Source organism: Pseudorca crassidens, chromosome 4 (genome assembly GCF_039906515.1).
Source record: "Pseudorca crassidens isolate mPseCra1 chromosome 4, mPseCra1.hap1, whole genome shotgun sequence".
Classification (NCBI taxonomy): domain Eukaryota; kingdom Metazoa; phylum Chordata; class Mammalia; order Artiodactyla; family Delphinidae; genus Pseudorca; species Pseudorca crassidens.
Window position 1 is genome coordinate 116,449,573 of NC_090299.1, and position 123,278 is coordinate 116,572,850.

General features: G+C 38.5%; 3 protein-coding genes across 22 annotated transcripts; 1 reads left to right on the forward strand and 2 right to left on the reverse strand.

Moving 5' to 3' along the window:
* Nucleotides 1-50,817: 50,817 nt before the first annotated feature.
* Nucleotides 50,818-100,706, reverse strand: LOC137223878 (microtubule-associated protein 9-like). Of its 7 annotated transcripts, none has more exons than XM_067736468.1 (17): nucleotides 100,640-100,686; nucleotides 95,986-96,061; nucleotides 87,469-87,612; nucleotides 85,982-86,604; nucleotides 84,042-84,174; nucleotides 83,216-83,300; nucleotides 81,818-82,135; nucleotides 75,541-75,770; nucleotides 67,838-67,931; nucleotides 65,879-66,114; nucleotides 64,027-64,097; nucleotides 62,841-63,009; nucleotides 61,892-61,981; nucleotides 60,080-60,241; nucleotides 59,818-59,963; nucleotides 59,507-59,639; nucleotides 50,818-53,083 (listed from the first exon to the last, which is right to left on the reverse strand). In XM_067736468.1, the coding sequence occupies exons 5-17, from the start codon at nucleotides 84,117-84,119 to the stop codon at nucleotides 52,961-52,963; spliced, it is 1,935 nt and encodes a 644-aa protein (XP_067592569.1). In that variant the 5' UTR covers nucleotides 84,120-84,174; nucleotides 85,982-86,604; nucleotides 87,469-87,612; nucleotides 95,986-96,061; nucleotides 100,640-100,686; the 3' UTR covers nucleotides 50,818-52,960. The 7 variants fall into 7 exon arrangements, with proteins under 7 accessions (XP_067592569.1, XP_067592570.1, XP_067592573.1 ...); XM_067736469.1 differs by lacking the exon at nucleotides 100,640-100,686 and adding an exon at nucleotides 97,476-97,676; XM_067736472.1 differs by lacking the exon at nucleotides 87,469-87,612 and having other exon boundaries at nucleotides 100,640-100,706.
* Nucleotides 100,707-103,733: 3,027 nt separating this feature from the next.
* Nucleotides 103,734-121,368, reverse strand: LOC137223880 (RNA/RNP complex-1-interacting phosphatase-like). 14 transcript variants are annotated; one of them, XM_067736486.1, is made up of 4 exons: nucleotides 121,097-121,353; nucleotides 119,612-119,687; nucleotides 118,853-118,985; nucleotides 103,735-103,867 (listed from the first exon to the last, which is right to left on the reverse strand). In XM_067736486.1, the coding sequence occupies exons 1-3, from the start codon at nucleotides 121,336-121,338 to the stop codon at nucleotides 118,929-118,931; spliced, it is 375 nt and encodes a 124-aa protein (XP_067592587.1). In that variant the 5' UTR covers nucleotides 121,339-121,353; the 3' UTR covers nucleotides 103,735-103,867; nucleotides 118,853-118,928. The 14 variants fall into 14 exon arrangements, with proteins under 14 accessions (XP_067592589.1, XP_067592587.1, XP_067592580.1 ...); XM_067736477.1 differs by lacking the exons at nucleotides 103,735-103,867; nucleotides 119,612-119,687 and adding exons at nucleotides 107,705-108,189; nucleotides 110,943-111,070 and having other exon boundaries at nucleotides 121,097-121,368; XM_067736476.1 differs by lacking the exons at nucleotides 103,735-103,867; nucleotides 119,612-119,687 and adding exons at nucleotides 107,705-108,189; nucleotides 110,872-111,070 and having other exon boundaries at nucleotides 121,097-121,367.
* Nucleotides 111,348-115,818, forward strand: LOC137224134 (uncharacterized protein C2orf78-like). The gene is made up of 3 exons (XM_067737118.1): nucleotides 111,348-111,399; nucleotides 114,025-114,171; nucleotides 114,464-115,818. The coding sequence occupies exons 1-3, from the start codon at nucleotides 111,348-111,350 to the stop codon at nucleotides 115,816-115,818; spliced, it is 1,554 nt and encodes a 517-aa protein (XP_067593219.1).
* Nucleotides 121,369-123,278: the final 1,910 nt, after the last annotated feature.

Here is a 123,278-nt window from a genome sequence, read left to right on the forward strand (position 1 = left end):
TTACCTATCTCTTAGAAGGAACCATTTGTATTTGTCAAACTTTTGAACATTGCAGGGATCTGGGATTTATGCCTTGCTTAGATTTCTCTTGGTGACTTGCTATCAATGACCACACACCAAGGACAAAGCCTCCTAAGTCCTGCAAGTTTGAGGGGAAAGAGGTGAGGACACAGGACACCGCTCACCACAGTTAAATTCTCAGTTTGTCAAAGACACATGACCCAATTTGTGGACCACCCAAGTTCCTTTCTCTTATCCTGCTACCTTTTTAGTGCTTTTGGGAAACTATAGCAAATGATGAGAGGAGGAATTTTTAAAAATAGAAAAAAAAAGAAATACTAAAATTTTTAGCTGTGGTGCTTCTGAAAAATCTGATTTTAACTTCTGTGTGTAAAAGGAAGCAGATACAAGAGGTTTACCTATGTATCAATTAAGTATTATAACAATTCTTAAACTTGCAGTAACTGAAAGTTGACTTAAATCAGGCCTGGGTTTGTAATGGTGGTGACAGAGAAGCAGGAGGGGTGGCAAGACAGAGGAGGTATGGAGGAGGGATGTATTTCATTTTTTGAACTAAATTCCTGATTTGGCACTGATAAAGTTTTCCAGTAGCAAAAAGCAGGTGCTCTGCCCTATGGCTCAGGGAGCATGACTTAGGATGCAGGCCTTTAGACTGTTCTTCTTACCAGCATTGCATGAATCACAAATGTCTGTTCACAGAGGTGGCCCAGATTCCAAAAGAATTAATGAGCTCTACCCCACAGAATAGTCCCAATGTCCTTGGCTGGTGTGAATAGCAGAACTTTAGGAATGGAAGAAAATGTAGTCTTCAGGTGGGTGAACAAGAACATAGAGAAGGCAAGCTCATGGGTCACAGTCATCCAGCTGCTTCTGTCAGAACTGAACCAGAGCCCACTCCTCCTGGTTTTTTCTCCAGAGCTGTTGGTAGATTCCCTCATGTTAAATTTCCAGATGTCAAAATCATATAATATCCTTGACATACTGTGATGAAAATGTCACTTTACCTCTGGTCTTAGTCCCCCAAACCCATAACCGCAGTCTAACTGTGAAATAAAACAGACAAATACCACTTAGAGGTCATCATATAAAATATCTGACCAGTACTCCTCAGAACTGTCCAAAACAAGGTCACCAAAACCAAGCAAAATCTGAAAAACCATCACAGCCAAGAGAAGCCAAGGAGACATGATAACTGAATGTAGTAATGTGGTGTCCTGAATGGGATGCTGGGACAGAAAAGGGGCGCTGACAAAAAATAAGGAAATCTGAATAAAGTATAGACTTTAGTTAATAATAATGAATAATAATGTATCAGTATTAGTTGATTAATTGTGACAAATGTACCATAATAATGTAAGATGTGGAAAACATGGGAAATTAGATGTGGAGTATCTAAAACAATTATAAAATAAAACATTTATTAAAAATTATATTTATCTATGACAGGCATATCTACCTTTTTATTAAACAGGAATTTGAGTGATTAGTTGTGAGTACAATTATCATTGCCTATTGGCTTTATAGGAAAATCAAAACCAAATGTTTCTGTGAAATAATGATCATGTTTGCCAAAATTCTGAACATTTTGACTTTTATCTGGTTATGAATGCATGAATTTTAAATCCAACTGCTGACTAAAGTGGAAAGATAAGTTTTCCAGACACAAAGGGTAAATATTTCCATTTCAAGCTGATTCGTGTTCGTAATATTCATTTTCTAATTAATGAATTTCAATTGCTTGCTAACCCTTTTATATGAATCATTTATCATCTAGTGATGGAAAAATTCCAGACTACAAAAGAATAAAAAAATATTAAATTATAAAGAATCAGAAAAAATATATCCCACTTACTGGTTCATCCTAAGAGAAAAAAGTGTTCATGAGCAGTCATTTTTAAAAGTATTGTTTTATTTGAGCTAACTGTAAATTCACAGGCAGTTGTAAGAAATGATACAGAAAAATCTGAGTACCCTTCAGTTTTCCCCAAAGGAAGTGTCCTGCATAACTGTGGTGTAGAATCACTGACAGGAAATTGACACAGGAAATTGATACAACCTACCAAACTTATTCAGATTTCATCAGTTTTACTAATACTATTCAATTTTGTCACAGGTACAGAGTCATTTAACCACCGTCACAGTGCAGAGGAGGAAAAAGTTTTCCATGAGCCTCTTTGCATTCCTGGCTGGGTCTGAAAATTTAACAGACAAAGACAGATTAACAGGAGAAAAGAATACAAACTTTAAATTTTTACATGTACATGGGAACCTTCATTAGCGAATGAAGACCTGAAGAAGTGACTTTTACATCTTTTAGACCTAAAACAATAAATCTGTGAGGAAGCAAAGGGGTTTGGGCTGGGAGTAGTAAATAATGAAGAAGTAACTAGGAAGACAAGGGTTAGTTCAACAAGGTCTATTTGCATAGATTTCTCAAGCCCTAGTTCCCTGTCTCTGGTGATAAGAATATCTCCTTTACCTCTGGTCCAGAAGGATACCTCTCACATGGGAGATTTATCTCCTGATTTTAGGGAAGAAGGGCAGGGGGAGGTCAGAATAACCTTTCTGGTTTTGCCATTTTCTCAAACACCTTCAGCTAAGATACAGTATTCAATCTGTCAAGGTTCTGTATTGTGGGGTAGTGGGCCCTGAAGCCCATCCACAGTCAAGATACATAACAATCCCATCAGCACAAATATCCCACCATGGTCACACACCCCTCCAGCTGTGCTCTTGCTGTCTTCCTAATCCCTGGCAACCACAATATGTTTTCCATATTTCAAGAATGTCATTTCAAGAATGTTTTAAAGCGAGAGAGAGACATGGACATATATACACTACCAAACGTAAGGTAGATAGCTAGTGGGAAGCAGCTGCATAGCACAGGGAGATCAGCTCGGTGCTTTGTGACTGCCCGGAGGGGTGAGATAGGGAGGGTGGGAGGGAGGGAGACGCAAGAGGGAAGAGATATGGGAACATATGTATATATATAACTGATTCATATATATAAAAAAAAATTGGGAATTAGGATATGGTATGTTTGATGGCATGCACAAATTCAGAATCGTGTACTAAAATTAAATAGTTAAATTTATGTAATGAAAAAATAAAGAATGTTTTATAAAGAGAATCACATAGTATATGAACTTTTGACAGTGACTTGTTTTCTCCACTCAACGTAATTCTCTTGAGAGGAATTCATGTAGTTGTGTGTATCACTAATTTGTTCCTTTTTATTGCTGAGTAATTTTCCATGGTATGGATGTGTTTAATCATTCACCTATTGAAGAACATCTAGGTTTTTTACAGCTTGTGGCTAGTATAAATAAATCTGCTATAAATATGTGTGTACATGTTTTTGTATGAACATATGCTTTTTATTCCTCTGGGATAAATGTTCACGAGTACAACTGTTGGGGCGTTGCCTAAGTGCCACAAAACTCTTTCCCAGAATGGTTGTATTACTTATATTCCCACCTGCAATATATGAATGATCTAGTATCTTTGCATTCTCACCAGCATTTGATATTATCACTGTTTTTAATTTTAACTATTGTGATAAATGTGTAGGGATATCTAATAATTGTGGCTTTAAGTTTGCATTTACCTAATGGTTAATGATGTTGAATATCCTTTCATGTGATTATCATTTTTATATATTCTTTTCAGCTGGATGTCTATTTATGTGTTTTGTTTTTTAATTGATTGCTTGTTTTATACTTGAGTTTTGAGAGTTTTAATATATTCAATATAAATATAATTCAAGAATATACTTTAAGAGGTTTTAATATATATAGATAGATACAAGGTCTTTCTTAGGTATGGGGTTTGCAAATATTTTCTCCAGGTCTGTAAATTGTCTTCTCATCCTCTTAACAGGGTCTTTTACAGAGCAAAACTTGGTCTTTCTAAAAAAAATTTTGATGAGATCAACTTTATCACTTTTTCTTTTCATAGACCATGTTTTTGGTGACAAGTCTAAGGACTCTTTGCCTAGCCCTAACGTCTCAAAGATTTTCTCCTATATATTTTTTTCTAAAAGTTTTGTAGTTTACATTTAAGCCCATGGTTGATTCTTAGTTGATTTTTGTATAAAGTATGAAGTTTAGGTTGAGGTTCATATTTTTGTCTTTGGATGTATAATGGCTCCAGCAACATTTATTGAAAAAACTGTTCTTACTTCACTGAATGGTTTTGTACCTTTGTCAAAAATGAGGTTGGAGTAGTTGTGAGGGTCTATTTCTGGGTTTTCTATTCTGTTGCATTGATCTATATATCTATTCTCCTGCCAAGGCCACACTATCTTGATTACTGGCATTACAGATTTTTTGCAAACCTTAAAATATTTAAAATTTCCAACATTTTTTTCCTCAAGTAATATAACTAGTTTTACCTTAACAACAAAGAGGACAGTCTGCTAGAACTTCATATCTATCACTGGGGCAGAATTGATTGGCTAGGGACAAAAAGGAAAGAAGGAATCACTTAGGGACTTCCCTGTTGGTCCCATGCTTAAGACAACACCCTCTCAATGCAGGGGGCCCAGGTTCAATCCCTAGTCAGGGAACTAGATTCTTAATGCTGCAACTACAAGAGCCTGCATACCACAACTAAAGAGCCCACGTGCTACAACTAAAGATCCTGAGTGCTTCAATGAAGACCTTGCACAGCCAAATAAATAAATATTTTTTTTAAAAAAAGGAAGGAATCACTTAAAATTTAGAGAAGGATAATTAGCAGAGTTCTTCCTTCACTTAGAAAAGGATTGATATTCCTGATAACTCTGGGAATCCTTTCCCCATTCCTTCCTAACACTTTGGCGCACTCATTTATCCACAGTACTTTATCTTCTCTATTTTTACAGATGAAGACATTGAAACTCTTTTTACAGATGAAGACAGAATATGATAGGACAAATGTCATCCTAGGAAGCTAGTTTGGCTTGGTCTCAGAGTTCATAATTTTATCCACTATATGACACTGCCTCTGCTATGTCAGATTCCAGTGCTACTCAGATCAACAACTCTAACATCCACTTGAAAGATTCTGGAAAGTCTAAATTATTGTCTACTGATTGTGGTCCAAAGCAATCATCACATGGAAAGTGGTTTTGTTAATCTAGTCATAAAAAATTTATTGTGTATCTACAGACATGCCTTGCTACCCCAATATGGAACTTACATTTTGTGGAAGAGGAAGACAATATATATATATATATAATTTGTTTAATAAATATATTTATTGTTTAATAAATATATGCTTGTTTCTATATACATATAGAAACATATATATTTCTCCAAATCCCCTATTTACAATTCTAAACACCAAGAGGCCTGAAAGCCAAAGATATAAATTTTTATAACTTATCTCATGATAATAGCTCCCTTGAACTGACATGAAGCTATCTACAGTCTTTATTTATCCTACTAGAAATTGATATTAATGAATTTCATTATGAGATGGTGGCCCAGACCAGGGGTATTAGGGTGTTACAAATATATAGTAAAAACCACACACTTTCTTTCTAAAATTAATTGTTCTCAAATATTTTTGCTAAGGAAATATAAACCTGTATTATTAAATTCAGGTGGAATAGGTTTTGTAACAAAAAACAGAGTAATGAAGGATGAGGGTACTCTCTTAAATAAGGTGCCAGGCAAGGTCTGCCTGAGGAACTGACACCTGAGTGAGATGCAGGGGTGGGCAAGCCATGGAGAAGGAGCCTCCAGGTGAGGAGCCAGTGCAGGAGACAGATTTGAAGTTGCACACAGGCTGTATGCCTTTAATCAAGAAGCAAACTTTATCAAGGTGTTTCCACTCCCTTCTTTCCACTAATTACCTGTATGCTATTTAAAAGTCATTTCTGTATCACAGCTGAAATCTCTAAAATGGTTTGGGTGTGGGTTGCAACACACTACTGTCATCTTTTAGGTCTCAAGACATTGATGTAGCTACTTTGTAAACAGCAAGAGAAGAATTCTGATTCTTCATAAAATAAAACAGTGATGATATTGACACATGGGTATGCTGAGCTAGAATATATAAAATAACACCTCAATACATGATTCGAAGTCCTTTGGCAAAAATGATAATTTTAAAATGTAATACTGTATTATAGTTTTTTAATTCAAGGAACATTCTTTAGATAAACCAAGGTTATTGTTCAAAACTATTGAATTAGCATTTTTCTTTTCCTTCTGTTAAATCATTTTCATGGCTAAAAATACTAAAAGGCAGATTTCTACTAAATCAATGAAGTTTGCTTGACACTTTTCTGCATTAGTTAACCAGTTACTTTTCATAGGATGCTCAGGTCCTTAATAAAGATAGAGATTCGTAGTCCCTTATTAAATCAACACAAATCTGGGAAGGATAAATTATTATTTAATATACAATCCAGGTGGATTTAATGGAGAAGGATCTAATCGATTAAAATTCTATTCTGGAGACAGAATAATGCATTGACCACAAAGTGTGATCTCTGATGCATCTACAGTTTTGCCTGCTTTATTCAAATGCTAATGCAAGAACCTGCTTCTTTCCTATTGAGAAATGGAATATTTCCTGCCGTATCAGTAAACAAAGGATGCCACAGTCATCAGCACTTGCAGCCCTCCAATGTGAGTCAGTGAACCCTGGAAACTCAGGAAGGAAAGAACACCTGCCATCAGCAGCCATCAGATTGCAGCCACTCCCTACGACAAGCTCTGAGGAAACTCAGGATGTGAAAACACAGGATACTGGCCCCAGATAGCAGAGGTACAGATCAAAGGAATGATTTCAGTGAGCCCAGACTCTTGCATCTTCCCATACATAGAAAAGCACAAAATTCCTTAACTTGGGATACCTGGTTTTCCTTAACAATAACCTTTCGATGTTCCCGACTACCTGTTCTTTGTTACAAAACGTCTATATAACCTGGCTCCCCATCTCGCCTCCTTGGAGCAGTTCTCTCAGGGTTACTTGAGATGCTGCCTCCCAGCTTGAAGTCCTAAAACTTCCTGCCAAATAAAACATAACTCTCAACTTTTAGGTTGTGAATAATTTTTTAAGTCCACAGTTATGGCGACTGAAGAAGGGACCAGAGCAGATTCCTCTCCTTCTCCTGAACTCTACGAGGATCTGGAGCCTTGGTGTCAGCAGAGGCCTTTTGTGCCCATCCGCCTCCTCGGCCAGTCCAGACTAATTTGGTGAGTCTCTCCTGGTTCTAGGATCTCACATTATTGGTTGATGATCCTAAGTGTTATCCAGTGAGGGAATAGGTTATCCTTGAAACTTGGTTTCAAGAAGAGGTACCTGGGTATCCTCAGTCAAAGGCCTGGGAAGATTTTGCTCGAGTGGGTTATCTTCAGTGTAAAAGGCACTGGGAAGACAGACTCAGTTAGGATACTGAGTAGTTATCCTCAGTTTAGAGACTGGGAAGACTTTGCTCAGTTAAACACTGAGTAAGATGGGACTGAGTTATTAGGGGGAAGACCGCACTGTCATTTTTCCTTGAATTGGCTACCTTAATAGAGTTTGTCGAAATAAAAACTAAAATCTTATGAGACCTTCTGAGCTCCGAAGAAGGGATTCTCTCCTCCTGGCTGGCAACGGCTTTCTCAGGCAACTGAGAAACTTGCAGGAGTGGTGGAGGTGAGACCTCATGCTGTGCAGCTGTCCCTGTAGAGAAACCCACTCATTTAATTAACAACCTGCTCAACCGGGTACACATAATAACTGGCCATTCCGCAAACTGAGCACCTGTGGTAGTCTTACACACCATTGGGAGAGCCCAAGACACATAAGAGGGGGCTGAAACAACTCTGGGGCAAAACCTAGAGTAGTTAAGCTCTCAAGCAGCACCCTGGCCCACCACATGATCGTCACTAGCAATTTTATTTTGACAGAATGGAAATAAAGATTTCAAAATTTAAAAAAAGAATGATATATTGCCAGCCTCCAACTAATACCGCAGCCAAGTTAATGTACGTACAAAACTCACAAGTATTTACTTACTTGGAAATTTCACCCTAAAAATGAGGGGGCTCCTTTATGGCATATGTAGCTAAGTTAAATTGAGGTTAAAAAGCCTGCTTGGTAAAAACATCCTTCCAGAATTCTGACTTTAAACAAAGGCCTTCTAAGGGGAAACATGCATTTCTCTGTGTCTTTTGAGATGTAAGTGTTCTACCTGATCTTTGTAGGACATTCTGTGTGAATATGCATGTACATGTTTTGAAAACTTGACCTCTGTCATACTATTTTTGAGAGTAAAGTCTCTGGATTTTACTGACGGGGCATCCTCCCCCACTCTTTTATGGGGAAAACACTTGTGTCTTAGTGGTTTGAATCACTATTAATATATATATATTATTCATGGCCAAATGATGGATCCTTTTAAAATTGGGGAAACTAACAAATTGGTGAATCTAGAGCACTCTCATAAACAGCTGTTTTATTGGTAACTATAAAAACAGAAGTCAAATTAAAGGTGAAAAAATATATCTAATGATTAACCTAAGGATGTCTTTAATTTAGAACAGGAAAACTGGTCTGGGAAGCTTCATTTGGGGTCTTTATGTGCCCTCAATGAGTCTTATAGATGCTAATAAAGCATTAGAATAATTAATGTTAACAGGAAATATCTTGTAAGGAAAGTCTAGATACTATTTCCAACAAGGTAGAAATTTTGAAAGGAATTATCTCAAATGAATAAAACAATCTTTAGATGGTTATTTAAAATGGGATAAATAAAATGGACATTTATATGATTAAAACATGAGGTTTTGATATTACTACACTACCTAAGGTTAAATGGACCAGAAGGGACTCCCTACTGGTTCTTAACATTAAAAGCCAAACAAGTCCATTCTATTTACCCAGTTTTAAAATATATTTAAGAGGCTGAAAAAAAAATTTACACTGTGATACCTGACCAGCAATTATTTGGGGCAACAGTTAGGCAAAATGGTCTGAGTTCTTGGCTCAACCCTACTCTGGGGATCCCAGAGCCTTTTATATAAAAATAGATAAAGTGGACACAGAACAAAAAGAAAAACTTTTAGAACTCCTCCTGTAAGATAAAAGCTTGTTGATTGGATCCTAATAAAAGCTAAAGTTAAAGGTATAAAATTTGACAGAATTGAGATGAAACTGTATAAAATTGGTATATTTAAATGGACTTTATATAAGATGGTTACATCCCTTTTTAAAAATTATATTGTGGGATAGGCATGTTTCACTAGGGAATGCTTCCCCTCCATGGTATTAAAAGACAAGGCATATATATTGCCCCTGAGAAAATATTAAACATACTAAAGGAACCCAATAGTGTTACCTAAGCCGTACTAATAAGTAAAAAGGGCTAATAAAAATAAAAACAGTGATTTTGCTTTGAGCTTAACTTGTGAACTCAAAATGAAGGTCTTTGCTGAATGCCTTATACAAACCTTTGAAGGCATGATAAATTAAACACTAAAGTTCTAGAACATGGAACTCATAAAATAAATTTCAGTTTAGTAAGAAATCGTGTCACTGATAAAATCTTTTAGTATCATTTAGGTGACAGACATGCTCTTTGAGGAACTAAAAGCAACTGTCTTTCTCGTACAGATCTCTACAAACCAGAATGTAAATAAGGCCACAGGGACCTGACACTGGGCCTAATTAGCTCAATCAGGCAAGACCTGAAACCAAGGGGAAAAATGGCAGTTTTAAAATTCAAACCACTGGGAATGCTCCCTCAGGCAAACTTTACAAATAGTAAAGCCTGAGTCATCTAAATAAGGAACTTTAATGTATTCCAACTGTTCTTTGTAAACTAATAAGTGATACCTGATTCATAACTAAGTTTTTAAGTGAAGCCATGAGATCTCTAGTTGTGCCTGTTTATATTACATGTCTGTGTATACATTATACATATGGGATATCTCTACCTCTGGAAATTATTATCAAAATTGAATTTATAAATAGCTCTATTTAATATAAAAGAAAGCACTTACAAATAAAGAAACCAGCCAAAATGACTTTCAGATTCACGTGAACTGAGAAATAAACAATATTAAGTTGATACCTGGTATTAAAGTTTAAGCTGGTTGATCTAATGAATATAGACATGCTGTTAGAGTCATCAACATGAAGTGTAATACTTCACAGTACCGAGGCTTGATAGAAGTCAAATAAGACCTTAGTATACTTGTTGCAAGGAAAATAACATCATATGATGAGACTTTAAATGTAAATAAGAACTTATGAGTAAACTCTTTAAAAATAATTATATTTTAGAAATGATCTTGTTAGACCTCCGCGGTCTCCTAGGAGTTTCGACTCGCCCAGGAAACAACAAGAGTCGGAAGCCGATGCAAAACGCAAGAGGTTTATTGAAGGCCGGTGCACCGGGGTTCCTTGGTCCTCACGCAGGAGGCCGAAGAAGGAACCCCCCCAGGGCGTGAACATACATTTCTATAGGTCTCAATTTCCTGTTATGCAAAGTGTGGATTCAATTGTGATTTTTAATGATAGGTTCTTAGCTTCTGTTCGGACCAGAGGGGGAACCTGTCCCAGGCTTCCTGATTGGTTCTTTGACAGATACCTTTTTTACATTTTGTTTTTCTCCCTCCTTCTCGGAAGGGGGCCGGACATCCTGGAAATTCACCCATTGTCTAAGAAGCCCCTATTGTCTGGAGAGTTCTTAATCATTAGCTGGAACAATGTCCCTCGAGTCCCACAATCTTTCCAGGTACTTGGTGACTTAAAGTTCTAGAGTTGTACTAATTTTAAGTGATGAAAGGATTTTAAATAGCTAGATAAATTTCCAGAAAACAATAAGATACTGAGATATCAATTCCTAAGTAAAGAAACTAAAGGCATCTAGGCCTATTAGTGAAAATGATGCCACCCTGAGATGTTCTCTATAAGAAAACAAATGCTTTTAGAAATTATCACTAATATTTATGTTCACCAATCTACAGAATGCTAATGTTAAAGGCAGTTCATAATTGCTTCCTTCTTAACATTCACTAAAAATTAAGGTTTTTAAGAGTTGAGGATTCTAATTGAAACATGTAGTTAAAACTAATAGGAATAATATGGAAACATTTCAATATACAGTAGGAAAGTAGAATGTGTATTTTCAGTAGAAAAAGGTATGAGGGATGGAGTTACATTTTATTGAGGGAAAAGAAAGAAAGTATGTCTTAGAACTGGTTGGTTTATTTGGACTGGAGCTAAAATTAACTTGTAAGGAAACAAGTCAGTTTTGTTAGCTAGACTAGGAGAATATTTCTTCATTTTTGTGATTTCATAATTCTCTTTTGATCCTATGTGATGACATGATCACAGAGTGCTCTTGCTTGTGCCTTACTCCACCATACCCAGTGGCCTTGTTTGATGACCACTATGTTGTTTAAAATGGTTTCTGGGGACTTCCCTGGTGGCGCAGTAGTTAAGAATCTGCCTACCAATGCAGGGGACATGGGTTTGAGCCCTGGACTGGGAAGAAAGAAAGAGAGGCAGAGAGGGAGAGAAAGAAAGAAAAAAAAAGAGAGAAAGAGAGGCAGAAAGAAAGAAAGAGAAAGAAAAAGAAAGAAAGAGAGAAAGAAAGGAAGGAAGAAAGGAAGAGAGAGAGAGAGAGAGAGGAAGGGAAGGGAAGAGAAAGGGAAGAAGAGAAAAGAGAAAGAATTCTCTGGTGCTGATTGACACCATCCAGCTATGGTAGATTATTAACCCATATCCGTCTACCCCATCTCCCACCATTAGTGTTTCTCCAAATTACTTCCAGGTGTTTCTAGAGGGGCTTCATATATGGCCACAAGCAAGTCCTCTTAGCATTCAGTGTCTCCTGAGCTCTGCCTTGCTGTGCTTTACTATAGTTTCACCTGCTGAAGGCTCTGATGCATTATCTAAAAGCATGGCCTCTAGAAGATGGATCTATTGCTGGAGATGGTGCCTCTGGCTATTAAGAACCCCTTCCCACCAAGTTGTACTCTAGCAGAGCCTTACAGTACTGACAGGCCTGTACTAAAGTTGGTTAATTCTTTCTTGCCACCTTTTCACTTGACCTTAGAAAATGCCTCTTTGAACACCCCAAATTTCACAAAGACTTATGAGTAAACACTTCCTTTATTTTATCCTTGCATGCAGACTTTGTTACTTTTTGATGTAATTCATAAGAATCAGAAAGAAAAAACAAAACAAAGCAAAATTGTGTATATTCGTTTTCTAAGTCTGCAATAATAAAATACCACAGACTGGGTGGCTTAACAACAGAAATTAATTTTCTTACAGTTCTGGAGGCCAGAAGTCCAAGATCAAGGTGCTGTCAGGGTTGGCTTCTTCTGAGGCCTCTCTGTCTTGTACATGGGCTGTCTTCCTGTTCACATGGTGTTCTTCCTCTGTGTATCCATGTCTCATTTTTTTATAAGGATAGCAGTCATATTGGAGTGGGGTCCACCCTAATGACCCCATTTAACCATGAAGGGATTAATAGCCTATCAAAATCATATAAAGATTACTTTAAGCCGAAAATATCTGAACAATCAACAAACAGGGAAAGAAGCATTACCTAAACTTAAGCAGAGCCTTCTGAAAGTACAGCTGCCATTGACCCACACTTAGAGAGTCTCATGTTTGGGAGATTGACCCTTGGCACCAGTAGTGGAAATTCAGTTGTTATAAACCACCCGCTCTGGGGGAGCTTCCAGCCAATTCCCATGAGCAACAAAATTAGCCTAATAGAGCTATCCATACTATCCCACTGAAGCCCTTAATCACCTACTTTTGATATATTGGTATATAAAACTTTACCTCTGTCTATTCAGTGAGTTACTCACCTATGAGTGCTCTTGTATACATGTGAATAAACTTTGTCTTTTTTTCTGTTAATCTGTGTATTTTCAATTAATTTGCACAACCCCCCCAACACACACACACACACACACACACACACACAAACACCACATCATAAGTTGGTGGAGGAAAAGATTTTTCTCCCTACAACTTTTTGTTTGTTTGCTTGTTTGTGTTTTGGCTGTGTTGGGTCTTCTTTGTTGCATGCGGGCGTTCTCTGGTTGCAGGGAGTGTGGGCTACTCTTTGTTGCAGTGTGCGGGCTTCTCATTGCAGTGGCTTCTCTTATTGCAAAGCACGGGCTGTAGGCATGTAGGCTTCAGTAATTGCGGCACACGGGCTCAGTAGCTGTGGCACACGGGCTCTAGAGTGCAGGCTCAGTAGTTGTAGCACACAGGCTTATTGCTCCACAGCATGTGGGATCTTCCTGGGCCAGGGCTTGAACCCATGTCCCCTGCACTGGCAGGCGGATTCTTAACCACTGTGCCACCAGGGAAGCCCTCTCCCAACAACTTTAATTACCTTTTTAGAGGCCCTGTTGCCAAACACAGCAACATTCGGAGGTGCTGAGTGTTAGGGCCAAAACCTATTAATTTGAAGGGGGGCAGAAAATATTCTGCCCACAAAATTGAACTGCAGATTTCTCCAAATCACTCTTCCTCTCTGATAATATGAAACTGCTCTTGTCGAATAAAAAATTATTCACAACCTAAAAGTTGAGAGTGATATTTCATTTGGCAGAAATTTTTAGGACTTCACGCCTGGGAGGCAGCATCTCAAATAACCCTGAGAGAACTGCTTCAAGGAGACGAAGGAGGGAGCCAGGATATATAGGAGTTTTGCAAAAGGTAGGTAGTCTGAACATCAAAAGATTATTGTTAATTAAAGAAAACCAGATATCTCAAATTAAGGAAATCAGCGATTTTATATGTATACAAAGATGCAAGAGTCTGGGGTCACTGAGAACACTCCTTTGATATGTACCTCAGCTATCTGGGTCCAGTATCCTGAGTCTTCACATCCTGAGTTTCCTCAGGGCTCGCTTACTCACAGTCAGGGGGTGACTGCAGTCTGATAGCTGAGAGATGACAGGTATTCTTTGTTTCTTTCCTGAGGTCCCTCAGAGCTCACGAGCTCACCTTCGGCTGGTGGCTGCAATCACTGATGACTGTGACATCCTTTGTTTACTGATATGGCAGGCAATATTCCATTTGTCACTGTTAGGCAAAGCTTGTGCATCCCCTTTCTCCTCCAGTGGGCCTCAAACCTTTACACCAAGAGTCCTCTGAAGAGCCCAACCTGCTTACCCACTGGGCATGCCCAGACATGTCTTACTCCTGCAGTGAGGGAGAGTGAATTTTCAAGCTGGGAAGCCTGCTGTGTCCTGTAAACTACCCATTATAAACCCAATTTGCAAAATGTGGAGTTGAGGAAAATATTCCCTCATGGTTAATAATTTAGGCCAATGTTCTCTGTTTTGCTTTGCTTATCTGGATAGTCACCCAAAAGATGAATCTGGATGATCATCCTGAAACAGGAGGGAAGGGCTCAACCTTTAAAAGAATGACATAGCCATAAGACACGACAAAAACTTGTTAGAACCAAGTAGGTCCAAGATGGCGGAATATTCCACTTCCAGTGGACCTTGAGCCTCATTAAACACTCATTGTAATACATTAGCATCCAAATGACACACCCACCAGTGCCATGACAGTTTAGAGGTTAACCATAAAAGGCCAAAACGTAGGCAGTGGCCCAGTTGCTGGAAATCTTCTCCCCTTCCCCCAAATACTTGGAATAATCCTCCCACTCATTAGTCTATGAAATTACCCAGCCCATGAAAACCAACCACACCATATTTTGAAGCCTCTCGCCTTCTGAGATGGCCCACACTCTGTCTGTGGATTGTGTTTCTCTCTAAATAAATCTACTTCTTACCTATCAGTTTGTCTCTCACTGAATTCTTTCTGCAACGAGACCTCAAGAACCTCAAATTCACCAGGAACAATCCCAGGCTTTGAATTTTAGCTGATGGACAGTTTAAGAGAAACAGAATATCCTACCACCAGTTGTTGAGAAAAGATTATGGTATTTATAACCCAGCTAAAACCAGAATAAAAATTAGTTAATTCATGTCCTACAAGGAATAATAATTCTAGAATCCTTGACCCCAGTTTCTTCATATAATAACCCACTTACTGGTAAAGTGTTGATAGGATTTCCAATCACAAAAGTTTTGAATGGAACCACTGGAGACTGTTCTTCTTAGTGAACCTATTTCTTACCCAGTCACCCTCCCTCTTGGGGCAGATGCAATAAGATGTATTCCGTGGCATTTGCTGATTTGTCATTAAAGTAATAGCTTGCAGCAGATTTGAGTATTATGTGCTTTTCATGCATACGCATTTCTTACCTGAAACAGTCTCAAATAAGAATTGATGAACTTGTGTCAAACACATTAATTTTGTCATTTCCCTTATGAGACAGTATTTTTCAACTCTCACATTTATTATAAAGCTTAAAAGCCATACCATGGTATCTCTTCAACCTTACACCACCTCCATAGGTCACGTGAAGTCAGGGTGTTAGCACAAGTTCCTGTGCCCAACACACCGTGAGGCCAAACAAACCAGAATGTCTCATTTGGAGCAGAGAAAGGTTTCTTGCGGGGCCATGAAAGGGAATGGTGGCTCATGCCTTAAAAAACCCCAAGCTCTCCAAAGGGTTTCGGCAAAGCATTTTTAAAAGCCAGGTGAAGGGGCTTCCCTGGTGGCGCAGTGGTTGAGAGTCCGCCTGCCGATGCAGGGGACACGGGTTCATGCCCCGGTCCGGGAAGATCCCACATGCCGCGGAGTGGCTGGGCCCGTGAGCCATGGCTGCTGAGCCTGCGCGTCCGGAGCCTGTGCTCCGCAGCGGGAGAGGCCACAATAGTGAGAGGCCCGCGTACCGCAAAAAAAAAAAAAAAAAAAGCCAGGTGAGGGAAGGGGGTCTCAGGGTATGCGATCAGCTCATGCACAATTCTTTGATTGGCTGATGGCGAGGTAACAGGGTGGTGTCACAGGGGTTAACAATATCAGTCCTTAGGACCCAAGAGGCCTGGGGCTCTGTGCTCATGGTCATCAACTACTTAACATCTTTCATTTGGTGGGGGTGGGGGGGTTTCATATCTGTAAAACAACTCAGGAAATGAGCATCAAATACTGTTATTTAGGTCCTTCAGAGAGGAAATAAAGCAGAAGATATGGTGGAGGGCCTGTTCTGGGAAGGCCCCATAGGGTCCTGCTGCATTAGAAGAGAATATTTTCTACATATGCTAATGACATTTCATTATGTATCTGTGCTGTGAGCTGTGTAAATTTTTGTGATGATAATGGTGAAAGTACAAAAACGTTATTTTTCTCTGCATAAAATAATTTTTATATGTTGAGAAACTAATTTATTTGAGTCTTTTCCCCACTTGTTTCTCTGTTAATAAGTACAGATAGTTTGTTACTCTTATGTAATATAGATCTGTTACACTTTTAAAGTTCTAAGACAGAAATTCTAATGCTATATTGTAGATGTTTTAATATTTGTGTTTCTTCATAAATAATAGACAATTATTAAACATTGGAGAGAGATGACTATAAGAAAATTTTTTAAGATAAAGGATAATATTCTGTATTACAAATATTTGGACATTCTTAACAATTAATGTAGGTTCCCATACAGTCATAGGAAAATAAAATCTAGGTCCATTTCTTTTTGTATCCTTATCTTTATGCTGGGAAAATGTGTGTGGCATATAAAGTTTGCCAATTATTTTTAAAAGATGAATGAAGAAGATCTAGCAAACTTGAACATGGAATCAAAGAGATAGCTCAAATTAACACTTGACACAATGCCCAGGCCCTATGAGAGGTCCTGTGCAGAACATAAAAGATGTATAAAACATGATTTCTGTTCACACTTCTAAAGTTCTATGATATAATATCCAAATATTTTAATTATTATTATTATTTTTTTTGGCCACACAGTACGGCATGTGGAATCTTAGTCCCCCATCCAGGGATTGAACCTATACCCTGTGCATTGGGAGCATGGAGTCTTAACCACTGGACTGCCAGGGAAGTCTCCCCAAATATTTTTAATTCATTTAGTAAACACTGAACAGTTAACATAGGCAAAAGATTATAATAACAACACAAATGGAAAGAAAACGAATCAGCCAATGTTTATTGAACATTCCAGTCGTTGTTCTAAACAATTAATTTGCCTTAAATTATTTACAGTGATCCTGAGGTAGTTGTGATTATTTACCCATCTTATGGATGAGTAAAAAAAAAGTAGTTTTTGCCCTCAATAAGTATGGAATCAAAGACAAGTTAAGTTCATAAATCCAAGGTATTGTTTTAACAAAATCTACCAATTATATTAGGTTAGTAATAAATACAATCTTATAAATTCCACAAGCAGCCTTGTCAGTTATTAAATAGATATTTATAATATTAAAAAGTTCTGTGTAGCTATCTAACATTTAAAACAATTCAGCTTATTTTTAGTGCACAAAATTTTATAAATTTAGCAACATTCCCAGGAGAAAATAAAATTAAACCCAGAAAAACGGAAGCCATTACCATATCTGTATAATTCATGGGATCAAAATTAATTTATCTCTGTGAGAACAGAAAAGAAATAAAATTAATATTATACAGAGTATAATTTATCCTAAGAATACTATGAAATATTTTCAGAAATAATGTTTAGATAGTGAGATGCCTTTTTTGTTTCTTACCGATAGTCAGAATAGAAGGCCCAAATAAGTTACTATTAAGGATGTTATTTTCTGTTAATGTTTAGTGTTACACCTTCTACAATCATAATTTAATTCATATATAAAACTGAATTGCAAAATTCTAAACATGGAGGAAAAATTTCTAATTTTCCTGTTAAAACTGAAAGAAAATGGAGAAAATATTTCTAGCATTACTGAGATTATAATAAAATAACATTAAAATGTTGAAAACACGTGGAAACAAATCTGTTCACACAATTTGCACAAACAGATTTCATTCACAATAAAATCAGTGTTAGCTATTATTTCTTAATTCATGTACCCATTCAAGGAATGGTTTAGGCCTTCCTGTATGTTAGATATAGTGCTGGCACTTTAAAAAGTGGAAATTTATGAATTCTATTTCTAATCATGTAAATAATTAGCTGAGACAATCAGAAAGTGCAGAATCAAGGAAATAACCTAAGACATAAAATCCTTTATTTGTTCATTATCTTTTCAGCATGGATTGTGGTTCCACTTCACAGAGATAAATGACAAAACGTAAAGTCACTTTCCTGCCACCGAAAAGCTTAAAAATCACAGTAAGAAGAAATTTTATCTAGCCTTGCATATAGAATCAAAGACCTAAGCCTATCTATGATTTTAAATATATGATCCTGCACTGGTAAATGTAATGAAATCATTACATTATGACTAAAGAATTTGAAAGAAAAAGTTTATCATTACTAGTTATAAAAGAAATAAAGCAATAACAACAGTTACCTTTTTTTTAAAGTCAAGCTTTTTTCCCTCTAACATTTTATTTATTTATTTATTTAATTTCTTGGCCACACTGCATGAAGGGACCTTAGTTCCCCAACCAGGAATCAAACCCACACCCCCTGCAGTGGAAGCACTAAGTCTTAACCACTGAACTGCCAGGGAAGTCCTTAATAGCAGTTATCTTTACCTGCCAACTGGTAGAGAATTGGGGATGCTTGAGCAACTGAAAATGTGGAGATACAGGCATCGTCATTAAAACTGCCACTGGAGGGCTTCCCTGGTGGCGCAGTGGTTGGGAGTCTGCCTGCCGATGCAGGGGACGCAGGTTCGTGCCCCGGTCCGGGAGGATCCCACATGCCGCGGAGCGGCTGGGCCCGTGAGCCATGGCCGCTGAGCCTGCGCATCCGGAGCCTGTGCTCCGCAACGGGAGAGGCCACAACAGTGAGAGGCCTGCGTACGACAAAAAAAAAAAAAAAAAAAAAAAAAGAACAAGTTAAAAAAAAACTGCCACTGGACGTATGATCTGCATTCCACTTCCAGGAATTGATCATGATGAAATAGATTAATAAGATTTCTTAAATAAAACAATGTTTATCATAAGACATTCACAATATCCACAGCCTGGAAGCAGTCAGTCACCTACTATAGGGAAACATTTAACTTAACTATCGCACTTTTCTAAGACAGAATCCATTAAAAAAATTTATTTACAGGGGAAAATATTAATGACACATTGCTGAGAGACAAAAGATGACCCCCAATGATATTTAGGTGCTATTGTGTAGAAAAATATATTAGTAAATAGGAAAGCTCTGAAAAGGCATATCTCAAAATGCCAGCAGTAGTTACCTTTTGTTGGATTATAATTGTTATTTTTACACTTTTATTTTTCTATGTTTTTCAAGTTTTCTGAAAACTTGATATTTAATATTTTCAATTTAATTTTTTTTAATGAGCAGAAAAATATAAAGTGAAAATCAAGCTGTCTTACACCACTCTAAGTTTACATGACAAAGACTGCTAGCAGTTCCCAGGGTCTGTTACATCTCTCTTTCTTAGTAATAAAACCCTGTTTTTTTAGCTGGGCATTAAAACTCAGAATAAATATTTCATTTCCCAGTTTTCCTTGCAGCAAGTGGCCATGTGACTAAATTCTGGCTAATGAGATACAAATAGAAGTATTAGATGCAACTTCCAGGAAAATTCTGAGATCTTGTAAATCAATGTTAATAACCATTTAAGAAACCAGAAGAGATTTTGAATACAGGAGAAATTATTAAAAGAAAGTGGTTTAAAGTACAGAATTTTCTGTAACACAGATAGTTGGGGAATCTGAAAAGTTATTCATATTTGTTCATATAAAACAAAATTGCCAAATGTGCATTTCCTGTGCTGTTTCTTTTGTAAAATAAGGTCAGAGTCCTCCAATAGCATTTTGTTTATGACTAATATGAGATGATAGTACACTCCAACATTGTTATTTGATGGATACAATCTCAGGCCCATTTTGGGGGAATACAGAATCTGTACTGACAGTTCTTTCCCAACTCCTGACTGGACCACATAGGACAATGAGAGGAGTGCATGGAAATAATATGGATGCTTTCACTTGCAAATTACAGAGAAACTTACCCAAAGTGGTTTAATCAATAGAAACACATGTTATTCCATATAACAAAAGGTCTGGAAGTACCTGGTTCTGAGGTAGGTTATTTACCTCAACAACTCAACAGAGTCAGCACTCCAGCTCAAAATTCTGTGATCCTCTTGGCTTTTCCCTCATACTCTTGAGATTGTTGCAGAAGCTCCCAACATCAGGCACTCAGTGTACAAAGGCAGGAACGGAAACACTGCCCCAGAAACCCCACCAATACTTGCCTTTAAACTCCTCTGGCCAGGACACCCATGCTTAAAGGAATCATTGGCAAGTACGATGGAACTGTCTTGATTGGCTTAGGCAAAACTATACTCCTCCTTGGGGACTAGGGAGGGACCTAAAAAGTATGTGGATGCCAAAAATCTTCTTTAAGTGTTATTGTATCAGCAATAAAATAAAGACAGGAAATCTAGCTGTGGGACTGGCAAGTACGCAGTCTTTCACACTGAATGCTGATAAAAAGAGCAGAGACAGGGTCACTAAAATTTCTCCCCAGTCCATGTAAATATTTTATATGTATAATTGCTAAAAAAAAAAAAGAAAAAGAAAAAGAAAAAATTTGTGGACTTCCTTCTAAGACAGAAAAATAGGAAAACACGCATGCGTGGACTAAATATATTACACAGTAGATGTAAATAAATTGTCATGTACTATATAAAGTGTACTAGAGCATGATAGAAATTTAAAGATTGACAGTTATTCTATGAAAGTCTTGACAATATTAACGGTACTCTTTCCATTTTAAGTAGAAGTTTTTGTAAATCCTTGCAATAAATTTGTACTTCCTCTGAATGTTGATGCTTCATTTCTTTTTCTGGAAAAGACAAATATCTCACACAAAATGTTCAGCTAAATGACATTTTTATGGGTGTTGTCCCTGCCAAGGCCTAAGTTTGTCTCTTCTAAGAGCAAGTAAAGAAGTAATGCAATGAGCTGTACTAGCCTGAACCTACACTTTTCCCCCAAGTGCTCAATTCCAGTAGAGACTTCAGTGCTTAGAACAGCTGCTCCAAGGGTTCTACAATAATAAGGACAAGGAGATCTACAAAAACAGTTAATGACCAATGTGTTATGAGATTTTTTCAACCAGTTATTAATGGACTGTTTTATGAAGATTCACTTAAAAGATTTTTTTAAGTCATAAACTCTATCTGAAAGATGTCTTAGAAATAATCGAATCAATCACCTCAATTTGCAAATGAATAAATTGAGGAGCACAAGTCTCAAAGATGTGTCAAGCCCACACTGTTTGCAAATGGAAGAGCTAACAAAAAACCCCAAAAACACTCCATTCTCCTGGTTACTAGTTCCGTCTTTTTTCCACTTTGGTCTGTTATCATTGTAGTAATTTTGTTTATTCACATTAACAATGCCAACATTAAAGATCACAAAATGTAAACAGTGTTGCATTAAAATGAAGGATATCCTTTGTTTTCAGAGAGAAGCAACTATAAATAATGATCAGAAACAAGAAAATTTATATTTTAGATAGTAAGATTCCGCACCCAATTCCACTGGTGGGGGAAAATTCCCCCACCACCAAGCAATCCTCTGACACCAGCTGGGCATCCTACAATTCAACTCAATTTTGATACTACCTTCAAGTAGATAGAATGCTACCAGGACTTTCCTGGTGGTACAGTGTTTAAGCGTCCACCTGCCAATGCAGGGGACATGGGTTCGAGTCCTGGTCCAGGAAGAGCCCACATGCTGCGGAGCGACTAAGCCCGTGCACTGCAGCTACTGAGCCTGCGCTCTAGAGCCTGTGAGATACAACTACTGAGCCCACATGCCACAACTACTGAAGCCCGTGTGTCCTAGAGCCCATGCTTTGCAACAAGAGAAGCCACCGCAATGAGAAGCCAAAGCACCACAACAAGGGGTAGCCCCCACTGGCCACAACTAGAGAAAGCCAGCGTGCAGCAATGAAGACCCAACGCAGCCAAAAAAAAAAAAAAGTAGATAGAATGTTACCTGGATCCCACAAGTTAAGGGCTTAGTCTCACAAGGTTGCCCTCCCCCACTTCTGCATGTTGTCACCTGTGCTTCTGATCCACTGGCAATAAATTGGAGCTTCCAATGACTCCCTCTTTGGGTTTGATTAATTTGCTAGAGTGACTCACAAAACTCAGGAAATATTTTCTTACTAGATGACCAGTTCATTTTAAGAAGATATAGCTCAGGAACAGCCAGATGGAAGAGATGCATAGGGCACAGTAATGGGAAAAGGGCACAGAGAATCCATGCCCTCTCTAGGCACACCACTCTCTCTGAATCTCCACATGTTCACCAACCCAGAAGCTCTCTGAACCTTGTCCTTTTGGGGTTTTATGGAGGCTTCATTACATAGGCATATTGATTAAATCCTCCCTATGGATATTAATGGTTACAGAGCAGTTTTAGCAGCAGCAAGCCTCATATCCTCCCAGAAAAGTTCAAAGGATGGAGGAAGGGAGAGGATTCTTGTGAGAAGTTTGCAGAAGCCTTCCCTTCAGGCCCCATGGGCCAGCATGTGTCATATGCATGACCTGTAAAAGGCAAATATATGGGAGGTAGGCTCTGCCAATAAGGAAGGGGAAGGTAAGGAATAGCATTAGAACAGGAAGAACTGTATCACTACCTATTGCTTCATAACATACAACTGCAACATTTAGTGGTTTAAAACCAGGTATTATTCATAAAGAATCTATGGGTCTCCTGACCTGTGCCAGGTTCAGCTGATCTTCGCTAGGTTCACTAATGCATTTGCAGGCCACTGGTAGGATAGCTTTTTAAAACTGGGAGTCCTGGATCAATGTACTTTGAAGAGCTTCTCCTTATTTTTCTTTTCCATTTTATCACTTGGTGCTAAAGCCGGATATTGACGTTGTGTTGCTCTGAGGTTTAGAATCCTGGTCCCTCATAGCACCAGTCCTGTGTGAAGTACGTGGGAGCCTATCTTTAGTTCCAGTGCCTGGCATTTAGTGGTAGGGTGGCTCTTTTTCTGGGTAGAACAAGCATGGATCTAGTTCACTGCTGAGTTGCTGATGCATGTCTGATAATGTTGGGTGTATGAAGAAGGGCTCTTCTAAGAGGTCTTGACATTGTTTGCTTAAAGAACTGAAACATGTGAATAACTTAAGGCTCAGAGTGGAGGCATACTATACTAATCAGAATGAACAGGTAGTACGTTCCCTATGAAATATATATTGTTAGAAAGAAAAACTAGCTCAATAAATGTACTGCATAATTTATTTATTTGTTATCGAATTTTTTACTCACTCTTCAGAACATTTTAGCTTCTATGTTTTAGAGCATGGTCATAATCACTTATTAGCATTACACCTTTATTCCTTAGTGGTCTCGGTCTTCAGTGGCCCTATTTGTATCAGATTGATGTAGTTTGGGTTAAGTTTTACTATTGGACGTGGAAATAATTTGGAGATAGAGGCATTGTCAAATTCCTGCACAGATGTTAACCTCCCTTCTTCAAAGATATGAGAAAGCTGAGACTAATTGAAAAAGTCAGAAAAAGACTAACTGAATAGTCTAAGATTCAACAAACAAACTATGAGAGTATGAGATTAGACTCCAAAAACACCCTGTCTTTTGCAAACAATGCAAAAGAACAGCCTTTAGTGAACACATTTATCTTCGTGGATATCCAATTCTACTTGTATTTACACTGTGGACACATACCTTAGTCTGGGGAGAAAAGAAAGGAAGAAGAGACTGTAGAGTTAATCTAACAGCCGAAGTAAGGAAAGTCTTAGAACTTCTGTGATTTATTCATCAGGACTGAGGAAAAAGATGATCTACATTGGGAGAGGCAGCGTTTGGTGGGGGCAATGAAAGTGTTGTAGCCATAGGAAGGTGAGTCTTGGATACATGCTGTTCAGATTGGAAACTGTACTTTCTCAATGTAGTACCTGTCCTTAGTAACTACTTACCTACTTATGAATTTTAGTAAACAGAACCCAAGTAAAATATTTACATCCTTCATAGCCTCATATCACTATTATCATAATAAATTACCATTGAAAACACTCTCTTCAGAAGATACTCACTGTATTTTGAAGATAATAAGTATGTGAGAATCTGGATGAAAAGTTTTAGTTTTGAGGAAATCTTTTGACAAAAGAGAATTGATTCTTGATCATCGCTTCAGTGATGTGAAATAATCAGAGCTCTTGTATTTAGCCAAAAGGAAGAGAATTGTGCATCAAAATCATAGACTATAAGAACAGGAAGGGATCTTAAAAAATATCCTGGCCCAACTCCCTTCTTTTAGTGGTAAGAAATTAGGCTCAGAGAGGAGTATAAAACACTCAGTGTCATACAGGAGCAGCTTCATGGATTGCAGTTTTTTCCTTTTTGTTTTCATTCATTAAAATATTAACCACTTTCTGTGGCCCAGTCTTGTCAGCTGACAGAGATGTAATTTTAAACAAATCCTGAGGAAAACATAAAGGAATCTTCACACATCTGTCCAGCCACACATCCCACCATTCCTCTACTTGATCAGCCTTACCAAATGTCTCCTCAGACACATCTGTTCTTTCAAACCTCTTTGTTTTTGCTCATGTTGCTGGTACTTTATAAAATAATTTATACTTTACAATAGCTAATACAAGTTCATGGTAGAAAATTCCAGAGATACAAAATGGCATATAGAATGAAAATTATGCCTTTCTTTTATCTGTGTCCCCATCACTCACTTCCCCTTCCCAGAAATAACCACTATATTTGTGCATTCCTATGAAGATATAAATATATAAATATTCCTATGGATATGTAAATATATATCCATGTGTAAATCTTTTGTCCCTACCAAATGTTAACAATGTTCTGCATGATATTCTGTATCTTATCTTTTTGAACTTAAATTTGTGTGTTTAATACTAAATTTGATACTAATTTTTTAGATTAATAAATTCTCTCTTTACCTGGGCTTTAGTATACTCAATTTATAACTCAACCTGGGTCCTCCCTTGAATTATATTCTATAATAAAATTACAAATATTTCACCTAGGCATTCAGAGCTTGTTTCCATGTAATCAGTAGCTTTATTTCATGGCACTCTCCATCTTACATTTTTAAAAACATCTTTATTGGAGTATATTTGCTTTACAATTAAAAACTCAATTTCCAGCAGCTTTAACACCTAGGGGGTTATTTTTCTTATAGAACAGAGATCCAGAAGTAGCAGTTACTCCCTTATTTTGGCAGCCGGTATATCTGGGAATCTCTTGCTTTTCCTCCTGATTGCAATATTATGGCTGCAGCTCCCACTAACATGTCCATGTATAGGGCAGGAAGAAGATAGCAAAGCTCACTGCATCTGTTTCCTGATAAAATCAGGAAAGTCAAAGAATATATACTTCTCAGCAGACATCCGTTCAAAACTGGCAGAAGTGTGTCATCTAGTCACAACTAGCCATAGGAAGGATGGAAAGTCAATATTTACTGGGTACCTTGTTGCCCCAGACATTAGTATGGTTCTGTTATTAAGGAAGAATTGAGGAATGAATAGTGGCTAGGTAAGTGACACTATCTGTAACTTATATGGCTAACAATGAACTCTAACGTGTCTGATTTTTGGCTCTAGGTATAGACAAATATAGGGGATACAGAAACTCAGAAAAAGTCAGGAGTGAGTCTATTTTTACCAAATGTTAAAGCTAACCAAAATAATCTCTCTCTGAAAAGGCCATATATTGTCATATATTTATAACTTCTGCTTCCACCTGGGAAACCACTTGCCACCTGAAAACCCAGCTGTATTCATGTACTTGGTTCTGGTTCACCATACAGTGAGGAAGATATTTTTAAAAATATATGATGTGTATAAATACTTCTAAAATGATGGGGGAAAGAAAAGAGAAAGTACATATAAAAGTTTTCTGGATTAAAGCCTCAAACTGTACCATATACTGATCTATTTAATCAAATTTTAACATTTCAATTTAATATTAATTTTTAATTAATTAGCCAATAATCTCTTTTCTGAGTTTGAGTGTTAATGGCAATGAAAAACACATTGGCTTCCTTTTTGATGTATTTTACCAGGAGTTTCTAATTAAGCAACTCTCTTGTATGACTCATAAATAAAACATATACTTTCACACAGTCAAAAATGTCTGGAGGGACTTCTCTGGCTGTCCAGTGGTTAAGACTCTGTGCTTCCACTGTGGTCCAGGAACTAAGATCCCGTATGCCACATGGTGTGGCCAAAAAAAAAAAGAAAAAAAAAAAAAAAAAATCCAGAAGCTGCTTTTATATGATATATTTATGACAGATTTCAGTTGCTGTCATGATGCATGAATGATAATTATTATCATTTATTTGAAAGTTGACATTTTCTTTCTTCTTTTTGTGATGGGGTAGTTTAAGCTGAGATATTCAGCAACTGAGAATTTTGGTGTACTCTATATGAATGTTTAATATTTATATATTCTATTTATTTTCCTCAAAAGTGTTTCTTTCAACATAACAAGTAATTTTGTGGATATATTTATTTAATACATGTTAAATAATTACATGTTAATATATAGTCAATTATAAGTATTTAAATGAATTTCCAAATAAACGTGTTTGTTACTTAGGGAATTTTATCGAAAGCCTTGTATTTTTTTCTGTAAATAGTCCAGATAAACATTCATTATTGCCAACTTTTAGGGCTGGTTAATATAAAATAACAAGGGTAGAAATTTGTAACATTGATGTGAAAGAACATTGACAGGCATCAAATCATTTTTATGACATATAAGCATTGCATTTTAATTTCATTACTTAAGATAGTTTTTCATTATTAGATTATGCTTGCTAAGGGGGAAAAATCGAACATTATTGTCAGAATGGCATAGATCATTTTCATCTAAATTAGTTGATTTCTGCAATATGTCCTTCCTGTAAAACGCACGAGGCATAATTCTTTTCTATCTTTGTTAACTAATTATTGCAAATAAGCTATAAATTCTCTTTCTTAAGAACAAGTAAACCCAGTCTTGACCCTACATCCCCTTAAGCTATGGCACCCCTCCATTTCTCTATTCCTGGCTACAGCAAACCCTATTGGAAGAGTGGTTTATACTTGTCCAATTTCCTTTCTTCCCTCTTTTTCTTAGAAACATTCTAATCAGGTCTTCATCCCCATTACTCTGTTGAAATCTTACTTGTAGGTCACACTGACTCTCATTTTACAAAATAAGTCAATTGTCAGTCTCCTGATCACTTGATCTTTCAAAAAGATTTGACGCTGTGCATCAATTCTTCTTTTTGAAACATTGATTCCATTGATTTCCAGGGAAGCCATCTCTCCTGGATTTCCTCTTACCACACTGGCACATCTCTTCCAGTCTCTTGTGCTGTACCTTTTCTTCTTTCTGATCTCTAAATGTTGGGTTGCCCTAGAGTTTAGTCCGGGACCCCTTTTTCTTCTCTATTATAATGTCTTTCTAGGTAACCTCACCTAATCCCATGTTTTAATACCATATCACCTGTATCCTGGTAATGCCCAGATTTACACCGCTGGAGCTTTTCTTTTTTGATTTGAATATCCAAATTACCTACAAAGATATTTCCTTTTGAAATTAACATTTACAGTGAAGAACTCTTCATTTCCCTCCCAAACTTGGTTTCCAAGTGTTCCTATTTTAATAAATGGCACCATCATTCACTCAGTTACTCTGCCCATCTTTGATTCTTCCATTATTAGAACACACTCTTTGAACTCATCAGTAAATCCTGCAGCTTCTCTCTCAAAACACACCTCGGAACTCAGCCTTGTGGGCTTCCGGGAAGATGGAGGAAGAGTAAGACGTGGAGATCACTTTCCTCCCCACAGATACAACAGAAATACATCTACACGTGGAACAACTCCTACAGAACATCTACTGAACGCTGGCAGAAGACCTCAGACCTCCCAAAAGGCAAGAAACCCCCCATGTACCTGGGTAGGGCAAAAGAAAAAAGAATAAACAGAGACAAAAGGATAGGGACGGAACCTGCACCAGTGGGAGGGAGCTGTAAAGGAGGAAATGTTTCCACACACTAGGAAGCCACTTCACTGGCGGAGACTACAGGTGGCGGAGACTACAGGTGGCGGAGGAGAAAAGCTTCGGAGCCGCAGAGGAGAACACAGCAACAGGGTTGTGGGGGGCAAAGTGGAGAGATTCCCGCCCAGAGGATCGGTGCCGACCAGCACTCACCAGCCCGAGAGGTTTGTCTGCCCACCCGCCGGGGCGGGCGGGGTTGGGAGCTGAGCTCGGGCTTCGGTCGGAGCACAGGGAGAGGACTGGGGTTGGTGGCGCGAACACAGCCTGCAGGGGGTTAGTGCGCCATGGCTGGCCGGGAGGGAGTCCGGGGAAAAGTCTGCACCTGCCGAAAAGGCAAGAGACTTTTTCTTCCCTCTTAGTTTCCTGGTGCGTGAGGAGAGGGGATTAAGAACGCTGCTTAAAGGAGCTCCAGAGACGGGCGCGAGCTGCGGATAAAAGCGTGGAACCCAGAGACGGGCATGAGATGCTAAGGCTGCTGCTGCCGCCACCAAGAAGCCTGTGTGCAAGCACAGGTCACTATCCACACCCCCTTTCCGGGGAGCCTGTGCAGCCCGTCACTGCCAGGGTCCCGGGATCCAGGGACAACTTCCCCGGGAGAATGCACGGCGTGCCTCAGGCTGGTGCAACGTCACGCCGGAGTCTGCCACCACAGGCTCGCCCCGCATTCCGTGCCCCTCCCTCCCCCCGGCCTGAGTGAGCCAGAGCCCCCGAATCAGCGGCTCCTTTAACCCCATCCTGTCTGAGCGAAGAACAGACGCCCTCTGGCGACCTACGCGCAGAGGCGGGGCCAAATCCAAAGCTGAGCCGCTGGGAGCTGTGAGAACAAACAAGAGAAAGGGAAATCTCTCCCAGCAGCCTCAGAAGCAGCGGATTGAAGCTCTACAATCAATTTGATGTACCCTGCATCTGTGGAATACATGAACAGACAACGAATCATCCCAAATTAAGGAGGTGGACTTTGAGAGCAAGATTTATGATTTTTTCCCCTTTTCCTTTTTTTGTGAGTGTGTATGTGTATGCTTCTGTGTGAGATTTTGTCTGTAGAGCTTTGCTTCCACCATTTGCCCTAGGGCTATATCTGTCCGTTGTTTTTTTGTTTGTTTTTCTCTTAATAATTATTTTGTTTATTTTAATAACTTTATTATATTTTATCTTCCTTTATTTTACTTTATCTTTTTTCCTTCGTTCCCTCCTTCCTTCCTTCCTTCCTTCCTTCCTTCCTTCCTCCCTCCCTCCCTCCCTCCCTTCCTCCCTCCCTCCTTTCTTTCTTTCCTTCTTTCTACTTCTACTAATTCTTTCTTTCTACTTTTTCTCCCTTTTATTCTGAGCTGTGTGGATGAAAGGCTCTTGGTGCTCCACCCAGGCGTTGGGGCTGTGTCTCTGAGGTGAGAGAGCCAACTTCAGGACACTGGTCCACAAGAGACCTCCCAGCTCCACATAATATCAAATGGTGAAAATCTCCCAGAGATCTCCATCTCAACACCAGCACCCAGCTTCACTCAACGACCAGCAAGCTACAGTGCTGAAAATCCTATGCCAAACAACTAGCAAGACAGGAACACAACCCCATCCATTAGCAGAGAGGCTGCCTAAGATCATAATCAGTCCACAGACACCCCAAAACCCACAACCAGACGTGGACCTGCCCACCAGAAAGACAATATCCAGCCTCAACCACCAGAATACAGGCACTAGTCCCCTCCACCAGGAAGCCTACACAACCCACTGAACTAACCTTAGCCACTGGGGACAGACACCAAAAACAACAGGAACTACGAACCTGCAGCCTGCAAAAAGGAGACCCCAAACACAGTAAGATAAGCAAAATGAGAAGACAGAAAAACACACAGCAGATGAAGGAGCAAGATAAAAACCCACCAGACCTAACAAATGAAGAGGAAATAGGCAGTCTACCTGAAAAAGAATTCAGAATAATGATAGTAAAGATGATCCAAAATCTTGGAAACAGAATAGACAAAATGCAAGAAACATTTAACAAGGACCTAGAAGAACTAAAGATGAAACAAACAATGATCAACAACACAATAACTGAAATGAAAAATACTCTAGAAGGGATCAATAGCAGAATAACTGAGGCAGAAGAATGGATAAGTGACCTGCAAGATAAAATAATGGAAATAACTACTGCAGAGCAGAATAAAGAAAAAAGAATGAAAAGAACTGAGGACAGTCTCAGAGACCTCTGGGACAATATTAAATGCACCAACATTCGAATTATAGGGGTTCCAGAAGAAGAGAAAAAGAAAGGGACTGAGAAAATATTTGAAGAGATTCTAGTTGAAAACTTCCCTAATAAGGGAAAGGAAACAGTAAATCAAGTCCAGGAAGCACAGAGAGTCCCATACAGGATAAATCCAAGGAGAAATATGCCAAGACACATAGTAATCAAAGGGTCAAAAATTAAACACAAAGAAAACATTAAAAGCAGCAAGGGAAAAACAACAAATAACACACAAGGGAATCCCCATAAGGTTAACAGCTGATGTTTCAGCAGAAACTCTGCAAGCCAGAAGGGACTGGCAGGACATATTTAAAGTGATGAAGGAGAAAAACCTGCAACCAAGATTACTCTACCCAGCAAGGATCTCATTCATATTTGATGGAGAAATTAAAACCTTTACAGACAAGCAAAAGCTGAGAGAGTTCAGCACCACTGAACCAGCTCTACAACAACTGCTAAAGGAACTTCTCTAGGCAAGAAACACAAGAGAAGAAAAAGACCTACAATAACGAACCCAAAACAATTAAGAAAATGGGAATAGGAACATACATATCAATAATTACCTTAAATGTAAATGGACTAAATGCTCCCACCAAAAGACACAGGTTAGCTGAATGGATAAAAAAACAAGACCCATATATTTGCTGTCTCCAAGAAACCCACTTCAGACCTAGAGAAACATACAGACTGAAAGTAAGGGGATGGAAAAAGATATTTCATGCAAATGGAAACCAAAAGAAAGCTGGAGTAGCAATTCTCATATCACACAAAATAGACTTTAAGATAAAGACTATTAGAAGAGACAAAGAAGGACACTACATAATGATCAAGGGATCAATCCAGGTAGAAGATACAACAATTGTAAATATTTATGCACCCAACATAGGAGAACCTCAATACATAAGGCAAATACTAACAGCCATAAAAGAGGAAATCGACACTAACACATTCATAGTAGAGGACTTTAACCCCGCACTTTCCCCAATGGACAGATCATCCAAATGAAAATAAATAAGGAAACACAATCTTTAAATGATACATTAAACAAGATGGACTTAATTTATATTTATAGGACATTCCATCCAAAAACAACAGAATACACATTTTTCTCAAGTGCTCATGGAACATTCTCCAGGATAGATCATACCTTGGGTCACAAATCAAGCCTTGGTAAATTTAAGAAACTTGAAATTGTATCAAGTATCTTTTCCAACCACAACGCTATGAGACTAGATGTCAACTACAGGAAAAGATCTGTAAAAAATACAAACACATGGAGGCTAAACAATGCAGTACTTAATAATGAAGTGATCACTGAAGAAATCAAAGAGGAAATTAAAAAATAAGTAGAAACAAATGACAATAGAGACACGATGACCCAAAATCTATGGGATGCAGCAAAAGCACTTCTAAGAGGGAAGTTTATAGCAATACAATCCTACCTTAAGAAACAGGAAACATCTCGAATAAACAACCTAACCTTCCATCTAAAGCAATTAGAGAAAGAAGAACAAAAAAACCCCAAAGTTAGCAGAAGGAAAGAAATCATAAAAATCACATCAGAAATAAATGAAAAAGAAATGAAGGAAACGATAGCAAAGATCAATAAAACTAAAAGCTGGTTCTTTGAGAAGATAAACAAAATTGATAAACCATTAGCCAGACTCATCAAGAAAAAAAGGGAGAAGACTCGAATCAATAGAATTAGAAATGAAAAAGGAGAAGTAACAACTGACACTGCAGAAATAAAAAAGATCATCAGAGATTACTACAAGCAACTCTATGCCAATAAAATGGACAACATGGAAGAAATGGACAAATTCTTAGAAATGCACAACCTGCCAAGACTGAATCAGGAAGAAATAGAAAATCTGAACAGACCAATCACAAGCACTGAAATTGAAACTGTGATTAAAAATCTTCCAACAAACAAAAGCCCAGGACCAGATGGTTGCACAATCGAATTCTATCAAACATTTAGAGAAGAGCTAACACCTATCCTTCTCAAACTCTTCCAAAATATAGCAGAGGGAGGAACACTCCCAAACTCATTCTACGAGGCCACCATCACCCTGATACCAAAACCAGGCAAGAAAGAAAACTACAGGCCAATATCACTGATGAATATAGATGCAAAAATCATCAACAAAATACTAGCAAACAGAATCTAACAGCACAATAAAAGGATCACACACCATGATCAAGTGGGGTTTATTCCAGGAATGCAAGGATTCTTCAATACACGCAAATCAATCAACGTGATACACCATATTAACAAACTGAAGGAGAAAAACCATATGATCATCTCAATAGATGCAGAGAAAGCTTTCGACAAAATTCAACACCAATTTATGATAAAAACCCTGCAGAAAGTAGGCATAGAGGGAACTTACCTCAACATAATAAAGGCCATATATGACAAACACACAGCCGACATCATCCTCAATGGTGAAAAACTGAAAGCATTTCCACTAAGATCAGGAACAAGACAAGGTTGCCCACTCTCACCACTCTTATTCAACATAGTTTAAAAAGTTTTAGCCACAGCAATCAGAGAAGAAAATGAAATAAAAGGAATCCAAATCAGAAAAGTAGTAAAGCTCTCACTGTTTGCAGATGACATGATACTATACATAGAGAATCCTAAAGATGCTACCAGAAAACTACTAGAGCTAATCAATGAATTCGGTAAAGTAGCAGGATACAAAATTAATGCACAGAAATCTCTGGCATTCCTATATACTAATGATGAAAAATCTGAAAGTGAAATCAAGAAAACACTCCCACTTACCACTGCAACAAAATGAATAAAATATCTAGGAATAAACCTACCTAAGGAGACAAAAGACCTGTATGCAGAAAATTATGACACTGATGAAAGAAATTAAAGACGATACAAATAGATGGAGAGATATACCATGTTCTTGGATGGGAAGAATCAACATTGTGAAAATGACTCTACTACCCAAAGCAATCTACAGATTCAATGCAATCCCTATCAAACTACCACTGGCATTTTTCACAGAACTAGAACAAAAAATTTCACAATTTGTATGGAAACACAAAAGACCCCGAATAGCCAAAGCAATCTTGAGAATGAAAAAGGGAGCTGGAGGAATCAGGCTCCCTGACTTCAGACTATACTACAAATCTACAGTAATCAAGACAGTATGGTACTGGCACAAAAACAGAAATATAGATCAATGTAACAGGATAGAAAGCCCAGAGATAAACCCACGCACATATCGTCACCTTATCTTTGATATAGGAGGCAGGAATGTACAGTGGAGAAAGGACAGCCTCTTCAATAATTGATTCTGGGGAAACTGGACAGGTACATTTAAAAGTATGAGAATAGATCATTCCCTAACACCATACACAAAAATAAGCTCTAAATGGACTAAAGACCTAAATGTAAGGACAGAAACTATCAAACTCTTAGAGGAAATCCTAGGCAGGACACTCTATGACATAAATCACAGCAAGATCCTTTTTGACCCACCTCCTAGAGAAATGAAAATAAAACCAAAAATAAACAAATGGGACCTAATGAAACTTCAAAGCTTTTGCACAGCAAAGGAAACCATAAACAAGACCAAAAGACAACCCTCAGAATGGGAGAAAATATTTTCAAATAAAGCAACTGACAAAGGATTAATCTCCAAAATTTATAAGCAGCTCATGCAGCTTAGTAACAAAAAAAAACAAACAACCCAATCCAAAAATGGGCAGAAGACCTAAATAGACATTTCTCTAAAGAAGGTATACAGACTGCCAACAAACACATGAAAGAATGCTCAACATCACTAATCATTAGAGAAATGCAAATCAAAACTACAATGACATATCATCTCACACCAGTCAGAATGGTCATCATCAAAAAATCTAGAAAAAATAAATGCTGGAGAGGGTGTGAAGAAAAGGGAACCCTCTTGCACTGTTGGTGGGAATGTAAATTGATACAGCCACTGTGGAGAATAGTATAGAGGTTCCTTAAAAAACTACAAATAGAACTACCATATGACCCAACAATCCCACTACTGGGCATATACCCTGAGAAAACCATAAGTCAAAAAGAGTCATGTACCAAAATGTTCATTGCAGCTCTATTTACAATAGGCCGGAGATGGAAACAATCTAAGTGCCCATCTTTGGTTGAATGGATAAAGAAGATGTGGCACATATATACAATGGAATATTAGTCAGCCATAAAAAGAAACGAAGTTGAGCTATTTGTAATGAGGTGGATAGACCTAGAGTCTTTCATACAGAGTGAACTAAGTCAGAAAGAGAGAGACAAATACCGTATGCTAACACATATATATGGAATTTAAGAAAAAAAATGTCATGAAGAACCTAGGGGTAAGACAGGAATAAAGACACAGACCTACTAGAGAATGGACTTTAGGATATGGGGAGGGGGAAGGGTAAGCTGTGACGAAGCGAGAGAGAGGCATGGACATATATACACTACCAAACGTAAGGTAGATAGCTAGTGGGAAGCAGCCGCATAGCATAGGGAGATCAGCTCGGTGCTTTGTGATCACCTGGAGGGGTGGGATAGGGAGAGTGGGAGGGAGGGAGACACAAGAGGGAAGTGATATGGGAACATATGTATATATATAACTGATTCATTTTGTTGTAAAGCAGAAACTAACACACCATTGTAAAGCAACTATACTCCAATAAAGATGTTAAAAAAAAAAACCACACCTGGAATTTGATGATGTGGCAGCTCTTTCAACCACTATCATCTTTCTCCTAAAAAGTTGCAATAGCTTCCAAATTCTTCACTCTTGCCTCCTACAGTCTATTGTTCCCCCAACTGTCTAAGGAAATTTTCTGTATCATAAGATCTTGTGAGGTCATGGCGATTAATTCTCCAATTTTATACTATAATACTTAGTATAAAACCAGTCTGTTTTACACTTAGTGATGTCTTGTAAGTCCAAATGCTGTTCCTCCAGGTACTCACATGGTTTCTTATTCACTCCCTTTAGCTTTTTGTTCAGACCTCTTCTCATCAGACAGACCTCTGATAATTGTAAATACAGCCTTTATTATTCTATCTCTTTACCCTGCTTGGAAGTTATTGTACTTCAAACTGATGAACATTACATCATACACATACTTGTTCATTTAGTGTTTCTCTTCCCTACTGGAATATACACTACATGAGGGCAGAAATTTTGCTTTATCTGTTCAGGCTTACTGAGGACCTAGACCAGCACTTGGCACATCCAGTCCATTTACTAGGCTTCCACATTATATAGGTTCATTAATAGTGCCAAAATCATTCCTGTAACCCACAGAATTATTTTTCTATTATTTTTCTCTTTGCAATTTTTTATTATGTTTGTCTACTACCCAGGATGATTCATCATCTCCATTTCTTTCAACAAAAGAAGGCATCATTGAAATTTTTGCCATTCTTCTCTATAACTAGCATGGAGAAAATGAGTCAATCTGAACAGATATTCTTTGTTCTGGAAGAGTCACAACTTTGATTATGTATTTCTGAAACAAGAGATATCCAAGAATGAAGAAAGGATAAAGCTGTGCTTTGAAGATGCTTCAATGGCTTCAGAGAAAACAATGTTATTACTGACTGCATCAGGCTTAGTTAACAAATTTAATAGTATTTTCCTTATATGAAAGTAAAAAACCCCCCATAAATTGTTAGAAAATAAATTAAATAATAAACCTGTATACAATTGTCAAAATAAAATATTTTAAAATTTGAAACAACAAATTGAATTTGCTTTTTGTATGTGACTTCTTCAAATTGGGTTTTATATTTGAGATTTCCATATGTAATCTTGATCAGGCCATTTAAAGACAATCTCATCCAACTCTTAGTCATCCCTGTAGACAGAACATACTGCTAACATAATAGTTAATAAAGTTTTGAAAAGATATTTTGTAACTTACATATTGGTAATTGCTACTTTTAACAATTTGATTGGTATAAATCAAAACCATACAATTGGAATTATATCTAAAGAACCAAATAGACTTCTTGTTTTTCATGAATAATTATAATGTTAAAATTTCTTGTGACAAAGCAAATGGACTTCAAATCATACTGACTATTTTCATGTCAAATATAGTATACCAAAATAATCATGGAACTCTGTTTTGCAGAATAGCACCTGCATGATGAGAATGGTCAGAGCTGTCACCCTGCAGTTAGCGTGAATGCTACTGAAAACTCACACAAACTATAAAATGCAGCATATACTTGAAGACAGAACTGTGCCCTCTGGGAGACTCCACCTGGCCTCCAGGCACATCACATTTCCATTGGTCCTACCATAGTTGTGCTTCTTGGACACCCAAGAAAGAAACTCCTCTAGCAGCTCATGGACTTCTGTCCATAAGAAACAGCTGACTAGAGATTGGTTTGAGATGGCAGAGTAGAAGGACGTGTGATCACTCCCTCTTGTGAGAGCACTGGAACTAACTGCTGAACAACTAACTGCTGAACAATCATTGACAAGAAGACACTGGAACTCACCAAAAAAGATATCCCACATCCAAAGACAAAGGAACAGCCACAATGAGATGAGATGGTAGGATGGGTGCAGTCACAATAAAATCAAATCCCATAACTGCTGGGTGGCTGACTCACAAACTGGAGAACAACTATACCACAAAAGTCCACCTACTGGAATGAAGGTTCTAAGCCCCAAGTCAGGCTTCCCAACCTGGGAGTCTGGCAATGAGAGGAGGAATTCCCACAGAATCAGACTTTGAAGACTAGCAGGATTTGATTGCAGGACTTCAACAGGACTGGGGTAAACAGAGACTCCACTCTGTTAGGACACATACAAAGTACTGTGAGCATCAGGACCCGGGGGAAGGAGAAGTGACCCCATAGGAGACTGAAACTGACCTACCTGCTAGTGTTGGAGGGTCTCCTTCAGAGGCAGTGTTGGCTGTGGGGACAAGGACACTGACAGCAGAAGTTCTGGGAAGTACTCCTTGGCATGAGCCCTCCCAGAGTCTGCCATTAGCTCCACCAAAGAGCCCGTAGCCTCCAGTGATGGATTGCCTCAGACCAAACAACCAACAGGGAGGGAACTCAGCCCCACCTATTAGCAGACAAGGAGATTAAAGTTTGAGCTCTGCTCACCAGAGCAACACCCAGCTCTACCTACAAGTCCCTCCCATCAGGAAGCTTGCACAAGCCTCTTAGATAGCCTCATCCACCAGAGGGCAGACAGCAGAAGCAAGAAGAACTACAATCCTGCAGCCTGTGGAACGAAAACCACATTCACAGAAAGACAGACAAAATGAAAAGGCAGAGGACTATGTACTAGATGAAGGAACAAGATAAAACCCCAGAAAAACAACTAAACAAAGTGGAGATAGGCAACCTTCCAGAAAAAGAATTCAGAATAATGATAGTGAAGATGATCCAGGACCTCAGAAAAAGAATGGAGGCAAAGATCAAGAAGATGCAAGAAATGGTTAACAAAGACCTAGAAGAATTAAAGAACAAACAAACAGAGATGAACAATACAATAACTGAAATAAAAATATACTAGAAGAAATCAATAGCAGAATAACTGAGGCAGAAGAATGGATAAGTGACCTGGAAGACAGAATGGAGGAATTCATGGCTATGGGACAGAATAAAGTAAAAAGAATGAAAAGAAATGAAGGACAGCCTAAGAGACTACTGGGACAACATTAAACTCACCAACATTCACATTATAGGGGTCCCAGAAGGAGAAGAGAGAGAGAAAGGACCCAAGAAAATATTTGAAGAGATTAGAGTCAAAAACTTCCCTAACATGGGAAAGGAAATAGCCACGCAAGTTCAGGAAGCACACAGAGTCCCAGGAAAGAGAAACCCAAGAAGAAACATGCCAAAGCACATAGTAATCAAATTGACAAAAAATAAAGACAAAAAAAAGTATTAAAAGCAACAAGGGGAAAATAACAAGCAACATACAAGGGAACTCCCATAAGGTGAACAGCTGATTTCTCAGCAGAAACTCTACAAACCAGAAGGGAGTGGCATGATATATTTAAAGTGATGAAATGGAAGAACCTACAATCAAGATGACTCTACCTGGCAAGGATCTCATTCAGATTGGACAGAGAAATCAAAAGTTTTACAGACAAGCAAAAACTAAGAGAATTCAGCACCACCAAACCATCTAAAGGAACAAATGCTAAAGGAACTTCTCTAAGTGGGAAACACAATAGAAGAAAAGGACGTGCAAAAAGAAACTCAAAACAATTAAGAAAATGATAATAGGAACATACATATTGATAATTACCTTAAATATGAATGGATTAAATGCTCCAACCAAAAGACACAGGCTTGCTGAATGGATACAAAAACAAAACCCACATACATGCTGTCTACAAGAGACCCACTTCAGACCTAGGGACAGACACATACAGACTGACAGTGAGGGGATGGAAAAAGATATTCCATGCAAATGGAAATCAAGAAAGTTGGAGTAGCAGTACTCATATCAGATAAAATAGACTTTAAAATAATGTTACAAGAGACAAGGAAGGACACTACATAATGATCAAGGGTTGAATCCAAGAAGAAGATATGACAATTATAAATATATATGCACCCAATATTGGGACACCTCAATACACAAGGCAAATGCTAACAGCTATAAAAGAGAAAATTGACAGTAACACAGTAATAGTGGGGGACTTTAACACCTCACTTACACCAATGGACAGATCATCAAATTAATAAGGAAACAGAAGCTTTAAGTGACACAATAGAGCAGATAGATTTCATTGATATTTATATGACATTCCATCCGAAAACAGAAGATTACATTTTCTTCTCAAATGCACACAGAACATTACCCAGGATAGATCACATCTTGGGTCACAAATCAAGCCTCAGAAAATTTAAGAAAATCGAAATCATATCAAGCACCTTTTCTGATAGCAACATTATGAGATTGGAAATCAATTACAGGAAAAAAACTGTAAAAAACACAAATACATGGAGACTAAACACTGTACTACTAAATAACCAAGAGATCACTGAAGAAATCAAAGAAGAAATAAAAAAATACCTAGAGACAAATAACAACGAAAATGGACAACCCAAAACCTATGGGATGCAGCAAAAGCAGTTCTAAGAAGGAAGTTTATACCAATTCAATCACACCTGAAGAAACAAGAAAAATCTCAAATAAACAATCTAACCCTACACTTAAAACAGCTAGAGAAAGAAGAACAAAGAAAACCCAAAGTCATTAGAAGGAAAGAAACCATAAAGATAAGAGCAGAAATAAATGAAATAGAAATGAAGAAAACAATACCAAAGATCAATAAAACTAAAAGCTGGTTCTTTGAGAAGATAAACAAAATTGATAAACCCTTAGACAGACTCATCAAGAAAAAAAGTGAGAGGATGCAAATCAATAAAATTAGAAAAGAAAAAGGAGAAATTACAACTGACACTGCAGGAATACAAAGGATTATAAGAGACTACTACAAACAACTATATGCCAATAAAATAGACAACCACGAAGAAATGGACAAATTCTTGGAAAGGTACAATTTTCCAAGACTGAACCAGGAAGAATTAGAAAATCTAAACAAACCTAATACAAGTAATGAAATAGAAATGGTAATTTAATATCTTCCAACAAAGAAAAGTCAAGGACCAGATGGCTTCACAGGTGAATTCTATCAAACATTTAGAGAAGAGCTAACACTGATCCTTCTGAAACTCTTCCAAAAAATTGCAAAGAGAGAAACACTCCCAAATTAATTCTATGAAGCCACCATCACCCTAATACCCAAACCAGAAAAAGATATCTCACACACAAAAAATTACAGGCTAATATCACTGATGAACATAGATACAAAAATCCTGAACAAAATACTAGCAAACAGAATCCAACAGCACATTAAAAGGATCACACACCAGGATCAAGTGGGATTTATCCCAGTGATGCAAGGATTCTTCAATATACACAAATCAATCAATGTAATACACCACATTAACAAATTAAGGAATAAAAACTATATGATCACCTCAATAGATGCAGAAATGGATTTTGACAAAATTCAACACCAATTTATGATAAAAAGTCTCCAGAAAATAGGCATAGAGGGAACTTACCTCAATATAATAAAGGCCATATATGACAAACCGACAGCAAGCATCATACTCAATGGTGAAAAACTGAAAGTATTTCCAATAAGATCAGGAAAAAGAGAAGGATGTCGACTCTCACCACTCTTATTCAACATAGTTTTGGAAGTCCTAGCCACAGCAATCAGAGAAGAAAGAAAATTAAAGGAATAGAAATTGGAAAAGAAGAAGTAAAACTGTCACTGTTTGCCGATGACATGATGCTATACATGGAAAATCCTAAAGACGCCACCAGAAAACTACTAGAACTAATCAATGAATTTAGTAAGGTTGCAGGATACAAAATTAATGCACAGAAATCTCTGGCATTCCTATATACCAACAATGAAAAATCAGAAAGAGAAATTAAGGAAACACTCACGTTTACCATTGCAACAAAAAGAATAAAATACCTAGGAATAAACCTGCCTAAGGAGGTGAAAGACTTGTACTCAGAAAACTATAAAACACTTATGAAAGAAATCAAAGATGACATAAACAGATGGAGAAATATACCATGGTCTTGGATTGGAAGAATCAATATTGTGAAAATGACTATACTACCCAAAGCAATCTACAGGTTCAATGCAATCCCTATCAAATTACCAATAGCATTCTTCACAGAATTAGAACAAAAAATCTTACAATTCGTATGGAGACACAAAAGACCCTGAATAGCCAAAGCAATCTTGAGAAAGAAAAACTGAGTTGGAGGAATCAGGCTCCCTGACTTCAAACTACAGCACAAAGCTACAGTAATCAAGACAGTATAGTATTGGCACAAAAACAGAAATATAGATGAGTGGTACAGGGTAGAATGCCCCGAGATAACCCCATGCACATATAGGCATCTAATTTATGACAAAGGAGGCAAGAACATACAATGGAGAAAAGAGCCTCTTCAATAAGTGGTGCTGGGAAAACTGGATAGCTACATGTAAAAGAATGAAATTAGAACACTACCCAACACCATATACAAAAATAAACTCCAAATGGATTAAGGACTTAAATGTAAGACCAGACATTATAAAACTGTTAGAGGAAAACTTAGGAAAAACACTCTTTGACATAAACCACAGCAAGATCTTGTTTGACCCCACCTCCTTGATTAACAGAAATAAAAACAAAAATAAACAAATGGGACTTAAGTAAACTTAAAAGCTTTTGCACAGCAAAGGAAACCATAAAGAAGACAAAAGACAACCCTCCGGGGCTTCCCTGGTGGCGCAGTGGTTGAGAGTCTGCCTGCCGATGCAGGGGACGCGGGTTTGTGCCCCAGACCGGGAAAATCCCACATGCTGCAGAGCAGCTGGGCCCGTGAGCCATGGCCGCTGAGCCTGCGCGTCCGAGCCTGTGCTCTACAATGGGAAAGGCCACAACAGTGAGAGGCCTGCGTACCAAAAAGAAGAAGAAGAAAAAAAAAGACAACCCTCCGAACGGGAGAAAATATTTGCAAATGAAACAATAGACAAAGGATTAATCTCCAAAATATACAAACAGCTCATGCAGCTAAATCTAAAAAAAAACAAACAATCCAGTTAAAAAATGGGTGGAAGACCTAAATAGACATTTCACCAAGGAAGACATACAGATGGCCAAGAGGCACATGAAAAGACGCTCAACATCACTAATTATTAGAGAAATGCAAATCAAAACTATAATGAGATATCACCTCACCCTGGTCAGAATGGTCATTATGAAAAAACCTGGAAACAATAAATGCTGGAAAGGGTGTGGTGAAAAGGGAACCCTCCTACACTGTCAGTGGGAATGTAAATTGATACAGCCACTGTGGAAAACAGTATGGAGCTTCCTTAAAAAACTAAAAGTAGAACTACCATATGACCCAGCAATCCCACTACTGGGCATATACCCTGAGAAAACCATAATTCAGAAAGAGACATGCACCACAATGTTCCTTGCAGCACTATTTACAACAGCCAGGACATGGAACCAACCTAAATGTCCACTGACAGATGAATGGATAAAAAAGATGTGGCACATATATACAATGGAATATTACTCAGCCATAAAATGAAATGAAATTGAGTTATTTGTAGTGAGGTGGATGGACCTAGAGTCTGTCATGCAGAGTGAAGTAAGTCAAGAGAAAAATAAATACCTTATGCAAACGCATATATATGGAATGTAAAAAAAAAATGGTACAATGCACCTAGTTTCAGGGCAGGAATAAAGACGTAGACATAGAGAATGGACTTGATGACATGGGGTGGGAGGGTGACGCTGGGGTGAAGTGAGAGTAGCATCGACATATATACACTACTGAATGTAAAATAGTTGGCTGGTGGGAAGCAGCAGCATAGCGCAAGGAGATTGGCTCAGTGCTTTGTGATGACATACAGGGGTGGGATAGGGAGGATGGGAGGAAAGCTCAAGAGGGAGGGGATATGGGGATATGTGTATGCATATGGCTGATTTGCTTTGTTGTGCAACAGAAACTAACATGGTATTGTGAAGCAATTATAACTCCAATAAATATCTATTTACAAAATACAAAAAGAAATGGCTCCATGTTTTAAGAAAAATAAGAGCAATTAAGTTTCTTGGTAAAATTTGAAATATTCTTGTGTTCTAAATCAAGTCAGTGTGTATTGAAATACTAGAAATTAAATGTGAGTTGGAGGTAAAGAGGAAAAAGTTGACGGTATATTGTGTAGGCCAGTATGGTAACATCTCTCATAGTTAAAATGCACATATCTTTCAATCCAGCAATCCAGTTGTCAGCGTTGATGCTACCATTATACTTTTCCACATGTAAAATCACATGTACAAAATTCTTCCCTGCAGTATTTTTGTGAGGAAATCCAATGAGGGAAATGGTGCAGTCCTGGCTTGAATAAGGTAAACTGCTAACCAGAGACACAGAAAATGATTTTCCTGGGACAGCCTTTCAGATATACTTTATTGATTCCAATCTCAAGGTTTTTCAAAGACTCTGTAACCAACTGAAATTGTTTTCTCTAATGATCTATCCAGATGGTCCAAGGCAGAATACCCCAACTGGCCTCTGAGCACTGCCAGGTAGTCAGCAGCTTACCTAAGGATAGAAAAATACAGGTCACATATACACATTGTCAGCACATTTTCTTCTTCCTTTTGCCTTTTTTTCTTTCCTCTTATATAATTCCTGTTGGCTTTTTTTTTCTTTCATTTTTAGATGAAATCAATCTATTGCTTGGTTTCCCCTGTATACGAGTAAAATAGCATGTTAGTGTTAAAATTACTGTATAGCTGATCTATTACTTGACACTGTAATACCAAAGGATTGGAAAGAAATTGTCTTTCAAAAGGGAACTGTTTGAATACACTATCAAATATCCATGTAATGTAATAGCATGTAGCTATAAATAAGAACAGGGTAATTCTATATGCATTAATCTGGGAAGTTTTCCAAGATATAAGCAATGTGCAGAATAGTACATGTAGTATACTATCATTTGAAGGGGTTAAGAGAACAAATAATTATATACTTTTAATATATGCGACATCTTTGGAAGGACAAACAAAAAACTATTAATGACAGTTGCTTTCTGGAAAGGGATACCAGGGGCTGAGAACAGTAGACTTATTTTTTACTGTATACTTTTTTGTAACTGGTTAAGTGGGTTCTGCACTCAGATTCCGATGTGTGGAGGTTTTCCCACACCACCAATAAGCAATTCTGTGACACAAGTTGGGTGTCTACAATTCAACTCCATTCTGACAATATAAGGGCTCAGTTCCTCAAGATTGTGTTGTGTTCACACCCCAGTCCCCCACCCCAGTTCAGATGCCAATCACAAGCCCAGGTTATCACCTATGCTTCTGACCAATGGGGCTGCAGATTGAAGGTTCCCATGACCCCCTTCTTGGGTTGGTTTAATTTGCTAGAGTTTTCACAGAACTTGGATAAACATTTTACTCACTAGATTACTGGTTTATTATAAAAATATATAATTAAGGAACTGCTAGATGCAAGAGATACATAGGGAAAGATATGGGTAAGGGCACAGAGCTTCCATGCCCTCTCCAGGCATGCTACTCTCTCCAAATTTCCACGTGTTCACCAACCCTGAAGCACTCTGAACCCGTCCTTTTGAGGTTTTATGGAGGTTTCATTACATAAACATGATTGATTAAATTATCAGACATAGTCAATTGATTCAGCCTCCAACCACTTTCCCTTCCCCAGAGGTTAGGGGGTAGGACTGAAAGTTCCAATTCTCCAATCACATAGTTGGGTCTCCTGGCAACCAGCCTCCATCCTTAAGTTACCTAAGGGCTTTCCAAAAGTGACCTCATTAACATAACACAAGACATCTATGTTGCTGTCATCACTTATTAGAAAATTCCAAGGGTTTTAGGAGCTCTGTGCCAGAAATGGGGATGAAGACCTATATATATATATATATATAAATGTATATATTATATATATAAATATATATATACTTACATATGTATGTATTTTTCTTATTATAAATCACAATAAAACACTTGTGAATTCAGTATTTTGTGAATCTATCAGCTGTTAGCTCTGGAATAGAATATTAAGTTTGTGTTTTGCTTGACAAACATTGATCTTCCCATATATTTATTGATATGCAAAATTAGAAAGTTGCTGGAAAAAGAGTGAAAAAAAGGTCACATGGGGCAAGCAACTTCCCAGAAGTAAAAACACAGAGAAATCTCTTTTGTTACCATTACCCCTGGACATGATATACTGAAGTAGCCCCTACTAAATATGGTGGGAGAAGGCAGAAAAGACTCACCAAACAGCAAGGGAAGTGGGCATTGGACTTGTGTGTGATTGGGCTTAATACCAGGCATTGGTTGTCATAAGACGTGACTGCATCCTGGTAAACATCATGGCCCAGGCTTGAAGTGCCCCTTGAATGAAACTGTGTCATGGGGTTTTGTAGGTATACATTAATTAAGGAGCAAGCAGGGTCAGACATATACTCAGGTCAATCAGCATCTCTTTCCCCTAATCTCTTCACTAGGCTCTGAAATGTCTAGGACCAATTCCCTCAAATCTATCACCACCCCTCACACCCCAAAATCTTTCACCTTCATGCTTATCTGAATATAAGGCATCACCACCCATCCATTGGCTCAGGCTATGATGAAACCCTGAAGTCGTTGTTGACTTTTCTCTATCCTTCATATCTCCTACTCAGTCCATTAGAAAAGTCTATTTTTCTACCATCCAACTGTATCTTAAATCCAACCACTTCTTATTACCTCCACTGCTACAACCCCAGACCAAGTCTCCATCAATCTCTACCAGGACAGGAAAGAAATCTTCCAACAAGCTATCCCCCACACAGGAGCCTGAGGGAGCTTTTTAAAGTACATGTCAGATCATTTAGGTCCCAAACTAAAACCTTCCCATTGCACTTGGAATTAAATTCAGACTCCTTAAAATGGCTTCTAACTCTTTTTATATGCTAGAGCCTACGTACCTTTCTGGCTTCATTTCCTTACTCTCTGCTCCTTGTTCATCACCAAGCAATGTTGGCTTTTTTCCTCCTCAAAGCCTTCGCACTCAGTGTGCCCTCTGCTTGGACCATTCTTCCAACAGTCATCCTGGGGTTGTCTTCTCATCATTTCAGGTCACAACTCAAATATTGTTTCTTCAGAGATGCCTCCTCTATTCTTATTGCTAAAAAAAAATTGCTAAAAATCTTCTAGATCCCAGTCATGCTTTATCACATTAAATTATTTTAACTTCTTCACAGAATTTATCAGAGACTAAAATTATTTTGTTTTTTGTTCAGTGATTTCTGTTTGTCTCCTCCCAACTTGCATATAAGTTCCCGTGTCTGTCTATTACTGCCATATCCCAAAAGCTTCATAAAAGAGTCTGGCATATGGCAGCTTGTTCACCACTTGATGAACTAACAGTTTTGATATGGAACAATCAACATCTGGTAGCATTTGTGGAGATCACAATCACAAGCTTTAGAAGTGTAACTCTGAGCTCTAGATCTACTGAGAAACAAGTAGCTACAGAGTGACCACTCCCTCCACTCATCATGGTCGAGGCACAGCTGCAGGGTCTGGATTCAGCATCCACACTTGGGCATATCTGAATTTCAGCCCTAGTTAAAAAAATAATTCTACTCAGGATTCATTCTTTAAACCAGAGGTCCCCAACTCCTGGGCTGCAGACTGGTATTTGTCAGTGGCCTGTTAGGAACTGGGCCGTACAGCAGGAGGTGACCAGTGAGCGAGCAAAGCTTCATCTGCTGCTCCCCATCGCTCGCATTACCACCTGAACCATCCCCATCTCCGCCCCCAGTCCGTGGAAAAATTGTCTTCCCCAAAACCAGTCCCTGGTGCCAAAAAGGTTGGGGACCACTGCTTAAGACTGAATGAGCCAGTGAGCCCTAGTCTGGCTCCCCTCTTTCCTTTTCTTTCTTCCTTTCTCTCTCTCTTTCCTTTCTTTCTTTTTCTTTCCTTTCTTCCCCTTCCTTCCTCTCTTTCTTCCTTTTTTTCTTTTTCATTGTTGTTGCTTAAAAGGAGTACACCAAGGGTTTCCCTGGTGGCGCAGTGGTTGAGAGTCCACCTGCTGATCCAGGGTACGTGGGTTCGTGCCCTGTTCCGGGAGGATCCCACGTGCCGCGGAGCAGCTGGGCCCGTGGGCCATGGCCGCTGAGCCTGCGCGTCCGGAGCCTGTGCTCCGCAGCGGGAGGGGCCGCAGCGGCGAGAGGCCCACGTACCGGAAAAAAAAAAAAAAAAAAAAAAAAAGTAAAAAAATAAGAAGTACACCAAGAAAAAAGAAGAGAGTTTTCTTGATAGGGCTCAATCTATTTAACTGTAAATATTAGAATATACATAAGCTTTCCCAACATAATGCAATCACTTTTTAAGTGTACAGTTACATAATTTGGAGGATATTCACATGGTTGTGCAAACAATCTCCAGAACTCTTTGTATCTTGCAAAACTGAAATTCTGTACCCATTAAACTCCCATTCCATGTCTTATAGTCCTGGCAGTATGAATCTGTTCCTAGCTTTACTTATGAAATTTATCTGTAGCACTGATGTGATCTTACAAAGCGATCCATGACACTTTTCTCAACTTGTACATGCACTACAGCAAGAAGGCTAATCCTCAGAGTGTGAAACCTCCTGAGTAACTGTCTCAAAGCCTAAGTTCCATAACCCACTGGATGTTTTGACTTTTTTTTTTTTTTTTTTTTTTTTGCGGTACGCGGGCTTCTCACTGCTGTGGCCTCTACCGTTGCGGAGCACAGGCTCTGGACGCGCAGGCTCAGCGGTCATGGCTCACGGGCCCAGCCGCTCCGCGGCATGTGGGATTTTCCCAGACCGGGGCATGAACCCGTGTCCCCTGCATCGGCAGGCGGACTCTCAACCACTGCACCACCAGGGAAGCCCTGTTTTGACATTTAAATACTAGATACAGGCGTTTGACTAACTCCTTAAATATTCTGAATTATTTTTTCATTTCACAAATTTAATGAGGTCTACCATCACTAATAACAAGGCTATTGACTACAAGAATGTTGACTGTATTATTACTTATTATAGTCAACATTCTTAAGGAAACAAATTGCTCAAAAATAGGTTAAATAAATTGTAGTTGCATCAAAGATTATTTGAAAGGTGTAATAACATGGAAATATGTTCATTATATACTGTTGAGTGGAAAAAATCTGGTTACCAAATATGTAGTTTGATCTCATTTTTAAAGAATAAAAATATGTATGTTTGAATATATGCATGTATGTGCATGTGTTGTATTTTATATAATATACACACATACCTTTACACACATATGTATACAGACATATAGCAGCATGGTAGAGCAATAGAGACACAGAGAAAATTAGAGGAGAAAAGAGAGGGAACTGTACCTCTACATTATTGACAGCTTAATTTCATGTATGGAGGAAAATGAACTAGAAAATAAAAACTGGAAGAAAACAAAATAATTATGATTGTCTTTGGGAAAAGACAATGTGGGTAATTTTTGCTATTTGCATTTTCTAGTTATTAATAATTATATACTTACATTACCTTTGTAATTTGTGTAGTGTTTTAAGTAAAAAAGTTTTATATCCAAATTTTCAGTGATTTTTAATAAGATATATCAACAAAATGATTATTTCACCTTTAGCCCACAAATATAACTCATGCCATATTTTCTATCATTATGAAATACATTTGGGCACAGTCAATAAATAATATCACCCAATAAAATAAATCTTGTATGGTTCACTTTAATTAAACATTACATGAAAATATGCTACTAAAAAGCAGACATTAAACACATCTCCTAAAATAATTCTTAAAACATCCTAAATCCAATACCAAGGATTTAGTTGACACAAGTTAACATTATACAACTATATGTAACACATGTTTCAAAATAACCAAATCACAGGAAATTTTAAAGTAAAAAGAATTCAGAGAAGTCTTCAGTTAAATGTTACATAGTATTCATTATTTCTGTCAGCCAATGTACCTAGGAAGCAGGATAATTGATAGTACCTTTGCTTTGTGTAGAATGGAGGCATATGGGTTTAAATACTTTTTAATAGAGCACTATTGAAAGCAGAGTCAAAATTAAATCAGGAAAATGTGTTTTCTGTTTCAGTTTATTCTTGGGAGCTATTTTGACAAACATCAATTTCTCCTATTTTGTAAAATTCTTTTTCTCTACTGTATCTTAGCCCATGACTCAGGATTTTAAAAATGTCAGTATTCCCCCACATTTTCAGTGACAGTGTAGGTGCACAAACAGCTCTGATCTGGTGGACAGTTATGGAGAAGGCCGTGAAAGAGCAAGGGCACATCTGAGAGGATAAAAATCAATGACATTAACAATAATCACAGTTACAAGAGTTAGTGCAAAACTTTTATCAGATTATCAAAATTGTGGAATGGTGGACAGTCTACAGCTGGGAAACCTGATACCTGAGTTGTCACTCTAGATTTCTTAGTCATTTGTGTGAGCCTGAGCAAGTCAGAGGCTTTGGAAATCAATTTCTTCAATTTAGAAATAAGTCTGGGCCAGGCTTATTAAAATTCCTTTCAGATTCACAGTTATATCACTCTAAGGTACATATACCTTTGGACACCTAACTACTATCAGGTACTGCTTTGGCAACATGAAAAATATCAGTTTCAATACTATATAAAACAATAAATGAACTACTAACCAAAATGTGGTACAATACAAACCACTGGAATATTGTTATCCCTGAACAGTTCTTATTTTCTTACATTAAGAATATTTTAACCTCCTACTGATCTAAAATGCCATATTGTTTCTTTTTATTTATGTCACTAATTTTCTTGGTTATTATGAAACTTCATTTCTGAATAAAATTTTATTTTTTAGTATTATTATTTAAGTTTCTAGGGAAATTATTCTCAGTAATGTTTTAAAATATTCATTAAATTCCTATTTACTTTAAATGTCAGCATTCTTTAAGTGCTCAATACAGTTTACACAACTAGAAGTTTAATCTGAAAATCTATAGGCTTTTAGTGTCTTTCATTTGAATTAACATTCCCTCATAATAAAAACTTAATGAAAGTTAATGGTATTGATATCTGATAATTTCTTTTTTTTTTTTTTTTTTTTTTGCGGCACGCGGGCCTCTCACTGTCGCGGCCTCTCCCGTTGCAGAGCACAGGCTCCGGACGCACAGGCTCAGCCGCCACGGCCCACGGGCCCAGCCGCTCCGCGGCACGCGGGATCCTCCCGGACCGGGGCACGAACCCGTGTCCCCTGGATCGGCAGGCGGACTCTCAACCACTGCGCCACCAGGGAAGCCCGATATCTGATAATTTCTAAAGAAATATGGGGAAAGCATACACTTTAAATAGACAAATACATTCAGGAGAATATTACCTGGCTTGATTCTCCCCTTTGGATCTCAGAAAGTAAATAGCACTGTATTTTCATCCAGCTCTGAGAACTCAGCTTTATTTCTGCTATAGGCAAAGAGGTGATTTCATTCAACTAGACAATTCAATCAGCACAGCTTGCTGTAAACAGGAAATAATATATTATTTAGCGTAGCAAGATGAAAATCCCATTTGAGGGAAATGACTTGCTGGGTCTTTGCAAACACCTCAATTTCCCTTTTCATTGACCTCACAAGCAATGCTAAGGAATTAGTATTTAGATTTCTTTTTAGAAGGTCCCAAACGCAGGTCACCTCTATATTCTCTTTTGAGTGCTACAACCTAGACTGGTAGGGAAAGCAGAGATTTCTTCTTATATGCCAACCAAGTGAAATGTTAACTCATCATTATCAGCCTCATCCATGTTAACCTTCTCACAAACATGAGGTGGGGAAACAAACGGCTCAAGGTAGGAAGTAAGTGAAAACAATGAACATTTATTAAGTCTTTTCTTATGTGCCATATTCTTTATATTAATTAACTAACTTCAATTCTCACAACTCAGAGGTGATAATAGTTAATCCATTATGCATGATAAATTAGAAGAAAATGTTCAGAATGCTTAAGTCAATATTTAATGTGAAATCTATGACACACACTTAAGATCTCACATTCATAAAAGTAGCTGTACATTTTTCTATTTTTCCTTTTACTTCCCTGGAATTTGCAAATATCTTTTAAGCCCTGAATAGAATTCAATACAATAAATACTTAATCTTTTCTGTTTGGTACTGTGGGGGACACACAAATGAACTAAGGGAGGCCCTAAATCCCATACTGATACTGCTGGTAATTAGTTCAATTTCACGACAGATTCTCCTAGTTCCAGTAGTATAAAAAGGCTTCCAGTTTTATTTATGAAATTTTTAAATTTATCTGTAGCACTGATGTGATCTTACAAAGTGATCCACGACATCTTTCTTACCTTGCACATCCACTGCAGCAAGAAGGCTAATCCTCAGAGTGTGAAACCTCCTGAGTAACTGTCTGAAAGCCTAAGTTCCATAACCCGCTGGGTGCTCTGACATTCTAATACTAGACACGGGCATTTGACTAACTCCATAAATACTATGAATTATTTTTTTCATTTTGAAGATCTAATGAGGTTAACTGTTTCTAATAACAAACAGCTATTTCTTAAAGGAAAGGTAATCTCTGGGAAACAATACATGATTTTAGGATCTGAGAAGTAAAATGTGTTTTTAAGATTGATATAATACAGAGGTCTTGACAGAATTTACAGTTCTCTGAGGTCACATGAGAGCATGAACATGAGCATCTGAATTCTAGAGGTAGAGAGACTTCATTAGCTCTAATCCCAGCTCAGTCACATGCTAAATGAGTGGCAAGTTCTTTGATTTCTCTGAGTCTCAGTATTTTTATCTGCAAAATGAAGCTAATAACACGTACTCTGAATAGTTGTTGTAAAGATCAAAAATAATACTTGTAAAGATCTAGTAGAGAGGATACAACAGGTACTTCATAAATAGTAACTTTTTTCTCATCTATCATTGCATTGCATCATTGGCTGCAGTAGCATTTCAACTCTGAGAGCATATATTTGGTCTGTGATAAACTAGTTCACCAGTTCAAGTATGAGTCCGATTAATGAGGATATGCAGAGATCAAATAAATAGATTCTTTGGACATTTTCTACAAATTACCTTCCCATACAGCTGTCTTCTAAATATAAGGTAGATGACTCTGGATTAGCTAAGAGGACAAAAATTGCCATTATCATCTTTATGGCTTTAGTTTGGGAAATAAAAATAGTGATAATGACCTTGGACTCTTGTGGAATTTCCATAAGTAATGTATATAATTACCATGAAATGGACATCTTTTGATATCAATGAAATAGTAAAGTGAGATAGAATTTAGGAAGACACATTTCAGAGGTCTGCTCATTATAAAGCGCCTATGACTGTCACTTAAGCAAAAACAGATAAAGTATACTCATATTAAAACATATGGCAACATTCTTAAAGAAAATGCCTCAGTGATTGCATGATTCTACTGAACTACTGCCTCAGTTGACCAAAAGTCTAACTTGCACAGTGCAAATGCAACTACTTTGAGCTAAAGATTAGTTTTAGAAGAAATAATATTTGCATACTCCCCAGTGACCATTCATTTTAAAACCCGAATCTAGAGGTGCAATCATTCGCAAAATCAATTATTTCATGATTATGGTACCTAGATGGTTTTCTTTTTATATTGGAGAATAAACATACTAATAACATGCACAGGTTAGGGAAAGTGATCATGGATCATCAGACTATACAAATGATCAGGACATGAAAAAGGGTTATTTCAATGGTAAAAGCAATATGATTATTAGCTCTTCATTTGAAGCAGTTTATCTACAGTTCAAAAATGCTTTCAATGCTTTCACTGATTAAACTGTAAAGCATCTTTTTCATTGTCAGCAGAAGTGACCGGCATTTAATTATTAAAATAGACTCTTCTAACTATAAATAATTGAATTAATAGTTTTAAATTTAGTTTGGCTAAAATTGGTGAATTGATAAATAACTAAATAATGCAAGAATAAGAATTATCAAAACACTTTTGAGAACACAGTTCTGCTTGGAGGGCTCCATGGAGGAAGTGCCTCATTTTCAAGAAAGGGATGATGTTTCTTTTGTTTCCGTTCAATTCTTTCCTTCCTTTCTTTTTTTTCCTAAAGAGAAAATAGAAAACTATTTATATATAAATTTATATACAAATATGACCATTATTTTCAAATCAAGTTTCTTGCTGAAGAACAAAATAATCATTATAAGGTATTTAAATGTCATTTGCTAGCTTAATTGGTTATAAAGTAATTAACAGCTAGGGAATATTGCTAATTTATGAGCATATTATCAATAGGCATTAACGCACCACTTAATTTTTAAAATATTAAAAGTGATAATATTTAAAAATTATGTAAAATAGGAAAAAAAGACCTGTAATCCCATAATTCAAAGAGAACAATTTTAGAAGTTAGTGATGACTTTCTGAGAACAGAGTCTCAGAAATAAATTTACTGGGTGCAAAGGTTGAATATGTGATGGCAGCAGAGGATACTTCACAGTGTTTAAAAATATTTGAATATTGAGGTTCATGTTTCTTTGCTTGTTATTGAGCTTGAGTACGTTTTCATTTCTTTAGTGCTTTTGTGAAGTTTTTGCTCTGTTATTTGGCTCTTCTAACTGTATGGTTACTGGTGCTTGTAATTTTTAGCAATTTACATATAATAAATATTATCCTTGCAGCATTTTATCTACATTATTTTTAGTCCTTAATTTTTTACCAAAAAATTAATAGTTCAACCACAGACAACTAAACTGTTTAAAGAGTAATATAGTCAAAATTTGTGTACCCACTACCTGCCTTTTGAAATAAAACATGACCAATACTTGTGCAGCCCTTGTACCCACTCCCTCACCACACCTGCTTTCTCTCCACCATCCAGAGATAACCATTACTGAATTTAGTGCTTATAGTTGCAGTGCATCCCTTAATACCTTTATCACACACACGTATTCATCCCCAAACAACAAATAATTTTGTTTTGCAGGTTTTTTGAGTTTTGCAGGTTTTTTGAGTTTATGCTAAAAGGTACCATGCTATATATTCTTTTGCAACTGTCTTTTATTTATGACCATATTTCTAAGATCCATCTATATGGAGCTGTAGCTCTAGTTCATTGATGCACAGAATTCCAGTATATCAACATATCACAGTTTACTAATCAATTTTGGTGTTGAAGACATGATGTTCTAATGTTTTTTCCACACAAAGACAATGCTGCTGTAAATATATCCCTGTTTGATTCCTTGTGCTTATAAGCCAAGATTTTCTCTCCAAGTATATGCCTAGGAGTGAAATTGCCAGTTTGTAGGGTATGAATATGTTCGAATTTGCTGGACAATAATGATTTATTCTCCAAAGTTGTAGGAAATTACCCTCCAGCCGGCAAATATACTGATTTTTTATTATTAATATGCTGTATTCTATTGTTTGGCATTTTATATTTAATGTTTAAATCTTCTGAAGTTTGTATTGCAGTAAAGTAATTGTTCGAAGTGATTTTATGTCCAAATGTCACAAATAATCCCAATTGTTATTGCCTCACATCCATTAATTTGTGTTCCTTTATTATATAGTACATCCTTACAGGTAATAGGTTCTGAAGCTATTATTCTACTTGTACTATACTATAATTTGTGCTCATTCATTCAATGTTAAGCACTGAGATCTTACTCTGGGTCAAGCAGTATACAGGGAGCCATGCATGAAGTGATTATAAAATACAAACACACAGGTTACTGTTCCTGTTCCTTAGGGAACTTTCAAAATAAATGGTTAATAAACAAGTACATAAACAACAGATAATTCCAAATTGTGTGAAATTCTATGAAACATATAAATAAGCTGTTGTGATTGATAAAAAATGAAAGGAAGTACTTACTTTCAAAGAAAAGTGGATTCAGGGAAAGTCACTTTGAGACGTGATGGGTAAGAGGAGCCACTGGTGATGTGCACTGAGGGGAGGGCACCCCACGCAGACAGAAGAGTGTGTGTGAGGACTCTGACAAGTGGGGAAAACTTGGGATGGGAGAGGAAGCCAGAGAGCCAGTGTGAATAAAGCCTGGCGGGAGATGGGAGCGGGGTCCAGATGAGAATGACAAGGTATACGTGTAAGATCAGACGGGGCCTGGCAGGCCATGGTAACATTTAGAACACAGGTTTGAAAAAAAAAAAAAAAAAGAGCTGTCAACAGGTGATTTGGAGAAGAAAGGCAGAATGCTGAGAGGTAAACCGGGGAACATGGCAGCAGAGGAGGAGACAGCTCAAGTGGAAGGGGAAATAGACTGTGCAGAATGCCCAGAGGTCTAGGAAACAGGGCAGAAAAGAATACATACCATAGTCTAGATGCTCTGGCAAAATCGTAACTCTCAAAGTTTAGTTTAGTTTAGTTTCAGAAAAGGGATAAGATGGGGGTTTACTGAGGATGAAAAGGATATGAAGAACTAAGGAAGTGTAAACAAACTTTCCAGAAGTTTAGCTATTAAAAAAGATGAGGATCATAGCTGGAGGGAAATGAAGAATTAAGAGAGTTTATTTTTATTAAGATTACTTATCCTGAGACTTGATGGGAATAATCCAGGAGGGTAGGAGAATGCAGATTCACAGGAGAGTGAAATGGTAAATTCATATTTCATTGCTTGATTGGTACAGTCCTGCTTCATATTATTTTGAAAATATTATCTTCCATCGTCTCACATTTTTATTATACCAGGTGAATTTTAGAACCATTTCGTTTCCCTGCTATACTCCCTTCCAAGAAATGACTGAGTATCTGAGGATTAATATGAAATCTAAACAATGATCTAGGAATACTTGAAATGTTAATAGCATTTGGCCTTTCATCCTGCAGCTTGGACTGTCTCTCCATTTCTTCAAGTTTCTGCTAAAACTATAAAGTTTAGTGGTTTCCTTGTATTCCAAAGAGCAGTGGTGTCACGGAACACTTGGACAACCCTGCCTCTGCAGGCTGAATGGCTTGGGAGGAGTGGTATTTTGGTAAATTATTAGGTGTCTATGCTTCTTTCATCAGTACATAAATGGAATTGATAATATCACAAGAAGAATATGGTAATGTAAGGTTCCATTAACATGCAATTATTCACATACAACAGAAGGATTGAAGAGAGGTGTGAAATTTTCTTTTTGTCTTAACATTTTGCTCTTCGTAATGAGAATGTTTTCATCTTTGTTATTTCTAATAAACAGAGAACCTCCTTTCAGAATCCTAACTGAGAAAATAAAAGGTGTAATTGGACCACGGTCAATCATCTTATTACTTTAGAGAGAGGCAGGCCCTCTAGCTAGGTGAAAGAAAAGCAGTGACCATGCTGTGTCCTCAGAAACTGACTGAAAAAACCTCACTGTCCATTCCATTTAACATAGGGAGAGAGAGGAACTGGAAGCAACCTTGAGTTTGCTGGCAGGTGCTAAAAAGTTAGGGCAGAAAATAGGCAATTAATTATCAACCTTAATATCAATTTACATGAATCAATGTTATCTTGAGTAATAATTAAAAGAGGTTTCTTAAAAAGTCCTCCTGTCTGTTGTTTGTTGGGGTCTGAATCTTTTGCTTATTTTCTTATTAAAGGTAACTATGAATTAATCTGGGAACCAGCTTGAAGAAGCATCTTACCTGATCTTTGGCTACAATTTTCACTTAAAACAGTGACCCATCAATTGCTCACTCCCCAAACTAGGTTGTACATCAAAATTTTGAGATGTTACTTTACATGAAAATTGAAGTAATTAGCTCTTCTGTATAGGGGTATTTTTCCATTCTCTCTGCAAACGAATTTCAATAAGAAATTGGTAAGATGGGGAACAGAGCTGTAACATGTTGTACATGGATTTTTTTTTTAGGTAGAGCTGTATTGTAGGGATATATTGTATACCAAAACAAGTTATTTTGTCTTAGGTCTTTGATGAGTTTTTATTTTCCAGAGGATTGATTAGAATGAGAAAGTGACTAACCACTGTAATGAAACATTGTATACCTAACTATGACTTAGTCACTAAGGAAATTTTATCTCAATTTCAAGACAATGTGAAAATAAAACTGAAAACTGAAACATTTACATTCAGTTACTACTCTAAAAGATACTAGCAGAATTAGCATACGTCTCCTTAATATAAGAAGATTTTTAATTTTTCTTAGAACAAAGCATTATTTAAGAGTTTAATCTAAGGAAATCATCATAGAACACTACTATCCTCATTCAAACGACTGAACCAATTTTGATCGCCTTATTACTGTTTATCTGCATGTATTTAGCATTATAGCAGTACTAAAGTCAACACATAAACAACAATAAATTCTGTTGGTATTTTTATTAGGATTGCATTAAATTTGTAAATTACTTCAGGGAAAACTGACATCTTTATAGCATCATTATAAGATTGTTTCTATACAAGGACAGTTTTGTTCTAATTTCTCAGGTATTCATTTGTGTCCTTCAGAAGTTTTCTCTATATTGGTATTGCACATTTCCTAAGTTTATTCCTAAGTGTTGCATCTTTTTATCCTATCTTTAAATAGCCTGCTTTGGGTCCTGTGTGTGTCTCTAGCTACTACTGATTCTAAAATTTATGTGGAAAAAAACCCCCCAAGAATATTCAGAAATACATTGAATGAAGAGTTATGAAGGGAGATTAACCCAAACATATATGAAAATATATAAAGTCCTGACGATGAAACAGTGTTGTACTGGAGTATGTACAGTGAGATTGACCAATGGAACAGAAAGTTAAGAAATAAACAGACCTGAAAATATGGGAATGATCTAAGGTATCATATAATAAAGGCAGTACCTCAAATCAGTGGGTAAAAGTTGTGTTTTATGAAAGATGCATTTGGAAAAAATAAAGATGGAATCGTATTTCCCATCATACACTAGGATAAATTCTAAGTGGAGCAAATGTTAAAATGTTAAATATAAAATCATAAAGTTATTAGAAGAAAAATGGGAGCTTTGACCCTAAGTTTTGGAGAAAGTCCTTTCAACTACACCTGAAAATCAGAAGCCATAAAAAAAGACTGACAGATTTGACACCTGAAAATAAAATAAAATTCTTCATGGAATAAAATGATATAAGACTTCCCTGGTGGCACAGTGGTTAAGAATCCACCTGCCAATGCAGAGGACACGGGTTTGAGCCCTGGTCCAGGAAGATTCCACATGCTGCAGAGCAACTAAGCCCATGTGCCACAACTACTGAGCCTGTTCTCTAGAACCCGTGAGCCAGAACTACTGAGCCCGCGTGCCACAACTACTAAAGCCCATGCACCCTAGAGCCCATGCTTCACAACAAGAGAAGCCACTGCTATGAGAAGCCCACACATCACAATGAAGAGTAGCCTCTGCTTGCCGCAACTAGAGAAAGCCTGTGTGCACAGGCGAAGACCCAATACAGCCAAAAATAAATAATAAATAAATAAATTTACTAAAATAATGATATAAGCAAAGTTGAGAGACCAAAAATACAATGGGAAAAAATTTGTAACTCATATCAGAAATGGTAGGCTAATTTCCCTAGTACATAAAAAAGCTTCTAGAAATCAGTAAGAAAAAGACCAACGAAAAAATGTTCAGTTTATGAATTGATACTTTACAGGAAAAATAATATAAATTATCCTCACACAAATGAAAGGATACTCAAGCTCAATCCTAACCAGAGAAATGCAAATAAAAAAATACTCTGGATGACATTTTTTTAACTTGCTGATAGACATGAATTCAAAAATCTTTGATAAGAAACCCTACTGGACCCTAAGCCCTGTGGAGAAATTTTGCACTTTTTGATTGCTGAACACGTGAATGTGTTAACTATTCACATAAAGTACTTATGCATCTGAAATGTATTACTTATTTACTTATTCAAAAATAAATGAATAAAATATATATTTATATTGATATTTTAAAATAGAAAACAGTATTTTGCTTGCCATCATTGAAAAGTAACTATAAACGTAAGTACACTGAAACAAAGAATATAAAGTCCTGCTAGATATCATTTCTCCCAACGTTCATACTTGATTGCTTTCATTAAAAAACCACTTAAATAAGACCTTCTCCTCGAGGTCATCAGAAAGATCAAAAGAAAATAAAAAATGGAATAACTTTCTCATTAAATACAATTTTACTGTGTGTCAGGACCAAGTTCCACCTAAATTAACCTGGTATACCTTCAGTAATACACTTGTCAGTACACTTTTTTATAATTTTAGGTAGGAGAATCATTGCAAAGGATGAATGGGCATGACTGGTAAGTGACTAAATGTGGGGATGCAGGTAAGGAACATTATTATGACTAAAGTTTTAAGCCTGAGTGTTTTAAGGAATAGTAGAATCATTAATAGAAATGAGTAGATCAAATAAATTATGATATATGTAGGAGAGAATGAATTCAACAAGGTAGCTTCCAGGTAGAAATGGTCAGTAGGCATGGGACAAATAGAACTAGAATTAGGGACAGAAAAGTCAGAACAAGTACATTTAAAAGACACAGTGCATTAACAAATAACACCTACCAGCCATTTTTCATATTCATCAAGAGCTTGTTTATCTTTAGCTTTTTTCTCAGCTCTTTTCAGTTCTTCTTTTCTTTTCTCATTTATTTTCTCTTTTTCCTTTTCCTTGAAAACAGCTTCCTTTTTTTCATTCCTATGTAGGATAGTCAAAACACTGGCAAGTTAAAGGAGAATATATAATAAAGATTCCCTAATGTGTCTTTGCAATAATGAGACTAAGTGCATTAGTAACATTCAAGTAAATGAATTTTAGAAAAGCCTAAAGTGTTACTAATTTAAGATCTATCAAAACATTTATTATTTTGGATTACCATTTTTCAATAGCAGTTACGTTATCTTTCCTTTTCTCAGCAACAGTTTCTTCCTCTTTCTGTTTCTTTGCTCTTTCATATTCTTTCTCTTTTTTACTTTTCTCTTTAAGATATTCCATCTTTTTCTCTTTCCATTTTTCTAAAGACTGAAAAAGTTCAGTTACTTTATTTAATGTGAATATAATAAAATAGTAAAACCACAGTTAATCATTAATTTTCAAATATTTTAAAAATAATTAAGATATTCAAAACCATTGCATACTTGCAGTGCTTCTCTTTTTCTCACAGCATTTTCTTCTTCAGTTTTCTTCTTGGTTTTTTCCTCAAGCCTTTTTTTTGCAGCTACCTTCTTTGCTTCCTTTTCTTTCATGACTTTCCAGGCCTCAAATGATGCTAAGGCTTCTTCTCTCTTAGCAGCTCTTTTCTATTTTGGAAAAATAATAGACAGTAATATGTATACGTATAAATAGACAAATATAGATAGATATAGATATACATACATTCATTTTTTTAATTCCCTTCATATTCATCAAATTAGGTTTCAAAGCAATCTATTTAAAATAGATTTAGAGAAGTTAATTGATAAAGAATGTTATCTGAATTATTCACTGCATTTTAAAATGTCCTTTCTTAAACATTTATCAGATATTGATCTACTACCATGTACGGGAAGGAATTTTTTTTGGAAGTATACTGAACAAATGCTATGAAAATAAACTGTAAAAGGCTAATTCGTACTGCAAAGTGCTCATAATGCAATATTGCACTAAAAGAAAAATATCAGGAAAGTTACAGGCCAGAAAGGTAAAGTTATATACTTTACCTTTCTGGCCTGTAACTTTCCTGATATTTTAACTTTACCTTTCTGGCCTGTCAGAGTAAGGTAAATTGGTCAAGTCACACAGTAAACTACAGATCTGTGCTTTAACCCTGAGTTTTGACTGACATCAGAGCATAAAATTCTTACTGCATAAACATATCCCAAGTGTTGAAAACATGTGCCAGATTAGAAAATATGTAGGTGAACATATAGCAAGTATGTTATTACTTTACTTACTTCAATCTAATCCCATAATATTCTATGTTTGCCTTATAAAATATCGCTTAGCATTAAATGATATAAAGCTTTATTATAGAGATAACATAATTTAGAAGTAAAAGTATGAGCTCCCTCACTGAGTTGTGAAGAGCAAATGAGGTGTCTGGCGCTGACTGTGGCAGATAATGCTGCAAAGGCAGTGCCAGTGTCCAGGCACGTCCCCTGCAGGGCTGCTCCACACAGTGCTGTGCGCTGGGGAAATATGTTTCTATCCATAGTAGTATTAAAAGCACAATGGGGGCTTCCCTGGTGGCGCAGTGGTTGAGAGTCCGCCTGCCGATGCAGGGGACGCGGGTTCATGCCCCGGTCCAGGAAGATCCCACATGCCGCGGAGGGAGAGGCCACAACAGTGAGAGGCCCGCATAACGCAAAAAAAAAAAAAAGCACAATGAAGGGTTGTTTTTATTTTCTTTTGTTTTTTTCAGGGATTTTACTTTAGAAGATAGGAAAGAACTGGACCATGTTGTAGGAAGGAGTTAGAGGCAGAAGGTGAAGTACAGGAGAGACTGAAATGAGAGCCCAGCTCCAGTCAGTGGGAAGGATAGGGGCAAATACTCAGGTAGAGGCTGGTCTTGAAGATACATACAAAACTCAAGATAGAAAAGGGGAAAACTGAAGGTTAATGTCTGATGACCCTTTATATTCCTGGCTAAGTTGTAATATCAAAGTCAATTTTTAATAATGAAATAGGTACATGGTCACAAGAAAAAATAAGTTCATAATCAGTAGTGCCAAAGCTATTGCTCACATATAAATAATAAAAATCTCTGTGTATCCATGTTTTCATGTAAAACAGTTATATTTATATCAAACTAAAAATGTATAAAGTACCAGAGAAATAAAATCAGAAATCAATTCTTTTATATACAATTTATTTCACCATTTAAAAATCAGTTGATTTAAAAATATTAAACATTCAGACTATTTTACTGACTTAAAAATCCAGAATATTTTTTACTTCTATATTCAGAATACCTGTTCATTTTGAATCCTTAAGTTTTCACTTTCGATTCTTTTAATTCTGTGCATTTCATGTAAATAAACATTTTTCTTTTCTAACCACTCCTGTGGGAACAAGAAAAAGGCTATATGATATTCAAAGCTTTGCAAATGAATTAGAATTCTTATTTCTGAAATATATGATTAAAACTTTAAAAAAGCAAAACATAAAACTTATAGATTTTATATGTACTAGTATCATTCTTTATCTGATAATATTCTAATATGTAAAGATGAGCAAGAATTAAGAAAATCATGTGTATATATGATTTATATATGTGTAATATAATGTGTAATGTAATGACTACATATATTAACATTTTTCTCTGAAATTCACGTGGACAATTTTCCAAAGTGTACAATATTCTGTACAACAATTTTCCAAAGTGTACTATATTCTGTACAACTATATATACTAACATTTTTCTCGGAAATTCACATGGACAATTTTCCAAAGTGTACTATATTCTGTACAACAAATAAGACAAAAAAAAAGACTTCTTTTTTGGAATTGTGAAAAAATTAGGACAGCTTTCTTCTATGTAAGTTTAACTCAAATACAGAAAGTCTTAGGAAAGAAAAAAAAATTAAAACCCTTTTTGTTCATAACTATATAAACTTAAAGGAGAAAAAGTATAGAACATAGGTGTACCTCAACTACATTTTGCTTTTGCTGTATTTTTATCAATTGCCATGGCATATTCTCTTTCTTTAAAAACAACTAAGATCAGTTAAACAAAGCCTAGAAGGAGATAATTTAGTATACATATAAAAAAAAAAAGCTTTGGATTGCTCAGGTATTATAAAGGAAATAAATTAAACATTAAATCATCATCTCTGACAGGGTCATTTTACTTCCTGATAAACAAACCTTATGTAAGTGATTAATTCTTCTAATTTTTAAAAAAAATATTTTCCTTTTTACCTGATAAATAGCTGCCCTTATGTTATCTGCTCTGGCAGGTTTTGTACTCTGTTTCTGTGAGGGCTTTTGGTCCAAGACTCTCAAAGTCCCTAAATAGTGAGAAGTGGGAACTGTCAATGGAGTTCTCCTTAGAGAACCAGGTTTCCTTAAGAACTCAGAGGTCACTAATCTGAAAAGATCCAAATGAATCAAGATAAACTATTACAACTCCACTTGGTAGAGACAGATTCATTAGATTTTGCAAATACTATATTTGAAAACTACATTATAATTTAATAAATTATAATTACTTTGAAAATGATGTGTTCTTAGTATACAAAGACCCCTATTCAACCTAATTTAAATTTTATTACTTAAAGTTATATAGCTTCAATGCAATTTTTCTTTTAAGGTTTTGTAATTAAAACATTTTTAACAAACATGGACTCAAGTTACATGGGAAAAGACAATATTAATAAGTAGGTTTTAATAGTTTCTTATGTTATTTTGCTACATAAACCATCTTAAATATAAAGTTAGACTAGTAACCTCTATTTCAGGGTTGGTGGGAAAATCTGGCCCCCCATCTATTCTGGTATATAAAGTTTATTGCACCCTGGCTTTTTCATTTATTTGCATAATGCCAACAGTGTCTTCCCTGCTACAATAGCAGAACTGGGTAGTTACAACAGAGACCATATGGCCTACAAGACCTGACATATGTCCTAACTCACGAATTTACAGAAAATGTTTGCTGACCCCTGTTCCATTTGACTAATGATAATTTAAAAGATTCAGAAGGTTTTGAATAGCATTTATGAATTCTTATCATTTTAATAAACCAACTTAGTCCATAGAACCTCTAAGTTTAAAGTACAATTTTTCATGTGTTGGACAAAGACATTTAATAGAGAAGGTGAATGCTGGACTTCAGCTTTATTACCACTGTATATCTTCTGTCTCAGGAAAAACAGGAGAAAGAAACTATATCCCAGGAGCAATGTAGAACATAGAGGATCCTTAATCAATTCCTTTTTATAAATGAATATATTCAACTAGGGGGATTTACCATGAAGTAACTACTTCATTCTTCTCATATGAAGAAAATTAAGTAACACCAAATGAAATTTACTGTACAGAAGTTAAACTAAAACTAGTTTTCTTGGAATGTAAACCCATAACTGATGGAAAATGATAACTTTATTACCTGCCAGATGCATTGGATGCTCTATTATTTGTTGACTTTTTATTCTTCATATTTCTATCTTGGATTATTTTCTATTAAATAGAAAAAGCCAAAGATGGATTACTCACTGTATCGATCAGTTAGACTTAGAGGCCAATCTTCCAGTAAATCGATGTTTTTTAAGCATCTACTATGTGTCAAGTATAGCTGGCACCAGGAACAAACAAGGATATTACATTTTAGGGAGGTTGACTGGCAATAAACACGTAAACTAATGTCACTCACGAAGGAGATAAACTAGGGTCCAGTGACAGTGACAGAGTGGAGCTGACGAGCCACAATAATGAATTTGGTCAGGGAAGGCCTCCCTGAAGGCTCGACATCAGAGCTCAGATAAATGATGAATAACAAAGGGCCACATGATGTTCTATGGAGAGCTTGATAATTTTGAGAAACCAAAAAAGGTGAAAGATGCTGAAGCACAGTGAATGGCAGGGAAAGCTGAGGAGTATAAGGTCTGGGAAGAATCGTATAAGATCTCCAGTGGTGAGGAGTCTGCTTTTTACTCCATGGGGAGAATCCAACAAAGAGACCTTAGAGGGGAATGATTAATCAGACTTCAGATCACTCAGTAGAGAGTAAGAATAAAGCCAAGGATTCATTCAAAAGAAATACGCTATAATCTTACTTGTTATATATAAATCACCTGTTCTAATTTAGAATTACCTCTGTTAAACATTTCTAAGACCTGTCTATAAATTCCAGAATACCCTTCTTCCTTTTAAGGAATAACTTTTCTACTTTACACGGACAGATGGGTGCTAACACTAAAGTGAGAGCAGATGTAAACACATCCCTAACTTGGCATTAGAGCTTTTTCGTAAGGAAACTGGTTAAGGACAATATACCTGGAATGTGGCTAAATGAACCTTCTCCATAAAATTTAATAAAAATTTAATACTCTGTTTATAAAAGTCCTGTTCAACCACAAGTTTTCAGCTGTTATCTTCCCTAGTAATAAGTATACATAGCCACCAATTAACTGCAGAAGAAACTGCATAAAGAAAATTTAGGAGAAATAGGGCTTCCCTGGTGGCACAGTGGTTGAGAGCCCGCCTGCCGATGCAGGGGACACGGGTTCGTGTCCCGGTCCGGGAAGATCCCACATGCCATGGAGCGGCTAGGCCATGAGCCATGGCCACTGAGCCTGCGCGTCCGGAGCCTGTGCTCTGCAACGGGAGAGGCCACAACAGTGAGAGACCCGCATACCACACACACAAAAAAGAAAATTTAGGAGAAATAAAGACTAAAAATGCTCCCCATAAATTTTAACAGTATAGTACTCTGGTGCAACGTAGTGTAGGGACAAGTAATCCTACATATCACAAATCTGGTTCTCAAGGTAATAATAATAATATTCCTGATAATGATCCTGTCCATCCATTTAAATAAGTATGGATGCTAATAAACTTTTCTTAAAGATTTTCATTAAAATTTATAAAATATTTTAAAATGATATCCAAAGGAATATCCTTCACTAACTCAAAACCTTAGAAATTATTCCAGACAGCTGCATTTTTATAACATGAAGACCTACAGAAACATACCCACTTCTGGGTATGTATTTCTGAAAGATTTAAAAATATATTATGATCATATACTTCTGTTAACTTTTAATGAAATGTTGGGTTTTATTATTTTCACTGCAAACCTTCCCTGAAGTTAAAATTCTATTGAATAAGAATCACTTGACAGTATAATACCATTATTTCCACGAATAATTCAGATGTACCTAACATGGAAGATAAAATATTTAAAAGTTCTATTTTGAATTTTAAGCTGTAGTATAGAAGGTACAATTTTATATAAATACCTTTGCAGACTCAGTGCATAAGATACTCTGAAGTTGAAACAGTGGTGGATCATCAACTGTTAAGTTACCATTCATAATCAGTTCAGCTTTCTCCTTTTCTTCTTCAAGGTCATCAGTAGTCACTTGACTTTCCTTGGGTTTCTCAAGTGTAGTAACAAAGTCTATCAAAACTGAGTTCTCTTCATTTTCAACTGATTTCAAGGAATTATGGTTTTCAGTGCATTCTTCATTCTGATCTATTTTGTGACAGAGTAACAGAACTAAATCTCCCTTCTGAATTAATAAGGTGGATAACAGATTCATTTGCTTTCTGCTAAATGAAAACTGTCTATAATCTCTTTCTTGCAAAATAATAAATGGAGAAAACTATCATATTCAACTTGAATAAACTTTTTTCCCAAGTGAGCTACAAAAGAAAAAATGGCTACTAAATCTACTAAAGCATTTGACACACCTTAGAAAATGGAATAACAACCCTAAACCATAGACATGCCACAAGCCCTTGTTGGTGTATAAACCAAGTAAGTGAAATGGCAGTATCTATTCTATTCAAAAGCCTGTGTTTCTTAGCTGGAGCAAGAGGCACAGATTTCTAAGATACTACAGTTACTAGCAATGCACTTATAGTATTGTACAGGTGTAGAGAGGACCAAGAATCAATGTAGTTCTAGAAGAGGCCACAACACAGAGAATAAAGCCATCCTTTAGAGTTTTACTCCGACTAAGATGCAGTGTTGCCTCTGATACCAAAAGGGCAGGAAAGGAAGGCCTAGTATTTACCCTCTCAGTGCTCAAGGGACAGGCTTAAGCTCTGGCATGGAGGATTCAGTTTTGCTTTTACAGAATTGCTTCTATTATTCTGATTCTACCACACTTTAGAATGTTCAACAGAAAATCAGTGCTTTCTGCGTTGATCACCAACTTTCAGTTCTACCAGGATCCACCTACTGGCCAACCTGTATCTTTACTGTCAAAGTTTTAATTATGAGGCTTTCATTCCAGCCATTTCTGGGGAACTCATTTTATATCTAGGTAAGCTAGATATAATATCACTTTATAATTCCAGTTGTACATTCATATTTGGAGACTACTCATGATTCAAAGTATCATTAATGGATTCTTTAGAGCTGCTAATCAAAGTACTCAGTGAAAAGAACAAGGACTTTGGAGCAAAAGATTCAAATTATGGCTCCATCACTGACCTCGGGTATGTTTCCCAATATCTTTGCACTTCAGTTTTTCTCATCCATAATATGACAAAAGTTATACTACATAGTAAGCACTTAATAAATATAAGTTATACATCCCAGTCTTAAAAACAGCTATGCCTTTAGCTCTCATTAAGTTATATGTCATAAGACTAAGGAAAGAAACAATGTTAACTACTCATACTCACTTTAACTACTCATAGCACTTACTATGTGCTAACGATGGTTCTGTTCTGCATGCTTTACATGTATTAAAACTAATTTAATTCTCACAACCACCCTACTCTTATTAAGCCCATTTTGAAGAGCAACATACAGGGCCAGAAAGGTTAGTTACTTTCTCATGTAGTTGTACCTAGATTCAAATCCAGCTTAGTCTCACTCTAAAAGTTCACCTAACCATTATGCTGACTATTGCAGCAACGCCTACATAATAATAGCTCACATTTAGTGAATACTCTACTTGTGCCAGGAATTGAGTTAGTGGCTAAAATGCATAGTATCACTTAATTTTCACAATAGCCTTATGAGATTGGTCTTATTATAACTTGGGGGATTGAGGCATTGACAGATGAAGCTCTGCATCTACAATCACATGGTTAATAAATTGTATTTTGGGGATTAAAACTCAGGCAAACACAAACATATATTGTTCCTATAACTGTGTAAAGTATTATTTCTTTTACAAATAGCATTCTAAGCAATACAGAGTTCATAAATAAAATAAGGTAGAATAATTTGATATAATCACCTGTGATGGAGGATTTTCCCCCAGATACTGGTGAAGAGGAATTTCCGAGACTTTCTTTAAGGGATGATGATGATAGACTTGTTAACCATGCATCCTGTTTAAAGAAAATGTATTTACTAGTAAGTTTAGTTCTCAAGATTTGTGGGGGGCAATAGGATTATTAAAACTACTTCATAACTCTGAAATCTGCATTATTAGTTTTCTGCTAAACACCAAAAGTAAGTCAAAGGAGGTTATAATATGCTTTACTTTCAAGCCTTTATATCTTGATCATCAATAGGTCACTAAGAGCTATTCCAGTTCTTTAACTGAAACCTCTATGTTTTCAAAACTCCTACTGCTCTAAAATCAAATCTCAGAAATATTTAAGGTAAATATTTGACATGTTTTTCTCTAAGTATATATTTTCCTAGAAAGTATAAAGGAAATAGTAGGTAAAAACCCTTAGTTTCAAACAAATATTACTTGTTGACCAAATGAAAGCAATTTATAAAACCAAGTAGACAGTTACTTCCAAATATTTTAGATAAAAAACTACATAGATTTCATACACTTTAGTTTTCCTCAAAATTCCTATATCTGAATTAAAATAATTATTATATATGAAATGAAGTAATTATATTTGTGTATAAATTAAACATCTCTTTATAGAATAATACTCTAGTCTAAAGGTGATGATATTATAATGTAAGAAGTTTGATTTTGTTGCATAGATAATAAATTTTAATTTTCTTTCCCATAATATTTACAAAGAAAATTATATGTCAAAAGCAATAGAGAGAAACCATCTGGGCAGATGGCAGAAGGGCTCAAACACTGGAGTCTACCCTGAGAAGGGAAGATTTACCCAAGGAGACTTACAAGTTAGTAGCCTTTTTCCTGAGGAAATTCCCCCAACTGTGCAGCTTAGTAGAAGGCTGCAGCATTACTAAGCTGGCTTGAGGGGTCAGAAGATAGAGTTTAGGACTAGAAGATCAGGCAATAAATTTGGAGAAGAGCTGCAGAAGGCATGAACCCCAATATCTGCATATAAATCCACCTCAAACACTTGGATCATCTATGCATGGCATGGGAAAGACCTCAGAGGGTCCTGTAAAATCACAGTAGCTAGAAAGTGAAAAATCTAAGCAGAGATTTCAGTCAATGTCCATGGCAAGGGAGACAGAGCTGGGAATTTGTCTAGCCATAATATCTTTGTGCTAGAGCACATGTTCAGAGGAACATAACAGAATCCAGAATCTCTACAACATATCATTCATAATGTTCAGTAGTCAATCAAAATGTTAATAAGTAAAAAAAAAAATGGTGACACATACCCATGAAAACAAACGCAACAAAAGCAGTCTATAGTAACCAAGCCAGAGATGACCCAGATGTTGCAATTAGCAAACAAGAACTTTAAAGTAGGGATTATAAATATGTTCAAGCACTTAGGAGGAGATATATACATAGTGGCTGAATAGATAGGGTACCTTATTATTAGATACAGAAAATACAAAAAATACTAATGGAAATTCTAGAGTTGAACACTACTAAAATTAAAAAAAAAAATCACTGATAGACTTAACAGCAGATCAGGAATGGTAGAAAAAGGCAGTGAACTTGAAGACAGAACAATACAACTTACTCAATCTAAAAAAACAAAGGGAAAAAAGATTAAAGAAACATGAAAGAAATTTAGAGATCAGTGAGACATATCAAAAATTTCAATGCGCATGTAATTACAAACAAGAGGGAGGAAAATAAAATAGAAAAAAATTTTAACTTCCCATCTGCATGGAAAATATCAGTTTACAAATCCTGAAATCTTGACAAAACCCAAGCAGGATAAATATAAAGAAAACCACACCTAAGTACCTCATAGTCAAATTGTGGTAATTCAAAGAAAAAAGACTAAACCTTGAAAATAATTCTGAAAGCTGCCAGAAAAAAACAAAACATTGTATAATGAGGATAGCAAAATAAATTTTTGCTGATTTCGTAACAGAAATAATAGAGGCCAGGAACAATGGAAACCTATAAAGAGCTGGGGATAGAAGAAGGAAACTGTCAGCCAAGAAGTGTATATTCAACTAAGCCATCCTTCAAAAATGAAGATAAAGTGAATATGTTTTACATAAGAAAAGACTGAGAGAATCGATCACTGGCAAACCAAGAAATGCAAAAATAAGTTCTTAAGATTGAAGGGAAATAACACTAGAAGGTAATCTGGATCTATAGGAAGAAATGAAGATCCCTAGAAATGGTATATATATCTAAGAAAACTATAAATGTTTATTCTTTTCTTCTTTTAGTTCTTTAAAAGTCTAAGACAGGGCTTCCCTGGTGGTGCAGTGGTTGAGAGTCTGCCTGCCGATGCAGGGGACACGGGTTCATGCCCCGGTCCGGGAAGATCCCACATGCCACGGAGCAGTTGGGCCCGTGAAACATGGCGACTTGAGCCTGCGCGTCCGGAGCCTGTGCTCCGCAACGGGAGAGGCCACAACAGTGAGAGGCCCGCGTACCACAACAACAAAAAAAAAAAGTCTAAGAAAAAAAGTTTAAAAGGCTCTTTAAAGAAACGTTATAACTCTGTGTTGTGGAAATTATATCATATGTAGGTATAATATACATGACATCAACAGCATGATGGATGAGGGAGTATATGGAACTATACTGTTACAAGGTTTCTATTTTAAATGTGAAACAATACAGTGTCAACTGTATTGTGATCATTTATAGATGCATTTTGTAATCCATAAGACAACTACTAAAAATATAACGCAAATAGGTATAGTCAAAAGGCAACAGAGAAAACTAATGGAAAACTAAAACCTACGTGATTAACTCTGAATAAAAAGGCAAGAAAGAAGTTATAGAGGAACAACTTCAATTTTAAAAAAATAGATAAAATAAATAGAAAAAAAACAGCAACAAATTGGCCCTAAGTGTACTTACATTAAATGTATATGGACTGGATTTCCCTGGTGGCGCATTGGTTAAGAATCCACCTGCCAATGCAGGGGACACGGGTTCAAGCCCAGGTCTGGGAAGATCCCATATGCCATGGAGCAACTAAGCCCGTGAGCCACAACTACTGAGCCTGTGCTCTAGAGCCCGTGAGCCACAATTGCTGAGCCCGAGAGCCACAACTACTGAAGCCTGTGCACCTAGAGCCCGTGCTCCACAACAAGAGAAGCCATCATGATGAGAAGCCCGCACACCACAACAAAGGGTAGCCCCCTGCTTGCCATAACTAGAGAAAGCCCGTGCAAGCAATGAAGACCCAATGCAGCCAAAAATAAAATAAATAAATTTATTAAAAAAAGTATATGGACTAAACACTCATAAATGGAATAATGGATTCATAAGTAGATCGCAATTAAAAAGCAGATTGTCAGACTTGATAAAAAAGTAATACCAAACTGCTATTACAAGAGTCATTTAAAGAAAAAGATTGTTTGAAAGGAAAATTATGGAAAAAGTTATACCATGCAAATACTGAAATGTTGAAATGTCAGGCAAAACAAACTGCAAGATATGAAGCATTACCAGAGATACAAAAATTTCATAGGGCTAAATAGGGTCAAGAACTAATAATGATGAATGTGTATGTGTTTAATTACAGAGTCATGGAATGCTGACAGAACAAAAAGGAAGTACAGAGAAATTCACAAACATAATTGGAGATTTTAACACACTCTATTTAGTACATGGCAAATCAACTAGACAAAAATTCAGTAAGAAAGGAGAAGATCTGAATGACACTACCAACCATCTTGACCAAACTGAAATTACAGAACGTTATATCTAACACCTGCAGAACACACATTCTTTGTTAATACAAATGAAACCTTTCACAAGACACACTCAGTCTGGGCCATAAAAAAAAAAACCCAACAATTAAAAAAAATGTGAATTCATATAAAATATATTCTTTGATCATAATAAAATTAAATTATAAATTTATGCAAGAATATATCTAGAGAAGATCTAATATGTGGAAATAAAATCATTCACCATAAAATAACCATTTGGCCAAAAAAGAGATCACGAGGAAAATTAGAAAATGTATTTAAAGGAATGATAATGAAAATAAATGGCATCAAAAAAATTGAGTGCTGCTCTCTATTTACAATAGCCCGGAGATGGAAACAACCTAAGTGCCCATCATCGGATGAATGGATAAAGAAGATGTGGCACATATATACAATGGAATATTACTCAGCCATAAAAAGAAACGAAATTGAGCTATTTGTAATGAGGTGGATAGACCTAGAGTCTGTCATACAGAGTGAAGTAAGTCAGAAAGAAAAAGACAAATACCGTATGCTAACACATATATATGGAATTTAAGAAAAAAAAATGTCATGAAGAACCTAGGGGTAAGGCAGGAATAAAGACGCAGACCTCCTAGAGAACGGACTTGAGGTTATGGGGAGGGGGAAAGGTGAGCTGTGACAGGGCGAGAGAGAGTCATGGACATATACACACTAACAAACGTAGTAAGGTAGACAGCTAGTTGGAAGCAGCCGCATGGCACAGGGAGATTGGCTTGGTGCTTTGTGACAGCCTGGAGGGGTGGGATAGGGAGGGTGGGAGGGAGGGAGAAGCAAGAGGGAAGAGATATGGGAACATATGTATATGTATAACTGATTCACTTTGTTATACAGCAGAAACTAACACACCATTGTAAAGCAATTACACCCCAATAAAGATGTTAAAAAAAAAAAAATTGAGTGCTGCTAATCAGTGCATTAGAGGAAAATTTATAGTTTTCAAAGGTTTTGATAGAAAGGATGAAAAGCTTAAAATGGATGGACACATTTTCTAACTTAAAGGTAAGCAAATTAAACCCAAAGAAAATAAAAGAAAGAAATAATAAAGAGTGAAAATCAATGAAATTGGAAACAAACAACAGAGAAAGCTAACAAAGCCAACACTGGTTCTTTTAACAGAGTTAAAGTTTTAACAGAACTGAGCAATGCCTATCAAAATTTAACGAGAGACAGAAAACACAAACTACATATTAGAAATGAAAGATGGAATGTCATGATAATTTTACTGTCATCAAAAGGATAAGGGAATATCACAACCAACTTTATAAATTCAACATCTCAGATAAAGTGGATAAATTTCTAAATAGACATAAATTACCAAACTGATGAGAAAATCTGGATACCAAATATTTATCCCCCCCCCAAAAAAATCAAACTTAGTGTCAAAGATCTCTCCACAAAGAAAATTCTAGGCCCAGATAATTTCGCTGGTGAATTCTCTCAATTAAGGGGAAAATGATACTAAACTTTTGGTTTCATACCAAACTTTTAGAAAATAAATGAGGAAGAGACATTCCCCAATTCATAGGATACTCACACCTGATAACAACATTATAAGGAAAAAATTATAGTCAACTTCCATAAATATTGATGTAGAAGTCTTAACAAAATATTAAAAAATCAAATCCCACACAAAAATAGTGTACTATGATGGACTAGATTTTATCCCAGGAATAATGAGTTAATTTAACATATAAACATAGATATATATCATCATACACACGCACACACAAATGAAAGGTGGGAAGTGAGGTTGTATCGAGAAAGAAAATGTCACCCTTTCGATACCCAGCTGTGACATTTGCAGGAAGGTAAGGCAATAGGGAGAGAAGTGCAGTGTCATGTGAAAGCTTATACAAAGTTAAAGAGGCTTCAGCATAGTTGAATGTGGATGAAAATAGACTCTTCCGGAGCCAAAGATTATAGACATAGGAGAGAGAAGGGTTGGACAAAAAATAAATGGGAAATCCCTGAAAATGTGGGCTTAAAGAAGATTCAGAGCATGGTCAGGAAAATTTTATAATGAGGAATAAGGAAAATTCAGACTATTAAAAACAGAAGTATCTAAAATACCCAACAAAGATAATAGCTCTACAATATGGGTTATGTTATAGTCATTAAGGTGAACATAGTCTCAAGATCACCCAGCAACATGGAAACACGTCATGACCTAATGTTAAGAGATTAAACCAAAAAGCATGATACAAAACATTGTGAATGTTAAGATGACAAATATTATAAAAACAAGTATAGAAAAACAGCCCAAAAGTGGAGTAAGAATAATGAATATAGTTGTCATTAGGTGATGGGATTATGGGTAGATATTTTTCAATTAAATTTTCTGTCATAATATATGTTACTTTAAAAAGTTTAGGAATACTTTTTTCTTTAATCAAGGGATATAGAATACATCACAAAGAGCAATTAAAGTTAGGTATCACTACCAGTTTGAATAGTGTTCCCTCAAAATTCATGTCTACCCCAAATCTCCGAATGTGATCTTATTTGAAAATAAGGTGTTTGCAGATGGAATTAGTTAAGATGAGAATCTACTGGAGTAGGGCAGACCCTAAATCAATGACTGGTGTCTTGTTTTAGACAAAAGTGAGGGAAGACACAGAGACCCAGGGAAGAAGACCATGGGTTGATGGAGGCAAGGACTGGAGTGACGCAGCTACAAGCCAAGGACCACCAAAGATTTCTGACAACCACCAGAAACTGGAAGAAGCAAAGAAGGATTCTTCCCTAGAGCCTTCAGAGGGAACATAGCCCTGTTCACACCCTGATATTGGATTTCTGACCTCCAGAACTGAGAGAACCTCTGTTGTTTTAAGTCATCTAGTTTGTGGCAATTTGTTACAGCAGCTACAGTGAATTAACACAATATCCACTTGACCAGATGATTTTATTAAACATAAAATAATTGTTTGGTTTTGATAACACCCTCTCTTCACCTGACTTTCAGAACAAATTAGGACATAGCACATTGAAGTCAGGCAGACTTATATCAAATTGCCAGCTTTTCTGGTAAAGCTAACCTGCAGGATAAGAGTGGAATCAGAGCCTACTGTGCTCATACTTCTGACCTGAATTGGAGAGATTCTTCTGTTTAGTTGTGATACAAAGGACTTCCTCTGTCTGCCTTTGTACCACCTCCCAGGGAGCAGATCTTTTCTCACATCAGTAACACAGAGGAGTCAGGAGAAGAAGAAAGAAGGTTAGCCAGTACTGTTTAGTTCCTTTTCTCTGATCTGCTCAAGCAGATTGTGGAGTAGGAATGTTCTTCCCATACTTATCCCTTCTGAAATGTGAGGTGGAACTTCTCTAACCATAGTGAAATGTAAAGACAGGCGGCCAAGTGTTCTTCCCTAATAACAATACACAGTAAACTCCTGATGAAGTCCTGAAGGATCACATCTACATCCCTTCTGGTATATCCCAAAAAATACAGGACTGTGCCATGAACATTCAGTATACATTTGTTGAGTGATTAAAACCAAATGAATAAAACGACATTGGCCATAAATTATACAATTCAAAGATATGTAAATAAAAACTCTTGCAATTAAAGTGTTGCATAGATTCAAAAAGGCAAGTTTTTTTCACATTTTACTTTCTCTGAAATTGGATGCATCGTATGTTACAGTTTAGCAGTTTTCTTCTTTCTTAGCAGTACATAAAATAATGCTGTATTTTTGCTGTATCTTACAATTGAGTTTTAGATCCAATAAAATATATTTTTAAAAACTTAAAATTATTTCCTTATCAATTGCTGAAGGAATCATGTAACACATACACACATGCACGCTCACACACAAGTATTCTTTTTCTCATAATCAGATGCAAAAACCTGAATTAGAAACACAGTTTAGCAGTAGCGCTAACCTCAGGGTCAAGGTTTTCAGAGAATGCATTTTTCTCAGCTTCTGGTTGTCTGCCATTCAGCCTTGGGAGGAATGAAGGTGCAGAATATGCCTCTAATTCTTCATGGAGGGCAGTGTCTTTGTCTTCTCCTAGCCTGTCTTTCTCCTCCCTGTGGCTGTGCTTTTTCAACATGCTCCTTGGCCGAGGTGAAGGCTTAAAGTGGTTGTCTGCTTCAAGGCTGCTGTTATTTTCTGCAGAAAAATACAATGTTTTAATGCATTAAATAAAATTTAATACACTAAAAAATACATTTTTAAAATGACTATGGCTTCTCCTACACCGCAGGTGTCACCACACTTCCCTCCTGTGCCCAAGCACCTTGGCTTTCTATCCTGGAGAGTCTAGAAGAAGCCCACACCCTTCTCTACAAAGAACTCCAGAAAGTACAAGTAGGTGATAGTTCATAATCAAATAATTTTTTTTTAATGGCTGCCATCCTGGAAGTAACTAGTATACTTCACTTTTGTGAGTAAACTCATCAACTCTCATAGTATTAAAAAAAATTTTTTTTTAACAAACAAAACCAAACTGCTTCAGTTTCAGGCTTTATAAAATGAGGCAGTTCATCCATCAAAACCTTTATTGAGTATTTGCTGCCAGGCCCCATACACATCACTCACATTAATGGACCTCAGAATCAAGACACTGGCAATGGCCCTGTCCAAGGATTTTAGAGGTTGGGAAAGGAGACGATTCTAAACAAACAAAATTATAAGACAAAGGTAAGTGCTGTTACATGTATAAAGATGATGTCAGTACAGGGAGTAGAAGAGCCAAATATCCCTGGAAGGAGGAACAGACAACTGGATAACTTGTGAGCTGCTGTTCTCTGAGTCCATAAAACCTCTCCAGCAGTTATTAAAATTTCTCAGTTACTATTTCATCACTTCTAAGTTTAAAACAATAATCTAATGCTGGTATACTTCCAGCCCTCAAAACATGATAAGAAACATTTTCCATGAACTTTTCCCTAAATTTTACCTGTTATACATATCCATCTCTCCATTGTTCTACCAATGTATTCTTCTGATGAAACTTCAAAACTGAACTAATTAATACCTTTATCCTTTTTATCTATAAGTCGAGTTATAAATCCTGCTAGAAGATTCTACAACCATAGGTAATTGGAACCACTATAAATGTTTCATTACCAATTTTAGGTATGTCCTAAACTCTGGTCAAATGTCCAATCCAAAATCCAAGAGTCATCTTAGATTCCTCCCTCAAAATCCAAAGAATCACAATACCCTATCCATTCTACTTGCTAAATTTCTCTCTCATTTATCCCACTTTCTACATCCCCACTCTCAGTTCCTCATCCACTCTTGCCTAGATCACTGCCTCAGTGATATTTATAAAACACAAATCAGATCACATCACTCCTCTCCACAAAATTTTTCAATGGCTCCCCATCAGCCAGTCTTACAGAATAAAAAGCTCATTGCCTCTGAACAATATAAAATGTTTCATGGTTTTGTCTCTGGCTACCTGTGCTGCCTCATCACTGACACACCCACTTAGTAATCTGTCCTGAAATGCTGGGCTCACTGTCCTTCTGCAGCTGTGCCACATGCCTCCTGCCACCAGAGCTTGCCACCCAAGCTCTCCCTCTGCCTAGGATGCCCACTTCCTGTTTCTCCTCCTGAAAAATGCTTGCCTGTCTTTGGAACCTCAGTTTAAGCAGAATATTGTATAATGCCTGGTTTTGAGTCATTTTTTTTATTGTGGTAATAACACTTAATAGGAGATCCACCCTCTTAACAAATTTTCAAGTGCATATTACAGTATTATTAACTAAAGGCACAATGCCAAAGGCAGAGCTCTAAAACTTATTCATCTTGCATAACTGAAACTTTACATCTGTTGACTAGCAACTCCCATTTCTCTCTCTCTCCAGCCCCTCATAACCACCATTCTACCCACTCTCTGTATGGGGTTGCCTATTTCAGATATTTCATATTTGAATCTTGTTCTGACACTTATTAGCATTGTAAACTTACACGAATCAGATAACCGTCACACACTCCAGTTTTCCTATAGGTAGAATTAGCTAAGATTTGCTAAAGTTCTCATGGGACTTGAGTAAGATAATACATACAAAGCACACAACACAGTGCCTGACACATGGGAAGTGCTCAATGAATATCAATGATTGTATAGACATTTCCTGTTCTGGTTTGTCCACCACTCCTGTTTTCTTTTTGGGTAGCCTCTCCTCCTTTCTATCCATGTGATTCTGTGGGTTAATAAATACCTCCTCCATACCTCAGTGAGAATGATGGGCATGTGATGTAGCCCTCTCCTTCCTGTGCAGCTTATCACAGAAACTTCATTTCCCCTGACCACAGCAGGCAGTCAGGAGGTCAGGATTTTTCTACTTGGAGTTGGTGGATATGCCTTTAAGGCCATGGAGCTGGAAGGATGTGATTTAGAGACCACTAGTGGCATTCTCTGCTGCCAAGTGAAGGGCTGTCTGAGACAAAGAAACCAAATGACAGAAAAATGGACCAAGGGATGGAATTAATGGGGCAGTGACAGTGCAGGAGGAGAGAATGAGAGGGTCAGGGAGGGAGGACAAAAGTAAAAAGAGAGAATCCTGATGATATAGAAATACCGATTCTCTACACTTAATCACACCTAAAGCAAGGACTTCTGACATCCATGCTCAACACAGTGATAAACTCTTTCCACTGATGTTTGAATTGGGTCATTTGCATCTGAGAGTCCTGACTACAGGTATTATTATTTGTCAGTTATAGCTATTGACACCAGCTCCTCTAGGAAGCCTTCCCTGATGCCCTCAGGTAAATTTAGATGCCCACTTTCCTGTGTTCTTACTATACCTTTTATACACCTTCCCACCAAATTGTAAAGTCTTTGCTATGGTCTGAATGTTTGTGTCTCCACCCAATTCTTATGTTGAAATCTTAACCCCAAAAGTGACGTATTAGGAGGTGAGGTCTTTGGAAGGTGATTAAGTCATGAGGGTAAAATCTTCATGAATGGGATTAATGCCCTTAAAATAATGCTCTACAAAGTTCCTTTGCCCTTTGCACCACATAAAGATACAATGAGAAGCCTGCAACCCGGAAGAGGGCCCTATCCAACCATGTGAGCCCTGTGATTTCAGACTTCCAGCCTCCAGAACTGTAAGAAATAGGTTTCTGTTGGTGATAATCTACCCAGTCTGTGGTATTCAGTTACAGCAGCCCGAACGGCCTAAGACAGTATTGGAGGATTGGTACTAAGTCTTTGTAATGCCACAGTGATAGCTACTATCACAGTGCTTGTAACAGTGAAACATATCGTACCCACAATAAATATGTGGGATAAATAAGATGATCTGCTTATGAACAAATGCTGAATAATAAAATGAACAGTAAAAGCATTTATAGAGTACTTAATTTATGCCAAGATTGCTCTAAGCACTTCAAATACATGAATTTAACTTAATTGCCTCAAACCCCTAGTGGTGGTTCAAATACTGTCTCCCTTTTACAGGTAAATAAAATGAGGAACAAAGAGCTCATGTGCCCATAGTCATAAACTCTAGTTTGTGGGATTAAAGCAGGAGCACCCAGACTCCAATGCTAATGTAGTCAAGGTTCTCCTGCTTTAAAGTTAAAATAAAAACAGCATAACCTGTAAAAATTACTTTCTACAATCACTACCAATGTGACCACTACCTGATAAAAGTGAAAGAGTTTGATTATTGTACTAGTTACAGCAGACAAGCAAGAACAAAGGAAACTTTCAGGTTCTAATATTTTTAGAAAGCATTAAGTGATACTCAGCAATATCTCACCACATTAAAAATATTAAGTTCTAAACTCTATAAGAAAAAAAAGTCTAAAAATTTAGAGAAGAATAAAGCTAAGCTCATTAACCACTTTCCTTCTTTAATGAATGAATTATTCATTTAAACATTCAAATACTTAACGAATTCTACATGCCAGGCACTAACCAGCAGCCTCAAGTTTTTTCTTCAACTTGAATAACCTAGGAATAATGATTTTAATATATTTTATACCAAAATTCCACTTCCAGAAGCATCATCAAGTTTTCAGAAAGAAAAAAAAAATACATCTATACATTATCAAAATGTTTTATTTTACAATCAAATGTAAATGATTACTTGTTTTGGTAATTTTTTTATCCTACATATACTGAATTGCAAATGGTTAATGATTGTTTAAAAATACAGTATTGCACATTTAGAATCCTGAGCTATCTTGTGGTCAAAATACAGTATTTCTCTAGTTATTTTAATTTGTCACAGGTTTTAAAAAAGATATTAAATGGGTGGATTATTGCTGATTATCTACCATAAGTTCTAATTATGTACTTCTATCTATATCAGACTAATTTTTAGCTTCTATAACATGCTCACATTTTCTTATTAACCTAATGAAAAGCTTTTTAGAATCAGGACAAATAGGATAAACGTAATCCATAAAAATAGGTTTTTAAACTCAACTAAGACTAGGAAACACTGCATATTCTTTCTTGAAGATTCACCGTGCATATGTCTTTATTAACAGTTCCAAGAAGTTCATAAAGAAATTGGTTTAAAATTCCTATAACTCTGTGTTTTCCCCTCAATACCAATGAACAAACTGTGGAACATACTTTGGGAAATGGTGATGTAATGGATTATTCACTCTTTGATTACATTTCCCTTCTCTCCATTTTTGATTTTACTCAGTACACTGGGAAGGTACATTTTAGCAAGTTAATTGTGTTTCATTAGGCCTTGTGCTTACACTTTTGTAGAAGTTTATAGTTTGAGACACACTTCAGTAGATTCTTAAAACAATTCTGTAGGAAAGGAGAGCAGGTTTCCTCCCCCTCCTCATGAAGACAGTGAGGCTTACCCTACGGCTGAGGTCACACATAATTAACTTGCAGTAGCTTTTCCCCTAGTATCCCTGCTTGCTTTATCTTCTTCTCATTTGAAAGTGGATGGAATTGTGGGGGTGGAAAAAGGAGTGTCTGAAATATAGCTTTGCCTAAGGTTACCAGTGCTATTATGTAAAGTATGAAATACTTACCAGTACCATATTTAATGATGATATGAAGGAAAGAGGTTTTTGTGAAGGTTAGCATCAACTACTATTTTTTCTATAGAACATAAAAAGACTGGAAGACTCCAAATCCTTAAACTTCTATGCCCTTGTTTCTGCGTGACAGCCCAGGGGATGTCACAGCAGTTGGTGCCTGCTTCACTCCATCTCTGCTGCACTATGCACAGATCTCAGTAGAACTGTGAAGAAACTACTGTAATCACACCAGGAACATCCCCACAGAAAATTGAGTTTTAGTGGATTTTCCTGAGGAACAGAGAAACCAAATGGAGATTCTCTTTTCTTAAGGAAAATCTGGAGGCTTAAACAATGACAGCAACAACACCTGCCCCCACCACCCCCTTCAAATATACAAATGCCAAACAAATATTCTGGCAAATGGCTGTATGGAAATGATTATTGTTTTAAGGACTAGCCCCAATGCTGCTATAACCCTGATGTCTGGAGTGTGAAATGGATTAGAAAGGATTCCATTGTAGTTCCACTGCTAAAAACAAAATTGGAGCTCACAGGCCTAAGCACGGTTGGACCCAGGAGCTTTGGAGCCACAGCTGTGGATAACTGAAGGTACTCTGGCCAGCTATCAGGCACTAGCAGAGATATAAAACTGAACGTACAACTGGACATCAGAATTATGGTTTTTCTCTACAGTTCTATTATTTTTATTTATATCTGTAAAATTGAAAGGTTAAGTCTGATTTTTTTTTCTTAAATATCTACTAGCCACCATATGCAGTGGTTAAGAATCCGCCTGCCAATGTGGGGGACACGGGTTCAATCCCTGGTCTGGGAAGATCCCACATGCCACGGAGCAACTAAGCCCATGCACCACAACTACTGAGCCTGTGCTCTAAAGCCCGTGAACCACAGCTACAGAACAACTGCAGCACAACTACTGAAGCCCGCACGCCTAGAGCCCATGCTCCACAACAAGAGAAGCCACTGCAATGAGAAGCCTGTGCACTGCAACGAAGAGTAGCCCCTGCTCTCCACAACTAGAGAAAGCCTGTGAGCGGCAACGAAGACCCAACGCAGCCAAATATAAATAATAAATAAATAATTTAAAAAATCTATTAGCTACCATATAAAAGTATTTTGTGATTATCTTAAAATAAATTTTCAAGAAATGCAATTACAGTAACCTAACAAATTACCTGAAGATGCGCTTTTGATTAGAAGAATTCTAGGTTTCGTTTCCATTTTAATTTTCTCTTTTTCAACTTCTTGTTGTTTATTTTGAGATTCAGATAAGGGATTTACAATCATGCCTTTACCACCATCAGGTGCCATCTCATCATTTTTGATAGAGACTACTGGCTCATCTTTCCTCACACCATTGATTGATTTCTTGGTTTTCAAAAAAGACAGTTTCGGAGAATTCTTTTCTTCATCATCTGATATATGAAAATCATTAATCTTTTTCTTAACTGAATTTTCATCTACTGAGGTGTCAGAAAAATCACCTAAGGAAACTGAAAAACAGAAGAGAAAAAATATTTTCAATAGTGTATTTTAAAGTTTTAAAGATTACATCAATCAAAAAGATTACCTTAAAGACTGGAAATGAATTTACAACTGTGAATAGATTTGCAGCCCTAAAAAACAGCGAACTTTGGCAGGTTTTATTGGCGTTAGTAAAATAAAAATTTCAGTTTCATTAATTTATTCAAAACATACTTATCGAGTATGAATAGTTTGTCAAGCCAAGCACTGTGCTTGCTCTGAGAAAACTCCTTCAAAATTTCTTCAAAGTAATAATCAGCCAGGGACATTTAAATTAGATTTTGGACTGTAAAGCTTTTCTTTTGTTTATCAAAAACTTCATAAAACCAACAATATTTGTAAATGGAAGAATTTGCTAATAATGTTTTTTCATAAAAATTTTGGAAATGCAATTCCATCCATACCACAGTATTAGATTTTACTATGAGAAGAATAATAAAGAATGCTTAACCGAACTATAAAGCAATGATTTAACTATTGTTCTGATTACTTTTACAGAGAACATTGAGAGTTATTCACTGAAAGTATAAAACACTGAATTTCAAGTTTAGAATTTTGTATGTTTATCCTGAAATGTAAAATATTAATATTTTACATAATCAAAAGAAACCAAATTAACCATACAATACTGATATATTGGGTTTTTTAAACTGATTCCCTTTCATAGCCAAAAAACCCTTGATTTATAAAAAGCATTATAAAAGTGATCCTAACGTGCACCAAGTTTAGTTCTATGGGCCCTAGTTATTACCTCATAGGGTTGACCTTAAAGATGAACTTGTTATCTCCAATATGGTTTACCACAAACAAGCAAATCTGCTGTCAGTTAAATTTTATTTTCATACATACATTCAGAAAAAAACCAAGGACAATCATACAACTTCTTTAAAATTAAGAGTGGCTTTTTATTCATTAAAAAGTTGGAGATCTAAAACCTGTGAATTCATAGGTATTATTTTAACATAGTGATTTTTTTGCAGGGTTGGGCTAAACCTAACTAAAGAAGCAAAAATAAGAGAAGTGGTTTACTTCCCCATGTTCTCACATACCAATCTCATCACTGTCAAAGTCATCTGAGTATTCAGAACTTCTTTGTCTGGCTGAGCGAGCTGTAATTGCTTTTATTAGTTCATCCTGAAATGAGATAACTGAAATCAATTTCTACCCAAATGTGGAGGTCTCATATATTGAATTAATTCTTTAAACAAATAATGCTTGATTAATAACTGCCTTAAAACTTAGGTTTCATTCATTTAACAGATATTCACTGAAAGCCTACCTTATGCCATGCACCCAACCCTTAAGACTCAATGCAGAACATCACAGACAATTCCTTTCCTCATGGACCTTTGGGTTAAATTAAAGAAGACAGACAACACCAAGCAAATGAATCGAAGGACTCAACTTAGGGTTCATTATAAATTGGCATTATGGAAGAAACTGGTATTCTTTATGATCTTTTGTTTCAGCGTATTGCTGTTAACAGATGTAATCAATACTGCAAATTTAGAGGCTGAGTTCAAAATTGTAGTGACTGGACAGAGAAAGCCTAAATGTTACAATGTTACACCGGGGGGGAGGGAAACATTTTTTATATGAAAATGGCAATTAGAAACTGCTATTCAACTTTTAAAAGCTAATTTAACTTTTAATATACTAAGAATCTAGTATTGAGTTTAGTTTGGTAGTCTTAAAGACACAAAGAAGAGTTGGTAATACTGGAGCCCAAATACAATCATCTGAAAAATTTCAAAAGAAACATAGATTTACTCCAGCTTTACATAGGACTGTTGTATTGAACAGAAGCACTTTCAAGTCCAATATTCCCAATACAGTGTTTACCTTTTAAAATTATTCAAAATAAAAATACTTTACCTGGAAAGTAGTTCTTTTGGTGACTTTTGGACTCTTTGTATATGCCAAAGTTGTGCTAAAAACTTCATCAGACATCATCTAATTTTATAAAATGGCTAACAAATGATAGGGATAATTCAACCTCTGATGGTGGCTGAAATATATAAAAAACAAATCAGACTTTTTTTGCATGCTTGAAAATTTCCATTACTACACTTAGTACTCCCTCCCTGCCCCCAAAGCCAAACAAAAACCAGAAAAGCATCATATGAACATTGAGCTGTATCTTCACTTTTAAGTAGCAGAGTAATAAACAGAGTTTTTGTAAAGAAAAAGCAAATTCTACTATCAAACTTGTTTTCAGAAAAATAAAATTCAAACTGAAGTTATCCAAAAATATTTCTACAATTATTTTATTACCCTAAATAAGTTTTACAATTATTGCACTCATTTAAATAATGAGTGCAATAGGTTGTTGCCAATTAAAATAGAAACTTTTTCACCTCTCTTCCATTCAAAAAGTATAATATAGCCTACAAAACAGCCATACTTATTTAAAAGGCTACCAAGAAGACGACTGTCAGCATAAAGTACAGCAACGTTCCCCAACCTTTTTGGCACCAGGGACCAGTTTCGTGGAAGACAATTTTTCCACAGATGGTGGGTGGGGGGAATTGTTCGGGCGGTAATGCAAGCGATGAGGAGCGACGGGGGGCGGCAGATGAAGCTTCGCTCACTCGCCCGCCGTTCACCCACTGCTGTGCGGTCCGGTTCCTGGTTCCTAACAGGGGTCTGCGGCCTGGGGTTGGGGACCCCTGAAGTACAGAAGTCCCCTACATACCAATGAGTTCCATTCCGAGATTGTGTTTGTAAATCCAATTTGTTCGTAAGTCCAACAAATTTAGCCTAGGTACCCAACCGTAGTACAGTACAACAACTAGCATATAGGCGCCGGCATCAGGTGAACAGGCAAGAAGAGTTACTGACTGGAGGAGGGAGAGGAGGTGGGAGATGGCAGAGTTGAAGGATTGTCAGCAATAGGAGACGGAGGGCAAGCTGCAATTTCACTCATGCCTGACGTTGATGGCACATGTTCTGCTTCCTGGCTGCATTCAATTCTATCTACCCTCTTGCTTCCGGGCATCCTGGGCTTGAAATAAAGATACCGAACTACTGTGCCCTATACAGTACTGTACAGTAAAGTACACAAAAGTACAACCACTTGTAGAGGACGCACACACGTGACAGTGTACACCATACACGTGAACTAACGTACGTGATTGGACGTGAGAACGCAGGTTCGAATCTTTTAAAGTTCGCAACTTGAAGGTTCATAGGTAGGGGAATTAGTGTACATAACTAAGAACATCACCATTTTTTAAAAAAAGTTTACATACAGTGCTGGGAAAGAAAAAGATCGTAAATAGCGATATTTTTCCAGCCACTCTTCCCTCTCACAAGTGTTGAAATACTATTAGATAAAACAAAAAGGGCTTCCCTGGTAGCGCAGTGGTTGAGAGTCCGCCTGCCGATGCAGGGGACACGGGTTCGTGCCCTGGTCCGGAAAGATCCCACATGCCGCGGAGCAGCTGGGCCCGTGAGCCATGGCCGCTGAGCCTGCGCGTCTGGAGCCTGTGCTCCGCAACGGGAGAGGCCACAACAGTGAGAGGTCCGCGTACCGAGGAAAAAAAAAAAAAAAAAAAGGAAGCTTCTGCGATGGACTGCATTAAAATCTCTGTTAAATGGTCCTGTGGACGTTTCTAGTGTTCCAGGCAGAGGCTGCTCACCCTCCCCGCCGCCCTCAGCAGCGCGGGGCGGGGGACTGCTCCGGCCCGGCCAGATGGCCCCCTGTCCCTGCCCGCTCTGCCCCGTGTCGCCGACCAAGCACCCGTCGGTGCACAGCTGAGCGCCGCCTCCTCCCCGATTCTCCACAACCCCCAAGTCCCGCGGTCTGTACTCACTCTGCATTTCTGCGGATGTCTCCCCGCGACCGGAGGAACCAGCTGTTGGCCCCTCTCCTGGGCCTGCGCCTGGCTGCTCTCTGAGACCAACTCTGCAGCGAGCGAGGAGGCGGTACTAAGAACGCAGGTGGGAAGCGGTTGCTAGCAAACAGCGTCTCCGGGAGGAAGTGACATACCGCGCCGCAGGTCTCTCGGGTACCTAACACCGCCCTACAGCCCGCCGTGTCACTGGTGCGACCGCCCAGACGAAGGAAATGACATCAGCCCTGTGGGTCTGGGGAGAAGGGTGCTTTATAGGCCGCCTGTGCTTCAGTCATTACCTAGGAGACAGGACCTGTCCAGCTCCCACCTGCGAGCTGAGAGCTGGCGCTTGTCAGTGGAGTTAGGATCTTCAGCCGCACAAAGCACATCCATCGTTCGTTTTGCCACAGTTGTTACAGACATTAAGTTCTGTGAATCGCAGGAGTGTACTAACGGACTAGTGCACTGACAGATGGGACAGAATAGCAAGACAGAGACGTTTGCAGGCTCAGGAGTCAAACTGCGCGTTTGAATCCTGGTGCACCTCCCTCTGTCCGTGTGACATCGTGCAAGTTAACGTCTGTACACCCCAGTTTCCTCTTCTGTAAAATAAATAAATAAAGATAATAATATTAATAGCCACCTTAATAGCGTTGCTGTCAGTACTGAATGAAATCATGCAGATGGAATACTTGGAAGAGTGCCTGGGATTGCATTCTGTCAATGTTAGATACTCTCTTTGTGCAACTCAGCCACAAAGGGCCTGGATAGAAGTCATCCCTTGTCGACACAGCTGAAAACCCATTCCAAGTGTTTCTTTAATGTAAAGTTCTCCGCTTTGTATATGTACTCAGTGGATAATCTGGCTAAAATCAAACCAGTCCACAAAATGATCTAATAGGCAGAGGACTGTGTGCTGATAAGGTAACCAAAATCAACACCACTTAATTAGGATAGGTAATCCTTAAACAAATACTTTTCTTTAAAGACTTTAAAATAACAAGGATTTCTACTTTTTTTTAATTTAAAAGAAGCTCAATCCTAAATTGTCTGAATGCAGTTATTATTCACTGACAAGTAATTAAACTTGTTCCCAGTATTTTTCCCGACTCTGAAATTTATTTTCACTTGTTCAACAATTATTTATAAACAAATCACATTGAGATATAAGTTTAATAAATCAATGTGTTGAAAAACCAAATGTGCATAACAAGAAATACGAAATTTAGTGTAAAAAAACAGCCTATGCTTTTAACAATATGTGCAGTGTAATTTTTTAAATACTACATTCAGTTTATGCGCAACTTGTCCTTGTTTGAAAAACTCAGTTTGATCAACATTTGCTTAACTTTGATGTTTTCAAACATTTTTGGATGTCTGCATCAAAGATTTTTCATTCACCACATACTGTTAACTTTCTGACCCATATAAGTTATTAATCAACAAGTATGATTCCATCATAGTACCTGTGTCCACAAGGAAAGGACAATGTCCACATTTTCCTTATATGTGAAGTACTAATTTGCTTATGTTGAAATAGTTATATTCATTCAAAATGCTCTGTTCATTTTTTCATCCATTTGGCTAATATAGTTTTCACTTAGATACGGCTTAAGAAAATAAAATTCAAAAAGATATTAATAAAAAGAGCTTTAAGGAAAGAGTCTATCTTTTTTTACAGAACCCACTAGATTTTATTTTTAACTTAATTCAAAATAATTAATACAGGATATAAAAGCTATGCCATACGTAGCTATAGTAAATAAGACAGTTAACCTGAACTAGTTAATTTCTCACAAGCCCTAAGGCACAATTATGTTAAGCAGAAGAATATTATGCATTTTATTAATATTTTCAGGTAGCTTCAGTATAATAATGTTAATAATAACATTATATAAACCTGAATTAATAGCATGATGTTTTCTGATGTATAGTTTGCAATAAATAACTGTTGAATGAATGAATGAAATCAAGAATAAACAAATAGCATTTAAAGCTGAAAAATAATTTTTGAAACATTCCTATAAAAGCTCATGGATACTCAAGAAAATGAAAACACTCCAACACACAAAATTTCAGTAGCTTATGTAATATTTTCTCTATGTTTCACTTTTCTAATATGTATTTGACCACAGAAGTATTTGCCTAGCAAACTTTTTTGAGTTTACTACTCTTTTCATTTCCAAACTTTGCCTTCATTCATTCATTCAATAAGTAAGTATACCCATAACATTTTGGGTCAGATTTGGTGAGTTCCAAGGGTAAAGCAGACTACGTCCCTGCCTGGGGATCCTGTAGACTAGAGAGAGCTGGAAGGCTGGGTAAACACATAATGACTGTACACTGTGAGAATTTCTCTATAGGAATACAAAGTAAGAAGCTCTGAAGAGAGAAAAATTCTTCCTGGAGGTTCTAAAGAGTTTTCCCAGAGAAAGTGAATTCAAGTTGATTAATGAATTTAGGAGATAAGGAGGGATTTTAAGCAGAGGAAATGGTCTATGAATATGGAGGCTAACACTGTTCTATCTGAGGGGCAAGGAGGGGAGTGAGAAGCTCCACTTCCAGATCAAGAAGCAAATGAAAAGTGACTCTTCTTCAAAATTTCCCTGCCTTCACAAGAACAGGCAAATTGTTAAGTCTTCTGACGGGCAGTTAGAGAAAATTGATCTTGTACTCACAGGCAGCGCTGGTTGAAAACATACAGCACGTGTCTAACATCTTGAGAAGTATGCTACAAAAGCAAATCCCTCTGGGTGTCAATTGATAAAGATTATATTTGCATTAAACATTGAATGCCTGTGTTGGCAGAGGATAGGAGAAAGAGTCCAGATTCAAGTGCACTTACCAATCAATACCAGGGCCGATTTGTGGGAGAAGAACAGCAAGAAGCTTATAGAAGGTGAATATCAGAATCTTGAAGAAAGACAAACATGACGAACTACACTGGCCATCTTTAGTCAAATATAGCAGTATGTATTTTGGGGCTGTTAAGCAGACATACATGAATACAGCAGGAGAAGCATGATTCCTCATAATTCGAACTCAGAAGCTGTAATTCAAACAAGTACCTACAGGGCGATTTTTTTCCCCATGTTAGTTTACAACTGCCTTCAGCTAAGAGGTGCAAAGGTGAGTTGGAGAGAAAGCACTTCCACTGCCTAAACAGGCTTGTGTTCTGTGCAGTAATCCTATGTGTCTTCTGAAAGCGAGAGGAAAGGAATTTCAGGCATGATGTACTTTTTCTGTAAAAAACAAAACAAAACAAATCATTCCCAAAGGAAGTAGGACTTCGTGAATTGTTCCTGAGCTCAGCAATATTCTTGCATCTCCAGCTAAATGAAGAGACAGACTTAGGTTAATTTCCTAGGGTGACTAGAAATGAATGCCTTTAAGACTGTTGCAAGGCTTGCATCCTACTGGGTAAAACATACGGAGTTTTGCAAGCTACTAGGAGGAACGGGAGAACATACCAAAGATTGGGAGACTGACCTTAGGCCAGTGACCAAGAGATGAAAGCATTGGGGAAGGACTGGTCTTTTCGAGACTTATATGGGCCACAGTTGAAATGCTTCTCCATAAGGTGTTTGACCAAGAATGGTTAAGACACAAGTTTTCACCCCTCCTAGCAGAAACAGATTCCTCTCCTATGTACAAGGCCTTTCTTCACACCCACGTGTACCAAGGCCAGGCACGGACGTTTCAGTGAAGAGTAATATTAGGAAGGATGGAATACCCAGTGCAGTTAGAGGTCTGGTGATGTTCAGCTGAGCACTGCCAAGGGTGGTATGAAATGGCAAGTGAAACCGTTTGTGAAAACAATTCGTAGGAAGAGGCTTTGGGTTACCGGGTTAGACCTGTCTCTCTTCCACGGAGAGTAGGGCTTACTTACTGTCTATAGCAGAGAAAGTCTAGGTGCAGAGACCTTTCCTTAGGTGGATGATCAAATGGAAGTCAAGTGCATGGGGAGCCGTTAAAGGGGCAGCCAAGCAAGATAAGAGGAGTCACTTGAAAAATGCACTTGTCTTAGGGTAGCTGGTACAAGCAACCACTGTGTGAAATCTGTATCCTGCGAGCCATGGGTAGTCGGATGCATGATAGATACCTGAAATTTCACACATTGTATTGATTCACCACGTGAAACTCTTCGGTCACACCGGAAACAGGCTACTATTCGTCTGACAGCCTGCACTACAACAGTTTCCTCAGCTTAGTTTATAGCTGCCTTCAGGTAAGAGATGCAAGCCTGAGTTGGCTAGAAAGCATTTCCACTATTAAAAGGCCCGTATTCCGACCAGTAAATATTTTTGTCCTCTCAAACTGAGACGAAAGGAATTTCATTAATGGTGTACTGTCTCTGTCAAAGAGTCACCACCAGAGGAAGCAGGGTGTGAAAATGGTTGCAGAGTTCTGAAATACTCTTCGTCTTCAGCCGAATGACGAGAAGGGCTCAGCTTAGTTTCCTAGTGTGACGAGAGGCAAATGCCTTTAAGTTTGTATGAAAGACTGATGTCCTACTGGTACAACATATGTGAGTATACCTAGCCACAAAGAGGATGGCTGAGAAGACACTAACCTCTGTGGAGACGCACTTTCGCACTTGGATAACGAGAGAAGAGCTGTAGGTGTAAGACATGCGTCTGCTGCTTCTATGGCCTAAACTGAACACCCTCCTCCCTGTGGTATTTAACTGAGAATGAGAGGCAAAAGTGTACAACCAGCCAAAGAGAAGTAGCTTCCTTTCTGAAGCAGAAAGCCTTTCTGCAATGCTATGTGAAGGGCCTTGTGTTCCAGGTGGGTGAGAAAAAGGTAATGTTACAGAAGGAAAAAATCGCAGTGTGCATGGAGACCAAGCAGTGCCCAGGGGAGTTTTACCAGCGGCAGCTTTCATTGCGAAAGTTGACAGTTTAGTGGAAGTATTTGAAAGGCCGAATCCTTAGTGTTACTTGGTTAGACCTGTCTCTCTTACACAGAGAGAAGGGCTTGCTTACTGGGTACTGCAGGGAAAGACTAGGTGCAGATACCTCTCCTTAGGTGGATGATCAAAAGAAATTCAAGTGCATGGGGAGCCCTGTTAAAGGGACAACCGGGCAAATTAAGAAGAAGCACTTTAAAAATGCATTCATCTCAGCGTACACGATAGAATCGTCTAGAGTGAAGGCTGTGTGAAATGTGTATCCTATGAGCTGTTCTCCAAAGGCCACGGGTGAGTCTGATGCATGCTAGATCTCAGAAACGTCACACATTGTATTCATTCACCTTTTGAAACTCTTCGCTCACTTCCAAATAAGGCTACAACCCCTCTGGCAGGCCTACACAATGACGGTTTCCTCACGTTAGTTTGTATCTGTAAGAGGGGCAAGGGTGAGTTGGCTAGAAAGCGTTTCCACTGCCTTAAAAGATCTGTATTCCAACCAGAAAACATTTTCGTCTTTTCAAATTGAGAAGAAGGGAAATACGGGCACTGTGTGCTGTCTCTGTCAAAGAGTCATCCACAGAGGGAGCAGTGTGTGAGAATGGTTGTAGAGTTCTGCAATACTCTTCATTTCAGCTGAATGACAAAAAGCACTCAGCTTAGTTTCCGAGGGTAACTACAGGCAAATGCATTTTACTTTTTTTGAAAGGCTGGTGTCCTACTGGTAAAATACATGTGCGTTTTCAAGCCAAAATAAGGATGGTTGAGAAGACACCAACCTCTGTGGAGATGGACTATCGTGCTTGGATCACGCTAGGAAAGCTGCAGGCATAGGGCTTTGGTCGCTGCTGCTTCTAGGGCCTAACCTGAAGACACTCCTCCCGGTGGTATTTAACTGAGAATGGTAGGGAAAAACCTTCAACCTGCCACAAAGAAGTACCTTCCTTTCTGAAGCAGAAACTCTTTCTTCAACGCTATATGAAGGGCCTTCTCTTCCAGACGGCTGAGAAAAAGATAGTATTACAAAAGGAGAAATTCACACTGTTCGTGGAATCCTGGTGATGCTCAGAGGAGTTTTGCCGAGGGTAGATTTCATTGTGAACGTTGACCGTTTGGTGGAAGCATTTGCAAGGGCCAAGTTTAATGTTGCCTGGTTAGACCTGTCTCTCGTACACGGAGAGTAGGACTTGCTTACTGGATACTTCAGGGAAAGTCTAGGGGCAGAGCCATCGCCTTAGGTGGAGGATCAAGTGCAAGGGGAGCACTGTTAAAGGGACAACGAGGCAAGATAAGAAGCAGCACTCGTCTCAGCGTAAAAGGTAGAAGCGTCTAGAGTGAAGACTGTGAAATGAGTATCCTACGAACTGCACTCCGGAGGCCAAGGGTGAGTCTGATGCAAGCGAGATTTCAGGAATTTCACACATTGTATCGATTTGGCTTTTGAAACTCTTGGGTCACTTTGGAATAAGGCTACAATTCCAGCTTGCATACACTCTATTGCAGAGAAAGTCTAGGGAGCAGCACTCTGTCCTTTGGGGGATGAACATGCGGAAGTCGAGTACCTGGGGAGCTCTGTTAACTCGACAGTCCAAGCAAGATGTGAAGAGCCACTTGAAAACTGCACTCATCTCCGTGTACCCGGTAGAAGCAACCGCACTGTGAAATTTGTATCCTGCGAGCTGCTCTCCTTAGGTCATGGGTGATTCGGAGGCGTGCTCGCTTTTAGAAATTTCACACACTGTATTGATTCGGCATGTGAGACTCCTCAGTCACAATAACACAGGCTACTATTCGCCCGGCAAGCCGGCACTACAACGGTCTCCTCTCGTTAGTTTATAGCTGCCTTCAGGTAGGAGGTGCAAGCCTGAGTTGGCTAGACAGTGTTTCCTCTATGTAAAAAGGCCCGTTTCCGGAGCAGTAAACATTGTTGTCCTGTCACATGGAGACGAACAGGATTTCGCTCACGGTGTACTGTCTCTGTCATGGAGTCCCCACCAGAGGAAGCTGGGTGGGTGGGTGAAAAGTTGCAGAGCTCTGAAATACACTTCGCCTTCAGCCGAAAGACAAGAAGCGCTCAGTTTACTTTCCTAGGGTGAGTAGAGGCGAATTCCTTTAGTTTGCATGAAAGGCTGGTATCCAACTGGTAAAATATATGTGAGATTTCCTAGCCAGAAGGAGGATGGTTGAGAAGACAACGACCTCAGTGGAGAGGGACTTTGTGCTTGGCCTCAAGCAAGGAGAGCTTCAGGTATAGGGCTTTGGTCGCTGCTGGTTTTATAGCTTAAGCTGAACACCCTCCTCCCTGTGGAATTTAACTGAGAATGACGGGAAAAAGCATTCCAGCTGCCAAGGAGAAGGACTTTTCTTCCTGAGGCAGAAAGCCTGTTTGCAATGCCATGGGAGGGGCCTTGCTTCCTGGTGGGTGAGAAAAAGGTAATGTTACAGAAGGAGAAATTGCCACTCTCTGTGGAGCCCTGGCGTTGCTCAGAGTTTTGCTGAGGGCAGCTTTCATTGGGAACGGTGACCACTGGTGGAATCATTTGAAAGGCTGAGTCTTTAGTGTTACCTGGGGAGACCTGTCTCTCTTACACAGAGAGTAGGGCTTGCTTCCTGGGGACTGCAGGGAATTCTACATGCCGAGCCCTCTCCTTAGGTGGATGATCTAATGGAAGTCAAGTGCGCCGGGCACCCTTAAGGGCACAACCAGGCATATTAACAAGAGGCACTTGAAACCTGCACTCACCTCAGTGAGCACGGTAGCATCGCCGACAGTGAAGGATGTGTAAAATGTGTATCCTACGAGCTGCTCTCCGAAGGCCATGGGGGAGTCTGATGCATGCTACATCTCAGAATCTTCACACATTAGGTTGAATCGGCTTTGGAAACTCTTCGGTCTCTTTGAATAAGGCTAAAATTCCACTGGCAATGCTACATTACAACGGTTTCCTCACGTTACTTTGCACCTAGGACAGATGGTGAAAGCAAAGCTATACAGACAAAATCTCACACAGAAGCATATACATACACACTCACAAAAAGAGGAAAAGGGAAAAAAATAATCTATCTTGCTCCCAAAGTCCACCTCCTCAATTTGGAATGATTCGTTGTCTATTCAGGTATTCCACAGATGCAGGGTACATCAAGTTGATTGTGGAGCTTTAATCTGCTGCTTCTGAGGCTGCTGCGAGAAATTTCCCTTTCTCTTCTTTATTCACACAGCCCCCAGGGCTCAGCTTTGGATTTGGCCCCGCCTCTGCGTGTAGATCGCCTGAGGGCATCTGTTCTTCACTCAGACTGGACGGGGTTAATGGAGCCGCTGATTCGGGGGATCTGGCTCACTCAAGCTGCAGGGACAGAGGGGTACGGATGCGGGGCGAGCCTGCGGCGACAGAGGCCGGCGTGACGTTGCACCAGCCGGAGACGCGTCGTGCATTCTCCAGGGGAAATTGTCCCTGGATCACGGGACCCTGGCAGTGGCGGGCTGCAGAAGCTCCCGGGAGGGGAGGTGGGGATAGTGACCTGTGCTCGCACACGGGCTTCTTGGTGGCTGCAGCAGAAGCTTTAGCGTCTAATGCCCGTCTCTGGGGTCCGCGCTGATAGTCACGGCTTGCGTCCGTCTCTGGAGCTCCTCTAAGCGGTGCTCTTAATCCCCTCTTGTAGCGCACCAGGAAACAAAGAGGCAAGGATAAGCCTCTTGTCTCTTCGGCTGCTGCAGACTTTTCCCGGACTCCCTCCCGGCTAGCCTTGGCGCACTAACCCCTTCAGGCTGTGTTCACGCCACCAACCCCAGTGCTCTCCCTGGGGTGTAAGCTCCGAAGCCCAAGCCTCAGCTACTAGCCCACGCCAGTCCTGGCGGGTGAGCAGACAAGCCTATCGGGCTGGCGAGTGCTGGTCGGCACCTATCCTCTGTGTGGGAATCTCTCCGTTTTGCCCTCCGCACCCCTGTTGCTGTGCTCTCCTCCAGGGCTCTGAAGCTTCCCCCCTCCACCACCTGCAGTCTCTGCCCTCGAAGGGGCTTCTAGCGTGTGGAAACCTTTCCTCCTTCACAGCTCCCTCCGACTGGTGCAGGTCCCACCCCTATTCTTTTGTCTCTGTTTTTTCTTTTTTCTTTTGCCCTACCCAGGTACCTGGGGGAGTTCCTTGCCTTTTGGGAGGTCTGAGGTCTTATGCCAGCGTTCAGTGGGTGTTCTATAGGAGCAGTTCAACGTGTAGATGTATCTCTGAGGTATCCGTGGGGAGGAAGGTGATCTCCGCGTCCTACTCTTACACGATCTTCTCCTGTCCCTAATTTCTAATTTCTGGTAGAAGCAGATATCTGCCATCAGCAGATGGCATACATACATTAGTAATCTTCACAACCATTTGAGCTGGCTAAACTGAGTCAGCAAGGTCAGAATTATTGAATGAATGAATGAATGAGTAAAAAGATCACTAGCTTTAACGTATCTGGGAAAGTAATAGTCTAACCAAGTTTCAATCCACAAGCATATATTTACAATTCTGAAAACTTCCACATAATGACAAATGGGACAATAGTAGTCAATTACTATTTGGATAAAGAACAGATACAAGTTAGCACAACGTAGTTTACAAACGTACAATTAGACGGAAGAAAATAAGGTCACTTCTATATAGTTATTTCTATGTTTGTTTATTTCATGTTGGTCTCCTAACCTGACTGTAAACTCCCAGAAGGCAGGGACCACATCAATTTTGCCTACCGCTGTATTGCCAGCTCCAAGCAGTTTTTTGCATTCATGGTACAAGTAACTGACTATTTCTTTATTTCTAGTATAGTCATCCCCAGACATTTACACACAGAGATACATATTACTTTCTTATAAATTACTTTATTCTTTATTTAGAGCTAGGGCATTCCATTGGTTTTTTTTTATTAATTAAGTAGAAAAGTAGATTGTATTTATCTATGAATTCCATTTGTGGATAGCAAAAGAGGTAGTAAAAAGTATTTGCTATGAAGAGGGAAAATGGAGTACGACGGGGTTGAGAGCCAGGGCTCTATATGGTGAATTCAGATTTCTCGAAGAATACGGTATTAAGTTTCGCTCACCTTTTTTGAAGGAACTTTGACAGCAATGAAACGGGTCCCAGGCATCTGCTATTCAACTGGGAGATAGTCTTCCCACCTGTTAATATATTTTTTGTTAGGCAAATTTTATGTTAGGCTGTCTCCCTGCATAGGATGAATGCGCTTTGAAAATGGAAATCATATCCCTCTATGGTAGGTCCCTCTTCTTTCTGCTTTGCATTTTGCTGCTCCACTTATTCAACCCCACCTAGTAATGACCTATACTTCCCTTGTTCCTGTTCTCCCATCTTGAAAACAGATAAAAGGCAACAAAACAATGCAACGGTCTCAACAAATATCAGGGATATCTAAAACCAGAGATGGCCAGAACTTCTGTATCCCTGATAGAACCTAGCCCACTGTTGACTACTAAGGTATCATATCATTAATACATGCGTGTTGACTGAAATAGTTTAAACTCAATTCTTCCACTTCATAATTTACTTTTAGTCCTTATACAAAACCTGATAATAAAATTCCTTAATGCTAGGAATCACAGTGAAAAATAATATATGAACTGACTTCTGTAAGATGAGTTAGAACTAAGGTTAATTCAGTGTATCTGAAGCACAGAAAGTGAGGGCAATAGTGGCACAAGATGGGGCTAGAGAAGCAGAGAGGACTCTAGACCACGCAGAGCGTTAAAGGCCAACAGTTTGTTTTCTATTCTCAAAACAATGCTTTTGAGTGATGTCTATGAGCAATGTTCCAACTTGCTTTTAAGGTTTCTAGTGTGCAGGATGGATTGGAAGGAAACAAGATATATGGACACTAGTTAGGACCTAGTTGCAACAGACAGGCAAGTTCAGTATTAGGATGTTGAGGAAGAGTTGACAGCTTCGGGAGAAATTCAGGAGATAAACTGAAGCAGGCTTAATGGGGTATGAGATGGAGGAAAGGAAGGTCTTAGGCAATTAAAGCGTTTACTACACACATGTGCAAAGCCTCACGATTAATCATCTGAACGTACAGAGGTAGATCTCTCAAATGACACCGGTTAGGAAGCAACAGTACGCCCTTTATCATTCCAAGAGACAACACAAATCAGCTATCTCGATGGAAAATTCGGCGCTACCGGTGCGTTTTTTCACTCAAACTTAGTTCCAGTAACTAGTACGCACATTTTCTGTGCCTAAACAACACAGCTTGAGGAACTGAAGGGGATTCCATGTTGGCAATTAAGGAGTGTCCCCAACAATGACAGTCCCATCTTAAAAAGCAGTCCCTCTGCATTTTACCCGAGGAGCCATGGCCAGAGCCTCCCTTGTAAAACGATGGGGAGAAATCAGAACATCACACACTGTCCCTTTCAGCTACTGTGAACTGAGCCGCGAGACGACCAATACCCCCTAGCACAGTGCGGACGGGCCAGCGCGCGGGGGCAACTGTGACAGGCGACAGCACAAGAGACGAAGCCCAGGCCCAGGGGCTCTGGGCTCCACCGGCAACGCCCAGGGGCCAAGGCGTATTACCTTTCCGGGATGTGCTTTCCGCCCTTCCTCCTGGCCGACGAACGTCCGGAAAAGCCGCGACGCTGACCACAGCGCCCGCGGGCATGATGCCACTGGCTCACGTCACCCCCAACATACCGCCCACCCAACGCCAAGAGTGACAAAGTCACCAACCCGCCGCCCCCGGTGCCAGCACAAGGCCACGAACCACAGGCGCCTAGGCACAAGCCCACGCAGCTCGCGGACCACCTTCTACTGCGCATGCGCCACCGCCCGTCGAGATGACGTCATCGCGCAGGCGGATTAACGCGCTTGATTAGTAAAGAGGATTCTGATGCCTGCAATTTCCCTCCTTAGCCGGAGGCTGGTAGCACACGTCCATTAGTTCGTGTGTGTACCCTTCAGAATTCCAATCATACGGGACATGGAAAGTTGTCCCACTCTCCCAGTATCTTGTGTGGTTCTTTCAGATATTTCCCAAGTGCTTACATTCACACTTGTATCTTGTTTGTAAGTATTTGTACCTAACAGATATCCTGTGTTTTATAGAAGAGCAGGCATGCTATATACTACATACTATATACATAGTCTACAATGTGTCTTGGATAGTGACGCTGTTATCTTTCTAAAATATAAACTTGGCTGGATTGCCCTGTTGCTTAAACATCTTCACTTAGCACAGAATAAAGCCCAAGTTTTTAGCATAGCACTGAGAACTCTTCATAAACAAATATCAGTCTGTCTCTCCAACTGAATTATAAGTTCAAACTATGACTTACAAGGACCTACATCATCCACCTCCCTCCTTTGCCCTGCCAGCCTAGCCTCCCTGATCTCATCCTCTACTGCCCTGCCCTCACTCACTTTCCCCTGTCCAGCCACACTGGCTTCCTTACTATTCCTCAAACATGCCAAGCACAATCATGCCTCAGGGACTTTGCACATACTATTCCTTCTGCTTCAGAACACACCCTCCCACCCCATCTCCACTCTCCCAGAACACACCCTCCCACCCCATCTCCACTCTCCCACATATCCAATGGCTTGTTTCTCACTTCAAGGCTCTGCTCAATCGACATCTTAATAGAGGGGACTTCCCTGATCACCTACCACATTCCCTCGCCTCTTCACCTTCTTTTGTTATTCTCCAAAGCATTTACCACCACTTGACACTCCATATATTGACTTATTTATTCATCTCTCTCCCCCACGAGAATGTAAAGTACGTAAGGGCAAGAACTTTGTTCTCTTGCTACTTCCTACAACAGTGCCTTCAACTTAGCAGGTGTTGTTATACAAATATTGGCTGAAAATGAATGTATGAATTCTTTGCCCTTTCACACGACCCTCTAGTCACACCAGAGGCTGCCCCTCCAGAGCACAAGTTCAACCTGTGCCTTTTGTACCTGTTCCCAATACCTGGGCTGTCCTTTCCTCATTCCGGCAAAATCCTCTTCCTCCAAGCCCAGCTCAAATGCTGTCTCCTCAGTCAGGCCCTTCCTCAATTTCTCCTCTATATTCCTGCTGCACTTGATTCTTTTATCATAATTAACCCACTTATAGTCACTACATGTTTATTTTCCTAGATAACTGTAAGTTGCTACTGAACAAAGACTTCTACTCACCTCTGTATCCCCGTGCCCTAACAACAAACCTATAAGGCTCTCGGTGTTCACTGAAACAATTTATTTTCTGAGTCTCTACCAATTCTAGGGAGTGGACAGTATAGTCTCCTCCTCATTATCAGTGAGCCTGGCATCTGTGGGAGGGGCTTATAGCAGAGGAAGTCACCAATGGATCATAACTAAGGTCCTGAGACTGCCATGGCAGAGAGCATGGTGAAGTTAGCCCACTGCATGCAGACGACCCTCAGAGGAGTCAGCATATGCAATGGGCTACACTTGGTATAACATGTGAACAATCAAGGTTTACAAACGTGTTCTCATGCACTTGTAAGGATCTTCTAGCCCACGCGGAGCAGACAGAACACACACAAAGGAGCCCGGAGGAAGTGAGTAGGCCGGCAGCTGCACCCTAACATCTTAAGAGGTAACATTTCTGTGACTACAGTTTACACAAATCAGATCATTTGCCTCCTTTCTAGACACCCTGGTGATCACAGGACAGGCCAAGCCTCTCAAGTTTTAAAGCTAAAGTACAGGGTAGATCTGTGAATAGGGCTTAAGATATTTAAGAGCTAGTACCTGCATTAAGCAACCAGGTTATAGAATGAAAATTTATCTTGAACTTCCAGTCTCTCCCTCTCTCTCTCACCTCCTATCCCCTATCTTCCCACCTCCATCTCTATTCCTTCTCCCCTACTCCCTGTTTTAGGTATATACGTGCATCATTTTATGTATACACGGAATATTTACTGTCTGTTAGATTTACTTAATAAAGTGCACACTCCTCAGGCTAAATTTAGAAAGAGGACAAAATGAACACTTTCTCATGGGGGTCAGTGGTGTTCCAAAGACAAAAGATTCCTCAGTCTTAAAACCTGGCAAACACCATGTTCCTTCTGATAGTTAGCTGCTACAGAAAGGCAAGTGGATCCCTGAAATTCACACGCCATTAAGACCTACTATCAACAGAGTAGATCTTAAAGCGGAAACAAGAAAACACCAGCCTTTTAAGTTCTTCCTGTCTGAAGATGAGAATAAGAGGTGGTAGCGTTCTTCCTCACGTGCACCCAAAGTGTAAAAGCAGCAAAAATATCTTAAATACATATGATGAGGAAGCCACTCTTCTGGTCCACTCGGTTTTGTTTTGCCTCTAGGGATCTGTCTCACTCCGAATCTTTGCTTTTTGTTTTCTCTTTTATATACGCTAAGAACCTGAGAGTCTTAACCTTTTCTTCCACCTCTCAACCAATAAATAGGATAAAAGAACATTTTTATGTTATGTATTTTCCATTCAAATTTTTAAAAAAGAGATAAGTAAGCTAGTTCAGTTCATATTTCTCACAAAAATCACTTTTCAAACTAAATTGTTTGTGACCATAAACAGGAAAAACACCGTACTCTATTAGCACCAGTTGACATTTCCACCTTCACGTTACCAAACACAACAGGCCTAATGTCAGAACTATTAAAAATGTTAAAAATCCCCAACCCCACTCAAAAGGCATACCAAAGTTCAGGTAAAGGAAAAGGAAAAAACAAACAAACATGAAAACAACTCACCATTATCTTTACTTTCTTTCAGAAACCCATTAACAGCGCACTGGAAGTTAAAACTAGTGTCGTCATCTGGCACCTGATGCCCAATTGTACAAATTTTTAAATAAGGAATGGTTTCTGCTAAGTCCTATAAGGCAAAACCATGAAAATATGTATTATTTCCTTTTTAGGGAAAGAATAAAAAATTAATTAGAGGAGGCAGAATATAAACCAGGAGAGTACATTGAACTTAGTATGTCAGTCATTCTGATAAGAGCCATTTTTTCCAAAGCTGCTTTAAGCAGTAATTATCACTAGATTTTCATTAAAACTGCAGAATGGACAGTTACTAGGCATGCAAAAGGAAAAGCAAATCTATGTGAATGAATGCACATGTAACTCAAAATGATATAAACAGTTCTACCTACATTTATGTTCTATCTTACATTTCAAGGGCCATAAAGCGGCTGTGATTTAAGTAGAATAGAGTCAGAAGAACTTGGATTTGAATTAGGAAATAGAGCCAATTTCAGGCATTGCTGAGAACTGGTATTCTTGGGGTGGGAGAAAGTAGACTATCCATAGAAGACAGAAAAGGATAAGTGAAAATTCTCTAGTTCTGAATTTAAATGGAAAGTAGCAGTATGAACCTATGACATATTTTAAAAATATTAAAAACAAACATACATATTTCCTAGCTCTGACCACTGAAAAAGTCTAGAAACAATTGATGTCATGTCAAAAGGACTCAGGAGTCCCTGGGAAGCTCCAACTGGCCAAAGATAGGGCCTCAGTTAGAATGATAACTGTAACGGAGTCCACGGTGATATGAATAAATAAATTTTACAAAACTGGTCACCACTGGAGGATATTTGTGAATCAACTCATTATTCTGAAAACTGTTAAATAAAAGAAGAGAATCATGCCTCTACAACTGGGCAACCAAATAGCTGATGAGGGGAGTCTTCTCAGAGAAATATACGCAGCTAATAAGTGAAGAAAAGAACAACAGAATTCACCATTTTTTGAAGCCTCAACTGAATTAATGGATGTTGGTATGAATCATCAGTGACTGCTAATATCACAGAAAGAGACAATTATCTGTGTCTCCATGGAAGAACACATCATCACCTAAGACACTGTCTTGCCAAAACAAAACATGCAAGCTACATTCTGATCAACTACCAATTTACAGGAAATAAAAGGATTGAAGAATACGTTACCAGCACATGGAATGTAATCATCAAAATACACATGGGACAAATTACCTGGTTTCTTTAAAAATAAAATTCAAGGAGGAAAAAAAAGTGAGAGAGACATGGAGGGAGAACCTAGAGATTAAACAAGACTTCAGAGACCGAACAATCAACGGCAAAGGGTGCATCTTCTTCGGATCTAATTCAAAATTCTTAAAAACAATTTTTTATGACATTTAGGAGACAACTGCAAATTTGAGCACTCACTGGGTATTTAATATTAAAAAATGATATTAAGGAATAAAAGTCCTATATTTTAAATACACATTCCAAAATTATATAGGTGTAATTACATGTTGTCTCGGAGCTGCTTCAAGATAATATTGAATGGGGTGAAACAGGTGGGGGTATAGATAAAACATGACAGCCATCAGTTGGTAAATAATAAAGCTGGATGAGTTCATGGGTATACAAGGAACACTCACAGTATTTTTATACTTTTGTACATGTTTAAAATTTGTGATAATCGTTTAAAGACAAGACGACACTGCAGAAAAGAGTCTGGCAGTTTCTCAAGGGTTAAACGTAGATCTACCGTACGATCCAACAACTCTGCTACTACCTACACTGCACATCTAAAAGAACTGAAAGCAGGGATTTGAGCAAATATTTGTACACCAACGATCACAGCAGCATGATTCACAATAGCTACAAGGTGGAAACAACCCAAGTGTCAATCACCCGATGAATAACAAAATATGGTATATACACACAGTGGGATTCATTAAGCCAAAAAAGGAATGGCATTTCCTTACATGCTATAACATGGATGAACCTTGAAAACACTAGGTTTAGTGAAATAAGCCGGACATAGAAGGATAAATATTGTAGATTCCACTTACACGTGGTACCTAGGATAGGCAAATTCACACGGACAGAAAATAGAATCGAGGTTTCTAAGGGCCGGTAGGAAGGATAATGGGATTGTTCCTGTTTGATGGTTACAGAGTTTATGTTGAGGATGATGAAAAGGTTTTGGTTATAGACAGTGATGATAGTTATACAACACTGTGACTGTATTTAATGCCACTGAACTGCATATTTATAAATGGTTAAAATAAATATGATTTATGTATATTTTACCACAATGAAAAAAAGAGGAACAACCGAGTTGAAATTTCAACTCTTCCTTGTCCGAGAGTCAGTTTCATCGTCCGTAATTGTAGTTGTCTATCCTCTGAGCTTAGTGCAGAGTAAGCACTCAGTAGGAGGTATCAGTACTACTTCCACTTCAACAGCAAAGGATTGTTGTGAAGATTCACAAAGTCAATGGATATGAAAGAACTTTCTAAAGGGCAAACCGCTGTACAAATATTAACAAACATTAGGTGTTACTGTCTCCCAAGGCCATGGAACAGGTCAGAAGAAGGGTAATTCTTTTGCACTGGTATGTCCTACATGGGCCAAGAGAATATATGGGTTTCTCTAATATATCAGAAGGTATTAGGAAAAGAAAGCATAAAACTTAGAGAACAACTGTCTTTTACCCCGATGCTTAAACACGCTCAGGCAACTGCTTAACATAAGTGCCAAAGACATAACGGACATACCTTTCTTTCCTTTTAGGCTACTACTACTCTTACTAAAAATTTACTGCATTTTCAAAATACAGAACATGGAAGCTTATAGCACTTCTTAAGCATATCTAGAGCCTACTGCCAAATACTATAGTTCAATTCATATCTTTAATCTCATTTTGAAACAGCAATTACAAATGTGTATTTAAGGAAACCACTAGCTTCCCTTTTGGAACCCATGAAAGAAGGCCAGGATTCACCTTAGCATAAGATGATAACTACTGAACTACTATGAATTATCAGAGTATCAGAAAGAAGGTCATTTTCAATTACGGGTTCCATTTACCTCTGGCTTATAATAGCGGCGAGTATATGTTAAGTCAATAATCAGCCCAAGTTCTTCGTTGTGTTCTTGGAGTTTGTTAAAAAAGATCCAAGGGGGAGAAACATTCTTCTGGAGCAAGATTCTTGTCAAATCTCTGTCAGAAAGAATAAAATAAGAAAGAACATGCGTTTAAAATCCTTTATTATATTATCCATTTATTCAAACCCTGTGATGCTAACATATGAGCTTCAAAGTAAAGTCTCTTCCTCTGGAGTTTACAAGCGGTATTACGATCCTTTCTTACAGAGAGATTAGACGGCAGAAAATAAGCTCACTTCTATATAGTTATTTCTATCTTTGTTTATTTCATGTTGGTCTCCTAACCTGACTGTAAACTCCCAGAAGGCAGGGACCACATCCATTTTGCCTACCGCTGTACTGCCAGCTCCAAGCAGAGTGCCTGTAAATAGACACATAAATAAATACGTCTTGAATATCTACCTATATGAAGGATGGCTTTCACTGCTAAATATTCTTTTATGTATTTGGCTTACTTATGTACTCTGTTCGATTGAGCTCTTTAGTTATTCAGGTGCCAGCAACACACTTTTCGTTTTAAATTAGTAGACTAGTTTTAGAGCAGTTTGAGATTCACAGCAAAACGGAGCAAAAAGTACACAGTTCCCACTTATACCCTCTCTCCTTCATCCCACACAGCCTTCCCCATTATCAACATGCCATACCAGTGTGCTTCCTTTGTGAGAATTCATGAACCAACACTGACACATCATTATCAATCCAAATGCATAGTTTATTGCATTCATGGTACAAGTAACTGACTATTTCTTTATTTCTAGTATAGTCATCCCCAGACATTTACATACAGAGATACATATTACTTTCTTATAAATTACTTTATTCTTTATTTAGAGTTAGGGCATTCCATTGGTTTTTTTTTATTAATTAAGTAGAAAAGTAGATTGTATTTATCTATGAATTCCATTTGTGGATAGCAAAAGGGGTAGTAAAAAGTATTTGCTATAAAAAGGGAAAATGGAGTACGACGGGGTTGAGAGCCAGGGCTCTATATGGTGAATTCAGATTTCTCGAAGAATATGGTATTAACTTTTGCTTACCTTTTTTAAAGGAACTTTGACAGCAATGAAACGCGTCCCAGGCATCTGCTGTTCAACTGGGAGATAGTCTTCCCACCTGTTAATATATTTTTTGTTAGGCAAATTTTATGGTAGGCTGTCTCCCTGCATAGGATGAATGCGCCTTGAAAACGGAAATCATATCCCTCTATGGTAGGTCCCTCTTCTTTCTGCTTTGCATTTTGCTGCTCCACTTATTCAACCCCACCTTGTAATAAGCTATACTTCCCTTGTTCCTGTTCTCCCATCTTGAAAACAGATAAAAGGCAACAAAACAATGCAACGGTCTCAACAAATCAGGGATATCTAAAACCAGAGATGGCCAGAACTTCTGTATCCCTGATAGAATCTAGCTCACTGTTGACTAATAAGGCATCATTAATACATGCATGTTGACTGAAATAGTTTGAACTCAATTCCTCCCTTTCACAGTTTAGTTTTAGTCCTCATACAAAACCTGATAATAAAATTCCTTAATGCTAGGAATCACAGTGAAAAATAATATCTGAACTGACTTCTGTAAGATGAGTTAGAACTAAGGTTAATTCAGTGTATCTGAAGCAGAGAAAGTGAGGGCAATAGTGGCACAAGATGGGGCTAGAGAAGCAGAGAGGGTTCTAGACCACGCAGAGTCTTAAAGGCCAACAGTTTGTTTTCTACTCTCAAAACAATGCTTTTGAGCGATGTCTGTGAGCAATGTTCCAACCTGCTTTTAAGGTTTCTTGTGTGCAGAATGGATTGGAAGGAAACAAGAAATATGGACACTACTTAGGACCTAATTGCAACACACAGGCAAGTTCAGTATTAGGATGTTAAGGGAGAGGTGATAGATTCAGAAGAAATTCAGGAGATAAACTGAAGCGGGCTTAATGGGGTATGAGATGGAGCAAAGTCTCACAATTAATCATCTGAACGTACATGAGCACACATGAGCAAAGTCTCACAATTAATCATCTGAACGTACAGAGGTAGATCTCTCAAATGACACTGGTTAGGAAGCAACAGTACGCCCTTTATCATTCCAAGAGACAACACAAATCAACTGTCTCGATGGAAAATTCGGCAGTACCCGTGCGTTTCTTCACTCAAACTTAGTTCCAGGTCCTCTTACTCACATTTTCTGTGCCAAAACAACACAGCTTGAGGAATTGAAGGGGATTCCATGTTCGTAATTAAGAAGTGTCCCCAACACTGACAGTCCCATCTTAAAAAGCATTCCCTCTGCATTTTACCCGAGGAGCCATGGCCAGAGCCTCCCTTGTAAAACGATGGGGAGAAATCAGAACATCACACACTGTCCCTTTCAGCTACTGTGAACTGAACCGCGAGACGACCAATACCCCCTAGCACAGCGCGGACGGGGCAGCCCGCGGGGGCAACAGTCACAGGAGACAGCACAGGAGACGAAGCCCAGGCCCAGGGGCTCTGGGCTCCACCGGCAACGCCCAGGGGCCAAGGCGTTATTACCTTTCCGGGATGTGCTTTCCGCCCTTCCTCCTGGCCGACGAACGTCCGGAAAAGCCACGACGCTGACCCCAGCGCCCACGGGCATGATGCCACTGGCTCATGTGACCCCCAAGGTGCCACCTACCCAACGCCAAGAGTGCCAAAGTCGCCAGCCCGGCTCCCCCGGTGCCACCACAAGGCCCCGAAACACAAGCGCCTAGGCACAAGCCCACGCAGCTCGCGCACCTCCTTCTCCTGCGCATGCGCCACCGCCCGCCCAGATGACGTTCACACGCCCAGACGCTTCATTCATAAAGAGGAGTATGACGCCTGCAATCCCCTCCTTAGCCGGAAGATGGTAGCAGAGGTCCACTAGTTCGTGGTGTGTGCACCCTTCAGAACTCCAATCACATGGGACATGGAAAGCTGTCCCACTCTCCCAGTACCTTGTGTGGTTCTTTCAGATATTTCCCAAGTGCTTTACATTCACACTTGTTGTATCTTGTATGTAAGTATTTCTACGTAATGGAGATCCTGTATTTTATACAAGAGCTGCATACCAGACATAGTCTACAATCTGTCGTGGATCGTGAGTTTCCCAGTCAATTTTTGCGTACATCCATCCCATTCTCTTTAATAGCTGCGTCACATTACATAATTTACACGGCCAGTCCGATACTGATGGACTTTTAGTTGTTTTCAGTTTGGGGGTATTCTGTTTGTTTGTTTGTTTGTTTTTGTCCTCTGTTATAGATAGGCTGCAGTGTGAACCTCTTTATACATGTGTATAGCTATATATAAATTTCTAGACATAGAATTTCTGGAATGAAAGAGATGCAAACTTAAAATATTGAAAGGTTTTCAATCAATCTAATCTGCCTAATCAACCTTCAAAAATACTCTATCAACTTACACTCCACTCACAGTGAAACATTTATTGGGTTTCTATTATGTGCCTGGTATCATGCTGGAGGTTGACAGTATGGATTTACATTTTAGACAATACCAAAATATGCTTGAGAGAGATAAGAGTGGAGCTCAGGTATAACATTTCCTCACAGTATCAGGCATAGGGATTGGTACCTGTTAGAAAAACTATGAATCCTGCCACAAGTGGAACAGCAAAGAACAGCATGTCCTACAGTAGGTCTGAAGGTATAATAGCATACTAAATTCCATTGTTATTTATAATAACAAATGTTTTTTGTTAGTTTTACTTTTCAGTTTCTAGTTTCTGAAAGTATCTTACATACACTGTTAGTAATCTTCACAACCATCTGAGCTGGGTAAACTGAGTCAGGAAGGTCAGAATTATTGAATGAATGAATGAATGAATGAGTAAAAAGATCACTAGCTTTAACGTATCTGGGACAGTCAATAGTCTAACCAAGTTTCAATCCACAAGCATTTATTTACAATTCTGAAAACTTCCACATACTTACAAATGGGACAACAGTAGTCAATTACTACTTGGATAAAGAAAAGATACACGTTAGCACAACCTAGTTTACAAACTTACAATTAGGCACATTCAATTTGGTGCTAAGTCATAAAATATTCTTTTGCAATTTATGAAAAATATCCAATGGGCATGTAATGGCCAAAAAGTACAAATGATACAAATATCTATAGACATGACAACGTACAAATTGTGACATAAATCTATCGGAAACTAGAAAATCTGTGTTGGTCTTATAGTTCCAGCTTGCTAAAAGATACAGGCTTTGGGTGGGAACACAAAAAAGTCCAGACCTGGCCATAACGGGGTTTCCAGAAAGTATGCGAACTAGCAAAGAGTAGGCCTCTGGATGGGAGTGGGTCCAACATGAGATGAAACAATGCCTTAATGGGTATGTAGTATGCTGGGACGGAAAATCTAGGAGCAAGGGATATTTGGAGAATCAGACAGCGAAGTATTTGACACTAACAAAATCTACCAGTATCCCATAGGGCCTCAGGTACCATGCAAGGGTTTGAGGGATTCCAGTTATTTAATTAAATCAAAATGTGACAATGGGAGGAATTAAGGACAGCCTCAGGGGTAGACGAACTGGGGATGTTACACCAAGACATGTCTCAGTCAACCTGATGGGTTCAAAATGCTGGGACAAGACAATACCCTAACTGTAAGAATAAAGGTTTCGGTCAGGGTAGGGCCTCATGTTCCTAAGTGCTGAAATAGAGCTCTTTAGTTTCTTCCTCCTACATGGAAGATTCTTTTAGAGGTTAAGATGATGCTGAGCTTGCAAGCTAAAGTTAAATGGCTGGAACTAGGGAGAGAAAATAAGTTACATAGGCTCGGAACCAGGAAAAGCCTAACTAAGGGTTTGCCTAACTAAACAGAATTGAAAGTTGGAACTGCATAGTTTAATAGGTAAACATTTTACTGATACCAAAATGTGTCTTACCACACTCCCCCCAATCTCACACCGCCCACCCTAACCTGCAGTGGCTACGGGTCCCTTGATTTCCATGGAAATATAGAGAAAAGAGACACTGATCTGGCTTGCAGGTATTTAGTAAGTTGTTAGCCTCACATCACATACTAGTATCACGTAAGTAGGCCATCTGAAGTAGGAAGCTTAGGGGAAAAACCTTGAAAAACACTTAAAAGCTTAAGCCACATCTCTATACTAACAACACCTTTCACCATTTCTTCTCAGATAAGCATCATCCCCATCAGTGAAAAAACTCGTATCTCATAATAGGAAAAACAGGCCTAAAAATTAAATGTGTGTCTTTGGAGGTCCCATCTATGGGACATCTTCCTGGTACTAGAAAAGTCCCCAGAAAGATCAATCTTTGCACCCCTCCCTGAAAGCTTACCACCAAGGAAAATGACTAGATCCACAGATTTCCTCCCTCAAACCAGCTTACCTCACGTATAAATCATTAGCAACTCGGCCCTTACTCACATTATCACAGTCACAAGAGTGGTTAGGGAGCAAAGCACTAACCACGGGAACTGAAACAGAGGCAACCCAGGCCAAGTTGGGCTGATGGCAGATGTCTGCTCCTTACGCTTGGGTACGTAATGTGACTCACCGCAATGCCTTTTTCACAGACCCCCTTTAAAGTTTCTCCACAAAATCCAACAGGTCAAGTTCGTTCATGATGCTTCAAGATAAACAATCGTCAAGAGAAAAACATGCAGTATGTCTTACAATGTTGGAGTCCTTAAAAATATGACAAGGAAATAACCATGTAGACAAAACCAGAGCATTTCAAAAAATCTGTATTCTACAAACATACGAGTGAATGCTATTAATAAGGTAATATGACATAAAACAAAATGAGAACTATATGTAAGACTGTTCCCTTTAGTGTACAGAATTCATGGCAATTGCTGCACTATCGAGCTACTTATATCTATGACTGTCTGTCCTGGTAATACAAAATGAGGCCAAAGTGTGTCAACTTGTTTCCCACAGAAACCACAAAATCTACATGAATCTCTTTACTCCTGTGCCCTTTCACCTTATCTGCTCCCAGTTCTCCACGAAATGTCCTCTTCCTTCTCTAATTATTCTCCTCTTCATTTTGCTAGGCCTTGCACCCAAGCATGCAAGACAGAGAATCCTAGAGGTCCAAGATTCTAGAGTGGCTGTTTGCAAGGGGCAGGAGATTAAAGTTAACTGCCACACTGTATATACTTCTGTGCAAAGAAAAAGGGACAGTATTCAGAATGTCTCTCACGTATAAAAGAGCTGGATGGCAGGATACCTGTGTGGCCCAAGGAACCAGAGGTAGCAAATTATGGGGAAAACGATTGCAACCAAAGGCTGGAAGAGGAAAGGTTTGCAACCAGCTCTGTCTCCTAGCTCTCTGGTATCTGCGTCCAACGGGCAGAGTCTATTTTGTGAAGCATCAAGCACTGAAAAGAAGACTCCTGCTGCTGCAAGTTGACAGGAAGTAACATCCATGAGGGTAAGAATGGCAAGATCAAGGCTTGTCCTAGAAACAATGCCCATAATGGAAAAAAAAAAAAAAGTAAGCAGAAGAGAAATGTAAGTCGCAAGTCCAACCCCTGGCCCAGCCTGGCCCAGCCCAAGGAAGGTAGGAGTCAAGGAGACGAAACTAAGAGAAGAGCCTTGGACCACAACACTCTCCACAAGGTACACTCAACAAACTTCACCCTACGCTTTAACCAAGTTACAAAAAGAGCTTCTTAATCCCTCCTTTGGCTCCTTAAAAGCTGCTATAAGTTCACTAATTAGACAGATACGATTTCAGAACAACTGTAATAGTTCAAACTAGATGGCTCTTGCCTTCCTAAGGATATTAATTACATAAGATATATATAGCTCTAAGTATACGATACATAAAATATAATACTGTGTAGGATACAGGTAACTGTTAGTAAATTATATTAATGAACGTCTGTAAGAAATGTTGCAATGATTTCCCTAATGTAAGAGCCTGGGGGAGGTAAATCTGTCTTCTAGGATTTCCTCCCCAGAGCTCAGAAATTTAGGTGTTGTTTTAGCTCTCCTACACTCTCTCCATCCAACCCCGCCCTCCTGTTGGGGATCGGGCCTCCCTATTGGCTATCTCATACCTTGAAACTGCCTGCTTTGTGACATCATTCTCCTATATCATATAAGTGATCAGTGAGCGGGAACCAGTGACCTTTGTACTGGACACATGCGCCGTTCAGCTGCAGCCACTCAGACATCCTCTGCTGTTGCCTCCTCATCCCTTGTATCTGCAGTTGATGTTTTCTCTTCTTCTCTGACCATGTCAGGTAAGAAAAGAAACTTTTTAAAGTTTTTCGTTAGATTTATTTTGCCCCTAAATTTACTAGTAGATTCAAAATAGCATGGAATAATGAGGGAACGTATTGAACTAGAAGTCTGGAGACCTAATTTCAGTTTTGACTTTGGCATTTACTATCTGTGTGACTCTGGACAAATCATTGACTGTCTCACAAAGCCTGATTTTTTCCTTACCTGCTACGTTAGGATACTACATTGGTTGATCACTCTGATCCCTGTCTTTTCTAATATTGAGCCTTAAAGGGTACCCATGTAGAAAATGAAATCGGAGACTTCTCAAGAGTGTTTCAACAGAAACACAGAAAAGCCAGGTGACATAGAAAACTAGCAATATATAGCAAGATGTTTCATCTCTAATGGTCTCCCTCCACTAGTATTTCGACTAGTTGAAAAGAGAAAATAGGGAGAGAGGATGGAGAGTACTGGGCTATATAGGGAGGCACAGAGTGAAACGTAAGGAAGTTTAGGATTGTTTTCATCAGCACAGGCCAACAGGAACCAAGACATAGGAAAAAATATAAGAACGAAGAGGGGAAGCATAGAGGAGCTCTCAAGAAAAACGTAGTTTGCAATGGAATGTTGATGGGAACCAAAGATTTTAAATTAAAGCACAAACAGCATAGAGTGAATTCTGCTCAGAGCAGGGCAAAACAAAGTTCATTGTAGCAAATCCTTATTTTAACAGACTAAGAGGAAAGTAAGGACAGAAGAGGGTATCACCAAGAAAGGCAGCTTACCAGAAAAGTCATACTCAGTGTTTTTTTTTGCTTTTATTGCCTCTCTGAATACAGTTGGCACTTGACAGTCTTGAATGTAAACATTTTAGAAATATGTCCTAGAAATCATGCTTCCTATATACAAGAAACCAAAGTGCTTATCTAGGGGTCTGCTTTTCAATGTTTTATTCTTCCTAATTTTTAAACTATGTAGACGTTTTACCAATTAAACACTTTAAATGATATCTTCGAGATTGAATCAGAAGGACTATTTCCTTTGTGTGATATGTAGCTTCTAAGGCAAGGTTGCTTTTCATCTTTACAGTTCTTTCCTTCCTAACACAGAGAGCACATTGATCAACAGCCATCGTTCGTTTTTAGATCTTAGCTACCTAAGAAGAAAAAGAAACAGTCAAGCCCCACATCTCTAATTCCACATTGAGGGAATTCGCTGGCGGTCCAGTGGTTAGGACTCAGTGCTTTCACTGCCAGGGCCACGCGGCGCGACAAAAAAAAAAAAAAAAAAAAAATCCACATTTATCTAGAACAATATTGCGGAGTCCTTTCGATATTCTTACATTTGAAAATCTTTTTTAACTGGATTCTAGTGATGATGGTTTTTTTAGGTTTGGGGATGTCATCTTCTTGGATGTTGAAGATGATTATAATCTAAGTTCTAGGATAAATACAAAAACCTTCTTGATACTTTTTAAGCTTCCTTTCTGCTTATTATATATTTCTATTCTTTGAAACATATATTTCTACCAGGCTGAATAGAAACATATATTTCTACCAGGCTGAATATTTCTACCAGGCTGAATATATATTTCTATTCTTTGAAACATATATTTCTACCAGGCTGAATACCTGTTACTTGCTGGGTAAAAATATGAATGAGCACAATAATGAAATTCTTTTACACTTATTATTTTGCTGTCTGCTTTGTACCAGTTTTCATTGAAATACTTGTCTGCATATATTGTGGCTACCTATACATTCACATTGATTGAATTTTGTTGCTCTTTAGGCATTTTTACTGATATATCTTCTCTGTCTGTATGTATTGGCTAGGAATTCATTCAAAATCACCTTCTATCGTGTTTTGGGTTCACAGTATTCACTAAAATACAGTGGGCAAAATTCACTTTCATAACATTGCATGTATGGTACAGAATGTCATTTGTTAGTAAACTCATTATGCTCTGATACTTGCCACATACCCCAGTTTTCATAACTATGTATTTCTTTTTCGTTATGTAATATGTTTTTCATGAATTTTCTTTGTCTTTCTAGAACTTATTGTATCTTCCTCCATATAAATCATACACAATATACCAGTTTATTCATGGATTAATTATTACTGCTATTATTATTGGTGGTGGTGTTATCACCACTTTACAGATGAGTAATCTGAAGTAATCAGATAACATTTTTCTTTCCAAAAGCACTTAAGAAATTCACTTTCGGGTAATCATTTTGAGGTAGGATGAGAAACCAGGCTTGAAGAGGGTAAAAATGACTCTTTAAATTTACCAGTTGGACTGAGCTATATGTGAACTCTAGGTAATAGCGTGGGAACTGCACAAGCAAAGTGAGACACTGAAGATCACGATGGTAATAGCCGTACTGTTTTCTAACGGACAAAAAAAAACTGCCTATAGTGTAAGTTCTATTTCTCCTGCTTTCTGGCAGTATCGTGCTCAGAGTAGCGTCCTGGCAAGGAAGTCAGGATACTTAGGTTCTGAAACCTGGTAAGGATACTAACATAATGAGAGAACTTGAACAAGTCAACCCGACCTCTCTGAGCCTCAGTTTCCTTCCTCATGAAATGAGACTGTGAAAATAGAAGTTCTCTAAGGACCTCCTAGTTCTAAAATGCTTCCAGTCTAGGAAACAGCATAGAAGTCAATACTAGTGCAGGCTGAAGGGAAAGATAGGGCAGGGAGAAGGTTGCTTCCAGCCTAGAGAACAATGTCTGAGCCATACCACTTGGGTCTTCTGCCCATCTGTGCCCAACATGGCAGCACAGGCAGTTAATACAGAAGAGTGTAAAACTGCTCAGTCCTTACAACCATCATAACGGTCTGATTTTTGGTTTCTCAGTAAGTATTGACATTAGAGGTGTCCTGATAGCAAGAACCTTAAGATAATGCTGTTCCTCAAACATAGTGAGAATTTATCAATCTCCCTGATGTTTTCATTACCCTCTTGTTCTTACAGAAAATTTCCAAAATCCATTTCTACTTGGAACTCTAAATTCTCTGCAGCACTCTCTTCCTGTGGTGAGCAATGCAACCTCCCTGACAGAAAGTGTCTGCAACTTCTCCAGAGTCTCTGCTCCTGCCGTCGGTTCGGCATCAGCTACCGGTAGGTACCTCCTTCCAGACACAGACACACGTGTAGTGCCTACCTTCACCAACAGTCTAGCATAACTACGTTATCTGGAGTTACTGACCAGAGCCAGATCTCCACTTCAGCTGCTTCCTATTCAGGTGTTCTTGACTGGGACATCACAGGAAGCACTGAAAAGAATTCTTCTTCACTTGGAGACTTTACTCTGGCCGTCACTGACCAGCACACAGCTGCTTCCTCCATGTTTATGGCAGCCCAGTATGATAAAACTGCAGACCCCAATAACATGGTCCCTCTATATCCAAAGGTCCCAACGTGATCAAAGCCAAAGACAACAGAGCCATTAAGGTGAATCAGGTGCGGGAAAAGCCAAGTGTCATAAAGGCTCCCTCTGATCAACCCAGAAAGAACAAACATAAAGCTTCTGAGCCTATCAATGCTGCTCCCAAGGCCAAAATCCAGCCAAAGAATCCAGAGTGCCTGATAGCGGGAGAAGTGGCTCTATGCAATGCTGCAGTCAGTGACAGGGCTCCTGTGAACACGGCCAAGGGTTCTAAAGGCAAACCTCAGAAAGCTGCATCCAGGAAGATCAGCAAAACGAAGAGCCACGGGCAGGAAAAGACCAAAAGGACCAGAGGAAGAAAGAAGGCTGAAGAGAATAAGCAGTCAGGGAGCAAAGTCAAGGCAGGAGAGAAGCCAACAATTCCCCAGACGAAGCGAAAGGAACACCAAACTGAGCCTATCCAAGAGAGCTTTAAAAAGCCTCGAACCGCCCTACGCGTGCGCATGCTGGAGGCTGTGCGGGTTTTTCATGCACTGGGGGCGAAGAATGATAAGAGAACTGGGCTCTCCTCCTGTCGGGTCTTGGGAAATTCAAGCAACCCTAAAGACCCCCAGCCACCCCCAGCTATCCAGCCATGGCGGAATATCCCACGTGAGGGTAAGGGCCCTGAGAAAACTCAAGGCGAAGCCCAGAAACCAGACAGCAGTGCTGAAAAAGAGTGTCCCTCTCCATCCCAGTATGAGCTGCTGCCTCCTGGGAAGGTCAAGTTGATACCTCTGCCTTTTTCTGCCTGGGACAAGCCTCAAGCTCGACCTGCTCCTCGGAGGCCACAGTCTCCGGCCTCACATTGGCCTGCTGTTGCTGACCGTGCCCACGCTGCTTCTACTAACTCAGCTCAACCTGCTGCAGTCAGTTCTTCCCAGCCAGCTCCTGCCTCTTTGCCAGGTCCTGCCAAACGAGCTCAGCCAACTGTGACCAACCCAACCCAACCGGGTTGGACCGACCATACCCAGCCTAGTGTCCCTCCGTCTGCTGCTCCTAGGCCTGCACCCTACAAAACTTCATCATGCACTTCTCTCCAGCGGGAGCCTGTTCCCCCTGCTGTGACTAAGCACCAGTCCCCAGCCAAGCTCCAAACCCCATTTCTACTCCAAGACTTCAGCAAGAAACCAGTTCCATGGAGGGAACCCAATGTTCCTGAGCCAGTAATGTCAAAGCCCATCGAACTACAGCAGAGGCCCGAGCGGGAGGCCATGAAGAGGCGGGCCCAACAACAACGTGAGAATGCTGCCAAATACACCTCTTTGGGGAAAGTGCAATTTTTCATTGAGAGGCAAAGAGAAATGGAAATTGCTGACTACTACGGATATGTAAAGTAACAGCTGCTAGGATTGTTGGTGCCACCTTGGGGACCAGCTCTTCTTCCATATATAGATAAGACAGGCATAAATTTATTTATATTGGTATATTTTAAAACAATAAAACTGAATAAAAAATGTAATAGAATTAATAGATGAGTAATAAACTTTTTGAATTCTGAGATGCTGCTAACTGCGGCGTGTTTTTTTGTTTTGTTTTGTTTTGTTTTTGATGGGGTTGGAATCAAAGTCTGCATGAGAAAGGAAGGACTGAAAGTTGGATGGGAGAATGAAGGAAAGGGGTAAAAACTGAGGAAAGAGGAAGGAACTTGGCCCAGGGCTAGGAAGGCCAAAAGAGATTTATGGATTTATGAAAGGAAGCAGGAGTGAGGATGAAATGGCAGAAGTAAAAAGCAGGGTCAGAGGTCAGGGTTGAAAGAACCAAATTTGAGTAGAGTTGAAGATGACAGAAGGTGACTCTAGGTTTACTAGGAGAAATAGAAAAAGTCTCTTGGGGAGGTTGGCCTTAAGTCTCACAACCACCAGATAGGTATTTAAGAAAACAAGAGGTTCAGGACACATCTCTGAAAGGTTTGAGTTGCCTTATCCAGGCGTGGTTATAGTGGGGGGATAGGGAAATCTACCAGAGAGGTGGCTAGGGCTCAGAGTTATCCTAGGGGCAGCTGACGACAGGGGCAGAGCCAAGGGAGCTGCTGCATCAGGAGGCCCACGAATAGGGCCTGGTATGTAAATCACCGTGTACTCAACACCTGAGCACCAGGGCAGCTAAGGCACTATTCAGTTAATCCTGGCAACGACAGGCAAGGCCAGTATTCCTGTGCCACTTCACTTAGAGAGGTGAATATAATCATCAAAATCTAGACGGGACAAATTACCTGGTTTCTTTAAAAATAAAATTCAAGGAGGATAAAAAAAAGTGAGAGAGACATGGAGGGAGAACCTAGAGATTAAATAAGACTTCAGAGACCTAACCATCAACGGCAAAGTGTGGACCTTATTTGGATCTAACTCAAAATTCTTAAAAACAATTTTTTATGACATTTAGGAGACAACTGCAAATTTGAGCACTCACTGGGTATTTACTATTAAAAAATGATATTAAGGAATAAAAGTCCTATATTTTAAAGATACGTACCAAAAATATATAGCTGGGGCTTCCCTGGTGGCGCAGTGGTTGAGAATCTGCCTGCCAATGCAGGCGACACGGGTTGGAGACCTGGTCTGGGAAGATCCCACATGCCGCGGAGCAACTAGGCCCGCGAGCCACAACTAGTGAGCCTGCGCGTCTAGAGCCTGTGCTCCATGACAAGAGAGGCCGCGATAGTGAGAGGCCCGCGCACCGCGATGAAGAGTGGCCCCAGCTTGCCGCCACTAGAGAAAGCCCTCGTACATAGACGATGATCCAACACAGAAAAAAAATTAATTAATTAAAAAAATATATATAGATGTAATTACATGTTCTCTTGGAGCTGCTTCAAGATAATGTGGAATGGGGTGAAACAGGTGGGGGTATAGATAAAACATGACAGCCATCAGTTGGTAAATATTAAAGCTGGATGAGTTCATGGGTATACAAGGAACACTCACAGTATTTTTATACTTTTGTACATGTTTAAAATTTGTGATAATCGTTTAAAGACAAGACGACACTGCAGAAAACAGTTTGGCAGTTTCTCAAAGATTAAACGTAGAGCTACCGTATGATCCAACAACTCTGCTACTACCTACACTGCACATCTAAAAGAACTGAAAGCAGGGATTTGAGCAAATATTTGTACACCAACGATCACAGCAGCATGATTCACAATAGCTACAAGGTGGAAACAACCCAAGTGTCAATCACCCGATGAATAACAAAATATGGTATATACACACAGTGGGATTCATTAAGCCAAAAAAGGAATGGCATTTCATTACATGCTATAACACGGATGAACCTTGAAAACACTAGGTTTAGTGAAATAAGCCAGCCATAGAAGGATAAATATAGTAGATTCCACTTACACGTGGTACCTAGGATAGGCAAATTCATAGAGACAGAAAATAGAATAGAGGTTTCTAAGGGCCGGTGGGAGGGATAATGGGGTTGTTACTGTTTGATGGTTACAGAGTTTTTGTTGAGGATGATGGAAAGGTTTTGGTTATAGACAGTGGTGATAGTTACACAACACTGTGACTGTAGTTAGTGCCACTGAACTGCATATTTATAAATGGTTAAAATAAATATGATTTATGTATATTTTACTACAATGAAAAAAAGAGGAACAACTGAGTTGAAATTTCAATTCTTCCTTGTCCGAGAGTCAGTTTCATCGTCCGTAAAATTAGTAATTGTAGTTGTCTACCCTCTGAGCTTAGTGCAGAGTAAGCACTCAGTAGGAGGTATCAGTACTACTTCCACTTCAACAGCAAAGGATTGTTGTGAAGATTCACAAAGTCAATGGATATGAAAGAACTTTCTAAAGGGCAAACCGCTGTACAAATATTAACAAACATTAGGTGTTACTGTCTCCCAAGGCCATGGAACAGGTCAGAAGAAGGGTAATTCTTTTGCACTGGTATGTCCTACATGGGCCAAGAGAATATATGGGTTTCTCTAATATATCAGAAGGTATTAGGAAAAGAAAGCATAAAACTTAGAGAACAACTGTCTTTTACCCCGATGCTTAAACACGCTCAGGCAACTGCTTAACATAAGTGCCAAAGACATAACGGACATACCTTTCTTTCCTTTTAGGCTACTACTACTCTTACTAAAAATTTACTGCATTTTCAACATACAGAACATGGAAGCTTATAGCACTTCTTAAGCATATCTAGAGCCTACTGCCAAATATTACAGTTCAATTCATATCTTTAATCTCATTTTGAAACAGCAATTACAAATGTGTATTTAAGGAAACCACTAGCTTCCCTTTTGGAACCCATGAAAGAAGGCCAGGATTCACCTTAGCATAAGATGATAACTACTGAACTACTATGAATTATCAGAGTATCAGAAAGAAGGTCATTTTCAATTACGGGTTCCATTTACCTCTGGCTTATAATAGCGGCGAGTATATGTTAAGTCAATAATCAGCCCAAGTTCTTCGTTGTGTTCTTGGAGTTTGTTAAAAAAGATCCAAGGGGGAGAAACATTCTTCTGGAGCAAGATTCTTGTCAAATCTCTGTCAGAAAGAATAAAATAGAAAGAACATGCGTTTAAAATCCTTTATTATATTATCCATTTATTCAAACCCTGTGATGCTAACATATGAGATTCAAAGTAAAGTCTCTTTCTCTGGAGTTTACAAGCGGTATTACGATCCTTTCTTCCGGAGAGATTAGACGGCAGAAAATAAGCTCACTTCTATATAGTTATTTCTATCTTTGTTTACTTCACGTTGGTCTCCTAACCTGACTGTAAACTCCCAGAAGGCAGGGACCACATCAATTTTGCCTACCGCTGTATTGCCAGCTCCAAGCAGTTTTTTGCATTCATGGTACAAGTAACTGACTATTTCTTTATTTCTAGTATAGTCATCCCCAAACATTTACATACTGAGATACATATTACTTTCTTATAAATTACTTTATTCTTTATTTAGAGTTAGGGCATTCCATTGGTTTTTTTTTATTAATTAAGTAGAAAAGTAGATTGTATTTATCTATGAATTCCATTTGTGGATAGCAAAAGGGGTAGTAAAAAGTATTTGCTATAAAAAGGGAAAATGGAGTACGACGGGGTTGAGAGCCAGGGCTCTATATGGTGAATTCAGATTTCTCGAAGAATATGGTATTAACTTTTGCTTACCTTTTTTAAAGGAACTTTGACAGCAATGAAACGCGTCCCAGGCATCCGCTGTTCAACTGGGAGATAGTCTTCCCACCTGTTAATATATTTTTTGTTAGGCAAATTTTATGGTAGGCTGTCTCCCTGCATAGGATGAATGCGCCTTGAAAATGGAAATCATATCCCTCTATGGTAGGTCCCTCTTCTTTCTGCTTTGCATTTTGCTGCTCCACTTATTCAACCCCACCTAGTAATAACCTATACTTCCCTTGTTCCTGTTCTCCCATCTTGAAAACAGATAAAAGGCAACAAAACAATGCAACGGTCTCAACAAATCAGGGATATCTAAAACCAGAGATGGCCAGAACTTCTGTATCCCTGATAGAACCTAGCCCACTGTTGACTACTAAGGTATCATATCATTAATACATGCGTGTTGACTGAAATAGTTTACACTCAATTCTTCCACTTCATAATTTACTTTTAGTCCTCATACAAAACCTGAAAATAAAATTCCTTAATGATAGGAATCACAGTGAAAAATAATATCTGAACTGACTTCTGTAAGATGAGTTAGAACTAAGGTTAATTCAGTGTATCTGAAGCAGAGAAAGTGAGGGCAATAGTGGCACAAGATGGGGCTAGAGAAGCAGAGAGGATTCTAGACCACGCAGAGTCTTAAAGGCCAACAGTTTGTTTTCTACTCTCAAAACAATGCTTTTGAGCGATGTCTATGAGCAATGTTCCAACCTGCTTTTAAGGTTTCTTGTGTGCAGAATGGATTGGAAGGAAACAAGAAATATGGACACTACTTAAGACCTAATTGCAGCACACAGGCAAGTTCAGTATTAGGATGTTGAGGAAGAGGTGATAGATTCAGAAGAAATTCAGGAGATAAACTGAAGCGGGCTTAATGGGGTATGAGATGGAGGAAAGGAAGGTCTTAGGGAATTAAAGCGTTTACTGCACACATGAGCAAAGTCTCACAATTAATCATCTGAACGTACAGAGGTAGATCTCTCAAATGACACCGGTTAGGAAGCAACAGTACGCCCTTTATCATTCCAAGAGACAACACAAATCAACTGTCTCGATGGAAAATTCGGCAGTACCCGTGCGTTTCTTCACTCAAACTTAGTTCCAGGTCCTCTTACATTTTCTGTGCCAAAACAACACAGCTTGAGGAATTGAAGGGGATTCCATGTTCGTAATTAAGAAGTGTCCCCAACACTGACAGTCCCATCTTAAAAAGCAGTCCCTCTGCATTTTACCCGAGGAGCAATGGCCAGAGCCTCCCTTTTAAAACGATGGGGAGAAATCAGAACATCACACACTGTCCCTTTCAGCTACTGTGAACTGAACCGCGAGACGACCAATACCCCCTAGCACAGCGCGGACGGGGCAGCCCGCGGGGGCAACAGTCACAGGAGACAGCACAGGAGACGAAGCCCAGGCCCAGGGGCTCTGGGCTCCACCGGCAACGCCCAGGGGCCAAGGCGTTATTACCTTTCCGGGATGTGCTTTCCGCCCTTCCTCCTGGCCGACGAACGTCCGGAAAAGCCGCGACGCCGACCCCGGCGCCCACGGGCATGATGCCACTGGCTCATGTGACCCCCAAGGTGCCGCCCACCCAACGCCAAGAGTGCCAAAGTCGCCAGCCCGGCTCCCCCGGTGCCACCACAAGGCCCCGAAACACAAGCGCCTAGGCACAAGCCCACGCAGCTCGCGCACCTCCTTCTCCTGCGCATGCGCCACCGCCCGCCCAGATGACGTTCACACGCCCAGACGCTTCATTCATAAAGAGGAGTATGACGCCTGCAATTCCCTCCTTAGCCGGAAGATGGTAGCAGAGGTCCACTAGTTCGTGGTGTGTGCACCCTTCAGAACTCCAATCACATGGGACATGGAAAGCTGTCCCACTCTCCCAGTATCTTGTGTGGTTCTTTCAGATATTTCCCAAGTGCTTTACATTCACACTTGTTGTATCTTGTATGTAAGTATTTCTACGTAATGGAGATCCTGTATTTTATAGAAGAGCTGGATACTAGACATAGTCTACAATCTGTCGTGGATCGTGAGTTTCCCAGTCAATTTTTGCGTACATCCATCCCATTCTCTTTAATAGCTGCGTCACATTACATAATTTACACGGCCAGTCCGATACTGATGGACTTTTAGTTGTTTTCAGTTTGGGGGTATTTTGTTTGTTTGTTTGTTTGTTTTTGTCCTCTGTTATAGATAGGCTGCAATGTGAGCCTCTTTATACATGTGTATAGCTATATGTAAATTTCTAGACATAGAATTTCTGGAATGAAAGAGATGCAAACTTAAAATATTGAAAGGTTTTCAATCAATCTAATCTGCCTAATCAACCTTCAAAAATACTCTATCAACTTACACTCCACTCACAGTGAAACATTTATTGGGTTTCTATTATGTGCCTGGTATCATGCTGGAGGTTGACAGTATGGATTTACCTTTTAGACAATTGCAAAAAATGCCTGAGAGAGGTAATAGTGGAGCTCAAGTAGAACATTTCCTCACAGTATCAGGCATAGGGATCTGTAACTGTTAGAAAAATTATGAATCCTGCCCCAAGTGGAACAGCAAAGAACAGCATGTACTACAGTAGGTCTGAGGGTATAATAGCATAGTAAATTCCACTGTTATTTATAATAACAAATTTTTTTTTTAGTTTTACCTTTTATTTTCTAATTTCTTTTGTTTTAACATCTTTATTGGAGTATAACTGCTGTACAACGGTGTGTTGGTTTCTGCTTTATAACAAAGTGAATCAGTTATACATATACATATGTTCCCATATCTCTTCCCTCTTGCGTCTCCCTCTCTCCCACCCTCCATATCACACCGTTCTAGGTAGTCACAAACCACTTAGCTGAACTGCCTGTGCTATGCGGCTACTTCCCAGTAGCTATCTGTTTTACGTTTGGTAGTTTATATATGTCCATGACACTCTCTCACTTTGTCACACCTTATCCTTCCCCCTCCCCATATTCTCAAGTCTATGCTCTAGTAGGTATGTGTCTTTATTCCTGTCTTACCCCTAGGTTCTTCATGACCTTTTCTTTTTTTCTCTTAGATTCCATATATATGTTTTAGCATATGGTATTTGTCTTTCTCTTTCTGACTTACTTCACTCTGTATGACAGACTCTTGGTCCATCCACCACACTACAAATAACTCACTTTCGTTTCTTTTTATGGCTGAGTAATATTCCATTGTATATATGTGCCACATCTTCCTTATCCATTCATCTGTTGATGGACACTTATGTTGCTTCCATGTCCTGGCTATTGTAAATAGAGCTTCAATGAACATTTTGGTACATGACTCTTTTTGAATTATGGGTTTCTCAGGGTATATGCCCAGTAGTGGGATTGCTGGGTCGTATGGTCTTTCTATTTGTAGTTTTTTAAGGAACCTCCATACTGTTCTCCATAGTGGCTGTATCAATTTACATTCCCACCAACAGTGCAAGAGGGTTCCCTTTTCTCCACACCCTCTCCAGCATTTATTGTTTGTAGATATTTTGATGATGGCCATTCTGACCGGTGTGAGATGATATCTCATTGTAGTTTTGATTTGCATTTCTCTAATGATTAATGATGTTGAGCATTCTTTCATGTGTTTGTTGGCAATCTGTATATCTTCTTTGGAGAAATGTCTA

Coding starts and splice junctions, on each gene's coding strand:
- LOC137223880 (XM_067736477.1), bottom strand. CDS start 121,338: ATGCGCAGGAGAAGGAGGTGCGCGAGCTGCGTGGGCTTGTGCCTAGGC. Junction 118,986..121,096: donor GGAAAGCACATCCCGGAAAG/GTAATAACGCCT, acceptor TCTTTCTGACAG/AGATTTGACAAGAATCTTGC. Junction 111,071..118,852: donor GCCGCTATTATAAGCCAGAG/GTAAATGGAACC, acceptor AACTTTAAAAAG/TTTCTTTTCTTACCTGACAT.
- LOC137223878 (XM_067736472.1), bottom strand. CDS start 84,119: ATGATGTCTGATGAAGTTTTTAGCACAACTTTGGCATATACAAAGAGT. Junction 83,301..84,041: donor CCAAAAGAACTACTTTCCAG/GTAAAGTATTTT, acceptor ATCTCATTTCAG/GATGAACTAATAAAAGCAAT. Junction 82,136..83,215: donor CTTTGACAGTGATGAGATTG/GTATGTGAGAAC, acceptor TCTGTTTTTCAG/TTTCCTTAGGTGATTTTTCT.
- LOC137224134 (XM_067737118.1), top strand. CDS start 111,348: ATGAAATCGGAGACTTCTCAAGAGTGTTTCAACAGAAACACAGAAAAG. Junction 111,400..114,024: donor CAGAAACACAGAAAAGCCAG/GTGACATAGAAA, acceptor TTGTTCTTACAG/AAAATTTCCAAAATCCATTT. Junction 114,172..114,463: donor CGGTTCGGCATCAGCTACCG/GTAGGTACCTCC, acceptor CTATATCCAAAG/GTCCCAACGTGATCAAAGCC.